This window comes from Genypterus blacodes, unplaced genomic scaffold (assembly GCF_046128005.1).
Source record: "Genypterus blacodes isolate CSIRO-AG114 ecotype Tasmania unplaced genomic scaffold, CSIRO-AGI_Gbla_v1 ptg000064l_1, whole genome shotgun sequence".
Taxonomy (NCBI): Eukaryota; Metazoa; Chordata; class Actinopteri; order Ophidiiformes; family Ophidiidae; genus Genypterus; species Genypterus blacodes.
The window spans coordinates 1,355,711-1,457,213 of NW_027466876.1; the positions used below are offsets into that span (position 1 = coordinate 1,355,711).

Sequence of the window (101,503 nt, forward strand, 5' to 3'; positions counted from 1 at the left end):
GGCAGTGTAACAAGGAAGATCACGTCAGTAGTTTTGTCCAGCTGTTTTAATTCTTTGAAGATCTGCTTGAAGCCATTTCATACATTTACTTACTTCATTTACACAAATACTGGTGTTAATCGTATGGTTATATTTTAAGGATGCATTTTGTTGAAGGTAAAGGCAAAAATGGTGCTCTCAACACAAAGGCAGTGAGGCTCTAATGATCATTACACATTACAAGCTTCGTTTTTATCATGTTTAGTTGTGTGTGCGGGATATAATGCTAACATGCAGAGCAATGAACAAACAATACAAGTAAAATCAAGTTCAATCACAACCAGTAAGAAAGATTCACATTGTTACAGCAGCGATTGGTTGACCGGAACAGAGAAGGAGACAAAAGAGTAAAAATTAAAAGCATGGACAAACGTAATCCACTGTTATATGCAAGTCAAAAATGAATACTGGAGGAATACTTAAGTAGATGAAACAACAAGTTTGTACTCTCTCTCGCTCTCTCTGTCTTTCTGTCTCTCTGTTTCTCTGTCTGTCTGTCTCTCACTCTCTCTCTCTCAGGGGATTCCGACCTCCTACAGCTGCAGACCTTCAGTATAGACTCCTGTTGTGTCTTTGTTGAGTGTGTGTCTCTGTGTGTGTCTTTAGTTGATGTGACAATATGAAAATCCCAAAGGAACACACACCAGGTTTTCATTCAACAGTGGAACTCTGCTCTTCCTCAGTATGAGCACTTTTGCTTTGGTATACTTGTTACGTACTTGTTTGTTTAGTTTTTGTAGAATTTTGAATGTCGGCCTTTTACTTGTAGATGCATTTATCTTCCTCCGCTCTACGGAGTGTGTATGTTTTCAGTTGGCCTACAAAAACCATGTTTGGGTGTCTGCTCCGCTCTCTGACGTGGTTGGGACCTGCTTGTTTTTCTTGTAAGATGAGATCCTGCAGCAGGGAGGGAAAAAAAGGCAAAACTCTGCTCACTTCTGTCCCCAAAAGCCCCATCAGACTGTGTGTTTGCTCTCAGCTGGAAGTGCTGCGGTTCAGCAGCCAGCCTGGTGTCAATGCTGTTATTGTTGTGTGGAAATGGACACACACACAGAAATGCAGCCAGATGTTTGGACAGCAATTAACTGCAGACCAAATAAATATTCAGAGGAAACCCGAAGCTAAATGCAGAGACTTTCTGTGATGTTTCCATTCCGTATTGGACCATTGAGAGTTAACCACTGAACACAGCAGTCATGACATTTAAGATGAGTGAATATTCAGGTTGGGCCAGAAACTTCCTCTGAATTCCAATCAGGATCCTCAGCAGTCATACGCATCGCACAGTTGAAGTTTTTGTTTTGAAGATGACACATTTTCAGGGTCAGGGGCCGGGTCCCTCTTCAGCCATATTCATTTAGAACAGAGAAACAAATAAGACATTTCAGACAGTCAGACTTTCAGAATAAGAGTCTTCAGCAATCATAGTGACACCATCTGATATTTGACGAAGTGTCTCAAAGTGTCCAAGTCAATAAATTGAGACTAAGTCAATAAATTTAAACATCCATCCATCCATCCTTCACCACTTCCTGTTTGACACAAAATTCAGCCAATCAATATTGCATATTAGTTGTAAATTAGTGTTATTCTTTGCTAACGAAGATTTATATTTGGTGACCTGCAACAGCAGTATCACAGTAAAGTATTACACCTCCACAACCTATTCCAGCCTTATAGACTGACAAGGAGTACAAGCTGCTGTGGATGAATGGCGAAATATGACGGATCGTGAAATGACTCAGTTAAACTATGTGGTTCATTTCCAGGCAATAATGAAACTCTATCATGGTGAAAATGTGATCCAATTATGTTTATGAGCCCGAGGCGGCTTCGGCCCGCTGTAATTGAGCTGAGCTCCATTGAGGCCGATGGTATCAGCTCGGTCTCGTGCCCTCGTAATGCCACATACACTAAACCTTGTCGTTGTTGGATTAGGCGGCGATGAATGCTCAGCACTGGGAGAGGCTTAAAGAAAGCACAACAGAGACCAGACCGATTCGGACTATCACGTTTTTCCATCGCAGAGAAACCGCTTGGCTCGCACGAGAAAGAGGGGGCTCAATTAGGTAGCAAATCCACCGCACATTCCAGCCGGCAGCCGAACACAGGCGGCCTTCTTCTGCTGAGTGGCTGCTGGAAAAACAAACTGCTGGATCTCACCTCCAGCAGTTTGTTTTTCTGTGTGTGTGTGTGTGTGTGTTTGTGTGTGCGTGTGCGTGTGCGTGTGTGTGCGTGCGTGTGCGTGCGTGCTCCTCTTTCTCTGCAGTTTGACTTTTGGGTTTTGGGGAATCAGCTGCTGTCCTGTCACGTTTTACATTCAGCTCATTGAAAACAGCTTTTTTTCAATACAAAAATCAATTCACTATCTCAGTGTTCCTGCAGAAAAAGTCCTTAAACCTGCAGAATAGTCTGAATGTTGCAGGCAGTCAATCATTTTCAAATGCCATATAAATATTGAGTATGTTAAGTGAACAGAGGAACCCTTTAAATTCCAACACTTGGATGGACATTAGACTCTGCAGGTGGAATTGTAAGCACAAAGAAAATATTGTGCTGAAAACATTTCTGCTCAATTGAAGAGAAAAAAGGTTGCAGGACTATGAACACAACAACTTTATGAAAGAAGTCAACTGAGACTCCCTGATGACTCCCAAGGGTGATGGATCATTATGAGGCCTGGATTAAAATTGAGGCTAATTGCGAATTACTGCAGAACTATTCGCAAAGTGTTGGTCATGCACATTCTCAACAAATCACTTTGCAAGATAAAATACCTACAATAATGCAGCAGCTGCAGTAATGTCAACTTTATTATTAGCAGTTCAGAAACAATCTGTAATTATATGAAGTCTCCGTGGCAACAAATATGCTGCCACTATAGCCGATTTGAAATCTTTATTTTGCATAATCGTAAATACTTTTTAAAGATGTTGCAAGGATGTTGAGGCTCTTTAATGCCCCCTAGTGGCTGCAGTGTCTAATCCTCTATCCCATATATAGTGGTTCCCAAAGTGGGCGGGGTCTGATCTAAAAAAGGGGGGCATGAAAAAAAAAGTTTGGGAACCACTGCTTTATCCTATCTAATCATGTAGTTTTCCTATTTTAATTTCAGAGTAGGAAATCCAATGACTGGAAGGTAAAATGGCCAAGCATCATCACTAATCTACTGTACTGATGCCTGTAGACTTACTTCGCATACATTTCCACATTTTATTTCTACTTTCTGACCCAAGTAGGGCTTTGTGCAAACCAATCCAAACTCATTTATTTCGGTGGTAAACCTCAAATCAATACTTTTTTGTCTTTAACTCCACTAATGCAGAACACTCAAGATAATCCATGTTTCTATTTGTGCTTTCAGTGAGAGTGTAAAATGAGCCAGGCCCCTGCTTGTCATTAGCACACAGCAGAGGCTAATGAAGGCTCGGTCATACCTCATTCGGCCCGTTCAGTATTCATTAGCTCTCTGTTTAACTTTGTATGGGACATATGGCGAGCTGAGACTGAACACACGACTGGTGAAGCATCTCCTTCTCGCTGCTCAACAATGTCAAGCTGCTGCCGTCGAGAACAAAGGAGTTCACAACTGATCAACATGGCCGTTGTGTGGTTTGTTCCTGATCACTCAAGCTCTGTTCCTGTGGGAAATCTGTTTGTGGTGATGGGTGCAGGAACCTTTCCAAGAAGGTCCTCTGTTAGTTTACCTTCGTTTCAACAACACAAAATTTAATTCCTTCTCCAAAACATCATGCTCTCTGATCAGCGAGTATTAACCATCTGTGATTGGTAAACCCCCCTAAAATGTTTACTTTCTGTTTTGGATAATAGCAGACTGACCAATCGTAGTATCTGAAGTCCTTTCTGGGCAGCAGGTTCACACTCCACTGTTTTCGTCACACATCTGATTGAAATTCGTCCGATTTCAGCACTCGGCTCACACCGTTTTGTTTGGTCTTTAATATGATTGGTCAGTTGATATCACATGACATATAAATGTCATACTTCTACAAATATGGCAGTGATGTATAGTTGTGCAATCAGGCTTACACGGCCCTCCCCCCACCCCCGAACCATAAGCTAAATCAACCAAAGTTCATATAAACATCTAAGCTATTGCAGGTTTAATATAAATTCTGCATGTTCTACGCTTCAGTCTGGGTGCAGTCTGAGTTTAACCACGTGCAGGTGGAGCAAAGCTTCTTTGAGCTCCGTGATCCTGGATGTTACAGGGGTGAAGGAAGCTACGGAGCAGAAAACCTTCAACCCAACAAGACCAGGCACTGTTCTCTCAAAAACCCACTCTGTGTTTTTTACTTTGCGGTTTGGAAAATGGAGATGTGGACTCAGCTGGGTCGAGAGTTCTGAGGCCAGAAATCACTCACTCAGCTGCAGGTTGAGGCTGTAAATCCTCAGGACAGAGGAGGGAAGTACTCTTACTCAAATACTCCAACTCCTCTGTAGCTGGATATCAGTTATCCATCAGCCGGTTAAACTCATATGAATCTATTGGGGTTAATGTTGCATCAATGGTTGAGGTTGTGTTACATTACTGCGGTTTCAATAAATAGCAGCAACATAACACAAATATTAACTCCAGGCAATAACATCTGAAAAACCCTACAAATTAAACTTCTCATTTTGTTAGATGAGTACCAGATTGCTTGTTCACAAACTGATTTTAGTTGTTTGTTTCTTTTTAATCGCTGCTTTACTAAACTCATCTCCAAAACCTACATCCTAATAATATTAATACAAACTCAATGGTACATCAGTTTCACATTAAAAGCCTAGCAGCAGTTTAGAGCATAGAGTCACTGGGAGGCTTTATTGTGAAACAGATCTGTACCCAGAAAAACAGAAGAAACTAAACAAAATCTGAAAATAAGCAGTAATAAAGTCTAAGATACAATGTTTAAAGGCCGCACTTCAGCAAATCTTCTCCAGATGAGTGAAGTCAGTGTGTAAATAACAGAGCGACTGCCTGCTGAATAAGTCAAATCATTCTAAGTGGCGTCCTCTCCCGCCGCTAAATGCACCCGTTCCCCCCCGACCTGCAGCCATTACAGAGAGGGGAAGGGGAAACTCTAACATGCAGCACATGATAACAAGGTTTATTTGCTGCCCAAATCTGTAATTTCAGGAGTCATCTGTCTGCACCGCTGGACTGAGTGGGTTTGGTGGGTGAAGTGGCGGGGGGATGGGAGAGAGAGTGTGTGTATGGGGGGAGGGGGGGGGGGGGGGGGTGGTCTCTGACGATGGTGGAAAGAAGCTCAGAGCTCCACAGGGTGACCGCACACTCTGTGCTGAAAACCTCAGCTCTTATTATCATGGCATGTGTGTGTGCCTGTGTGTTCGTGTGCCTGTGTGTGTGTGTTTCATATCTGATGAAGCCTCTAGATTGACAGTTTGTGATGATGTGTTCACATCCTGTCTTGAGGGAACAGTTGAGATAAAATTTCTGAGCCATGGAGATTTGAATGCACAAACAGTTCAATGGTGGACAAGCATCACCTCACATCACCTAAACATGTTAGGCTCTGGCATGAAATTTCAAAAACAAATTCTGTCAGGAAATCCCTTAACTGCAGCGTGAGTTTCAGAGTGGAGGGTCGTGATAAATCAGGTGATTTGATCTGTTAATGTTAGGTCGGTGTATCACCACAAAGCAGCAAACTACCATAGTATATTTTCATTACAATTTGCCTGAAACTACAACACTATGGATCCCTTAAAATCTGGGACACTATCGTTTAGCAATTTTGCAAGAAATGTAGGTTTTCTGAAAGGATTTATGAATAACTGATCCTGTAACTGGGCCTGCAGACCTGAAGGAGAACTAGAGCCAGATACCAGTTAGCTCCAAGTGTTCTGTTACCAAACCAAACTGAGTCCAAAGCTCAGCAAACAATGGAAAAGCCTGTGAGTGGAGCCAGCGTGAGGACCACATGCACACTAACGCAGTGGAAACACCAAAACAACGCACGTGTAGCAGTTTTCCCAGAGGAATGAAGCGGGAGCGAGTGAGGGAATCGCAAATGGAAGGATGGAAGGAAGGAGGAGGGGTCACTTGGACAGAGGTGGATGTGGGAGACGGGATAAGTGGATATGATTTCCACTTTATGAGGGAAGGGGCTTTTATTAAAGAATTAGAATGGAACCTTGAGGTAATAAATCAAATAAGACATCATGGTGCAAAACAAAAATGGAATCAATGTACTTAAAGGAAGGAAAGACAGCAAGGCAGAAAGAAAGACACGAAAGGAGGAGAACAGTAAAGAAACAATGAGGTCATATGTCAATTCGTTATGTGCCAATGTCTCCCTCCCTCCCGTTTGTGCTCTCTCTCTCTCTCTCTCTCTCTCTCCTCTCTCTCTCTCTCTCTCTCTCTCTCTCTCTCTCTCTCTCTCTCTCTCTCTCTCTCCGTCTCTCTCTTTCCAGTTGTCATTGTACTTCAGCCTCTCCCAGTGTTGTGTAACATTGTGTGTGTGAGTAAGAGAGTGGGCAGTTCCCTGTGTTTCTCAGTGTCCCTCGTCCTCTTGGCGATCCTTGGACATGAGCGGTCTCTTATGTAAGATGTTGGGCCTGTTTAGGATTGAACAAGTTTGGGAGGGACTGTTTATATCCGTGACTCTGTGAGTGGATTCCCAGGATTCCTGAGGGTTCTTGAAGAAGTTTGAGGTTTTGTACCTAAAAAAAAATGGCAGAAGCTGAAAGAAGATGTTTTTTTCTATGTTGGGAGACTGAGCCGAACAAAGTTCAGGACTAAATCAGGAACTTTGTGGTTTATTCCCTAAGTTCCTTACTCACATTCCCAATGCTCCTAAGCCTCCATGTGACCAGTCAGCAATGTTAAGCCCCTGCAGAAGGGGTAATATGTCTCAGGAACTATAGATCAGGTTTCACAATGGGTTGTGGTTCTTTTCTGGAAAACACAGGAAAGTTCTTGGAAAAATTCCTGCCGGGGCCCTATTGTCAACTCAACATCCTGTATATGTACATGTACAGTATGAATACATTACGATTATCCCACTCAAACAGATTACACTGTAAGGGGGATTTACAGCCCAGTGACTTTTTGTGTAGAAAAAGTCTGTTCTGTTGTCCCTTCTGTTGGCAAGTGACAGCAGGAAAGGAAGATAACGGATGTGTCCCTGCAGATGAGTTTTTACGTCACGTTCTGGATAAAAATGGCACTCAGGGCACATGAGAGGAAAAATCAGTGGGAGGCAAACGTGACAGGAAGTCATTTCCTGTGAGTGTGTGTGTGTGTGTGTGTGTGTGTGTATCTTGCCTCAGCGGGGACAGATACATTTGTAGGCAACAGTGATTTTCCTGGTCACTATGTGTAAAACTTCTTCCCAACACAGAGTCATTAAACAGTAAAATAAACTATAGCTGTGTAAAATAGTTGTATAAAGCTAAAGATTTTCAACTAAACTGAACTCAAACTTTGATTCTGTTGTAAAAGTGTGCGCGAGTGTGTGAGTGCGTGAGAGCATGACTGATCCATCATGTCTAACCTGACAGTTTGTGTTCCTGTTAGAAACACCTTCATTCATCCTGCCAGACTGCTCACGGACGGCACAAAGTGTCACCTCAGCAGAATTCCTGAGCACTATGTGTGTGTGTGTGTGTGTGTGTGTGTGTGTGTGTGTGTGTGTGTGTATGTGTGTGTGTGTGTGTTTGAGTGTATGTGTGTGTTTTGTCAGGCGTGTTTCGGCTGCTCTGTCTGATCAGGATCATTTCCAGTCCTCCGCTTGGCCCACAATAGAAATTCAGAAAATAAAATACCTGCTGGATTCTCTGTTCACCTCAGTCAGTCTGCTATCAAAGCGGTGACATTCCTGTGAGGTTCGACCGTGTGTAGGCCGCCGAGCGTCACACAATATGAGCCTTTGATGCTCAGGGTCTAAACCAACCAGCCAGTCTTTGAAGATGAGTAAAATGGTATTTGAACCAGCAGAAATGATTCATAACTTTGTTACCAAACAATAAAAGGCTGGAACCTGTTTGGTCTCAGACGATGATGTCTAATCAGCTGTTTAGGTTTTTGTTTAGTGCTATGAGAGTGGGATAAGATAAAGAGTGTGTTCCTCTACACACCGCATGTGTCCTCACATATCGAATCTTCTTCAATGATGGATGTTCTGGAGGCCACGCGGGCCCCACAGCAGCATCTGGAGGTTGAATGAAAGGACAGACGCCAGGCACTCGACTTTGTGTGAGCCGTCAAACCTCTCACTGTCTTTTCACTCCTTGAGCAGCTACAAAGGAGGAGAAACACACACACACACACACACACACACACACACACACACACACACACACACACACACACACACACACACAGACACCATCCATTCACCCCTCACACGCACTTCATCATACAGTCACTGAAAAGCTGTGTGTGAACAGTTGTCTGCTTGGATTCAACATGTTTTTGTTTCAGAGTTCAATGATGCTTGTTTGGCTGACAGGACCTTTTAAACTCGTTACGCAAACTGGGGACCTGGGGACCATCAGGAGTCCCTCAGGAGTCCCGCTGAGTCCCCACAGTATTTGGAATTTATTCAATCACAGTTGTAGTTTTACATTGTGTATATTTCTTATATGGTCCGAAATATAATATCCTCTACTTTAGGTTTGCCATTACGCTCATATGATGAATAGTTGGGTTGTTGTTGAGAATTTGCAGTAATATTTGTTCTGCTAAACACATTTCTGGTGCTGTTGTTGATGTCTGACATTGTTAGCATTCACATCAGCTCCACCCCCATCATCACATCTCCCAGCAGGCCGCTCAGTTACGGTGATGGATTGATCATCCGCTCTAATCGATGGTTAACTGAATGAAGCATTGGTTGGTGTCGGGAAGGGGAAGGGGACAGACAGAGAGGCTGATTAGATTAGGCAGCGCCTCAAATTCATTTTGGTTTATCCAGCAGAAGGTTGATCTGTTGCTGTAATAGCTCTAAATTAAACGCAGCATCAATCAATGTCAGTCTGCAGTTTGACTTCCAATCAAATCTAGGGAGATTTTTTTTTTGTACCTGAAAATAAATCAAATTTAAGGGACAAAAAGGTTATTGAAATTCCCTGCAGGCTTGGTTGTCATTTGATCCAATTTTGATCAAATCCTTCACAGTCACTCTAAACTGCAAACGAGGCATTTTGTTTGCTACAGTATTAGCAGAGAAATCCTACTTTTAAAAGTCAAACGTTTGTTGTAAACTAAAGACTACAAACATGATTTAAAAGGGTTTCGTAGGTGGCTTATGAATGAAAAAATCTACGAAAAATTAAGTTAAAATGGCTCCCGTAGATCAAAACATGTACAATAAAAAGCTGCAACAAAAACAAACAAACTAAATGAAAATAACCTGGAAGAATTTGTGTAAAGATGACTTTAGACTGTCAAACATGTTATCAGTGATAGAAGTTAACTAAGTACATTTAATGACATACTTCATTTCAGTTTAAGGAGACTTTTTTCATCTTTTCTATTCTCAATTTCAGAGTGAAATATTAAACTCTCTATATATATTTAACTCCACTACAGTTATCGGACCACTGGGTGCATCAGTTAGAGAGATTTCTCCACAGTTTTGTGCGTTTAATTGTGCAACATTAAGGACGAAGGTGACGTTGTTTTTGTTAAAAAAAGAGGCCAAGGAGCCGAGCGACCCATGGGAAAACACAAAGAAGCCTCGATAGCGACAAGGCTGGGGTGGGTTAGGGTGGGTTTGGGGCGGTTAGGGTTAGGAAGGGGGGGCGGGGGGGTGTTTCCGGCCCCGTGCTGACTGGGGTCCTTGTCTTGGCACGGTGGGCAGACGGGTGGGGCCCTCTGGACTGAGCTCGGTGAGTGTTGGGTTTGGTGTGGCTGCTGCAGCTGCTTCCTCCTCTGGAGACCGTCAAAGATCCTGAGGAACACTGGAGCATATTTACAATCATTTCAAATCATCTAACAGGATGATCCAGCCTGAGAGCGCTCACACAGTCACAAACTTAAAATATATAAGGCTCCATAATTCATCTGATCCTCAGGAAATGAAAGATTCTGATGTTTGGGTGAACTGTTTCAGCTTCATGGTCTTGAATGTATTTAGCTTAGCTTAGCACAAAGAGGGAAACAGTGGGAAACCTCTTCTAGCACAGCCCAGAGACTGTGAGTGTGGGGGGGTGGGATTGTTAGCCTAAGTTAGCTTAAAGACTGAAAGAAGAAGAAGGAAACGGCTCTTCTAGCAAAGCATAATGTGTGGAAGCATTGGGAAACTGCTTGCTTAGCTTTGCACAAAGACTAGAAGCAGGAGGAACCTGCTCCTGTAGCGTCAACTGTTAGCGGGGAATGCTGCTAGCCTAGCTTATGCTGCTTTCAGGCGTTATGGAAAATTTGTAAATAACATTTTACAACTTGGAAATTTCTTCCTCCTATTTTCCTTCTTTGCAAATTCCTTTGTTTCCCTTCCACAGCTCATCTAAAAAATATGAAAACCCCAAACCTAGAAATACAAAGTTGTAAAAAAGTAGTAATTTTACAAGTCATTTTGCCTTAATTTTATATTTCCATGTGTTATTGATCTGTGTACCTCTTCCACCTTCAACAATCTCTTATTGGACATTCTTTTGTTCATTTAAATGCAAAGTCACAGTGTGCATAGTATATAGTACACAGTATATGTTGTTGCTATGGTTACAGGTAGTGCTCTGCTTAAAAGCTCTCAGTTTTCTTTCTGTCTGACCTCTTCACAATTACATGATAATGAAAGTGAAGTGTCTTTTAAATGTATTGCAGTGTGTTTATCCTGAGTCTAAGGGTTCATGGCGCGTTTGGGTATCTGCTGTAAGCAGGAGGTCTTGTGGCTTCCTGCTATTTTATGACCGAGCTGGACTTCCTGTTTCCTGTGTCCGCTCCGCCTTAAGACAAAAACCCCAGTACACTGAAAAGAGCCTGATAGCTGAGTTTTAGAGAGGGGAATCAGTCCTAATAAGCACTTTTGATTTAATTTGTTGTACACTTGGCACCTAAAAGCTGCTTTACTAGACAGGAACATATTTTACATTGTAAATATGTTGACATTCCTACAAAGTCTGCCATTTTTAGTTTTAAAGAAATTATCATTTCAGAGCAAAAAATCCAAAATCCACAAAAAAGACATTCAAAATGAATAATAAAAAAGAAACCCAAAAAAAGACTAAAAATATCTTTGTCTTTTTGGTCATAACCAGCTGATTATTGAAGTTTGACGTCATCACAGCAGGAACAGGTGGCATTCCTCAATACAAATCTGACACTTCTTTTCACTACTGATCTGATGAATTCCTATGCAGAACGGCCGCCTCACGCCTGCTTGGTGGAGGCATTGAAGGGCGTGTGGAGGGGTCAGATTTGGGGAGGGGGTGTCTTTGTTGGTATAGAATGGGTGTCCTCCCTACGAGCCGGCAGATGGCCGATAGGATGGGCAAACAAAAGTGGATGGCGGGCCGGCAGACTTCCCTCCTGCATGGCTGAGCATCTGTCTGAAAAACACATTAAACCATTTAATAAGTTTGTATTACCCTAGTTCATAGGAAATCATCTTAGCGGGGGTAAAGCTAGGATTTGTCCCCCACTTTGGTACCTCCTGCTTCACAACCTGCGGTCCAACAAGCACAGTTATACATTTGGCGAGCGGGAAGCCACTGGAGGTTTGTTTGTTGATGTTGTCCTTGACTTTGTTGAGAAGAACATTTCATCCACTCCATTCTGTCTCTCTCTCTGATGAGGGCGATGCAGCTGTCGAGGTTTCACTTCAGCCTTTCCCTTCTTGTTTTAATGAAAAAGTTCAAAGGTCGCCTATGGTTTTGGGGGTCAGCATTGCATTGTCTTGCCGTGGGCTCTCTCTCCCCTCCCTCCCCTCCTCAGGCTTACCTCTGGGACAGGATGGGTGTAGCCTGTTAGTACACATTGAACCTCAAGCCTACTGTGACCTTTGACCTCCCCCATGATTCAGGAAATGAGTGTTAGTAGTCTGCAATGCATTCAGAAAGCCTCAGACTGTTTTTGTTCAGCACAACACTGTTTTTGTATGACATGATTAACTTTATATTACAAATGTCACAAATCAAGCTGGAGGAAATGTGTGACCTGCAAGTTTCTTACAATATTCATGTGAAGTTTAGTGTGGTATTCTTGATTCTAGTGAAGTCTGTCTTACTCTGTCTTTTTCCGAATTCTGATATTCTGAGTTTTCCACTTGCTTCAATTAATTGTAGAAAATCAGACATTCAGACTAAATAACAAAGTAAAAAATTCTACAACAAGTAAATACTGAAAACAAAACATAAAACAACATCCCAAAATCTGGATGTGATTGAACTGCAGCAAATGGCTTGTACAACTTATGACCTCATCGATTAAAGAAACAGAAACACTGAAAATAAAATTGGAGGAAAATTACCCAGCATTCCTGAGAACCAAAATAAACAGAGGACAAAATGAGGTATGGTCTAAAAAAACTTCTCAGCAGCTAAGTCATGGATTTAGAGAACGGGGTGTGTGTGGGGTGGGGGGGATATTGAGTGTTTAGACTTTGGGTGATGGGGCGGGGCTAGGGTGGGGGTCCTGACCACAGAAGCCTTATACAAAAGGACAGTCTGTGTGCTGGAGCTCAACAAAGCCCCTCCCACCCTCTGTGTTCCCTCCCAATATGTGTGTGTGTGTGTGTGTGTGTGTGAGAGAGAGAGAGAGAGAGAGAGAGAGAGGGAGCAGCTGGAAGCGACAGAGCGCTCCACAGTAAGAAGAAGAGGAGGAGGAAGATGCGGCTGGTCATGAAGGAGCTGCTGAGTTTCTCCTGACGACAAAACACAACAAACCAGTAAGATTATAATCTTCTTAATCATAAGAAACTTTATTTTTCTCATTTACAACTAAAAATTGATCTTTATGAAGGATATTTAACTTCCTTGAAGGTTTTTTGTGAGTTTGTTTCTTGCAGCCTTCACGTTTACTTACTGATGTAACTATATTGATTAAATGATTTTAAGAGATCATAAATCATAAATTAAATTTAAGGGTTAAAAAAGGGACAACGGAAATCATTAAAATTGACATTGACAAATATACATTATCCATTTTCGTCCTGCTTTGTTTACAAACATTACAGATGTACACAATAATTTCTTTATCATTTCTTTAACTATAACTAAAAATATGTAAAGAAATAAACATTACTGACATTAATTTACTCTTGGAATACAGATTATGTCTTTAATAGCAAACATCCAGTATTTTCCAGATTCAAAACTATTGTTCTAAACTCAGCAGTCCCAGACCCCAAATACAATTGATTTACAATGAAATGAAACTATGGAAAACTGCAAAACCTCGCAGCAGAGGAGCTGGAAGCCGCAAGTGTTTGTTTTAATCAGTGCACATTGAAGCTGTGACTTATTGCTGTGATGGATGTAATGCGGTTTCATTGATTATGCATGTGGAACAACTTCATCTGACTCACTCTAATAAGATGCTTGGATCAGATTACTCTGAAGTGTGCATGGATGTGTGTGTGTGTGTGTGTGTGTGTGTGTGTGTGTGTGTGTGTGTGTACGTACATAGCATCACCAGGAGATGTGGCAGAGGAAGGATCAGAACTAGTGGTCGCATCAGTAAAAGTAGTAGCAGTAATTTTATTGTTATTGATTTTGCAATAATAGCTGGTGCAGAAGTAGAGCAGCTGTTAGGTTAAATAGTGGCGCCAGTATTTTAGTGGTGGTAGCAGAAATTGCAGTAGTATGTTAGTTGTGCAATAGAAACAGTTATACATAGCAATGAATGGCATAGGCCGAATAGAAGCATCAGTAATACAGGAATTAATAATCAGAAGTACTAGTAGTTCCCCAAGCTGTGATTGTTGTTGATGGTGATAAGTAGGATAAGTAGATGACTAATAGACTAATTAGTAATAATAGTATTTTAGTTGTTCCTTCAGTAGTAACAATAGCAGCAGCATTAACAGTAATTGGATCAGATCGTATGTTGTATTTATTCTCTCTCTCTCTCCTTCTCTCTCGCTCAAACTCACTTTATGAATCATGTTGACTTTATTTGTGTAGAAGTGAGATCCTCCTAGTGGATCAGAACTGAAATGTCGTATTTATCTTATTCTTCTTCTGTCTCTTTGCGATGTGTTTCTTTTCCCACCTGTGGCTCCTATTGCACGCCTGGCTATTGGAGGAGAGGGAGTCTCTCTTTGAATTGCCTTTCATGAGTTTCCTTCCTTTTCTCTTTATTCGTGAAGGTTTTTGCGAGGGAGTTCTCTTCCTAGAGAGCTTTTGGGTGGGTCTGGAATCATAGAGGTGTGGGTCTGTAAATTTGTTTGAGACATTGTACGTGATGTGAAGCTTTACAAATAAACCCAACTGGACTTCACTAGTATCACTATCAAAGGTTGTATTGGTTTAAGCTGATGATATTATAATATCATAGGTATTAGGCAGTGTATAAATATTACACAGAAATACGAAATAAATTATAAATAAATTTATAAATAAATTGATCAAAACCAGTGTTTCAGCTTCTCTTTGATGTTTGAGTAATTCTGTGAGGTTGTTTGTGTAGTTTGTGTAGTTTTTCTGATCCGCATTAATGATGTCCTTTACCTTTGATGGTCCCACAGGTGATCATGGGAAACGCAGAGAGCCAGCACAGTGGGGCGGTCTCTGCTGGGAAGCCGTGCTCGCTAAGGTTCCACTGCAGGAAACAGGAAGTGCAGTCTGCTCGCAGCTGGTGGCGGGGCAGCCAGGGGGGCGTGGCCGGCAGGAGCAGAGGTGCAGGGAGGAGCCACCTGTCTCAGCACGCCAACAACCAGTCGTATGGCTCCTGGCACTTTGACCCCAAGGAAGCAGGAGGCTCCAAGCTGAGAGCCAGATCTCCATCTCAGAGGTACATTGGAGTGCAAAAATGCCTTTATGTTCTTTTTGTAGTAGTATTTGTTGTTGTTGAACAGTTGGGGCGCTCATAGCAACAGTAATGGTAGAACACAGAACTGCTTTCACATCATGACATTGATTGTCCTGAAATTGTCAATAGTTTTTATATCAAAAGACACCTTGTTGTGTATCATTATTTACTCATTGGTGGGTTGATATGATATGACTGTATGACCAAGTTTCTTTCTTTTTGTCAATAGACCGGCAGACTTCGTGGTGACCCCTCCAAATATCACTCCTTGCTTTGGATACTTTGGGAGCAGCACGCACAGTAACGGGATTGGTATTTGCGGACGGCACAGCCCTGATCGGACTTCCCTGGAAAGTCATGGCAGCCCCAAGGTGCTGCTCAGCAAAGACGGGAGTATGCGGGTTGAGTTCAGCAAGACGAGGGTCAGCCCAATGGAAGGGCAGGGTTTGGCCCCACCCGCTGCCGCCACGGCCTCAGAGACGGTACAATCCCTCCGAACGAGCAAGGGCAGCTCGCTGAGCTCCGAGGGGTCCTGGTATGACTCACCCTGGGGCAACGGCGCCGAGGTGACGGACAATGTCTTCACCTGTGGACAGAGTGTGGATAACAGTAGTGGCTATACCACGTACTCCTCCACCCGCACTGAGGAGACCGGCGCAGGGTACAACGCCTTCTTCTCCACCCAGATTGAGGACATCTCACCCGGATTTAATGGGAGCCTTGTGTTCTGCGCCGCAGACACAAGGGGCAGCAGTGAGTTCACCAGCAATGGATACAACAGCACGGTACGGCTGAACAAGATAGTGAAACATTTTGATAATCTAGTTTTTCACTACTATCAGAAATTCCCTTGAGAATGACTCTGATTTGTTTCATTGAATGATTATAATTGGTCCATTTCACTGAATTAGTAGTCAGTTCGAATGATTGTGGTTGGACCTTCTAAACAAATTAGCCTGATAAAGCCGGAGAATGATTGCGATTGGTCCTTGTAAATGACTCAATCATCTCAAAGGATGATTGTGATCGTACTAAATGAGTTAGTCTCCTCTTTATCATCCAGAGGTTGTTTTCAATCCCAGTCTGTCCTCGTGCTGAATTGATCCAAATCTGAAGCTCTGTGATAGGCCTTTTTGCTCTAGCACACCAAAAAACACTGAATTGGTCTGATGTACTTCTAAGTTTCGATGCTTAATTAGTGTATTTGCTCAGTCCTACAGCATGGGGTACAACACCTGCTCCTCAGGTCGCACAGAGGACAGTGGCATTGGGGATTCAGTGATCCTCCAACCTGAGACCAGGAATGAAAGCCTGTACCGCAGCCACGACGCAACCGCTGCATCGCTCATCGTGCCGCCGATACAGAATGCAACTCTGAGGGCCGCTTCTGCCTCTTCGCCGCTGCTGGATGCCATCATCCAAGAGGAGGGATCAGGAGGAGGAAGGTTCGAGCAGCGCTTCTCCTCTTGTACGCTTCCCTGCCGGAGGGCGGAGCCTGTCACCGCGGCCGGAAACAGCCGCAAGGACTTTCTGAAGAGCCGCATCAGGCAGCTGAGTGACTGGACAGGAAGTCTAAGCAGGAAAAAAAGGAGGATCCAGGTATGAAACAACAAACACTGCATCCCTGACAAGTAGCAGAGTACCTTTACTCAAGTACTCAAGGAGGTTATGTACAATTCTATTAATCTGCAGGGTTTTCTTCCATCCTGTCTGACTCTGGGCTCAGATAAACACAAGTTCCTGTTTATAGTCAGCAGGATGAGCTCATATCCTGTCTGTGGAAATATGGGAGCGAATTTTCCAACATTTGCTCAACAGCACTCCACTGCGTCTCCATGGCGCTCTGAGATCATCTCATTTTATACAGTTCAATGCAAACATCTCAGGCTATCTTCTAAACATTTCAATTGATTGGATGGCAGTTTTGAGATGTTTGCTGCTCTGTATAATAGTTTTATTTTTGTTTGTTTAGTCACTTAATACATTACCTTCTTGCCTTGTTTCTGTTCAGGAGCCATTCAGCAGCAACGCCAGTGAAGGTTTCTGCCATGGTTTGGACTCTGCAACCGTCTGCAGCAGCACATTGTGGTCCTTCAACCCTCTGCACACCCAGAACCAGAACCAGATGCTGCTTCCCCATAGTAGCTCCTCTAGGAGTCTGTCAGCCCCACCGAACCAGATCCAGAACCAGAGCAGTGACGCCCTGCGACAGAACATCTACGAGAACTTCATGCAGGAGCTGGAGACCGCCTGCAGCAGCGAACGAACCGACCCGTCAGAGGGAGATGGGGACGTGGTGGAGGATGAGGAGCGGGGTGGGGAGGTGGACGGAGAGTGGGGTGATAGCCACAGAGGCTCCCTGGAACAGCTGGACTCTCTGTTTGAAGAGGAGCAGGGTGTGGTGCGCAGGGCCGGCTGGCTCACCTTCAAACCCCTCATCACCCTGAACAAGGACAGGAAGCTGGAGTTGGTGACACGACGCAAATGGAGGCGCTACTGGGTCACACTTAAAGGTACCATGAAGAAGACAATAAAATGCTACAACATCAGTGCAATGCTGCATACAGTTTGATCTTAAAAGTCATTTACTTAGCACTGAACCCTGACCTTTGACCCCACAGGTTGCACCCTACTGTTTTTTGAGACATATGGGAAGAGTGGAGGTGCAGAGCGGGAGCTGACCCCTCGTTACGCCCTGTTGGCTGAAGACAGCATCGTCCAAGCTGTCCCCGAACATCCCAAGAGGGAAAATGTCTTCTGCCTGAGTAACGTGTACGGGGACGTCTTCCACTTCCAGGTTAGGAAACTGAGAAACTGGGTGGAGCTTGAGTAATGATTTGATAAGAAAACTACCAGAATTAAGTTTAAATGTCCTGTTTGCAGGAAGTTTGCATTGATTTAGAGCCCATCCCTTTCTTTCTAAATGTATCCCCGCTCAGTTCTCTCGTGCAGTGTCTGAGTTTTGATTGTTGGCTCCGATTGTCTGGGTCTTATTCCCACAATAATCTCTCGTTTGCATCCAGGCAGTGTGAATGGAAGTGACGTGGTGTTGTGGAAGGTTGTGGTTTCTCTCCAGCACTGAACCATCAGACTCACCACAAATATGCACAGAGCCTGGGCACAGTTTGGGATGTTTTATGGGCTTTTTAAGACTCTGTTGCTATAAGCAAATCCAGCCTGAACTGCAGCTTTACTGCACGATTTCACTGTGGTAAAGATACTGAAAACCAAGGATCTTTATGTGTATGGTTATGCTGAGGCACATCTCTGTTAGCCATGGAAGCAGGAGGGTTAATGCTGCACCAGAGGAGGAAACCCTTTGTGTGTTGTGTGGCTTTGAAGAGTATGAAAATGAGGTTGATTCCACGTTTTATAGTTTTAATATGATGATTTAGAAATGATTTTTATAATACAGTACCATCAGTCTGCAGATTTCTTTTGGTCGGATATTTCAGGGCTGTTCCAGAGTTTAGGAAACCTTACTGGAAGGTTTTAAGAAGCAAAATGAAATATTTACTGGTCACTCTGGCGTGTAAGGACTTAAAAGGTGATATACTTTGAACGTGAAGGTGTGGTGAATGTTTCAAGGTATGAAGTAGTTGGAAATGTTTTGATTTTGGATATGTTCTGCCGTTGAAAAAAGCTTGCACGTCCAACTTTGTGACACATTTTTCCCTGGGTCCCCAAACTTAATCACTCTTGGGCTTGCCGGGTCGTTTCCACTTCAATGTGTCAAACTCTCCTCTGTCTGATGTGTTTCCTCTGAAAACTTAATGAGCTCTAAAAGCACCTTTTTTTGTTGTTCCTGGAGTAACTCTCTGTGGACCCAGCTCTGGAGTGTGTTTACCAGACACACAAATCACGGCGCTGGCCCATCTATACCATGTCTCCATGGTAACCTATAGCTTGGCGGTGATGAATGGTCCCTGTGTGTGCGGGAGCTCTTTTCCAGAGCTGAGAAAAAAAGAGGGGAGGAGAAGGAAAGTCCTGTAATGGGGGTCACAACACTCTTCTAATTGCCGCAACAAATGCTCACTTTTACGACAACGACCCCAACAATAAACCCGTTTGTCTTTAGTCTGAAAACCCTTTTGCCTCCTAAATTAGGGAAACTAGCAACGTACTGTTCATCATTATATTCACATTTGGCCAGTGGATGAAACGGCAATGAAATCCTTTATGCTAATCCAGAAGAGAAAAGATTGTCACATAAAGAAAAAGCCCTGAATTAAGAGTTGTGATTGAAAGAAATGAAGTGAAATACCTTTGATCTAGTTGTCAGCTTTGGTGTTTTTAATCATAAAAACACTTTTCTCCGCTCTTCCAGGCCACCAATCAGACAGATTTGGAGAACTGGGTGACTGCCATTCACTCTGCCAGCGCCGCCCTGCTGGCCAGGCGTGAGGGCAAGGAGGACACGCTGCGACTTCTGCGCAGCCAGAACCGCTCGCTGCTGCACAACATCGACATGGACACCAAGATGAAGAAGATGGCCGAACTGCAGCTTTCTGTCATCCAGGAGCCAAAGAACCGGAAGGCCGTCCAGAGCCAGGTAACCACTTTATTTAGGCTAGAATTGTGTTTAGTAATGTATTGGTATTAGTTGTACAGACAAACATATATGCATTCATTACAATGTGGGGAAGCAGGATTACAGTAGTCTTAACTTAACTAAGGTGAAAAGTCATTGTAGTTTTTTCGCTGATTTCAATATTGCCGGGTGAGAATATGTACATTTTAGTATATGTGATCTATTTCGTTACCAATATATATTTTTGTTTTTTAAATGACGTAAACAACCATTCTGAGACAATCAAAGTGCAAAGTATTAACAAAAGTGTACCAACATGTTAAGCATGGAAGAAAAGCAAAAATAAAGACACTAGTGGATCTTATTGCTTAATTAAATCGGCAAATATCTATATTACATGTGTGCAGCAATTTCTCTCTGCAGACATAGATGGTATCACAATATACTGTAATACTGCTGATAAAACCAATAATGTGTGTTTGTTAGGTTTTGGAGCAGAAATCGTGAATTGCTATAATAATAATTACTTTTTCTAACCCTGGTTGGTTACTTCTCATTGATATGCGGTTGAGGATATAGTGTTTTATCACCACTTTAGCATTTGTTTGATGATGTCATCCTGGAGCGCCTCATCTGGTTTAGCTGTTTGTGGGAAATCGGGAGTGAACAGGCTGCCCGTAAGAGCCTGCTGAACAGCAGGAAAACATCTGGAAGAGATATTAAGTGGACTCCACGTGAGAGTACATTTGGACATTGCTCTGCAGAGAACACTGCCAAAACATGCAGACTGAAGGCCGTCTCAGTTACGTAATGACTTCTAACATTACAGAGAAGCTGACAGGCCTCACAGAGAGCTTTTCCACCAAATGTGCCCAAACCTTTCACCAAATAGAAGTTCCATCAGTACACCGCTCCAGAAACCGCATCTACTGTATCAAAAGAACTAAGACAAGTGGACAAATTTGAACAGATTTCAAAGTGAAGGCTTAATGTGAGACATACTGTTGTAAGTGATGAAGAGAACAGAAACGTCATGTGATTCTCTGTCATCTCTTGCTAGGAATTGTAGACAGTAATATCAAATCTTTAAACAGTGGCAATAGGCAATGTCAAGCAAATAAGAAAAACACAAATATAAATGTTGACTTTCTCAGATTCTAGCTTGAATTCATTATAAATACTTTCCCTGATTTTATTCCAGAGGTTTTTGGACGTTTAGTGATTTTCCGAAATGCCTCACGACCTGGAAAACACATTTTCAATGACTTTTCCAGGTTTTTCAGGTAGTAAGAGCGACTGTCTAATCATTCGACTAAATCACACACTGTACATCTAACTGAGCAGCTGCTTGATCTCTCTGTACTGTGAAACTGATCGCAGTGCTGCTGTTTGAAGCCACTGAGCCTGTATATCAGCAGATTATAGACTAATCTCACTGCCAGACATTCAATTACACATCTACCCTGAGAGGAGGGGGGCGAGGAGGGGGCATCATTAAGTCGACAGAAGGAGAGAAGAGGTTGGAAATAGACGAGAAAGAGAGAAGGAGGGGTAGGAATGGAAGTGAGCCAATGTTTGAATCAGAGTTAGGATGGCACGTTATAAAAGCTTGTTTGTTCCCTCAGCAGTCACACTTTTTCTGCTGCACCACAGGATCTCAACGTTTGATGCTTGTGAGCCTTTGAAAGGAAAGACAAGCTCAGTTTCCATCTACATATTGCCCTATTTGAACAGAATTTCCAAAACTTGAATCAGTGTTTCCTTCAAGTCATGTTTACGCGGGCCTGCCTGACATTTGATTGATCATTCTGCTCCATCGTTATTTTCTTTAATTAGAATCTAGAGGTCAGTTCATCGCACCGTTAAGCCTGTTTCCATCAGATCAGATCATATTTCCTCACACATGTTATCCTCATGTCAATATAAGCTTTGCCACCTTGTGTGTACATTTGTGAACAGTTTTGTTTTGGTGTTTATACAACATTTCATATCTCTGATAACCTTGTATGTTGCATTCAGATCCAACAATGGGAGCAGAACCTGGAAAAACTGAACCTGGATCTGTTTCGGCTGCGCTGCTACCAGTCCAGTCTGCAGGGCAGCGAACTTCCCAACCCCAAGAGCCTCCTTGCCGTGGCTAGCCGGCCCTCCAAAAGCACACTGGGACGTCTGGGAGTCTTCTCTGTGTCTTCTTTCCACGCCCTGGTAAGAGCTGCTTCACACACCAATTCTGAGAAGGTCATTATTCATATATTCAAATACTTAAATTCAGTTTTTTGAATGACCATTTGTTTGCATCCTCAGGTGTGCAGTCGGGACGAGGCGTCACAGCGGTGGCGGTGCTGGTCTGCATGTGGGGGAGAGCGGCGGCATCGAGGGCAGCCGTCCTCTCTGAGGGATCTGGAAGGCGTGAGCAGAAAAAAGAGGGACAGCAAACACTCAGCCACTCAGGTAACTAAACTTGAAACTATTCTCTGTGTCTGCAGCCTCTCCCTGCCACGTCTTGATAAACAGCAAACTATTTAAGGACACGGAGAGTCATGGATTTACCAGAGGAGAATAAATGTGTCAGAGCTGCTGCTGTTCATTTATGTTGGCTGAGACTCACACACGTGCTCTCTGTTGATACTTGGCACGTGTTCTCAGGCACCCACGCACACACACTTTTACCGTGCTACCCTGAAGGTTAAGGGAAATGTTGAACATGAGGAAGAATCTCCTTCTTCTCTATGCAACCATTAAGCCAGGCACCTTTTCTTTTACTGGAATCAGTCTGTTAAGTGTTAATGCTACATTTTAACTCAGTGGACGCACACAAAAGGCAAACCATTTGAGTAATGTGACACAGACACAAAGTACATCATTTATCAGTTATAATTCAATTATTTAGTTCAAGCTACTTAGTCACAAACTGACTCAAGCAGAACATCTTCAGCTGCTGCACGGGGCCACACCCCCAAAAGAGAGGGACTGTTTTTGCCTGGAATTGTTACAAAAGTTGATTGATAAGTTCTGGGCCCACCACAGAGATGTTACAGTTGTTTGTTTTTCTACATAATCTCCCTCCAACTCGACACACTCCTTCCAAAGACACTGGGAGTATTCGACTCCACTTTCATAGAAGTCCAAACAAGCCTCCACAGCTGATGATAAGACAACATCTGAGGCTACGTGGGCTCCAGCCAAAACCCTTCTCATGTTTGTTAAGTCTAAGGGAGCCACATTGCATCGGTGGGCTGGGTTCAAAGCCACAATCATGGAGAGCAGCCAGCAATTACATAAACGTGCACATTGGTCTAGTTTTGTCCACCTTGTGCTCATAGAGCCTTGGGCTATTCTGCAACGTGTACGTTAGAATCACTCAAATGAGGAAGAGAGAAATATGATATTGCCTCCTACATAACTCTCTTCCCTCTCTTCCTTATGTGTCAGACTCAAAACTTGTGCACGATCCCATGAACAATCGCCAACATTTTATTTTCCAACCTCGATACGTTTCCCCCAACGACAAACTTAAAGACAGATAAAGTCTTCAGTTTTTCCTCTGAGCTCCACATCCTCAGTCTGATGAGCATCTCTGCACAGCATCTTGACTTGATTACTGAGTTGCTTTGTGTCTTCGTGGGACAAACAGAACAGATATTTACCGTGCACAGGCCCGCCCCCCCCCAACCCCCAACCCCCTCGTGCTGTCGTATTCGGGTGATTACCGTAAACAGTTGCTAATTCCTTCCAGATAGGAACGTAGATGACTGAGAAAAAAGCTTCTGCACTCACTTTGAATGAGCAATGGCAGAGGGGTTAGAGTTGAATTTGAATCTCAACATAGAGCAAAGTTAAGAGGCACCACTCGACAAAGCTACCAGTGATCATGTTTGCTTTAGCATTTTGCTCATATTAGCATATATATATATCATATTGATCTCTTCTTTTTTAAGAACAAGTGACATATCTCACATTATTTAGTGTAGAGTCTGGCCACCATTCAAGTCTGAATCAGAATTAAAAACACAAATAACATAAGAATTAAATACATAAATAAGTTACCGTAATGTGTTTCTTTCAAACTTAAACTTCTTAGTCATTCGGTCTCTTTGTGTGTTTGTGCAGCTCAGACACACAGACGGCGTGTCTCCATCTCCTCCGCTCTCTCTGCCCTCATCACTTAGCCTGTAATTTCAGCCTTTCCATGGATCCCTGAGGCTAATTTTGGTTTCGACCTGAAATAGAAATAGTTTTTTTAGATAGATCGTTTGAATTAAGCTTTAAATATAGACTGTGAGGGTTTATTTTTAGTTTGCGTGTGTGTGTGTCAGCCCTGTAATGTCTCCTTACCAACCCTCCGTCTGCAGCAGTACAGTGTGTTTGTTTCTTTATGTGGCGTTTGGGTGAAGCAGTTCTATCGTTGAAGGAATAACATGTCACTGAGAAAATAAAAGAGTGGCTTTCATATAAATTTGGTTCAATGTGGTCATGAGAGAGTTTGCTTTATTTCAGTTAGGAATTGATCAATTGGAATTGGAATTGGAATCGATACTAATCAATACCATGTCTGCCAACAACTCCTTTAAAACTTGATTTTCTAAAACATGTAATTCTAGAACAATTGTAGAAAATTATAGAAAAAAACATTAAAAAAATAAAATCTATATTGCAGGACATAAGAAAATAGCCAATAAGACGGCCCAAGAAAAAAGAAAGAAAGAATTCAAATCAATGGTTGCAGCTGTATACGGTAGTGCAGAGCCCGGGGTTACCAAGGAAACCAAACCAAGCAGCAGATGAGCGATTGTAATATAGTCCAGGTGGCATTGCAGTGCCCCCTGTAGTTTGACCTTTAGTCCATGTGTGGTGGGTAGAATTGAGGAGGAGGAGGGTTTAATCTTCACAGACAGTGCTTGTTGGGCCACAGTTGATCTGTATATACTGACAGGTCAAACACAGGCAGGGGACGAGGCCTTTTATTCTCCCTTAATTCCTTTGTCCCACAGGGTTAATCCCTCTAGAGAGCCACAGAATGACCCCTCCTCCTCCTCCTCCCCCCAAACCTCCTGTCCGCCTCCTTCCTCATGCAGCTCTAATTGATTCCTTCTTTCTTTGGGTCACCTAACCCTCCCTTCCTCATCATCCTCCCCCTCCCGTCTCCCCATATGAAGCCTCTCCATCCATCTCGCCACCTGCAGTTCCAAAGATGATGGCTAATTATCTCTTCTCTTCTCCTCCCTTTTCTTCTCTTCTCTTCTTTTTGTTGGATATTTTTGGCGACATTAAATCTCTTTACATTTCCTTTTTCAAAAACAGACAAAACATTTTCTGTGTAGAGATTATGAGGGACAAAGGCCTTAATAAATGAGTCCCTGAAGCTATTGATTCATACACACTTCTTTTTCCAATCATTGCTTTTATGGCTACATATAAATTTGCTCTCTCCATTTGATATCAAAGTTGTACCAATCAATAACCTCATACTGTTTTTTCCAAAACTGAATTAGAACTGAACCTCCTAAAATTAAACCACATATATTCTCCTTTCTTTTCTTCCAGAGGCTGAACTGTGTGTCTGAACAGCATGTAGTGGCGCCCCCTGAAGGCCATCCTTCAGCCTTACAGGTGTGTATGAGTACAAAGGAGACGTACAAAATCTCCAGGGCTTCAACCACATTACTATAAGTAAATATACTTTCCACCTCCTGCTCCATCCCGTCCTGTATGACAGCAGTAGTGTGTGTCTTCCTCTCTTCTTCAGGAGGACGATGAGCTGCAGGTCTTGTCTGTCTGCGCGTTCTCTGTTCAGCTCTGCCGGCCGGACCCCGCTGTTGATTTTGGTAAGAAAATGTCTCCAGGTGGTCTTGCTTTTAGTCTAGGAACTGTCAAATATTTCCCATAGAATTCCCAGAATAAACTCTCCCTGCCACTGTAGGTTTTGCTGTGACGGGTCACGTAGACGGAGTGGGGAAATCTCACGTGTACATCAGTGAAGTGGATCCACTGGGATTAGCTGTCAGCAAAGGTAAGAACCAGAATCAGAACATTCTACTGATGCTATCACATAAGAGAGAATACAGCCCTGACCTTTGACCCTGAGTCCTTCAATGCAACCTGCTCTTGTGTCCCAACAGCTCTGAGGTCTGGAGATGAGATCTTAGCAGTGAATGGGGTCTCGGTGTCCGGCCTCGACCTGGAACGGATGCAGAGTCTTTTCTGCCATCAGACTCTTAAGCTGCTGATCAGGAGGGACCAATCCAGACCCGAGGAGCCTGTAGAGCCCACAACTGTCCCGCCTGACCCCATCCTCCCCGCTGATCCCTGCCAGTACCCCCTACTCATCCCCAGCGACCCCCCAGCCTGGAGGATAGGTAGGGAAATCGGTTTAGCCATCACCCAGCCATAGATCCATCCCTCATGCTCTTATACATCTAGTCTAGTACATCTAGTACATCTATCTAGTTTTGATGTGTTTGGTCTTGCAGATTCGGCTCCACACGGTGTCCCGCCTTCTGCTGTCCACAACGTTTCCACTTCCAAGGACGTTGAACCTCCAGGACTGGTGAGCTTCAGATTCAGGTTTAAACTTAGTGGTTGATGCTGTTCATCCTGTGTCTTACATTGGCCTACAGTTAAACGTGACTTGATTTAAAATGGAACGGGCTGTTGGAATCAAAGACTGCGAGTCCACTGCCTCACACCCTTTCCCAGAATGCACCTGTAGTACTCCAGGGTAGAGTCTCAGACACTCTAACGCTCAGCTCACATGATCGCTGAATAGGCTGCTAATCCAGGATTACTGTCTCAGGAGTGTGTGTGTGTTTGGGATTAATGGCGCGGTGTTGCTGGTAGAACTGGTGAAAACTTGTAGGATGTTGTTCCTAACCAGCCCCCATCATGGTGGTGGCCCACGGAGGCGACCCGTGACTCCTCCATCCCAGTCAGTGAGTGCTCTCTGCTGGGTGCTGCCACTGGAAGAGGACTGGGAGGAGGAGGGGGAGGAGGAGGAGGAAGAGGACGGGATGGAGTTCTGCAACGGTCTGGGACTCTTTGACAAGGCAACCTGCTGCTTCGGCTCCGAACGTCCCTCTGGGGGCGTCCTGCTGCTGGTAAACAGCTGAGCGGTTGGCTGCAGGTTCTAGGTTTCAGCTGATAGACTCATAGTGTTTGTAAGACACAGTGTTGTCCGTTGGTTAAAAGGGGCAAAGCCGGTTTGAACAGCTTATTAAGAGGATTCTCTGACATCATTTGTACAAAGGTTGTTGTTTTTCCTGCTCAGAGGTGGCACCTTGTTTTGGACTGTACGAGGTAGGTAAGAGTGAATGAGGCCATCTAGTGGTGGAAACAGCTGATGTCCATCTTGATTGATAATTAGTGAGCCTAGCAGAGAAATCTCCAACTCAGGGGTGTCGACCTCATCTCCATTCTTTCTCGATACACCTCTCATAGGTGCTGATGGGATTTTGTGATGTTTAGTAAAAAGGTAAAAATTATGGTGCGTAATCTGTTTGTTGGCCAGGATTGACCAATCTGTACAACTCACAGAGCTTTTGGTACCTTTGGAACATTTAGAAGTCATTGTCCCTGAGCTGATTTGTCAGACGGAGAATTTATCAATCGGCTCAGTTCCTCAGTATTGTATTGTATATTGAATGATATGATTTGAGTTAACATTGTATAATTTACAATGTTCAAGTTTTATTTTGACTGATCCTCATCCTATCTTTCTCTCAGAGCATGGAGCGGGTTTACTCACTATACCAGACGTTCCCAGAAGGCCGAGCAGCAGATGTGGAGCTCCCACGAAACCCATACGGCAGAGACGGCAGCCTGCAACCGTCAAGCCCCGCCCACCTCAGCGTCTGTCAGCGGCTGTGTAAAGTGGTCCAGGAGCTGGTGGACACAGAGAAGTCCTATGTCAAGGTGAGGAATGCTACTGCACCGCTGCTAGGAATACTAGAGTACCACTGTTAATGCACAACTGGGGGGACTACACTTACTATTAGTACTGATGATGTTAACACTACTACTACTACTGTTACTCCTACTTCTACTACCACTGACTGTGCTACTGGTTTTACTTCTACCTAGTACCCACAACAGCTCCCAGCGTTTACAAATCTGAATCTAGTCAATCTGAATTTCTGTTTTGAAAGTGAGATAGTGAGACTCTCCATTTTAGAGCTGATCCACATTGTCTCTGTTCTCCTGTTCAGGATCTGGTGCGTCTGTTTGACATCTACCTGACGCCGCTGCAGAAGGAGACCTTCCTCAGCAAGGACGAGGTGTGTACTGAGCATCAGGATCTAAACGTGTGTATTGAGTACGTACATGTCGCTTTTGCTGACGTCAGTGTCTCTCCTCAGATGGAGGCGTTGTTCGGCAGCTTGCCAGAGATGCTGGACTTCCAGAGAGTTTTTCTCCAAACGCTGGAGGAGCGAATCGCCTCCTGCCCAAACCTCAGCTCCCTGGAGACGCCCCAGCAGTTCAAGGTGAGATGGAATAATGAGTTTCTCCATGTGGCCTGATCTGAGCGGTTCAACATAATATCTGCAGGAAGAAGGTTTTTGTAGACTGACTGTCTGATCTCTGCCTTTACTCCCAGAAACTCCTTTTCTCATTGGGAGGCTCCTTCCTTTACTATGCCGACCACTTCAAACTTTACAGCGGCTTCTGTGCGAACCACACCAAAGTCCAGAAAGTTCTGGAAAGAGGTAAAGACCTTCAATGTACTCAAAATTGACTAAAAGGTTGGGATGTTACTGCTGTCCTTAAAGTGGCTATTAGAGAGGACAAAGCTTTTGGATTAAGGGAACATTGCCTTTATACACTGCCAGCCTGAGGACTCTAGTGATTAAGATCCAAGAATGGAAAAGTTGCTGCGGCATTTTTCATCTATCACACTTCTTTTTTTGTGTGTGTAATGAGCATTACAGTCTCACGGGGGCACTAGACTGTTTTTGACCTATTAAGCACCAAAACGTTGTGTCCTTCCCGCAGCAAAGACAGATTGGGCCTTCAAGCAGTTTTTGGAAGCCAGGAACCCGACCAAACAGCATTCGTCAACGCTGGAGTCCTACCTGATTAAACCGGTTCAGAGAGTGCTGAAGTACCCTCTGTTGCTGAAGGAGCTGGTCTCCTTGACTGACCCCGAGAGCCACGAGCACGCACACCTGACAGGTACAGCACCCAGATCATAGCATACAATGAATGAAAAAGTCAAAGCCAAGGTTTCTGTTTGATTGACAGCTATCTGTCTGGTGTGTGTGTCCACTCAGAGGCGCTGAGAGCCATGGAGAAGGTTGCCAGCCACATCAACGACATGCAGAAGATCTACGAGGACTATGGCGCCGTTTTCGACCAGCTGGCCGCAGAGCAGATTGGCCCTGACAGAGAGGTAAAAGAAACGATTGTCTCACACGATCGCTGCCGCCTGCATCCAGTAGCTACGACCTTTGACCTTAAAGACAGACGTGGTTATAAGAAAGAGCGGTTCTGTCCTCCCTCAGGTAACGGAGATCTCCATGGGCGAGTTCCTGGTCCACTCGTCAGTGCTGTGGCTGAACCCGCTGCCCTGCCTGGGCCGTCTGAGGAAGGAGCCCGAGCTCACACTGTTCGGTGCGTACAGAAAGCCAAAACCATTTACACAGAACCAACAACCCTAAGCTGTTCGTATTCAGTATGTATACAAATAAATGTCGTCTAATGTGATTCTTGCGTTCATCCTTAGTGTTTAAGAGGGCAGTCATCCTGGTTTACCGCGAGAGCAGCAAGCTGAAGAAGAGGATGGTGAGTCTTCTTTAACATGCAGAGCTTTTCTACACAGGATGCCATTGATTTAGTCCAACTATCACATTTATGTTAGTTTGCATAGGATCCAGATGTTGAGATTTGCTCTTGTGTTTGCTCTGACAGACCAGCTCCCGCTCAGCTGATATGGACCCCTTCAAGTTCCGCTGGTTAATCCCAGTATCAGCCGTTCAGGTCCGAATGGCCAACAACACAGGTTAGTCATTTAAAGAGCTTTGAATATCTATGAAGGAAGCAGTGAGGGCTGTGCAGTGCAGTGTGTGAGCCAGCAGGGGTTGCTATGCTGCAGCTAAGGGCCGCTTGTCTGATGGAGTGTGTGTGTGTGTGTGTTTGCAGGAACGGAAAACCCGTGTGTGTGGGAGCTGGTCCACAGCAGGTCAGAACTGGAGGGAAGACCAGAGACGGTGTTCCAGCTCTGCAGCAGGTATTTATGTCAAGAATTGCAGGAGAAAAAAACTCATTTAGTTCCTACACCTCAGAATTAAGGAATATTGAGACATGGTGATGCTGTTTTCAGTCCAAAAACCTATTTGAATATGAAAGAAACAGACCAAAGGTACATATAGTAGTAAAGATAGTAATCCTCCCCTCTGACTCCAATGTGTTGTTTTGCTGCAGTGATTTACAGACTAAAGCCATCGTGCTGCGAGCCCTGCGGTCTCTCCTCAGAGATGGATCCAGGCAAACTGTCAGAGATTCCAGAAGCGTCAGCAGTTCCCTGAGAAGGAGACCCAAGACTTCATGGTCCTCTGAGCACGGCGGCTCCTGGAGGAAAGGCAGGCAGCAGTCGGGTAGTCACTCTGAAACCAGGAGCATGACTGGAGAAACCTGCTCAGAGCCGCTGTTGCCAAGCCACGCCGCCTCCGCCACGCTACCCCGCCTAGGGGCCGACGACGCGGGGAAGAGGGCCCGGCTCTGCTCCCTGACCAGCGAGCTCGAGGCACAGCTCCAGAAACTGAACTTCACAGATGATCGGTCAGATGAGCAAAGGCCACGGCACGGAGGGGAAGTGCTGCTGCCAGAGGAGGAGGCCCAATGCGTGGACCTCAGCAGCCTCCTGGAGAGAGACTTCAGCATTCAGAGCATGACGTCGATGGTAAACGAGGACTGTTTCTTCGATACGGTGCTGGGAATTCACAAACCTGCCGTTCCCACGTTACAGGCCTGAAGCTATCGAGTTCAGATCCGGGAAACTCGCTCGTTTTTAGAACACTCAAGTCTGTGAACCAAACAAACATCACCATCACCAAAACCCCACAGTGAAGATGGGAAACTGAAATTGACACATGGACTGAAACTACTAACATTTTTTGGAATCATGGAATAAATGAATATTTCTGGTGACGCCTTCATGACCTGTTGGGAGATTTAATCCAGTTCAAGGAGCCTGAAGGTCATGAAACTACTTTAAATCTACTTTCATCACTGCTTTTGAAGATGCAGTTTCTCATTTAACACTTTCATGACCAAAGATCCTGAGAACATTACATCTATAAAGACTTGAGCAAAGTTTTTTCATGGATTTTCACATCCAGAATAACTCTCTGATGGACATATTTTTGACTGAAACAATCTCTCGGATCAGGAATAAGGACAAATGTTGGACTATGTTTTAGGATAATTCTGACGCACTTGTTGCCTAAACTCATCCTTCTTTCTTCATCGGTTTCATTGTGATGTAAATATTGTAACAGTTTTGTACAGCTTTTTAAAAAGACCTTTTTGTAGTTTTTTGCTTAACAGATATGTTCTTTTGTTTTGACAAGGGCAGGTTTCAGATCATATCTAGAACTGCTTGATTGGGTAAAAACCTTTGTAAATCTTCCAGGGTGACGTAAACCCATTTGACTGGCCACATCACTCTCACCAATAACAGTCAGAATATTAATGAGCAATTAACAAACAGCAATAACTATGGTATCTTCTAAATTGCGAGTAATTCCTGCCTATCTTCAGTCTAAAAATAGTAAAGTCAGAAGGAAATCCAGTGATTTTTGACCATTAGTCTTGTCACAATGATCTTGTGAATCATTTGGGTATTTGTCCCCTGAACTTGTCTTCTCAGGGTGATATCACAACCCAACAAGCTCCAGCTGTTAAATACTTCTGAGCTCAAACCTTGAAACTTTCTTGTGTACATGACATACAAACTAAATGTGAGACTAAAACTAAATGATCTGCCTGACAAACTGAATTCAGGGTTTAGATCAACCTGTTGCCTGATGAGCTCCACAGTACCACCTACTGGAAATGAATCACAAAGCACAATATAAACTCAAAGAGATCCGGATGGGCCTGACTGTTCAATGGTGAGGGTAATGTAGCATGAAACATTGGTAATGTTGCTATGGTTACCTGCTTGTTAAGAAACCGTGAGCACTGATTTCCATCTCTTGTTAAGGTGTAACCCAGGAAGAAATACACCAGCCAGAAACACATTTTTCTAGTGACCCTGGTACAACATATTTATATTCACTGTTTTGTGTATTGTTGTGTATTTTTTTATTATTGTTTAGTTCCGTGTTGTGACTGGGGCACTACAGAGACAGCGCTGTCCCTTCCATTAAATGAAGTGAAGCAGCAGCGCAAAGCTACTTTATTTTTTTTTTTTTTTGTACCGTCAAAGTGTTTTTGAATGTGTTTTGCTGAAAAAAATGACTGTTAAAATATTTACATTTGCTAATTTATTTTCTTAAATAATTGTGTACAGCCTTTTTATAACTTCATGCTGTAAAAGTCCAGTAAATGATGTCATAGAAGACGACGTCTTGTGCTTTTCTTCTGTTCATCCTCTGGGGGAAAGGAATCTACCGATACATTATAGAGCGACTAGAGCTGCAGTGAGTCACATCTGTATCCATATTTGGTTTGCTGTGTGTGTGTGTTGCAGCCTTGAAGCAGCAGCTCCATGGTGAGTAATTGTCGTCCTTTCATTGAGTTGTTATGCTCAATCAGACCTGCAGATGGTTCAACTGAAAGGCTCCTTGTTCTTCACCATATTTGTAGAAGAAGAGACAGAATATTGCAAAAAGCAGGGATGTAGAATGAAGGAGAACTAACAGGACAGAGATCATTTATGTGTGTGTTATGGAATTTAAATAGGGGGATTTATAGAAGCGTTGTATCCAAACTGCCCCTGCCTACCTTAACCCAGCCATCAGCCTAACATTAGCCTCATCATAATTCTAAATGGATAAACATTATGGAGACTGGTTCATTGTCTCCATAATGTCAGTGTGTGAACAGGTGTGTGTGTGTGTGTTTGTGTTCAACTGCAGGAATGTGCTGCTCTGCATTTCACCTCGATTCAAAACATCTGACTGGGACACGCTTCCCTTTGTGGGGTCTGAACATGAGAGTATGTGTGTGTGTTTGTGTGTGTGTGTGTGTTAACATGTACACCTCTGTACTCTTAACTGTAGCATGACCACTGTGCACATGTCTGACTGGTAAGTTGTTACAGTTTTATACATAAGAAATTCAAAATGGTAAACTTTTGATATAGATTGTTATATACAGTAAGTATATGTTTATATTATGAGAGACTAAGCCGCTTCTTTAATTATTCTTTTGAATTTTACAATTAAATTATGAAATTAAATTAACCAGTGGAAATGTATATGTCACACTTTAAACTGCTTTTATTTTGAAGGTAAGAGATCCTCATCTGAAATCTTATTTTCATATCATTGTGTTCATTTTAGATAAGAATATCTTCATTTCTGCTGTTGATGTTTTAATAAGAAAGGAGAACATTGAACATATAAACACTAGGACATTGGTGTGTGTGTGTGCGTGTGTGTGTTCCAGGTAGATAAAGCAGTAAGTCACCCTGTCCTGTCTTATTACCACTGTGAATAGGATACAATGCAACACTAGACGGTGGGATCAAAGGTCAAACTGTCTGCTTTATCCCCCTGGAGCCTGAAGTCATTTTTGTAATCAGATTTGTTAAGTTTCATTTATTCTGTCTTTCATTTACCTCCTAAAAAAACTGCACTTACAACAGGACATAGTGTAGAAGTGAGGCCTTCAAAACGGCACTGTTATGTTAATGCTGTATTTATTTGCAGAAAATTTTTTTAGCTCATATTTATATAAAAGTACATATTTGAAAAAACATAAATATTGTTGAAGTGGGTGTTTCTGGGGTAAATGCAGATGGAGAGCAAAACACACATTTTTCAAGGTTAAATCTGGTGTTTGTATGCTGTTAGATGAAAAAAAATGAATCGAGCTGAATTAAGAATAAAATTTATAATAAAAAAGGCCGAAAACTGTAGAAAAATCTGTAAGGGCAGCAGGGTGAATGACATCATACATATGTCCGTTTGTCCTCTGTGTTTGTATTGTTAAGCGTCCGTGGGGACGTTTGGAGCCCCGGAGGCGTGCGGCTTGAAACCTCCAGAGTCTGATCCTAATAGGCTGTCACCTCGCTTCACATCCCTGCCGCCGGGTTATTAATACGCCGACAAAACTATTCACAGTATGTGGGACACACGCTGACACGCAGGGAAACACACTCAGAGCAGCATGAGCCAGCCTGTATCTGCACAGCACGGCGTGTTGTATCATTTAAAGGGGCCATCTCAGCCAGAATCCCATCTTCTTATATTCATGTAAGTCAATTTTGTCATGCTTTGATATGCAAAAATACTTCTATCCTCCCTTGCTGTGGCACCACTGTGCACACTGATTGAAAACCCACCCCGGCCACTCGTCTCGCGCAAGTGCAAATTGAGAAATTAAGCTTTAGGGTCTTCGTTTGTTAGAAACGGTTCTTCCCGGTGCAGTTTGGGGACAAATAAAAGCCGAATTCAACTGCAACAAATAACTTTAGACCCCAGAGGCTTAACTCTGAGCGCATCATCACTGTTAGTGTGAAACAGAGTTGACCAATCATCTCCGTCGTGCTCTAATTTGTTACCAGTGATAACATTAATTAGGCAGCGATGTAATGATGTTAAAACAACCCGCAGAAGCTTTTCCAGCTTTTCCCACCGACACTCTGAGTGCGGAGGATGGTGGGAATATGGCGGAGGGGGGATTTCTGTTTGGTGTTTGCGGGATTTAGGAGCTCTAGTCTGTGCAGGTCTGAGGATGATAAACACATACACACACACACATGCAGTGTAGGATTATGGTAATGACAGGTTGGGACCGCTGCTGGACTGCCTGGGTCCCGTCGCAGTGTAAATGTGTGTGTGGGAGGGCTCTTATCTGCGTGTTGCAGTGGGCGATATTTCACACAGGCACATGAAGGGGCGACACCTCGTTTCACACCGCAGCTGAACAAAGAGCGGTTTAATGGGTGCGGAAAAACCAAAAAGGCAAATAAATGCAGACTTGGCGGTGCGTCGTCGATTCCTGAAATCCACAAATGAGCCTGTCAGTCATGTAAAAAAAACGTTTCGGAAAAAAGCTAAGCACTGCAAAGCGGCGACGTTATCAGTGATGATCGGTGGCGAGCTTCCACCTTCACACGTTATCATTCTGAGACAAAGGGCCACATTTCTCATCTTATTACAAAGCACTTTAATTCTATTCATCATTTGGCTTGAGTTGTGTTCTAAAAAGATTGATTTGGCAATAATAAAGCTGCATTAGGACTGCAATGTCTGGGAAAATAAAAAAAACAAAACAATAAACCCAAAAGCTTACGTCTTGTTTGGTCCTTTAAGAAAAAAGTTCTGATTTTATCTCATAAAATCGCGGACAGTCAGTCTTTAAAAGATGTTGTCATCCCAAAAAAAACCCCACACATTTAGTGAAGCTTTGGCGTAGTTAAGGTGACAAAGACGGCAATTTCTATTGTATTGTACCGCGGCGTCAACTGATCAGATAAGAAACGCTGCTCTGCGGCTCTCTCAGCCAATGCGGTGACCTTCAGGTTAGAATGGAGCGCGTCCCTCCTGAAGGATCCTTTGCTCGGTCCATTTCCTTTGGTTAGAGGTTTTGGTTGTGTTCGGTGTGAGCTGGCAGGCTGGAGGGACGCCTGGTTGCATTGAAGGGGATGAAACTGTATGTACAGTTGCCAAGGAGACAGCAGGCAGAGGGGATAGTTAGAGGCTGTTAACCCACACGCCCTGTGTTTTCATTCACACTGCTCCTCTGTCCTCAGGAACCAGCTCAGAACACGCAGCTGAGACACGACACAGGTGAGCCTCTTCCTCTCACTCAGTCTCTTCCTCTCACTCAGCGTCCAAATCCTGGGACTTTCTTTGTCTTTGAGCTTAATTTTTGGGGTTTTTGTCTTTATTAGAGACTGACAGGAGATATTTTCTGACAAAGATGAAGCAGCTGGAGATCAAGAGATGAAGACTCACCTAACTGAGAGAAACAACTTCAGTGCAGCGCAGTTTGTAGTTCATGTGTCTTCTTTGGTTTTGTTAAAGGGGAAAAGCTGCTCAGAAGAGTAATGCACGTTAATCCAGAGGGACGCTGCGGCTTTAAAAGAACATAATTGAATGTCAATGATCACCACATCAACTGGAATGCGGAGTAACTAATGCAGGCAATCAGTGAGTGAGCGCGCACACACACACACACACGCTGCAAACGATAAGAAAGCTGAGAGAAAAGCACATTCTCTCTGTTCCAGCCTCCATCAGCAGCCTCAGCTGTTTGTCCGTCACGCTTGCTCGCTCAGTTCAATTCTCATTTCTGGTTTCATTGCAGCTCACTGAAGCCTGCGCTGAGGAATAATCGGCCGTCAGGAGGACGAAGACGCCTGCTCGGGACGGGACGGCGCACCAAAGTGGGGGTGCGGGGTGGCTTTTGGCTGAGAGATGCTGTCCGCAGCCGTTCAGATCCTGGCGTTCGCCTTGGCGCTGCTCGGCGTGGTGGGAGCCACCGTGGCCACCATGCTTCCCAACTGGAAGGTGAGCATCAACGTGTGGGCCAACATCATGACCCCCATCTCGCAGATGCAGGGACTGTGGATGGACTGCGTCTGGTACAGCACCGGCGTCTTCAGCTGCACACTGAAGCACTCGGTCTTGTCCTTGCCGGCGTATTTGCAGACCACGCGGGCCGCCATGGTCCTGTCCTGCTTGGTAGCCACCCTGGGTCTTTGTCTTGCCGCCTTGGGGCTCAAGTGCACTCGCTGGGGGGGTAGTCATCGGGCGAAGGGGCACACTGCCATTGCCGCAGGGGGATGCTTCATCGCCGCCAGTCTCCTCTGCCTCATCCCGGCATCGTGGTTCACCAACGAAGTCATCACGGGCTTCCTGAACTCAGACTTGCCGGAGAACAGCAAATACCAACCTGGAGGAGCTTTGTGCGTCACGTTCATCTCCGCTGGCTTCCTCCTGGCCAGCGGGGTCATATTTTGCTTGTCCTGTCCCGGGAAAAGACGCCAGGACTCCTCTACATCCACCAATCCCGACAGATTCATCCTGTCCAGGGAAGAACAGCTGAGGCGAGAGCTGCAGCCAAAAATCAGGCAAAGCAAAACAGTCCAGCTGCAGATGGACGAGGCAAAGCAGAGGAAACCTCAGCAGGACCAACAGGAGCCACACCGCTCGTCCCCCTCCAAACCTCCCAAAGACATTAAGGACAGCTACAGCCTCCAGGAGTACGTTTAGTCCTCACAGCCCCACCGCTGAAATGTGGAGTTTTCTTTCAGCCGAGGCTTTCTGCCTCATGGGAAGAGGAGAGTGGTGAGGGTGAGGGAGGGGAGATGGAGGGGAGGGGGGGACATAATTACCAAATGTTGGAAAAAACAGCTTGTGGATCCAGCTGAGTGCCTCAGGAGCGAGAGGACGAGACATGAATGAGGGGGTTTGGTGAAGGAGAGAGGGGGCCATAAAACCAGGGAACGAAGTATGACATCATTTTAAAATGCACTCTCTGATTTTGTTACAGCATCTTTGAAATCCCCAAAATGTATTGTTGGTGACCCCAAAATATGTTATAGTCCCTCAAAACCAAATGTGAAATTTTATTGGAATTTGAAATTTTTGCTTTCGTGCTCGAATTGTGATTGGTGGGATTTAAAATAATTGGAAAATTTGTTAAAGTACTGCCCAACTCCAAACGTTATTTATCCTTGAAAAAAAAAAAAGAATAAATAAACAAATTATCTACAAAACTGGTCGAGGCCCCCAAAGCCCTACATGGGAATTTTGTATAATAATAATGTATTTAATATAATCTAAAATGTGTTAATTATATTTTAAAGTGTCTAAAACAAAGATGTAATTATAATCCCAGCATTCATTTATCATAAAGGGTAAAGATTACAGTCCAAAAAGTATTTAAATCCCAGAATTTAATGATTTGATCACAAATCCCATTTTTATCATAATACCTAAATGTATGAAGGGGATTTTCTTCAAATTGTTTTTATTTTATTTTATTGCACTAAGTAGGATTTAGGGATATTTTTGATAATTAAATTCTGATCAGGGAGTGCATTGTAAACTCTGATAATTAAAAACAACAAACAAACAAGCAAATAAAAAAAGAACTTAAAGTGCGTTGTAGGGCCCCCTGGTGGTTTCGCATAGCAATCTATTTTGTTTATCTTTGGGGCCTCTGAATTATTTCTTCTAAGCATTTCTTCTCAAAAGGCCCTAAATGTTCTGCTCTGTAGGCTGAGCATGTGACTCTCTGTGACTCTTCAGCAGGTTTAGTTGCAGCTTTGTTGTTGGCTTTTTAAAAATCACAACATGTTAAAAGAGATTTAAAAAAAAAAAATCGAGTCCAGATCCAAATGTAGCTTTTGACAGCATCCACTCCATCTTTTCCCGAGGGTCCAGGGGGGAGGGGGGGAGAGAGAGAGGTGCAACACAGCGGAGAGAGAGGTAATGATGCTCTTTGCTTTCCCATTATCTTCTCGACACGGCTGAATGGACACACACACTCACACACGGCGGCACCCCCCTCCCCACTCTATTTCAGCTGTTGGAAAAGGACAGCCAGTCATTTTTGCTGGTGTAACTCAAAGCCTAACAGACTGCAGTGTTTGTGAGTGTGACTGTGTGTGTGTTGGTAGCTGAGCTGTCAACTGTCAATCACACCTGCCGAGAGCTTCCGCAGAAAAAAAAAAAATCCACCTCAAGGAAAAAAAAAACGGTAAAACGCTGAGCTGAATGTCGCCCACGCTGCCTCTCAGGAAACGCTTTCAAAACAAGAAACGGCAATTCATCAACTGTGTGACATTTCACTGTGGTGAAGCACAAACACGCACAACACAAGCCAGGTCAGCTTTCGGATTGTAAACAAAATAAGCATGAAGCACAAGAACAAAATAGATCATAAGTGTATCTCACACGGTCCGACATGTTTCAGAAAAGCTTCATTTGGTTTTGTTTTGAAATTTGACAACTCTATGGTTTCCAGTTAAAATGACCAATTTGTTCCCTCCAAATAACTGAATGTATTCCCTGAAAATCATCTAAATTTATTGCTTAAATTTGCAGCATTTTTATTCCATATTCAAACGCCAGTGAGAATTGGAACCAGTAGAATGCTTTTATTGTGAAAAATGCCAGGAAGTTTAAAGTTTTCATTTATTTAACAGTGAAATCCAAGCGTATTGATTTTGTTATTTCTTTTTATTGCTACACATATTCCAACAAGAAGGCGTGGGGTATGATGTATTTGTAGCTTTTCGCCGATGTTCTTTGCGCCCAAACAATGTGACGTCATCACATCAAATACGGTTTAAAACACGGAGAAGCTTTGATGAAATAATGTGGCCTTGTGATCAAAACATAAACATTAAATTATTTAGTGGTTTGTGTTGAATAAACATGCATTTTCACTGCTGTTCCTTGTGCTTTAACAGGTCGGTAGGCTGTGTACGAGGGTTGATTGATAAGTTATGAACCTCATCGATAAAGACGCAAGCAGGACCGTAACAAGGTTTTTTAAAGAAACGTTTGAGCTCAGTAATTCTAACTTAGACGTTGCAGACCCCTCTTTCACCGCTTTGCAGACTTTTTCTGTGTGAGCTCACTTTGACATCGTATCAGATCCAGAGGATTTTACAGAGTTTTGAAGCTGAGATGACCTCGCTGGCAGAGGAGTGTCAAGTTGGATTTACAGCTTTCATACTTGGCTCAACACTTTTCAGTCATCCAATGTAAAGCAAAAGGACAACCACCACAGCACAATGTAACCTATAATATACTGTTGAAACTATTTGAATTCACTCAACCTGACTGAGCCGTTTCTACCACAGGGATGAGCTGCTGTATGTTGTGTACAAACCTCCACTAGGTGGCACTGTGATTTTAAAGACCTTTGTTTTACAGGCAATCAGAGCTGGAAGAAATCATTGCTGACGTGGGATCGAATGTAAGCAGATTTTAAACTACACAAAACAAGAAAGGCCCAAATAGGGTCTCAAGAAAAGACTCACTACTTATCAATCAAGGGCTGGAGAAGAAGAAATGTTTCAGCTTTCATTCCAAAAATAATGTTTGAAATAAACACGCTGCTGCTAATGAATGTTCAGATGTTGTCACGTTAATGAGGAATGTTGCTGGGACTCGGCCTTCACGTTTCATGAGCTGATTTATTTCCTTAGAATAAAACGTTTGTGTGTTTGCAGCTTTAAAAACGTTTCATGTGATGGATTCACAGCAGCTTCCTCCTTCGTGTTTCAGAGACTAAACTCTCAAATGTGTCCGTCAACAAATAAAACTGGGGTGAAAACCTGCACTCGGCCCGTGGCTCTGTTTTTACATGCAGCACCGTGTGTGTGTGTGTGTGTGTGTGTGTGTGTGTGTGTGTGTGTGTGTGTGTGTGTGTGTGTGTGTGTGTGTTTGTGTGTGTGTGTGTGTGAGGGGCCTCAATACCACGATGGGAAATTATTCATTAAAATCATTAAAGGGTTAGGTTCGGGGTATTAGCAGGAATTCGTAATTAAAACACACTTAGACACACACACACACACACAGTGGAATGAGGTCTGGCAGCGTTCTTCTCTTTCAGCCTCATGTCAGTCATTCCTGTTTCAGCTGTTTTTTCTGTCTCTGTTTAACCTGTTTCTCTCTCTCTCTCCCTCTGTTTCTATCTTTCTTTCTCCCCCTTTGTCTTCCTCACCCTGTGTGTGTCTCCTTCTCTCTCCCCCTCTGTCTGTCTCTCTCCCTCTCACACACCATCTGTCTCCCTCACCCTCCGTCTATCTCCCTCTTCCTCCGACCCTGTTTCTGTTTGTCCTTCACCTCTGTCTCCGTCCCTCTGTCTTTCACCCTCCACACACACACACGCACACGCACACACACACACAGTACTTCCAGGCAGTGTTGGGGATTAGCCAGCAACAACTAGCAAATCATTGAGGATGAAAGTGACTTTGACATGTTTACACTCACGGTGTTCTATAGCACTGTGTAACATAACTGTCGCCAAACTTTATTCAAAACACAAACACACTTACTCCAAAGTCTCATTCACAAACATATCCCATCATGCATCACTCGTCTCGATCACCTTGCTTAACCTTTATACATATGCCATCAAACACGAACAGCTCCATCACTTTCTTTGACCTTACCCGTACTCATTTGACCCATTTTGCCTCTTTTCTTCTTCTTTTATGATTTTTTTCCTCCTCACACATTAGAATGAATCCAAGAGATCCAAGAGCCGAATAACTGTGTTTTCTTGCCAAAGGTATAATAATAATAATAATGATTGCAACAGCTCCACCATAAACACAGCATAGTATCCTGTTGCCTTGTGTCCTATCAGACCATCTCATCTAAAGGACTCAATGGTGTTAAAAGTCTATCCTACTGCATCGTTGGATACTCAAAATGTATTATAAGTGCGTCAGATCAAGAGAGAGATACACACCCTTAATAAATACTCTTGGTTTATGATTAAACCAACAACTGTCCGTCACTCGCAGCATCATGAAATACAGATTTGAATAATTTCCGCATTTTTCCTTGCGTGTAAAACAGCACAGATAGCTTCAATCTAGTCAGCTGCCTTTTTTTTCAGGGGCTTGTAATGTCGCTAAATACTTTTTTCTCTGATCTGCAGCTCAGCTTATCTTTAAACTACACTTGAAAAGGAAGTGTCCAGATGAGAAGCTATTTAAAACAAAAGAAGATGTGAGTGTTGAAGTAAAGCTGTGAAATGAAGGTGAACCTGTGCCTCCTGTTTGGGCCTGAGTGTGTGTGTGTGTGTGTGTGTGTGTGTGATGCTTGGTAACGCAGATGGCAGATTACTGTAGTGTGTGGAATGCAGCACAGCCACAACCTGATTGAACTTTCTGCCCACGCGCACACACAAGTAGTTTAACCATATACACAATAAAGAAAATAAAAAGAAACAAACAAAATCATTTTCACATGAAGCTATTTTAAAAATATCAAATGTTTAATATCCTGATGTGGCAGCAAACATCAGGCAATGTAACTATTGAAAATTCTGCTGAGACTGGATCATTCTGCAACATCTGGAGCATTTTTGTTCTATTTTAATAAAAAAGAAACACATTAATTAAAGGTATATTGGATAATTTGTTAAAGAACTAAAATGAGAGAGAGAAAATCTGAAAATGTGCATGCAAATCTACAATAAAATGCTGTTTACATTTTTCTAAATAGGAACTACATCATTTTGTATCGTCATCATAAGGAGAACGGCCTCCATATTTGAGTAAAAGCAGTAAAAGAAAGAAAGAGAAAATAGATCTGCACAGATTCTGTATATGTTTAACTTTAAAGGAAACATACCAACGTGTAATTTGTAAGGGCGAGTCAAATATAAAAAAAACAGGTGTAGCAGGTGGGTGGAGTTTCAGTGTGTCATCAGCTGGTCGGACAGGTAGCGACAAACCCCAAACCACAGCCACAGGAAGCTACACACGCCGGTCTGACCTGTCAGGCCTTCATTCCTGAGGTCAGGGGTCACAGTGTATAAAACCCTGAGACAACAGTCGGCATCATTCAGGATCCAGAACAAGATCCACACAGGACTTTGTGGAGTGTTTTGTGAGGAGTTTGTGTGTGCATGTTTTGATTTGAGGTTTAGCAAATTTGCTTTTTTTAAGCTTTTGTTTCTGGGGAGCTCTTCGAGTACATCTTTTTTGTAAGTTTTTTTTTTAAAAAAGTTCACTTTTTTTTTTTTGGTTGGTTTATTGTGTTTGAGGTTTTGTCTTTGCTTTTTTGGATTTAAGTGTTTATATTTTGGAGGGACTGTGTTTGTTTGTGTGTTTGTTTGTTTGTTTGTGGGACTTGAACGGCTGCAGCTCTTCCTCTTTGGTCAAGTGGTTCTCGACAGTTCAACAGTCTTCACACGAATTTGTGAAATGTTTAGGACCACTTGATCAAGGCCACGGAAAAACCCGACCAGCACCAGAAGCGGACTCTGATCATCACTGACGGTAAAATCAGACTTATTCTGTAAACAACACTATACTGTATACTCCAGCCTGCCATTATAGTGTAACAAGTACTTTCTTCTTCTTTGCACAACATTTATTATTATTTTATACAAATTTGAGTCTGCAACATTAAGACAATTACTGATACTACAGTGATCATTTTCCTTAAAGCCATAGTGATCGATGTGAAACACATTTTATGCACTGAGGACATGTGGAAGAAGATTAGTGGTATTAATGCATTCTCCTTGAACTGTGAAATGTGTATTTTGTAATAATTTCTGAAGTGAACAAAATCAATAAAGATATTTTCCATAGCATACATATGTGTGTGTGATTTTTTTCTTCCAGAGTTTTCTGTTGAGGATTTTATAATGTATTATAGAATGTATATTACTGAATGTATTCTATACAAATCAAGATGTTATTATTATTGTTGTCATTATCACAATTATTAGTAGTAGCAGTAGTAGCAGCAGTACTGGTGTTGCTAATGTAAACTGGATGTGAACAGGGGCTGGCATTTTGTCTATTTTGTATGTTATGTTTGAAGAAATACCAAAAGTGTAAATGCATAAATTGTGTGCACAAAAATAACAAATTGCTGGTATATGAAAACAAACTTAGAACTTATAACCTAGAAATGCCCCAAATCAGGATCCACAACAGCCATAAAACCTTAAAAATCACATCCAAACAGCTGCAGCGCCACCTGGTGATGTAATGTAATGATGCTGAGCTGTAAGCTCATTGCATCGCCACTTAGCGCCATCTCGTGGACATACAGCAGAACAACATCATGTGCTCTGTGTTTGCATCTCCACACTTCTTTCTACCACTCATCAGTTTTTCAGTAAGCAGTGTGTTCAGAGAGGAAAAGGTGAACCTCTGAAATATGGAGGAATCGTGTATAATTGCCCATTTCAATCATTTCATTATGTACGGTGGCCGAAAGAGATCACCATCACAGTTTCCATAAAACTCCATATAACAACTATATATTGGATGGTTAGCAACCTCGACACTGAAATATTTCTTTTTTCTATTGCTTATAAATTCAGTCATCAAGATAATAAATCTGAAACATACTTGTGCCTTCCCGTGTTTTCTTTTCCCGCAGGTGCGCTGCATCCCGCCGATAAAGTTCCGCTGCGTTGCCGTTGTTGTTGTGGCTCGCTTCCGTTTTGTTTCTTCGTTGTAGCATTTCAGTTTAACGCGTGTGTGTGTGTGTGCGTGTGTGCGTGTGTGTGTGTGTGTGTGCGCGTGTGCGATGATGACCTCTCTCGGTCACCGTAATTATGACATATTCAATCACGTTAAGTTTCTGTCTGCAACGCTTTAAACGCTCACTGCAAAGTCCTTCAACATAGTGTTCTCCTTTCAAAGAGCTAGAGGCCAGAATGAATTTAATCGTTTTGCAAATTGTGACTAATGCGTTCAGTTCACATAACACTTTATGCTACAGTTTGTAATAAAATATGGCGTCGCCTCTGTTTGTGAGAATAATGCGCTGCCTTTGTCTCTAACATTTGAGACTGTGACATTTTATTACATCAAACCAATGTATCATAGTTTATGCAAGTCACTTTAGCGTCAAACGGCTTCTGGGGATATTATAAATATAAATTAAATGTACCTTTTTGGTTCATTTACCTTAGACCTACAGACCTACGTAGACCTACAGATTATTATATTCTCTATGCATTTGGGGTGTCAGTCAGTCAATGAAGCACCTATAACTTAATAATCTTGGCCTAAGCTTCTTCTTTTCTAGTTGGACATCATGGTGGCTTTAATTGATGTCTGATTCACACGATTTCTAAACTAAGGGAGCAAGTTTGTCTATTGTCAGTTTTAAATGATCATAATAACTTTCTTAAAACTGCATGGTGCCCTGTCAGATTAGTTTTTTGATACTTTTGCTTCTTTTGAAGTATTGGTTTTAAATGCAGATCTCTGGCCTCTTCTCTGATGCAGATCAGAGGCCAGAGATCTGCATGTAACCAGTACTTCAAAGGTGAAGAGAAGAGTATATGACATCAAATCCAGAGATATGTTTACAGGAAATAATAATCATCTCAAAGTAGTTTCTCAGTTTCTGTGCATACAACTAAATTCAGGTTTAAGAGAACAAAGATCCTGCTGCTGGATCAGTGGCTTCACTGTATTGTTGAGCTTCCTCTGTTATTACAAACTTTTGTTATCTTTTGTTGTTATTGTCTGCGGCCCCACCTACAGCTATTACATCATACCAGGCCACTAGAGGTGCGGCAATCTCTCTCTTTGAATTGACTCCTCTGATGACTGTTCCATATTCCTCTTACATGCCAAAATTTTAGATTTTAAACAAAACTTGTATTGAATTTGCTTGGTGAAATAATAACGTTGTGTTATTTAATCAATGACAATTTATATCCTTATGATGATTCCAACTGAATTTTAAATGAACTATTTTGGGAAATTATCCTGCATAAAATATAGACCAAAAAGCTTCAGCTTCATTTAGAGGTGAGAATACTGTCGAAATGGTTGACTTTTTATTTTATTTTGAAAAGCAGGAGAATTACTGACATCATTCAGTGTTTTCTAATAGTTTTGGAAATAGCAGTTTGAATAAATTGTTTAAAACACAAATATCTATCCCGTTTTCAAACTTATATAGCAGTGATGTCTGATGGAGAAGTTATTTTTATTTATTTATTTATGGCACCACGTTTGAGACAGAGTGCTAGTGAAATCAAGTAAAACAAGTCGTCAATTTTAGATGAACATGATGATGAATGCCGGCCGGTTTCAGTAAAGATAAAATTCCAGTTTGTTTTAGTGTAACTCTGCTGATATTCTGACGAAAAGCAACAAAATAGGGCAAATAAATCAAATTCCACCGGAAAGCAGACATCATCGCTCACAGCACTTACCGGCTCGTGCTCCCTGCCCCACTTTACTGCAGGTCCTGTAGCGTTATTTGTTCCCACCCGTGTTCCGACAACAACAAGATGGGATTGGTCAGTCGCTCTCAAGTGTCACGGAAATGTAGCATTTCTTTCTCGGTTTCACGCGGACATGGCTCACAAGTCATACGTTCAGTATAACACACAACCTAATCTGTAAAGTAAACCATAACAATAACTATAACTATGACTACAAACTGAAACTTTTTCGGTTCTGTTTACTTCCGGGTGTGTTCCACCTACTACGTCCGCCTTATTGTCGTAACATGGGTGAAGAAGAACATGACGCGTTTGCGGTGCGTTAACCTAGAAAGACGACGGACCAATAAGAACAGAGTTCATGTGACCTTTAACCAATCAGGTTCAGCGACCCTTTGCTCTGTGTTGGAGACTATAAAATGATCCAACTTGAATTCAACGGGTTGCTAACTTCTTACGCAGGACTCATTACAGCTGCACATGAGAAGTAACTTGGTCTCTTCTTCATCATAATCTCCAGTCCTCCCTCTCACTTCTACTGGAAACATGGTGAGTAGAAATGTTTCATATGTTATCAAACCTGTTGATTACACGAGGTGAGGTTCAAGGGTCCAGTTTGAATTAGTGTGTGTGTGTCAATGCGCATGATGCATTTCAGTGACTTTGCTGTTTACAATTATGTGTAATCATGTATTTTTTTTAAAAGATGTTTAGGATTTATCTCAATCTCTAAAGTGTATGTTAAATATTGTTGCACTGGAGTTTTATTTATGGAATTTATGCGTCTTTAAATTATAATATATATATAATATTTGTTTTAGTTTGTGCGTATGTGTGTTACCTGCAAGTTGACCCAGTTTGTTAAGTTTTTTGAGCTGTCACCGGGTTACATTCCTGGGGTTTTAACTGTCTTTTTAAAAGGATCTGGCCCTTTTCTCTCTGAGCTCAAACCTATTGATCAAAGACAGTATGAAGCTTTGCCTTTTATCTTTCACTTTCTATAATGTATAAGCCTTCTGTCTTTGTATGAGAACAATCACTACAGCTGTGTTTGACTTTGGCAGACCACAGACTAATGTGCGGATGAGATTTCTTAATCATTGTATGCCTGAATGTTTTTTTGTATTTAGTAATTGAGTTTCTATTGGGCGGCTACGTTTTAGTTGTGGTATGAATTGTGTGCTTTGGTCATGATGGTATCGGTTTCTCCACAAAAGAGCCTTTTATTCTCCTCTATCCTTCTGATCTCGCATTAGCTTTGTATGTGATGAGTCAGTGTTAATGAATTGCGTCCTCTTATCTTCAGCGCGAGTGCATCTCCGTCCACGTCGGTCAGGCTGGGGTCCAGATTGGCAACGCCTGCTGGGAACTCTACTGCCTGGAACATGGGATACAGCCGGATGGACAGATGCCCAGTGACAAGAGCATCGGAGGAGGAGGAGCAGTAGCAGGAGCAGGAGGAGGAGGAGGAGGAGATGATTCCTTCAACACCTTCTTCAGTGAGACTGGAGCTGGAAAGCATGTCCCCAGAGCGGTGTTTGTTGACCTGGAGCCTTCTGTCATTGGTAAATTGTGAAGACGAACTTGCTTTTAATGTTCTGATATGACAATCTGCAATACCTCACTGAAACAACAACAATCCGTCTCCTCAGATGAGGTGCGTTCAGGGTCCTACCGTCAGCTGTTCCACCCTGAGCAGCTGATCACCGGCAAAGAGGACGCTGCCAATAACTACGCCCGTGGACACTACACCATTGGTAAAGAGATCATCGACGTGGTACTTGACAGGCTTCGCAAACTGGTGGGTATCCGGTCGACAAAGAGGAGTTGCGCCCCGATTTTTGTTTCAAGTGGTGAATGAATTCATATTATTGCATTTCTGTATTGAACCTCTTTGTCCTCCTTCTTGTCCCCCTGTCCTCAGGCTGACCAGTGCACAGGCCTTCAGGGCTTCTTTGTCTTCCACAGCTTTGGAGGAGGCACCGGTTCTGGTTTCACCTCCCTGTTGATGGAGCGTCTGTCTGTAGATTATGGCAAGAAGTCCAAGCTAGAGTTCTCCATCTATCCAGCTCCTCAGGTGTCCACTGCTGTGGTGGAGCCCTACAACTCCATTCTGACCACACACACCACCCTAGAGCACTCTGACTGTTCCTTCATGGTAGATAACGAGGCCATCTACGACATTTGCCGTAGGAACCTCGATATCGACCGGCCCACTTACACCAACCTGAACAGGTTGATCAGTCAGATTGTGTCTTCCATCACTGCCTCCCTTCGCTTTGATGGCGCCCTCAATGTTGATCTGACTGAGTTCCAGACCAACTTGGTGCCTTATCCCCGCATCCATTTCCCTCTGGCCACCTACGCTCCCGTCATCTCTGCAGAGAAAGCTTACCACGAGCAGCTGACCGTGTCTGAAATCACCAACTCTTGCTTTGAGCCGGCCAATCAGATGGTGAAGTGTGATCCTCGCCATGGCAAGTACATGGCCTGCTGCTTGTTGTATCGCGGCGACGTGGTGCCAAAAGATGTCAATGCCGCCATCGCTGCCATCAAAACCAAGCGCTCCATCCAGTTTGTGGACTGGTGCCCCACTGGTTTCAAGGTTGGCATCAACTACCAGCCTCCCACCGTGGTTCCTGGAGGAGACCTGGCCAAGGTCCACAGGGCCGTGTGCATGCTGAGCAACACCACCGCCATCGCAGAGGCCTGGGCTCGGCTCGACCACAAGTTTGATCTGATGTATGCCAAGCGGGCTTTTGTCCACTGGTATGTGGGTGAGGGTATGGAGGAGGGCGAGTTCTCTGAGGCCAGAGAGGACCTGGCAGCGCTGGAGAAGGACTATGAAGAGGTTGGAGCTGAAACTGCGGGAGCAGATGATGAAGATGATGGAGAAGAGTATTAGTATTCCATAATCTGCTGCTCAGCCCATCCTGTGTTTTTCATGTCACTGTTCCTGTTGTCTATTCTATAACAGAAGGCGTCTTGCATATCGTCTCTAGGTGGCAGTATCGGCCTTCATATCTATCTGGTTCATTCCATTCAAACTGGTGTGCGTGTGTGTTTCCTGTCCTTATTCCAGTAGAAACGTTTAGGAAGCTCTGCAGCAGGGCTCCGATTGGCAGATGTGGTGTTTTAATACTTTTACTAACCATGACTTCTTTATGGATAATAAATAACACTGGTCAAAAATGGTTGTGGAGTGAATTTGGTTCCATTTCTGCACAGGGAGATGCAACATGATTGAACAGGAAGGTGTTGATGGTGTTTATGTACAAAAGCAACTCTGACAGTGTGACTGCTCAATTTGAATTTCACTTTAAAAGCACTAGATACATCAAAATGGCCACTATTACACTTGCAGTTTACATGTTTGTCTCAATGAATGAATTTTACCATCTTGGCAGCACAAGTTCCATATCAAGGTATTGTTTCAAAGATTCTACTTTTCTGCTCCTCATGTATTTGTTATGCTTTGGTAGAGCCGCAGCAGATCGGCCTAATTAGTAACGATGGCTGTAAATGCTGATGTCAGGATTGTCGCCTGTAAAATGGTTTCTGAATCAATGAATTTCCAAATCTTAGTTCTGCATTGTGCCTTTTGCACCTGCTACTGTGTGGAAAATGCCTAATGTACGAGATTGCATCATGTAAGCTCACCACTACAGTCACGACAATGGATAGCACAACTCCACCCACCCGGACTCCTACCCTTATAAGTATGAGTCTCCTAAATGTGTGTTACCAACCTTTAAAGGAAGTGCAATGACACTAACACTAACATTCATGTGTTGATTGCTACTTTTTCGTTGCAATCAACAAAAGATACACGTTGTCACTTTCTACGTTTTCTTTGATTTGAACAAACTAGCAGCACGTGTCGTGTGAGGACAGGACAGCTCGTTCAACTGAGTTCAATCACGTGATTTTGATAATCTTTTGCAAATTATGCGGTAAACTGGGAAATTATGCAGCATTGTGGAAAATTGCGCCGTTTTGTTAAATTTGCATAAAACCATGCAATCAGGGAGTGTGGAAAAGCTGAAAGGGACTGTTTGTGCAATACCAAATCTTTCTGGAATATAATCAATCAATCAATAAATCAATCACGCCTCAAATGTCTCTATGCTGGTGGAAAAATGTTCCAAACTTATTTCATTCCAGGTTTTTCCAACTTATTCCTTTTGGAGCGCCACGGTTTGAGTTCGATTTCCATTCGTTCCACAAAAATATTACAGCCTCTGCTCATGGCTCAAAAGTTATCAATCACATCCATGAAAAGTCAGTCCATCCAAAGTCAGTTTCTCAGCAGCATTTGAGATGATTTTAGATTTTAGACTGCAGAACATCGATGTGAGATGTTGAGAGGAGCCCAAGTTACATACATACAGCAGCTCATACACACACAGCAACACTCACAATGTCACACACACACTGTCCAATCCTGTAGTCTGTAACTTCACGCTTCATTGACATCAGTCTCCTCCCATAGAACACACACACACTTCTAGGATGCTACAGCTCCATTTCCCCATGAGAGCAGATACTGAATTAGCTTCTTTAGAATGAGCTGAAGGAAGTGTTTATTAAAGAATATGTATTAATTAAACAGACAATTTACTCAGAGTCACAAAAGAGTCATTAAAGTTTTTATTCAAGATGTACTCACAGTACTGGAACCCAGCTCGGGGACGGAAACCAGACTACAGGAGATACACAGTGAGTACAAAACATTTGACATCAAACTGAGTATAGCAGCCATGTTGTATCTTTAATGTCTTAACATGTACAACTTTAAAAACTGCTTTTGATTTGTCGTTTTTTTATAATTGTGTTTGCCATGCATTAGTGAGTGTTTTGATGTGGTACTTGTTTCACAGCTGAACTCAATCATTAGTTCCTGTTTCTGTACATGGACGTGTGACAACGTATGCTTTTACTTTGAAGTTGAAATCTTCTGCCTTCTGGTGTTTTTCTGTCTTACCTGGTTTGAGCTTCTTTTCTATGCAACTGTTTGTCTAAAGTTAATCAATGAAGAAGTTAAGGTCTTACATTGAGATAAGACGACCGGTATGGAACACAAACTGTTCCTACGTCACTTTATGCTGCTATATGACGCTGTATGTAATGTCTTTAATGGCTGTGACCTCTTGTGGAGAGATGTAAAACACGTTTGCCATATGAATGAAACAGCCAAACAGCCTTGTCATGCCGAAAAGTCCTCAAAATGTGTCATTATATGTTATTTCAGTAAGAACGCTCTGCCTCAAAAACCACTCAGTGTGAGACAATCATTCTGATTAGCTCATGGTGTCTTGAATTTTGAAAGAATGCTTAAATCCTGTTTGAGAGTAATGGGGCTTTGTACATGGAGGAGTACAGTGAGTCATGACCACTGAGTTATGGATAGGCCTAACTTCTACCATTTCAGGTGAACTTGAGATGTATCCAATTTCCATAACTAAGACAAGATAAGATAAGAGCGTCTCCTTTCAAGCTAAAACTTATTAAATATTCCTTGATGGCGAATATAACCGATGTGTTTCTTCGCCCGTCATCTGCAGGTGGTGGAGGGCGAAGAGCAGCTTCCTCTGGGATCGACACTCTACAGGAAACGTCCTCGCACTGCAGAGGATGAGGAGGCACGAACCTGCGCGTCACGGCCAAATCCTGAAGGCTCTGGAGGATCAGAGTCAGTCTCCGAGCCGGGTCAGTACAGCAAGCTGGAGGAGGAGGAGGAAGAGGAGGAGGAGGAGGAGCTGCAGAGGTTATGTCAACGCTGTCACATCATGACATCACAGCTGAAGAGGCAGGCTGCTGCCCTGATCGACCCGATGGCACTGAAGGTCAGAAACACAACACTGTACAACGAGTGACATGTAAGGAGGGAGGATTCTGAACTGTACAGCAATGGAATATCAGATATAAAGATTAGATAGAACAACAAATGGGTACAGGAGCCTGAAAGAGAGTGCTGCTGTCCCTGCAGCAATGTTTTAGATTTTGTGAAACAGATACTGATATGTTGGGTTATAAGACTAGGATGACCTGAAAGAAACATACAGATCTGGTAGGACTGTTGGACACGAAATAGAAGAATAGAAAGATTTATTTTTAGATTTTTATGCCTGTTATGGGGAAAAGATCTGCAGTCAGTCCCAGGCTGCAATTGGCTCTGGCGCTGTGGGTGAGCTGTTGAGGCTTGGGTGCAGGAACACAGAGAGGTTAGTTTGACAATGAGCTGCTCTGTCAGGTTTGAACATCGGGGAAGCCTGTGACCCTGCAGGGACGAGCGAGCTTCAGCTTCTCTGGAGTCGATTCTCTTTCTAGCTTTGCCTCCTCGCACTAAAACAACAGAGGCGGCCTGATTTGTCTAATGCGCTGACGTGACTTTCTCTCTTTCTGTGCGTCTCTCTGTCTCTTTCTGTGGAGGAGTGAAGTAAATTCCCTGAACTGTCTGCCTTTTAACCAGAGTGACTGAACACTAAAAACTGTACTGGTCAGCTCCCTGTGAATCTGCCGTGATCAAACAGGACAGAATCTAATTTACGAGCGGATAAGGCCTCACCCTCAGAGCTCCATCATCACCTGCTGTGATCATGATGATAATAATAATGATAATAAAAACTGTCATGGCTGACTTCTTCTCTGATACTCAGCACTTCCTGTCGCCCCCATGGAGATCCAGCCATCCGTCACCATGGCGAAGTTGTAGAGCGCCTGCTGACGAGGTCACCTTTCTGCTGAGGGGGCAGAATCCAGCAGGTTGCTATGGTTACATCAAAAAATTCACTTCCTGCCTTGGTAATCTCAGGAAGCATCAGACCTCAGTGGGCTCTGTAACCAGGCTGAGTCTAACCTGAGCCGATCCCAGCACCAGCTAATCAGCAGCCCCCCCCCCCCCCCCCCCCCTGAGCTGAGTGTTGAACCCTGGAGTTGCAGTTCCTGTGAGTGGCCACTAGAGGCTGCTCCAAGAATGGAACAGGGCAGATTCACTGTCAATCAAAGCTGAGGACGCCACAAAGTTTGATGATAGTGGATGAATGTAACAAAATAAATAAAACACATTCTTCAATACTAACATAGCTAACAGAATTTACTGCTGTTGTGCCCCTGGGATATAGATTTAGAGATTTGAACCTGCAACCTTCTAGACTCATTCTGTCCTAGTAGACACACAGAAAAATCTCTTTCACACAGGTACAGATTTACACACACACACTCTTTTAGAGTTGTGGTGCAACATTCTAACATGTTATTCATCCGGGTTTGAAGGTAGATACAGTTGTTTACCGAGTGTTAAACTCACACACTCTTTCCCTCACAGCACATCCCACAGCAGGAGGAAGATGGATGATTCTTGATGCTGTGCCTCCACAGAGAGAAGCCCTAATTCTGTTACACTACACAAACAGCAGAAATGGAGCCAATTTGTAACACAGGCAGGCAGGTTGAGAGTCTGAACACACTCTGTGTTACCAGGAAAACACACATGTTTAGAGAGACAGACAATGGCCAGGTCGATGAGCTTACAGAGAGCTCCACCGCACAGGAATTTTATTTATATACCACCAATGTGCTTTTGCATATTGTGTTTATTGGCAAAGGTTTCAGGAAATGGTGCAATGATGAGAAAATGGCAGAACAGTTTGTTTGATGGTGAGTGGACAAAGTGCCTCATATTCACACTGGAAACTACATGAAGTCAGACTCAAGGTTTTCATTTACCTGTGGCCATGATTTTCTCTGGACACAAAATGCAAACATGGCCTTGGTTTGTCGATGTTCGTGCATGACATGCCTATGAAACCTCCTCGCACACTAGCGTCTCCTGTTTGTTGGACATGTTCTCTGCTTGTGGGAGTGCAGGGTCTTGGAAGGAAAACATGAATGCCTGGCAGCTGGAAATTAATTGCGACAGGTAAGAAATCTGTAGCTGGAGGCACCAACTGTCACAGTGAGGTGACATCAGTGAGTTACAGCGACGAAGACTGACAGCATATGGAGCAGATTTAGAGCTATAAATGACACAACAGTGTGTTATAGCCACATTCTCCTATCTCTCTCTATCTCTCTCTCTCTCTCTCTCTCTCTCTCTCTCTCTCTCTCTCTCTTGCCTTCATTATTTCCTCCAGAGAACGTTGTTGTCCGTTTTCATTTCCCATCCCCAAGTCTCCTCTTGGTTATGAACTCAGTCAAGTGTCACATTCTGAGATTAATCTGCCAATTAGTTTCTATTAACTACAGAAGTATCGGAAGGTCATTCTGTGAAGGCACTCCCACTCTGATACAGTGACAGTGTTTGTGTGTGAGAAAGAGAGAGAGAGAAAATCTCTTTGTAATATAAAAGCCATTAATTTCACCAACAAATGTATTTCATGAATTCATTTTGATTCGAGTTGCAAGTACCTTTCAGTCCAATAGGCCAGTAACCTGTGATTTCTTGGATTTTGCACAATTTCGCTCAATCTGGGTGATTTGTGGTCTGCTCTGCTTTGATCAGACCCTTTATTTGTACCTGTACCAGTTCACCACCCACCCTACTCACTTTATTAGGCCTGCTTGTACTTGACTCTTCCCAAACGTAAAACCAGTTTTGGCTGGAATCAGTCTGGCCTCATGACGCCTGATGACGTCATCAACTGCAGAGGATTTTTTTGGGTGGTTTCTGTAAAACCAGGATGGAATTTCTCTAGGATGAAGGTTGTTTTTGTGATCGGTGAATTCTGCTACTGCTTAATCAAGCCATTTGTACAAAGCGGCAGCTGATCTATCGAGGGATCCCTACGACTTTAAACACACCAGCCCAGCTCCCATTTTAATAAAAGGGACACAATCACACACAGATATGTCTGTCAGTTGCCCACGTCTTTCATCTTCCCACCGCTGAGGCCATTTCCCTCCGAGCGCTGCTTTGCTCCACTGCAGCTGCCGCGCTGTTTAGCACCCCTCCACTTTAGATTGTCACCCAGCGCTGTCATCACTCATCACCTTCAACATGACCACCACTGAGCTCAGCAGAGGATGAAGCGGCAGGAAGTCTCTCCTCGCCAAGCTAACAAGCATCAGAGCAATCGGAGGAGACTTTATTTTAGTCTTGGCACAGAGAGTGGTACAGGGCCTAAAGCCATTGGTCATTCATACAGAGGGATTATGCTGGAGAAATGACACAACACTCCTCAGTGATATCAGTTATGGAGAGACGAGAGACCGTGATGTAATTAGATATCTAATTAAGTATCAAATCATGTGTTTAAGGCTGCTAGTGTGTGTGTGTGTGTATTACTGTATCAGTGCAGTTTGAAGGTGGCGCTAATTAAAAGTAATTAGCTTCATTGGCAGTCTCATAAACAAACACTCGTGTGTATGTTTACTGTCCTCATCATCAACCTTGATTGATTATGCAGTGGGATGAGGTGATTTATCTTAGTATGAGAGGCTTTGATCACATTAAACCTATATGAAAGAATGATGCAAAGTGTATTTTGTGTGTGTGTGTGTTTCTCACTGATTATCAGAAGTTGGAAAGTTGTTACAGTAAACATGCAAGCAATACCGACGAGTGTAAATGATTTTAATATACAATGTTGTTCTTATTTCGTGGTATTTCTCTGCCACTGTATTGACATTGTTTTAAATATGTCATACAATATGTCTTTGCCTATGTCTGAGCAGTATTTCAGGGACTGCTTTATTTGTATAGCTTCTCTCCCTGGGTTGGTACTTTGCTGGCTCAGCTTGTAGCGTCAAAGCCAGACTGTACGAGATTTGTTTGTCATTTGGCTCACAGGTGGTAACTGATCCAACTTTCACAATGTCAGGGGTTTATTCCATAATCCTCCAAATCAGAATCCATGTTTTACTGTTGTTGTTAAATGTATTCAGGGTATTTTTGTGGTTGTGCTGTTGTTTGAAATCGTCACCAGGTGTCAGGGTAATGTAAAGAGGTGTGTGTGTGTGTGTGTGTGTGTATGTGTGTGTGTGTGTGTGTGTGGCAGCATTCGTTCTGGGATGTACAGACAAGAGTATGCTGCTATATAATGCAGTGGTTTGCTTTAAGTAAAGTTTCATGCTCCAGTTATCCGCAGGTTTGCTTTATTTACATTTACATATAACACACCATATGCTGGAATGAACAGGTCACCACTGTCGATTTAGTTGACTTGATAGAGTCTTGGGATTGATCCTTACATTGTGTCCTAGAGAACATAATTAATCCTTCAGTTGGATAGAAAATATGCAAACAAGTACGTGAGCAACACGGCCCACATAGCAGCTGGCAGAAGCATATGTGTAACTAATGTGAAATGGACTCCTGGCCCGAGCTGCGGCTGCCGTGTGGCTGCATAAATGAAGCTGTGGCTCACCAGACAACACAGGCGAGACTCTGAGCTCTTCTGTCTCTGTCGTGTAGTTTTAAATTCAATAATCTCCCGCTGCTGTAAAGTGCCACAATGTACGGACTTGAGATTGAAGGATAATTAAAGTTAGACGTGTGATTCTGACAGCTACAGTCTCAGGTACAGAGAATGAAATCGGTCCTCACAAGATTAGTAACAGAAGCTTGTGTGTGTGTAGGTGGGTGACTGTGTGTGTGTGTATTCTCCTGGGAAAGCAACTCTGCGCAGATTCATTTTGTTGCTACCTTGACCAAGGACCTTCACCTCTCTATGTTCTCTCGCTCCTCTTCTTCCTCTTGTCATTTCCATTCCTGTGCTCGCCCTCCACTCTTCTCTTTCATCCCCAGCGTCACTTTTCTCCTCCATCTGCCCTCCCGAAGCCTCCCTGAGCGCCTCCTCTCCTCTCGTACACCTCCTCCTCCCTCTTCCATCAGGCTTGTTTGGAATGTGACTGTAGGCCGTGGAGAGCAGGATGCTTACTCTGCTCATTTCCCCGTCCACTCCTCCTCTCCACCCTTCTCCTCTGGGATGGAGGAGGCATTGACTCAAGGAGCTCAGAAAGTCAGTGGGCCCAGGTCTGCTCCTGTGCCAGTAATATGTTTGTATTTGAATTAGTCGTTCCTTTGAAAACTCAGTATTTTATATTTTTTATCTGCTTAATAGAAAAATGAAAATAATTCTATTACAAAATATAGTTTTCATTCATAAATTATACAGTGGTAGAGGAGTTTCTTCACGTATTGATTTGCTCTTGGCCTGTTTTTAGCAGCAGACAGGCTGCCTGCAAAACCTCAGGGGAGAGATTCTCACACACACACACACACACACACACACACACACACACACACACACACACCCACACCCACACACACATTCTTTTTGTTAATTGAATGGCAGCATAAATGAATGTAGAACCCTGCCTGGTATTTTCACTCACAGGGGGAACAACTGTGACAAGTCCATTACGAATGTCGCTAATTATTAAGATGAATACAAAGTGGTTAGAAAAATGATAACGCACACACACACACACACACACTGCTCTGAATACAGATGAGGAATTAAGTGGCTATTTGAAGCCAGCAGTTTGATGTTGTTGGTCACTGTGTTTCAACCTCGGAACCCACTGTTTGATTGATGTTTCCATTCTGAAAGACCATAATGCAATTTGTTTGTATGCAGTAGTTGAATTGCATTAATGTGCACTGAATCCTAATGCAGGGGCACAGTTGCACTTGAGCAGATCGATAAGACAGTTAACGATTCTTCAGTTCTCCATTTCTGCTCACCCGACACCCATTCAAAGTTCTGTAGAGAGCAACAAGAACATTCACCAAACACAAAGTTCCTTCACTGAGACTTCAGAGTCTAATGCGCTCAGACAGACGTACTGATTAGCTGATCGTAGTGTTGCAGCATCTCTGTGATGAATAATGAAAGCAGAGCTGCACCCTGGATGCTCTGAGATCCATTAGTCACCCTGACTACAGCTCTATAAAGGCTGGCATCAAGGTCAGGTGACAGTTATTCTTTCAGGTTCTTTGACTTCTAACCTAAATAATCATTTTTATAATGTCCTGACATCTTGATTGAGGTGTTAAAGACTTGCTGCCATGACTGGTGAAAGAAATAGTTTGTTAGTTCTGTTAAGTATGCAGAACTGTGCTGTACCGCCTGTCACTCATTTGTTTGGTGGTGCACTCATATGGACTTGGCTTCCCACCTGTAGACACAGTGGGTCAGATGTACATACACGAAACACGCAGCACAAATGGCGACCCGACGAGAGCGCCAATGTGCGTTCGCAATTAGTGTAAAATGGACGTTTCATTTAATAAGGTTGCAGCTAATTACACAATCAGTGAACGGGCCCACCTACTAAACGCATTTGCTGTGTGAACGAGGGTTTAAAAGGCGCGGTTGGAATGGTGGAATCAATCTAATATGGAGATCTCAACAAGCTCCGACATTATTAGAAAATCTAAATACTGTGAGACTGAAATAGAAATACTAATCAATGAAGGAAGAAAATATATATGCTCTAACCTTTTACGTGGATGCAATGCAACTTCAGCAGGAAGAAAAAAAAGATGGCATGACATCAAAAGGCAAACGAAAGAAAAGGTTCCATGTAATAAATCTCAAGCCACTGCAGAGGGTGGAATATCCTTTAGTGCATTGCATATTTTCATTGGATGTGTGGCGATTGATCTATCTGTGCACCGTTATCTGTAATCGTACATCTGTCCCTCCGTGTTCATAGGATGTTGTGTTAGTGGTCAAGTGCACCTCCATCCATGTATATAGAAAATATTCAGCAGTTACTGATATTAAATCCAGTCGTCTGAAATGTAAATAAAGAAAATGTCAACATCAGAAAATGTTTAGCATTTATCAAGCTTTATGTACGCAGGAAACCCCACTGTGAGACTTTCCACCATGAATATAAAGGAGATGGTGTCAGTATTAGAATATATAGCATTTATTGAGGCTGTGCCAGAGGGGAAAACCCACTGTGGTTATTTCCAACATGAATATTAATGAGATGATGTTGCCGTTGGAGAAAAATAAGATAACTGAGATTAAATGTAAGATACTAAATATTTACTATCTTAATATGTATGGTAACTTCCCGTATTAGCAACAACATACTTAGATCAGCAAGCATAGTCATACACAAATGTCTAAGCCCATGTGTTTTTGATGTCTTTGTCAGTATATTCCCCGTGCATTTGACCTTAACCTGTGACATTGACCTTTGACAGATTTGAAAATGTGTCGATTGCAAAGGTCCTGACCCTAAACACAACCGACCTGCCAAGTTTGATCCAAATCCAATTTAACGCAATACACAAGAGACAACGGAGCAAAAAACAACAGCCTTGATTTTACACCTTATTCTTGGAGCCAGAGCCTATTCCGTCTATTTTTCTATTTCCTTTAATGGCATTTGGTCTACATGTGGCGCTACGGCAACAAGATGAATGTAGACGTGGATAACAATCACAGCAATAAGAGATGAAATGTTTCTATTTAAATAAGAATCATTTGAGACTAGCAGAGCCCTGTGCAGCCTTGGTGGAGGCCTGGCTCAATCTTGGATCTTTTTTATTACTTCCTGTTTTGCTGAACTCTTTAAATTATATAAGATGTACTGCAGAGAATGGAGAGTTTTCCTATTAAAATTGAGTAATAGGGCAGTAAACTAGTTTATTTGTCTGTGGTGCTGTATTTCAGGCTCTAATAGGCTGAACATGAAGAGCTAACCCTGCAGACTGGAACAGCACCTCAGGGTTTTGTACAGACAAACTCTAACAAGCACGGAACACTCTGGCAAAAAAAAAGATGAAAGCTAATATTATCGTCATTCTGCTGAGAGAAAATAGATTTTTTTGTTCTCCATTTGATTCGTTTACCTTCACACTCAGATAAATCAACACATTCACTCCCGTCTGTAGATGTGAGAGAGTCTGAAACACTAATTACTCTGTAGAAGCGTGTTAGATATTGCTGGAGGTAAAACTGTGAACTAACTCTGTCTCCTCCCCTCCAGTTAATTATCTCATTTATCACAAAGTTCCTCTGAGCACCGGAGGGGAAAACGGCAATGAAATTGTATTTATATTTTCATATTTTAATGACTCAGGGCTGTTTGTTCTTTACACTTGTTGAGCACGTTTGTATCTTCCTCTCTAGTTGTTTCTCCATAATGTGGGTTTTGTGAGCCGAGTACAGAAAAGCTCTCTCTCTCTCTCTCTCTCTCTCTCTCTCTCTCTCTCTCCCCCCCCTCTCTCTCTATCTATCTATCTTTATATGCATTTGTAAAGTAAGATTGTCACAACGGCACATTTAAAATGAATTCAGCCTTAACTACTGATAATCCACATATTTACCTCCAATCTTTAAATCCCTTAAATCAAACAGATTTAAGGGATTTAAGGTCTAAATTTTGCCTCGTGCTCATATTCAGGGAATTCAGGGATAAATGGAGTTCTACTAAAATTGGGAGTGCAGCCTTGATGATGCTCATGAGACAGTAAACAAACAAACAACCAGCAAATACATAGTCAGTCAGTCAAGAGGTCAGTAAATACTCAACATCAGTCAGACAGACAGAGAGAGAGAGAGAGAGAGAGAGACAGGGGGGGAGGACAGACAGGGAGGAGTAAGAGGCAGCAGGAGGTCTTTCTCTCGCTGTAGTGGAGGAATCTGAGGGTCTGGTTCAGTTCATCAGGACCAAAGTGTTTGATAGAGGATCTTTATCTGGCTGCTCAGGATCAAACCGACTGATTGAGGAGTTGGTTTTCGTTCAGCAACATCAGAGACCTTTCAGGTAACTTCCTGTCAGCGCTGTCATGTTTCACTTCACTTTGTTCATCATGTTTACCTCCTGCACCCGTATCTCCATCTTGCCTTCACCTCCTTAATCTCACCTCTTTCTTCTTCTCACCAACCTTCTTTGCTTCTTCTCTTCCTCCGTCTAGCTGGAAAGAATTCCCAGTCTTTCCTCCTCCTTTAGTTCCTCTATCCTTTCTCTCATTTTCTTCCTCATTCTCTTATTTTCCTTATCATTTCCATTTCTCTCCTTTGCTCAACTTCCTCTTACCTCTTTCCTCTTCTATCTGTTCTTTAATTTTTCCCTGCACCTCCTCCTTCACTTCACCCTTTATATCCCTATCTCCTCTTCTACCTTCCACACTCTTGTATTTGAAAATTGCTTTGTTTTAATAGGATCCTCTCCAATGTATAAAACTTAATTACTGGAAGTGTCTGTGACTTTAGCTTGGTTGGTCAGTTTTACCACTAATTCAGTTATGAGACTATGAAGCATCAGCACTGCTATGGTCACCTGCAGTTTATTAAGAGATAAAAATTTTAAGACACCTGTGGCCAATCAGAGATTAGGAGTCGGGATGAAGCGTTCAGATTTAAATCCACATATAAAAGAGACAATATAAATGTTTTACGGTCATTCAGCCATCTGCAGCTCTGTGACTGCTGATGGTGATCTTTCCATCTCTTTCTTTTTGTGTCTGGAGTTTCTCAGTGTGTCGCCGTCACACTGACACCTGTGGGTGAGGCGAGATTCATTCAGGAGCGCTGACTCGTGATAACTGGGGGTCAGACCTCGCTCCGGCTCTGACCCGGGCCTGATGCAGCACACCCCGTAAATCTGCGGGAGTTTCTACAGAGGCCGACAGGTTTTATGTGCGGCTCCGGCTGTCGTGGAGGAGTTTTAGTGCTGGGAGGGATTTTTTTTACACGCTACACAGCTGCTGATAAAGTGAGGATGAAAAAAGGCAGGACAGCTTGCACGCGTCCGATGGAAAAAGGAACCAGATTCCCTGAACGCATCTGTAGGCTTAGATGATCATAAAGAACCTCAATGACTCAACTCTCTGCACTGGCACAAGTCGGTTTTAAGTATTGTTTGAGAAGCTACACTGTGAAAAAGCTTGAGTGACGCCACAAAGTTGAAGAATTTGGTAATTTAGCTTTAGTGTTTTTGTTCTCCATCTGGCTTTCACATACACAATACTTTTTTAACCATTATTTGCCCTCAAACTCACATTTGCCATGTTGTTTTTGCCATCAGACAGATGCAAGCTACACACACGCACACACACACCACATGCACACATGCACACACACGCACACACGTATACACTCACGGTCGTGTTCCTGACACAGATAACAACACTGAGGCTGAACCCTGGTTTCACTACACACACACACACACACACACACACACACACACACACACACACACACACTTAGGTAATGGGATGTGACTCATGAATATGATGCAACCTCAGTTAATTTGCATTGAACAGCCTCCAGCTGAGATGTCAAGGTATCTTTGGTTGTATAATGTAGATCGACTCTCTCCTCTTTTATTTATTTTCCAATGTTCAGTGCTTCAAAACTCCTCTTCATTCCAATTTATTGTCGCTCAAGGGAAACATGTTTTGAAGTCGTAAAATTACTGTAAGAAAAATAGATATGTTTTCAACCATAGTTTCAAGGTCAAACAAGCTGAAAGCACACAGGTATGAGATTAAAAGCTTCTGAAAATAATGAAATGTTAACATATCGGTAGTTATTGATGATTTATGAAAGATCTCTTTTAACCCCCCCCCTCCCCTTATTTCTGTCAGGACTTGGCCTATGCTACGTTCCTGTTTGATAAACTCCAGCGGCTCCAGTGGCCTCGCCGAGGCCGCCATGTTTCTGCTGACACCTGCTGTGAGGTCTGCGGTGCTGCCTTTCACCAGCTGAGACGCCTGGCTCTGCGTCGCGCACTGGGAATCAGCAGGGAGATGCCGCCACGCCCCACCGCACCCAGTGTGGCACCCACCACGACCCGGGTGGAGGGCTGGACAACAGCCAATGAGCTGCCGGTGAAACTGCAGCAGTGTCGCTGGTCGTACCAGGAGGAGAAGGAGGCGGGTGAGAGGCTGAGCGGCTGGGGAAGAGTCCAGAGCTGCTACCTGGGTGCAGGCGGAGCCACAGGGTCGGTGACGGTCACACCTCTTCCCATGAATGCACACCAATGTCTGGAGGGGGTGTGGAGAGTTTCAAACAGCAGGACGCCACAACACCATCCTGCAACGGTGAGCAATGTGAAAGCTGCTGTGAAAGGAACCAGTGAGCCAGGAGTTAACAAAAGGCCCACACATAACTATAACCATGATAACCTCCTAATACTGAGCCTTTCACTGATGTTTGGATTTGGGACATTTCGTAATGACTCAAAAAAATTAGAAAGTTCTTCAAATTGAACTGAAAACTTTTTGGGCAGCTGAGTCGTGGATTTGATTGGATGGCAAAATTCCATACAGATCATCAACATGCAAAAATTTAAAATTTGTATTGGACCATAAGAGCTCCCAAAAGCTGCAACACAAGCTCATTATATGTGATTATATATGACCCAGTTGTAATAAAAGAGAAAGAGACATAGGAAATATAACAAAATTAGGGAAATGTTTTGATAAAATGCATACTTGGCAGGTCTTTCCTGGTTTTCTGTGACATGTCGGGTTTATGGTGTGGGGCCAGAAGTCTGTTCACCTTTAAAACAAGATAAAATGAGTTAATCAATACGTTTCACTGTGACTTCAACATGATGTGTGTCACAGCTGCACCTGTGTAGATCCTCCCACACTGCCGTGCTTCTAATGCAGTTGTCGCGATCAATGTGGAGATGATTGGAAATGTAAATGTAAACTGAGGTCACCGAGGAGACGCCGGAGGGTATCGATCATTAGAATCAACCAGGCAGATGCCAGCAGCCGTCACTGCCAGTGACTGTGGAGTTTTCTCAGCATTCTGCACTCAGATGACCCAGTGGAGATGAGAAATGATTCTAATAATCAAGTCATTGCCGCTTTGAAGATTGGTTGGTTTCCACTTATATCTGTTTCATAGCTAGATAGCTGGAGGATTGTTTCCGAAACTGGAAACATATTATGGACATTTATTTTTGACCATGTGGACTAAATAATAAGGGGAAAGAATAATAATGTTTGGGTTTAATTTTGTGCAGGGTTCCGTTTTTTTTGGTGTCTTTCTGGTTCTGGTTGCTCCGCTCCTCTGCTCTCTGCAGCAGCTTTCTATGTAATCCTGTTAGCTCTCGAGCACGTCACAGCCAAAACAACCGAACAATGTTGCCACAGTAATCTGCCATAAAGAGGCTGAGGATCTGAGCCCAGAGAGATGAGGAGAAACTCAGAGGAGCCGGGCAGAAGAGGGCCAGCAGTGTATCAGTTCAGTCCTGACAGAACGAGGCCAAGCAGCTCCAGCTGAAAGTATTAAAATGTGCAAAATCATACAACACTCACAGATACAAAGTTAAATAAAACTTCAAGTCTTAGCTCTACTTTCAGATGTCCTACTTGTGTGTGACCTGCTGGTTTTTGTGGCGTCTAAACTAAACGTAGGCTTGCTGCATCATCTCCTGCAATGTGTGCGTTCACCTGGTGTTTATTGGAAATTAGTCCCAATCAAAGTAAAGCAAGAATAAACAGTCAACAGTTTTTAAACAGGATATATAGACTGCAAGACTGGAGACGTCTCCTCTGTCTCTGTCTTTAAAGTCAGTCTCGTGCCTGTCATATCTGATCTGATGATGTCTTGTGTCCTGCTCTTGTCCTAACTTGTCCTATCCTCCCCCATCCAATCGTGTCTTGTTCTTTCCGTTACTATCCTATCCTGTCCCATATCTTGTCCTTATGATAATAGTTTCTTGTAGTAGTCGGTGGATCAGTGGTTGGCTCTATGCGGTGGACTTTAGAGGATCCAGATCTTGAATTGAGACATGGTTGAAGGTCTCAGAGGAGATGCTGTAAGAGGAAATGACCTGTGGAAAACATGGCTGCTGCTTGTAGTTAGTTAGCTTGATGCACCATTAACAGCAGGAGGAGGAAGCTCAGGATAAGGAGGTCATTAACCAATTAGTTCGAATCATTAGTCTGACTGTTGGCACCCAGGAGTCCATTGTCCGTGTTCCCCACAGCATGGCTGCAGAGAACTGATGATCCTATTGGGTCGTAACAAGAAGAGAGAAAACACTCAAGGTCACAATGTGGCATTTGGCAGAGTTTCTGTACCAGGAATTACTCTGAGAAATTAGCGGTATAGGGTGAGTCATCACAGTCATCATCATCATCATCACTTCCTGTCTGTTTTCTGTCCTCAGGGTCTGAGTTTGCATACAGATAGGGATTATGTCACCTCTCCGGGTCAGATTCAGGATGTCCGAGCCAAGCCGGCAGCCCACAGCATCGCCACCCAAACCAGCCAGCGCCCATCAGCCGCTGCCGCCTTCTTCACCAGGTCAGTGAACGCACCGTGTAACCACAACACCATGTCATGTCATGTCAGGAATTGACTTCTTCTGCCCACACAGGCGCTGACACATACTCACTATTAAATTACAATGGCACACTTAAACCTCAGCACACACTAACTGCAAGGGTTGATTGATAAGTAGTGATCCTAGCACAGACAATTCTAACTCAGAGTTCTTTATGTTCCGACACAATCACTTTAATCGATTTCACACACAGATGCTGAAGCGATTCTACAAGCTCAGAACATATCAATCACTCTATGGTCAAGGTTGGTTTTAGGTAATGAATAAAAGACTTCTTTGATAAGTGCCACTTGATAAGTTCTGAGCCTTGGATAGAATTTGTGATAAGGTTTAATCACTGACTTCAAAGGAATGCAGCAGAACAATATTACAGCAGCTGCTCACTTTATGAGGCTCAGAATTTACCAATCAACCCTCATATATTGTGCAAGCATAAATGGAAGAATCCCTTAACCCTCTCCATTGAAGGGACATTTTAATTCCTGTGATTCAGCAATATTTGATGGAATGATAATAAATGACTCACTTCCTTATGGTTAATGTTTAAGTTATCAGTCAAATCTTGTTTATCAGCTGTTCAGGGTTTAAACATAAATCTCTGAGTTGTAGACTTACAGGTTCTTTGTTGTGTTTGGATTGGAGGTGTGTATGGTAATATGTCACCGGGATGCACAGCCGGGTGGCACATTAGTCATTTTGTGCGAATGGTAAGCTGAGCATCGATCAGCCTGTTAAAACAGAGCCGAGCTGCGAAGGAGATAATGTATGCAGACTCACTGACACCGCCGTTACCCACAAGCCCCTGCTGCTTCACTCCTAATGTTGATGACAGGATTCTTCCTACAGTCTCGCACAGATGAAATCATCACCTTTAACGGATAAAAAGCAGGAAGAAGTGTGCTTACGTGAGCCAACAATGAGATTCTGACTGAAAAGCTGTTGCAACACTGAATACAAACACAAACTAAACTTTCACTTGGTCTGAAGATGACAGGAATTTCGATATTGGACTTTATCCTTTATTCGATTCCCAAGAATGTGAGTGACTTTGTGCACTGAACACATCATCCTCTTGGCAGCTTTCCTACATGTTAGTGAATAAGATGGCAGGTGATTCATGGCACCTGTAGGTGCTGAGGCAGTGTGGCAGGTGTACTGGAGGTCATTGAAGTGGTAATGAATGTGGCTGGTTGAGCTTTTCTTTCTACTTTTCTTTGATGCGTCTCGGTCCCCAACGTTGACAGTGTTTCTACTCCAGGGAGACTGACACACCGCCAGCGCCCACACTGTCCCCTGGCAGCGAAGAGCTTTGATTCACAGTCTCTCTCTCTCTCTCTCTCTCTCTCTCTCTCACACACACACACACACACACACACACACACACACACACACACACACAGAGCCTTGTACACTACACGGTTGTGATGGAAAGTGATGTCGTGAGAGTTTCTTCACTGTCTTATTTCTGTATGCATATGTGTGTGTGTGTGTGTGTGTGTGTGTGTGTGTGTGTGTGTGTGTGTGTGTGTGTGTGTGTGTGTGTGTGTGTTAGTGTGTGTGCGCGTGTGTATGTATGTATGTATGTGTATATATATGTGTGTGTGTTTGTGTGTGTGTGTGTGTGTGTGTGTGTGTGTGTGTGTGTGCGCGTGTGTGCCTTCTTATTCATGCGGCAGAGATTGCGGGAAATGTATGACGTGAGTGTGTGTATGTGTGTTGTGTGTGTAACAGGAACTGAAAATGAAGAAACAATAATAATTCGTTTATTGTGGTTGTAATGTGTGTGTGTGTATCCTGATAATAGCATAATGTCATTTCTGAAAACAATTCAGTTATACTGTCATGGCACATTTTCCATATTGGATGAAATCAAGTTCTCCCGGTTTCTAAACTCACTTGGTAATAAAACTTTCCTCCAGAAACATTCCAAGTAATTCTGGGTGGTGACACCAGACCAAAGGTGGGCTGAGGTACTCACAGAGTGCTGCATACATGTATATACTCATACTAGGCCAGCAGGACACATCCGAGTGTGTTGAGTGTATTCTGGGTCAAGACCTGTGTCAAGAGGCTCACTGTATTATTTACTGTCCTTCCTAAATGATTCACTTCCTGGATATATATCATACTTTTGACTGACATATAAAATGAAATGTTCAGGCAGTTTGTAGCTGATTGGATTACGCAACACATCATGCGTACTCAGAAAAGGACTCATTTCGAGTTCTTGCAAGAATAAACCTCCATCAGATTTTTGCCTTAAATTGCATTAAGGACAATATTATAGTATCCAGTATATGAGACATAAGTTAGTCTCTGTTTTTTGTCTGTACCTAACATTGTTGGAGCCAAAAGGTATTAAAGGTTGATCCTCAGAAACTATAAACACGTCTAATTACTGCTGAGAAAACTGAAACAGCTCACCGAGCGGCTGTAATTAGTGTTTGCGTGGCAGTGAACAGATCAAATGAAAACCTACAGATGTGGGTTTCTGGAGATTGGGAAGCTTCAGTGGATCTCTGGCACATTTATTCTCCAGAGACTAAAAAAAGAAATCAAACAAAGCTTTTGTATGATGTTCATCTTTGTTTTTACACCTTTGTGATTTTATAAGTTTTGTCCCAATCGAATGGTTTGTTTGTGGCGTGAACGTGATCCAAACTAGTTTCAAGTTTGCAGCCACGAGAAGTTTCTGTTGAGTTTAGAACAGCATGGACTCTTTCAAGTGACCGACCTGCAGGCAGATAAGCATTATTTTAAGTCTCTCTTAACTGCTACAAATGATCTAAACTTCCTCCTTGCAAAATTCTTATCATCCATAAAAGATTACATAATTCTGTCCAAAATCTCCCCACAAGGATATACTGTTATACATATTTAAAGCATAATAATGACAAACCGTGTGGAATAAAAAGGGTCTTGGGGGCGTTTTTCTTCTTTTTATTTTATAGACATCTGGTGATATTATTGTAATTTCATTGTGGGTCTTTTTCCAGAGGGGAAACCTTTGCAAATTTCTGACTGTGGAAACATGAAATTGAGAAACAGATGGACTGAGGGTGGAAACATTACGTGTCTGCTGTATAGTAATAAGACACACTCCTTTGCTGCCATCTCTCATATTGCTATGCTAATGTGGTCGTCCTCTGGTGAATCTCCAACTGTCTGCATCTCCCTGGTTTTTGGCTGGAAGCCTGAACTCTGGGAAATCCTCCCAGTCCTCCCAGCTTCCTGTTTTACCATATCACAAACATTCTCATTGATTTAGTTTTGGATCTTGTCATTCTGCATGATCATCCTGCTGCTGCACACACTGTGAAAAAAAAGAGTCTTGGTTTAGTCATAACAAGCACCACATTCTTGATTCATTGGTTTTGATTTATAACTTATTCACGCTGTTTTTCAGCTCCAGCTTTCTTGAAACAGTCTGGCATATTAATATCCAAACATCTGTTATGGCAGTATGAGAAAATGACCGAAGAATCAGACAAATCAACATAATACTTAACAAGTGAGTTTGTCTGTTAAGTCCCACAAGAGTCTGTCTGACTTTACGAGACAACTGAATACAATATGATGTAAGATAAGACGCAATATGACACAGTACAGTATGATTATTATGACATCATTTAATATAAAACCAAATGATACTGTGTTATGATACTGTATACGTATATATTCTGTATTATATTTTACTATAGAACATAACAATATGAGACTTTGACACACTCTTATTATACTATATGGACTCTCTGATGCTCCTCCTTTTTCTTTCTCTAGTGATTTTTTGCTCAGACTATAAAAATCAAAATTTGACTATATGTGAAATTGGATTCTGCACTGCAGAAGGTAGAGTTGCACCAAAGTGGATTCCTGGCGTTTGGCCCGTTCTTCTGTATTGATGTCTGAGACAGAACAGGCTCCCTGTTAAAACCCCAAACCCAAACAGAGGTGCAGGGGGATTAGTTTGCATCAGTTCACAGCCCTGCAGTTTTCCAGAGCTGCATTAATGCACCAAATATGACCTTAAAAGGCTGTGGGATAACAACAGGAGGTTTATCAACACTGCAGCCTCTGGTGCCAATGAAACTGAAGATTGCATTGGAAACTCAGACCTGTTGTTACTTTGAAAACTTACAGGAGTAACAGAGCAAACAGTGTAAAGACAGAGAAACATGACGGAAAACACATTAAGATGTAAATGAGCATCAAACAAACCATGCAAACACGAATTTAAAGGTGTTTGGAGGAGTTTTCACAGGAAGCTCTTTGGTGGTTTTTCTAATTGTGATCTGCCAGGTGTGGCTGGGTGGTAAATGAACTGGTTGGCAGAGGAAGGAGGCGCTGTTCACTTAGAACAAACAGAGCCTCTGTTGACACTGGATGATGGAAAGAGTGAACTGTGACACTCCGAGGTGTACAGTGCTTAGGCCTGTACACTTAGGACTGTATTTCCTCTAAAAGTGCATGGAACAGTAACAACGATGCAGACTCCTGAACTTAAGACTTCATTTAGGGGACAACATGGCAGAGATCCTCCATACGATTGTAGGGAATGAGCTTTATTCAGATTATTCTCTAAATAATGGAGGACATCCACTCCTTCTGCCTTCATCTGCCTGCTTTTGATCCAACATGAAACCGAATGCCATATGAACTCCAATTTAGGGAGCCACAACTATGTGTAAGATTGAAAATTTATATTTCATAGGCAGAGTGAGACATTCTCTAGTATCACAGGCATGAATGAATACCAAAGTAAGTATGAGCCCTTTTTGAAATCACAGATTCTTTGCCTCTTTTTAAAGCCTCTACATCCTGCCATCCTGCTCTTTGTCCTCACTGGTCTCTCTTCTCCTCTCTGTGCCATGAAATGCAGCTATAGTGTCGTTAATGCAAACACATTAAATCACTGGGAAGAATCTGGTGTTCGGCACTGATAAATAACAAAGCAAAGTCTGTGATGCAGCAATTCATCCCAACAAGCCGTGTTTGCCCTAAAACTATCAGAACCGTGCCCCTCCACCTTAAAAAAAAGACTTCTAGGACACGGTAACAGACACAATGACTTGATTTTAGATTTCCTCCACTATGGATCATTCTGTCAGCAGTGGTGGAAGATGTATGAATTCAGTTATTGCCCCATAATCTGTAGATCTCATGGAAAACACGTTTAATAGAGTTCATCTATGAGATCTGTTTTCTGGTTATCGTAGCTTTCTTTATAGCCATGGTTGCTTAGTCGAATCTAATGGAATGAAAAAGGTAGATTGTAAAGCTGATTGTAAATAAAACTGTTGTTTCATCATTCAGGCCAGTGTCCTCTTTAGGCTTCAGGCTGAATGAAATAAACCGTTATTGCCTCAAAGAGACTTTACCGTGCACAACATGAGCACAAGACCATACAGCGGCCCATGGGACATTGTTCCCCCTTCTTGCCTCCCTGTCAGTGGCGTGATTGTTTTACATCAAACAGCACAAAAATAGCTTTTCTCCAGCACTTACCTGTAAAATGTTATGTCAGGAAGCTGAACAGTGCAGCTGCTATTGTCCCTCCTAATGACCTGCAGTGACACACACACACACACACACACACACACAGGCACACACACAATGTATAGACATGTGGGCAGCTGCTAATGAGGCGCACTAATTAGCAGGAAGCTAAAATCTGACTGCTTTTTAACGAGCATTAGAGAGTTCAAATAGAGGCTTTGTGACTGCTTACTCAGCGAAATAAATACACAAAATGAAGTTCACCATCATCCGTCTAAACATCCAATCTTAATTAAATAATGTCTCTCAACCAATCAGCTTCACGCTCCATCATGTCCGGCCTGCTGCCAGCTACGTTAGCTAAGTGAGAACAATGTGGATTATTTACCTAAAGGGAGTTTTGGCACCGTTTCCTTTTGACAAACGGGTTGCAGAACCTTCAGAACCTCAACCGTAACTGTGAGTGGTTTTTGGCTAGCTTTTTCTCAACAAGCTGATTGGATTAATTTGAGGCAATTAATCAATTTGGAGCAAATCCTTTATGACAGAGCCCCGTGCATACATTCACCAACGTGAAGGAGCGAAGGATGCGGATCTTTAACAAATAGGTGAGTAGCTGTGTTAGATGGATGAGGAATAAGGATGAGGATGAGGATGAGGATGAGTCACAGGACGCTTAAAGGATTTTTCTGCATCGTTTATGACTACAGACTGTCAACAGGAGGAGGAGATCTGTGTGTACGGGAGCCTCATTACCAGCATAAAGCTTTCATCTGTGATTGTTTCAGTGTAATGCAAGAAGGTTTGATCAATCAGCCGACAGGTGGGAGTGTGTGATGTAGTTATCTATGAACATACATGTCATAATATTGTAATGTTACTTATTTACACACTTGTCTCCCCTGCAGTTCACCCCACAGATCACTGCTGTCTGCTGCTTTCCATTGATCTATTTGTGTGTTGCTGACTTTAAAGCCGTGGTGCCGTGCAGCTGTGTTTTGATGAGCAGCTCTTTGTGTTGTTGTTGTTGTCGTTGTGCTCTACCAGAACATGCATAGATTTGATTTGAAACACAGGGGAGTGAGTCAGTGGAGCCAGGTTTACCTATACATTACCCAGAATGCAGTTGTTCCACAATAGAAGCAAACAAACTAGGAAAAGGTTTTAGCTGGAATCATAAATTGAAGCCATATCAGCTGTGAATGATCTTTTGGGTTTGAATGATATTCTTTCCATGAAAATAGAATATAATACAAATCTGCTATTGCGTTCTTCCTTTTAGGCCAGGCTCAGAACATATCAATCACCTTATCTAGTTTAGAGTGGAGATACTGTACAGTCATGCTTTCACCTTGCACCAAGCAAGTTTCTCCTCCCTGATGAAAATAGTTTCCTAATTCCGTCTGATATCCAGGACACAGTGACGTCAGACTCATCTCTGACCACAGACGTCGGTGGGAAGTGCTGAGGTTGTGTTATCTTCTCTGGTTGTGGAGCTCATTGCTCAGTGTGTCACAGTCCACAGCTCCACTCTCTGCCCTGTCACACTCACTAATAACCTCATTAGTCTCTCGCTGGGTATAAACAAAGAAGCTTTGGGTGGCATTTTCTGCTTCACGCAGCGTTTTGAGATTCTCTCAGAGCTCCACCTGTTCCACCTTTGAGCAAGGCAGACATCAACAGCACACGTTACAATTTTTGGTTTGCTTCTGACAGTGGAGGGATCAAAGGAAGAACGCAGATGAGAGTGAAAAACAAGTACAAGACTGCTTTTTGTCTTTTTGCTTTTGTTTGATCTGGCTCCAAACCTCCGCCAAGGCAGTTAAGTCTGTGTTATTTTATGAAGAAAAAGGGTTTAGAAATGTGTTCTGATTGACTGGTGCTGTCTCAGATTTTTTAAAAAATGCCTAAATTTTGTCTTGGAATATTCTGACTTTGTTCCAGGATGAATTTCCTCCTCTAAATTCTCCATTTCACCATTTGCGTTATGGCAGTTACAGTGTGTGAAACAGGCCTATCAGAATTTGGCAACCGCTCACAGGAAAACAGCATAATTACCATCAAAGTGAAACAAGTTTGCAATGCTTTTCAGCTTTTAGAAAATGTTTTAGCATAATCTGGTGTAGCCTTTAACTTATATAAGAACAACAAAATCAAATCACAAATATAAAATTGTAATAAGCATTTAAGTATAAAAAGAAGTTTGATCTTTGTCTCAGGCTCCTCCTCCAATTCAGTGGCAGTAAAGACAAAAGCGGCGTGCTTCTAACATGACCACATGGTGGCGCTGTGTACACCAGAAATCTAAACAGTTCTAATTTAAACCAAAAAACTTTCTGCCAGATCTCATTAAAAGCAGTTTTAGAGCGAATTTTGTCTCTCTAACAAATCTGAAAACAACATCTGCTTGTTGGATTAAATTATTTTTGAATTAAACAAACATTAACAGACACTAATGATTTTGGAATCAAATGTTGTAATGTATAAATATAACTTCTCAATTCAATAAATCAAACACAGTCCCTCCCCCCATTGTCTTCAAACAGACCATCAGAGTAAAGATATAGTCAGACAATCTAATCATGTGAAAGAAAAGAGGTTTGAACTCCTTTTAACAAGCCTCATTTTCTATACTTCTACCTGCTGAGAAAGGGATGAAGATGGAGTCAAGAAAAGAAAAAAGGAAGGAAAGGAATGAAGAATACCTACAAAACTCCTGCTTGATTATCATGGAAGTATATATCCTATATTACAATATATCTTCAATTTTCCTGTTTGTGCTCTCTGGAAGACAATAATATCCCATGTGGTTTCTGCATTAATTCCTATTTTCTGACCTCCACTATCAGTGTGAGAAATCTGTTGTTCCATATGAGACACTCACACACACGCACACGCACACACACACACACACACACACACAGACACACAGACACACACACACACACACACACACACACACACACACACACACACACACACACGGAGATCTCAGATCCGAATGCCTTTGAAGTCCAGCAGTGGAGGAGAACAGGGGGCGTCTGTCATCTCATGAAGTATTCATGTAGCATGTGAAGTGTGTGTATGAGCATGTGTGTGTGTGTGTAGAGAGAGAGAGAGAGAGAGAGAGATGGAGAGAGAGAGGTTGAGGGGGTGCTAACGGGGGTGATCAACAGTGGTTTTCACAGCAGCTGTGTATCGACACAACAGGGAGGAGGGGCTGTGGAGCGACAGGGCGAGAAGGAGGGGGAGAGAGAGAGAGAGAGAGAGAGGAGGGTGAGCTAGGGAGGGAGGAGAGAGAGTGTGAGGGAAGGTGAGCGAAGCAGACGGACAGACGCAGGGAGGGAAGGAGGGAGGGAAGACTGGAGCATTGCCAGTTTGTTTCCCGGCAACAACAGGAGCAAGGAGGAGGAATTCACTCGTTTATTTTGACTCCTTTATTTTCTGGTTTCCCCCCTTCATTACTGGGCTATCCTTCATCTCTCTCTTTTTTTGCTCCCCTGGAGTTGGAGGAAGAGGAGGAGTAAGAAGGCAGGAGAGAGAGAGAGAGAGAGAGAGAGAGAGAGAGAGAGAGAGAGAGAGAGAGAGAGAGAGATGGAGAGAGACTGAGGGGAAGGGAATGCATTGCGATACTGCAGGGCGCGGAATAGAGAGATAACAGGTAGGAGAGGAGAGAAAGAGTGGCAGAAAGAGAGGATAGGAGGTAGAATGAGGGCAAGAGGAAACAGGTAGAGCAAAGGGAGAAAGAGGGAAGAGAGGGGTAGATGGAGGAGTGGAAAAACAATTATTGGAAAATGGGTGAAGGAAAAGGAGAGGGAGATAGGTAACCATAGAGAAAAGGGTGAATAGAAAGGAGGAGGAGGAGGAGGAGGAGAAGAGAAGGGAGTGGAGTGGAGAGGAAGGTGTTGGCTCGCTGCACCCGAGAAGAGACAGAAGAGCAGAGGGTTGAAAACCTCTGGCAGAAAGAAAATGACGAGGGGAGGGAAAGGAAAAGCGCGAGGGAGGCAAACAAATGTTCTCATCAACTTGTGGAGCGGAAGGAAGGAGTGAACGAGGAGAGCTGCAGGAGAGAAGAAGGAAGAGCAGCAGAGGAGGAGGAGGAGGAGGAGAAGGAGGTGTGTGAGAAGAAGCAGTTGGATGGACAGATGGAAGGATAGAGGGATGGTTACACAGAGATCAAATTGACGCAGGTGTGATCAGAAGTGTTTTGGATCGAGAACCTGGACGCCAAAATCCATAAATCTGACAACTTGACACCTTTTTTCCAAACCAGTGAGACTCTGGTTGATGAAGCTGTAGGTGCTGATGGACGGACAGATGGATAAGTGTCCGATCGCTCAAAGTCCTGCAGGCGAGATGATCAACAGAGGTTAAAGTGATAAACCAGGTGAAACTGCCTCACCGATACACAAATTCCGTAAGACATGGTGGGAACATCTCCACGTTTCAGCTTTAAGAAAGGGATACTTCAGCTTTACGCTCACGGAAAACCAACCAACACGCGGTTAACCACTTGTTGGTCTCAGTTTGATTAGACGTCAGCAAACTGGGCGAAAGATTCTTTACAAATCTGCTTAGGAATTTTGTGGGAAGAATCTTTTGTTTTGATCTCAGCAAACACAGTATCCCTAAGGAATTCCCTGGAAAAGTCGTATAATCCCCTCAGGAGTTTGGACTGATGGATGATTTACTGATGCGTAAAAGCTGAAGCGACGTTGCTGAAAGCTTGGAATACTCCTCACAGATTCCCGGACATAGGAAGAAGTTCAAGTTTTGTTTGGAAAAATATTCTTCCCAAATTTCCCAGAACGCACTGGTAAGAATTATTCCTCTTTTTCCACCTTAACTTTTCCGACTCAGTGTCCACGTCGATGAGGGACACGGGGATATTCCGACAACGTGCAAAGGTCAATGTGAGACTGGTATGAGTTTCGGTTCAATTCATGCTCGAGGAAACAACAGAAATATCTTGGAATATTCTTTGGGAATCCTTTTGATTCCTTGTGCCTCAGACAAAAACAGAGCATGCAGCTGGATTTTCCGATACCTTAAGAGAGAACAAGAAATGTCTTTGGTGTCTTGTTGGAACATTCTTCATGAATTCACTTCAAACTTTGGTGAGAATGAATAGTAACGAAAACAATCATCATTTACTGACACGTTAACGGAATACCAAGTAATTTCGACTCCTTCCCTAAAGAAGAAGAAGATGAAGAATTCCACCATTTTTTGAAGCAGCTCAGCTTCTCCACGAGCAGAAACCTTGGCGGCAACCCAGTAGTGACTGTTGATCCCTGTCGATCGGAGTTCGATTCCCCTTCTGCCGGCTTTCTGCTGATGCAATGGAATAATATTGCTGGAGGAAAAAGGATGAATAAGGACGAGTTTGGAGCCGATATCGCTTCATGGCAAAGAACTCTGAGCAGATAATGGATTGGAAGGAACTGTGAGTATGTTTAAGACTTAAAAAAAAAAGAAATATCTCCCGAAGGGGTTCAACCTGAGGTCCAGGCATGTACAGAGGATCAAACGTGTTCATTGGCAGGTCTCCGTTTCAATCACACCTCCTCCAGGCTGCCAGATACCGCGACCTTTCACCTTTAAGTTCACATTCAGGGCTCATTTTCCCCCCGCAGCCTGATTTGCGTGTTTGAAGCGCAGCCTTCACACCGTTAGACAATAAATCCATCCATTCACGCTGCCTCCCTGAGGAGGTCAAACGTTTTATAGTCACATTATTAACCTTCATTCTCCTCAGAGCAACTCCTCCTTCTCCTCCTCCTCCTCCTCCGTTTACTCTCTCTCTCTCTGCCTCTCTAATTCTAATTCTCTGCCCTTCCTCCAGTCTCCCTCCTTCTCCCCTTGTCATCGCTCTCTCTCTCTCTCTCTCTCTCTCTCTCTCTCTCTCTCTCTCTCTCTCTCTCTCTCTCTCTCTCTCTCTCTCTCTATCCCTCCATGTCTTTGTCTTTATCGCTCCCTTCATCAACTCTTCCTCATCTCTCTTCCACCACGACCTCTCTCCATCTCTATTTCATTTTCTTATAAATTCTGGCTAAATCAACTCTCAACTCTCTCAAATGCCACTAATGAGCTGTCAGCATCTGACCGGGGCGCGCGCACACACACACATACACACACACACACACACACACACACACACACACACACACACACACACACACACACACATGCCCATGCACTGCCTTATGAAAGCAAATGCAAGCCCTTACCCTTGCTGTCCCTCCACACACACACACACACACGCAGACACACACACACACACACGCACGTGCGCACACACACACACACACACACACACACACACACACACAAACACACACACACACACACACACACACACATTTATTCCCTGTACTCCGTGGTGTCCTTCATGGAAGCTGTAATTACACGCCCTCCTCTCTTATTGGACTGGGAGATGGAGGGATGAGAGGAGAGGAGTGTATGAAGGAGTGTATAAGTCTTCCTCCTTAATGATGTCTGTTCAGCGTTTGACATCGGCCCCCCCGCTGGTCCCACCCTCCTCCTCCTCCTCCTCCTCCTCCTCCTCTTCCTCACGTACTCTGTTTGATATCTTCTCTCTTGTGCAGCCATCAAACCTAAAAGCTCCTCTGAACTTTCCTCTCTTGTTTTCTTCCTCTATTCCTTTCTTCCTTGTCTCCCTCCTCTGTCCTTCGCCTTCATTCGCTTTGTTTCTTCATCTCTTGCTTCTATTTTTTCCTTCCGTTTTTTTCAATCATAACGTAAAACATCACTCCACAGTGCCTCTAGTGTCTAAAATTGACAGGTGACTTTAAATGTATTTTCCTTTATAAAGGCCCATTGTGTTCCTCCTTACAAAACTTTTTTTGATTCCAAACCTTGTGCTCTTTGCGTTCCTTTGCCTCACTGCTGAAGAAGCTTTTTGAACGTACCTGTGGTTCGCGTTTCACTGTTTGAGTGAAGATGCTGCATAACTTTAGACTGAAAATAGCTTCTGCGTCTTCAGCACTGACCCAAAAACACCTTAGAGGATCGTAATGAGTGTGTCAGAGCTCCTGAAGAATTCAGGACATTTTATCCTAACGGAAACATTCAGGACTTCACTGTAACTTTTTAGGAACTCAGACGTCCGAATCCAAAAGGAGAACACACAAAGTACAATAGATGAATGAATTGGAAAGGACAAATCTCAAATGTAATAAAGATTAATGATGCAGATGCAAGTATTGTGGATGTCATTTCTTAATCTCTCACAGTCAATTCATTTATTTCTGTAGATTGACTGTTTTCTTGTTTTTCTGTCTGTGTTTATTCCCAGGGCGGCTCAGAAGCTCAGCCTGTCCAGGCGCAAGAAGTCCCACCCTGTCCCTCCAGAGTTGCCCGTGGAGGACCCGGGGCAGCTTGTCTACTCCGGGGGCTTCAGCGGGGCCTTGCAGCTCTCTCCGCCTGCTGTCCCGCCATGCCTCCTACGGGCTGGTTCCAAGGTCAAGGACACTCCAGGGATGGGGAAGGTAAGACCGCGTAGATGCAGGTTTTATAGCTCAAACCCCAGTGGGACCCTGATTATATCTGTCAAAATGTTGGAATTCTTTTTTTTTGCTCCCTATGGGGACTTGCAAGTAGATGGGTGACAAATGAAACCGTTCTTTCAAAGTCAGTAGAAGGTCCTGATGGAGTTACAGGAACGCTCAGGGACCAGCAGGACCAGCTCAGGGTCTCCTATAACCTTGTCAGTGACCCCTTGAATCTCTTTAATGACACCTAGAATGGACCCCTAGAGTTTCCTCAATGACCCCAAGAACATTCTCAGTGACACCTTGAATCTCATCACTGACACTTGCATTATGAATGGACCTCAGGAACTTTCACAATGACCCCTGCGACCCCCTTAATGACCCATAGAATCTCTTCAAGGAGCCATAGAAGACCCCCTCGTGGATCCCTTAGATTCTAATGGATTCTATTCTACAGTCGCCTCATAAGCCATAGTTGGATTCTCAGTCCAGAGGAATGCAATAAATCCAGCACCAGAGCGGAATTTGTCTCATACTAATGACATATTGTGGGAAATATTTATGCTGAAGGGGTCAGTGGGAGGGTTTGGAGGTCAGAGGTCGTCTAGATGAAGGACGATTCTGTTTCAGAATGAAGGGTCTGTTTGACTGAGTGAGCCTTTGAGAGTTTGTGGACTGCAGTCGATGATATGAGTCCTTAATCAGTGTTTGTGCATTTTGACTGCTTAGTTCTTCTTGTCAACAGTCCACTAACAACCACAGACTGAGTTGCTTTTCTACAATGAAACTTGAAACTCAAACTAAGCCAAACAAAGGCACTGGATTGCAGTGAAGTGTTCTGACATCTTCCCGGTCCAGATTAAATGTTTTTTCTCTCTCAAATCTGCTTTGGGATACTCGATTGCCAAAATTTCTTTGGCTTGTTCTACAAATCTAAATATTTCACAGTTGCAGTCTATATTCTATTTATTTACTTGTTTCAGCAGTTTTGTCCTGTCCAGTAGGCATCTTGTTTTATGGCAGTACTGCACCTACAGCTCTGTACTGTGCGTAGCTGTCCTTGTATGATATAAGCCAAATAAGCAAACTACATGGCCAAGTGTTTACTGTTGTTTACTTGCCTCTCTCATCTTTTTTGCCTCTTTTGAAACTAAGCATCAGAGTCCTTCAATGATATCAATGTAGGATTCCAGCTGAAGCGTTTGCGGCTTTTACCTCATGCTGATATCTGGAATTGTTAATAAGTACATATTTCCAAGTGCAGCTTTAAAGTCAAGATGCTGCAGCTTCTGCTTGTGGATGAAAGGAGTTGAAGTTCGCTCTGAATCTCCCTCATTAGTGATCTAACAGCCGCTTCCCCTCCTCCTCCCTCTGCATCCTGATTCACGGCCTCCAGCCCGCCACAAGTCACCATTTATATTTTCAAACCAGTTTATTCGGACAGCTGGACGGCAGCGGCAGCAGAAACGGTTAATGAGCTGTGTCATGAAGGAAACTGAAATAAAACAGCATTTTAATGAGGCCCAGTGAGCTCGACAGCAGCAGACCTGCTCCAATTCCTCAATACGCAACGTTACAATTCTGCTGCTCGGCACTTCTGGAGCTGCCGAGAACCACCAGCAGCTTCTGGTTGGATGGAATACTGACAACCTGCAGGATTCACAGTGTGGGTCGTTAGTGTAACACTGTGAAAGTCTGCATCTTATCAAGTCATATTGTGCTTTACTGAGTCTGATTGAAAACAATGTGCCACTGCTGTGAGATTCTTTTGTACGGTAGGACTCTTTGACTGAGCTTCATGTATTCAATCAAAAAGTGGACCACATGACTTGAAATAAATTGTATTATTCAGATAATTTTTGAGAGAAGAATGTAGAATTTAGATTTCTAATTTTGTTCTGTTAATGTTCTAAGCTTGTAATTGTGTTACAGAAAATTGTTTATATAACTACCACCACACAGATACACACACACACAGTTGTTTTTCCCCCCTAAATAGCCTTGTATACTGCAGGCTGAGCGGAGGAACTGTCACAGCAGGAAGGTGAAGTTCATGCAGTGATGTAGCGTTTTCTCCTCCAGCCTCAGACTCCCGCCTTCTGCCTCTCATTGCTCCTCTGGGCTCGTAAACGCTGAGCTGTTTGTACTTACAGTGTAGAAAACGTCCCCCGGTGGCTGCGCTATAAAACTGAACAGCTTCTTACTCTGACTGATGGACTGAACGGTGACAGAAACGAGCTGCATCCACACAGTCAGGATGGAAAACAGCTTCACGTTTACTTGATAGACTTGATTCATTTGTGGGTCTTCTATTCAGAGCTTTAGTTACCATGCTGAAGTCATAAACAGTATATGACTGGGAATAAGCTACTGAATACATTTGGCTTTTATTTCTCACTTAAAAAGCTGCCCTATAATAAAACCCTTATAGACAGGACTATAAATTGTACCTTTCTATCGTGAAAATACAAACATTTCTGCCAAGCCCTTAAACCAGAAGCAAACCTTGACTGCATTGTAAGTGGAGTTCTTTCAAATATAAAGGGTTTCACTGTTTTTGTTATTTGATGTAAAGGACTCAATGCTTTTATTCTTTTAGGTAAAATATATTTTTGTTATTTGGGATGTAGGCACAACAGGGAGAGAGAAATATGCAGTGATGTCATGCTGAAGGAACATATTTGAGGACGACTGGTCTAGATTGAAGCCCAAGGTTCTCCCAGAAAGAAGAATAGAAGATATATTGTAAATATTTCATGTGACGCCGATCACAGTATCGCAAAATATATGCAGGTCGAATCCAAACACATCCCGACATCTGTGATTTGTTGTATGAGAAACTACAAAATACGAAATAATCCTTTTTCATATTGGCTTTGTTTGTCTTTGATTCCCTCATAAAAAGCTCCTGTTATGCTTTCTGACAGGTGAGCGCAGTTCCTCCATCTCTGCCGCTGTAAGAAATCTCCTTTATAGATCCGCTCTCAGTGTTTTATAAGACTTTTATTAGTAGTCGATGGCTGATATGAGAAACTCCTCATATCGACCGCAGTGAAGTTTGTGCTTGTGTCAGTTTCTATGACGGACAGTTTGATCTGCCAGAGTTATAATGAGTTTCTTAACGACACTTTTACTACTCGGGTGTAAAGAGCTTTGCAGCCATATAAATGATGAAGATCTTTGATGGGATAAATGATGAAGGTCCTGAGGGTGAAAAACAGGAGATGATTCTCTCTCTCTCTCTCTCTCTCTCTCTCTCTCTCTCTCTCTCTCTCTCTAGTTTTCTCTCAAATTAATTAATTAATTAATCAAATTAAAGTAGTGCAGCACTTTAAGCACAAATGGATCCACTTCACACTTGAAAGGGAAAAAAAAACATGGTAGTGGACCGCAGCAGTCGTCCAATCAGCGAACGAGAGCTGCTCCACTCTATTTGAAGCTCTCTCGCCCACACCATCACCCAGACCTTCAAATCCGCAGTGGTGGGCTCTGATTGGAATTGATTAACCTTAACAAGTCTTTTCCACTAACTGGGGTTGGTTAAGAGTGATGATGAGTTGTAGAAGAGCTGCTCTGAATGTAAATCAGGGTGTTGTTGTGTTACAGAGGATTACGGTTCATCATGAACCACCCAACAAGCTCCTGTCTCGTTTTATCGACTTTTTCACGTTTGCGATTCAATCAGCGCTTTGGCTGCTTGATTATTTTCCAAAATCAAATTAACTGAGAACTTAAGCAGTGCGGCTGATTGGAGTGATTTACACATTGCTATATTTTTGCAATTTCTCACAAAAAAAGGTTGAATCAGGAGAGTGTGTGTAAATTTTAGGATTATCCAACATAAAGTAATTCAGTTTAAATCTTTATTCACCTGATTCGGCTCCTCAGAATCTGTTGCATTTGAGCCTGACATGCATTTGATGATGTCATAGCAAGAGTAGAGAGAATAGAGTTTTCTTAAAATTTCAATAAATTCCCTCCATCGTGTTTGGCAGAAACGTGTTGAGTTGGAAGGAGAACTTTCTGTCCTGGGCTCAGTATTTATCAATCGATCAATATACAAACAACTGGGTGGAAGCTGATCCGAGTCGTATCTGTTGTGTAAAACGCACAATTGATACATTTGCCTCAACGTCACTCAGACACCCACAGTGGTATCTGGACTCCATTACCCACAGTCCTCTGGGGCTCCTCTCTCGCTCTCACTTTGCTGTTTAACATATCTATGGAAAGCCGCCGATCAGCAGATGTTTGCTGGCTCATATCCAGAGGGTGTGTGTGAACATGCACCATTATCAGACACACACAGAATATGTAATGGCTGTTTATTCCCTCTAATTATACATGATGTTTGTCATTACCCAGACAGAGAAATCATTTGAATTGCTCAGTGTCTGCACTTAGTACTAAAACACCAAATTTGCCAGCATTCATAAAATACTAAAAGACAGAAAAGATGCAGATGAGAGAATCCTGAAAACACAAAGAGGTTCATCATCAGCAGGACTATTTAAGACTAAACCCATCGGACAGCTTTGAAATTGAATCTTTCAAAGGTCTCTGATAGTGAAATATTGTCTCGCTTGATTCTTGAATGTTCTTCCACAATTGATTGTAATAATGAACCCAAGATGGAAGGAAGAAATAGGGAAGCAATTGAAGAAAGACAAGAAGGCAAAGTAAGAAGCTGGAAAGGGAGAGGGATGGATTAAATGAAAGAAAGTTACTAGTCATTAAAGTAAATAGTAATGCCAGCTGTCAGGTAATAAGCAAATGTTGAAGGGTGGATTATTGTGGCAGAACCTGAAGAACCATACTTTACTTAGTTACTTTCCTCCTGTCTCTGTCAGCTGATGCATTTCTGAGGTTTACCAGAGGTGGTGATGATTTGCTCCACTGGCTCGGAGCGACATGTCGTTAAAAATCTGCTGCGTCTCACATTGGTTTGGGCTTTGAACTTCAACACACCCCCCCTCGCCCCCCATCCCCCATCTCCACCCCGCCTCCATCCCCAGCCGTGAGGGCTAAACGTCAACTCAGCATCTCTTTGACGGACACATTAAAAAAACCAATCAGAGGATCAGAGCTGTCAACGCTGAGTTCTGCTGACACACACACACATACACACACACACGACACAGTCCTGCAGGCAGAGGGGGGACACCGGGACTTAGTCTGGAGGTCAGGAAGGACAGAGAGGTTGCCGGTTGAGATCCTTGACTGGTCCATTCATTAGTTTGCTTGTCACGTTGGTCCAGAGCTCGATATCTCAACTGCCGTCCAGTTTCCATGAAAGTTACAATCATGATCATGGATGACACCTCCTGAATTTAACGATATGATGACCTTTCCTACAGCGCTACCAGTAGGAACGGTCAGCTAAATGGCAAAAGCCGATTCGGTTTTGAAATTAGTTGTGGCTATTCGTTCTCCCTGAGGTTGAACCCTGTTGGTTATGTTTAACTGTGGTCATCCCACTATCTCCATTCATACATTTCATGAATCATGTCTAGGTGTTGATGATGGTCTGTTTTCCAGGTCAGAGTGATGGTCCGGATCTGCTCGGTACAGAACGAGTCCTCTGAGTCCATGTCCTTCCTCAAGGTGGACGGATGCAAGAAGCAGCTCACCCTCTGCGAGACAGCAAATGGAGGACAATCTGGTGCCGTTCAGAAGCGGTCATCCTCAGCCGCTGCACCTAAGACCTTCATGTTTGACGCCATATTCTCCCAAGATGCATCACAGGTGAGAGGTCTATGATGTCTGCGTAGAAAGCAGTGAAGTCTATTTTAATTCAAGAATTGTCACTGTGAGAGTAAACGGGCTCTCCTGTTATTGGCTGATTTTAACTGAAGCTGTAACTTGATAGGCTGAGGTTTGCTCGGGGACGGTGGCAGAGGTCATCCAGTCTGTGGTGAACGGAGCAGATGGATGCATCTTCTGCTTCGGACACGCTGACCTGGGTAAGACCACGACACACACACATACGCACGTACACACTTTTTTTGACATGCTTCAGTTATTGCTAACTCCCCCTCTCCAGGTAAGACGTACACCATGATTGGGCGGGAATGCTCCACCCAGAGCCTGGGCGTGGCTCCGACCGCCATCTCCTGGGTCTTCAAAGTGATTGAGGAACGCAAGGAGAAGGCAGGGATGCGTTTCTCTGTCCTAGTATCAGCCGTGGAGATCTCCGGCCGAGAGGAGACGCTGACCGACCTCCTAGCAGACCTCGGCTCCTCTTCTGCTACCTCCTCCTCGGGGTCTCAACAGGAGGCTCCGGGCCCTGGGGTTTCCCTACAAGAGGACCCTGTCTGTGGATCCCAGGTAGACAATGTGGACATTTTCAATTAGGCTTGATTTGACCGATTGCCTAGTTTTCTACTAATTTTAGGGAATCATGGTTTGTAGGTATACACCCCATTGAGTTGTTTCTATTCTTCTATTCTTCTGTTCTTCTATTCTTCTATTCTTCCATCTCCCAACCCTAGATCAGAGGGATAGTTTTAATATTTAGTTGTGTTGCGGTTAACCAACAGTATTCACATTTCTTATTGTGAGGAAATTAGGATATTGTCATCCCATTACAATGTTAACACTGACTGTTTCCTCCATCAGATCCATATTAGTAGAGCTGCACCCTAATACATCCCAGATATGCTCACATTGACCCATCATTACCCTGTTATCACCTCACCGTAGAGCAAAGTTCCATCCAAACTGGAACATTCATAAAAATCAGATGTCCCTCTCCCTCACGTGGTCACCTCGTTTCTTCTCTTCTTCCTCCTTTTCTTCTCTTCCACCCCTTGTCTCCTCCCAATACTCGCCTCTCTGACCTCCTCCTCACCGCAGAGACGCCTTCACTTGTCCAATTAATCCTGACCCTGGCTCCTCATTCTTATTCAGTCTGCCTTATCTCCACACAGCCTCAGCCTGTCCTCGTCCTGTCTGCCACTTTTTATCTCCCTTTACTTTAAATCCCATTTCTTTCATCACATTTGTCTAGTTTCCTCATTTTCTGATGAGGCTGTTGTCACCCTTTCAGTTCATTTCTGGGTCATTTTAAGACTTAAAAAGTTGAAAGTAGCCAAGTTGGTGCTGGCCTTTGTCTGTCTTTCTGTCTGTCTGTCTGTCTGTCTGTCTGTCTGTCTGTTGTCAGAGTCGATGTGTCTAATAAATTGGCCTATTCTTACCAAATTCTGTGGAATTCCTCCACTTCTTATGACAAAAACAGAAATTAGTAAATCTGTTGGTCAACGTTCTGTTTGTTGAGTCAAAGTCATTAAGTTATCATTTTATTCATCAGGTTTATTTATTTATTTGCGTATTATGCTCCTCTACATCATCTTTCTCTGTCATTGTCACCTTCAGCTGCAGAACCAGACAGAGTTGCGTGCGTGCAGCGCTGAGCGTGCGGCCTTCCTGCTAGACTTCGCTCTGGCAGCCAGGAGGAGCAGCCAAGAGCCGGGCGACTGGGATGGTCGGAGGAACTCGCACTTCCTGTTCACGCTGCACCTCCACCAGGAGAAACTAGACAAGAGCAACAAGGCAGCAAGTCAGTGTGTGAATCAGTGTGTGAATCCGTGTGTTTGGTGGCTGAGTACAGACAGATTCAATGAAAAGTAAAATTACAACGATGAATTGTAACGAGTCGAGAGGTGACGTTATCTCCACCTCCACCCACGCCTCCCTGTCATAGCCACGATTTCACCCTAGTTATTATTGTTTGATCCCCACAGCTGCCATACATCTCCATGGTAATAACTCTCCTCCTGCCCCCCCCCTCTCTCAGTGTCTGCCGTTCGTAGTCGCCTCCACCTCCTGGATTTAGGAAGTTGTGAGACAGACATCAGTCGGACCAGAGAAGGAGGCGGGGGTCAGTGTCTGTCTCTCTCTGCATTGGGAAACGTCATCCTCGCTCTCGCTAACGGAGCAAAGCACGTCCCCTACAGGTATGAATCAAACCCTGGGAACAATGCTGGGTTTGGACAGTGGGGGTGCTATAGCCATTTAAAAGTCACTAAGTTATCTCGGCTAGTTTTGAATCACTGATTGATCAATTATAAAATCAACTTATGGGCTCTTCCTGTTATTGATATTCTACATTTTAGGCAATTTTCGACTTATTTTTCATCATTTCATTTCTTGTGCTTTAACGTTCAAACATTCTTGTTTTATCTTTTGAATGATAAAATTGTCACTCAAAAAATGAATAATTATGTGTAATCTCTGTATGAGTGTGTGTGTTTGTTGCTGGAAATGTGCTGGAAATGCAGCATTGTGGTGGTGGAAGCATAAGATTCTTTTGAAATGGCTTTTTCACATCAGGTTTTCTGCGGCATTAAGTTCAAACTGTGGTTTCATTCATATGTAATGAGACGTGCTGTTATTCCTTTGTGTCAGCGTGTGACAAACTGTTGCACATGTGTGTGATACTGTGTTATTGTGGTGCTTCTCCGGTCTCTGTGATGGCTAACAAAGGTTTCTTGATGTATTATTCAGGGACAGTAAGCTCACCATGCTGCTCAGCGAATCCCTGGGCAACATCAACTGCAGAACCACAATGATTGCACACATCTCTGACTCCCCTAATAGCTACATGGAGACCCTGACCACAGTGCAGCTGGCCTCCAGGATCCATCGCATGAGGAAGAAGAAGACCAAGGTATGGCAGGTTCATGTCTTTCTCGCTTAGTAAACTTAAATCGTGCTCAGGTTTGATGAACACTGGAAGCTGTAAAGCAAAGGAAAAGGAACACAAACTGATTTTTCTTCTTCTTCTTGCTCTGTATCTGAAGGGGTTTTAACATGTGTTTGATTCTCTGAGGGTATTACACACATGGAAAAAACAAACATAATGTACATCTGTATGTTTTTCACATCCAGGTCCCTACTCTCATTAATTTCTATACACAGGACAATCAATATCAGAGCTCCTTAAGGCGAATGAAATCCCAGAGATCATTGGGATGATTGACAGCCTTTTAGATTTGTACTGCAGCTGGAAAGAACGTATAAAAACATGAGTTATGAGCTTATACGACTCATTGACATTGATTTCAGTCAACCCATGCTATGAACCTTTAACCTTGAACTTGTCTCCACACAGAGCTCACAACTAAACAATCTTAAACAGTGATGGGCGAAGTACTTGCTCAATTGTGAGTAAATGTCCAGTGTTCATGTGTCAAGTGACAAACGTTTTCAACTAATAAATTAACAGAGCTTATAGGGAGAAACTTGTATCTCCAATATCCAGTATCGTTCTTGAGTAAATGTATTTGTTGAAGTTATTTGTTGTGTAGTTCTTCAGCGGGTCTTGTTTCTCTCTCTGACAGTATGCCTCCAGCTCATCAGGGGGTGAGAGTTCCTGTGAAGAGGGTCGGCCCCACCGACCTCACCTTCGACCCTTCCACCCTCGAACAGTTGCCCTCGACCCTGACACTCCACTGTTGCTCTCCAGCGATCCAGACTACTCATCGAGCAGTGAACATTCCTGTGACACCGTCATCTATGTTGGTCCTGGGGGTACAGCCGTTTCAGACCGAGAGCTGAGTGACAATGAGGGGCCCCCTGCGTTTGTTCCCATCATCCCCTCGCTAACTAAAAGGCGTGTCAAAGATGCACCAAGGACTGATGGCGATCACCTTAAGTGTAACACATTTGCAGAACTGCAGGAGAGACTTGACTGTATTGATGGCAGTGAGGGTCAGGCTACATTCTCTGCAGAGGGCAAGGCAGCACAAACGGCATCTCCAAGAACTCAAAATGAAACTGCTCAAGACACAACATCTCCACTTAAACCTAACAACTCAGAAAGCACAAGCACAAATGAACCTGATCAGGACCGAACCAAAGTCCCCTCAACTTGCAATGTGATGGACACTTCCAGGAGGACAAGTGCAGATGGGGAGAAGATTTCAGCCTCCTCGTTACAGCAAACTTTTCTTCAAGACTCAGAGCCTGTGGTGCGAGCGAAGGTCTACCTTAAAGGAAACAAGGCCTCTGCTTCCCCTTTTTCACCCAGGACAATGTCACAGCCTGTGCAGATGGTCGCCAGAACTCCTCCAGTTGGCATGAGTCAACAAGCACTGAGGCAAGGACAACCAGAAGTATCCCCTCTTGAGGATGGAGCCCATCATAGGAGCAGAGGCCCCATAGAGATGAACCATCTCAGGGCAGCGCTATTTGGGCAGTGCCTGGACAGGGATTTCTTGAGGACTACAGTTACCCTGCAGCAACCTGTGGAGCTTAACGGGGAGGATGAGCTTGTGTTTACATTCGTGGAGGAGCTTCCTATCGGGATCGTCCCGGACAACGGTCGGCCCTCCAGCATCTTTAACTTCAGCAGCGATCGTTCTCTGCAGCCGTTAGCAACAACCTCTCAACCTGTTAGTATTATCAGCAGTATAAATGATGAGTTTGATGCTTATACGTCTCAACAACAAGAGCCTTCAGATGGTGTTACAACCTCACAGGGAATGCCCAGCAGCAGCAAACAGTCATCTAGTGGCTTATGGTCGAAGGAAGTAAACATGAGTTTAGCTGAAAGTGGGAGCACTCCTCCAATGAGTCGACTACTCCTGAGGAATCAATCCACAGAGAAGGAGATTTCCACACTGCCCTCATCAAGTACAGAGCCATTTCTGCAACATGGTCCCAAGAGTTCACTGAATGACAGTGGAGTTTGCTTCTCAGATTTGGAAAGTGACCATGTGACTCCGAACAGATCCACCTTTATCAAGAATCCCCCTTCGAGTGACTCTACAAAAGCCTTCCTCAAAGGATCCAAAGTGAGAGCTGGTACTCTGAACACCTCGGTGTCCCATCACAGTGTTGCTGCCTATTCCAGTCTTCCCAGGAAAACCAAGCCTACCTCATCCTGCAGCAGACAGGAAGGCAGACATGATGAACGTTGGCTTCAGGGGAGCAGTCAGTCTGAACACAGAGAGGTCGAGATTTCCTGTGCAGGTAAGCCACCAAGAAGTGGCACTGGCAGCATTACGTCTAGGAGGCCAGGAGGAAATAGCAACAGTGTACCTCGTCCACCAAAAGCACAAGTGTCCTCCTCAGCTCAGAGAGTGGTGGATGGCTGTGAGAAGTCCAGCAGCAGGAGAGGAGATCCTCTGATCAAGATGCCACGACTCATACGAGGAGCCACAACTCTGGGAACTGTTTCTGTTCATCACAGCTCCCCAGAATCTAAATGGAGTTATGACATCCCTTCGGTTACTGGTAGTTTAAGGTTCTCATCCTTAGGGAAAAAGTCAAATGGACAGAAAAGTAGTGGAATACCCAAGTCTGGATCTTTAAGCATCGCATCTCTTGCTCCGATTGTCAGGCAGCCAAGCCTGGATCTAAAGTCAAGGACTGTGATTTCTCAAAGTGCCTTTAAAACAAGTGGTGATACTGGAAAGGCCTCTATGCCTAAAACATCAACCTCAGTGGAGGAATTCAGTTTCAGGATGCGAGCAGATTCATTCAGTCAAAAAACATCCAGTTTAAAAACTGAACACGTTTCCATCAAGACATCAAGCCTAAAGACACGAGGGGCCAAAGCAGATTCTTCTCGCTACTATGAGAGTCTGTTGTCTTTGGAAAGATGTGACAGTCGAACCTCAGATGGATCCAAGCATGGATTGTCAAGGGACAACAGTGGTGCTAACTTGGCAGGAAGCAGCAGATGCAATAGATCAGTACCAAGACTGGGGGTTCCAGCTTCTACCCCATCACTTGCTCCTTCTTCCCTAATTTCTCCTGGAATCTTTGCAACCACAAGCAAACAGGTCCAGGCCAAAGGTAGCAGTAGCTCCCGTGCTGCAGTTTCTGGGGGGTCGAAGATTCGAACACTGTCTGCCAGTAGTGCCAAGAGCCTGGGGTCTTCCACAAAAACTCTTGATATCACAGCTGGACGCAACACCAACCTAACTCCAACTGGTAAATCTCCAGCCCGTGTCGGCACAGGAGCTAAGCAAGTAAGGGGAACCATCATGGGCACGAAGCAGGCTATTAACAGGGCCGCTAACAGCCGGGTAAGCGAGCTAGCTGCTGGTAGTCTTAGAAAGCCATTCAGCAGGGGGTCAGGAATCGCTGAAAATGATGGCAGTGACAGCGGTATGAGTAGCATAAGTGCATCGCCAAACAACACACCACTACCATCACCTTACAGTAAGATTACAGCACCTCGGCGGCCACAGCGCTACAGCAGTGGACATGGTAGCGACAACAGCAGCATCTTGAGCGGGGAGTTGCCCCCCGCAATGGGACGCACAGCTCTTTTTTATCACAGCGGGGGAAGCAGCGGCTATGAGAGCATGATACGAGACAGCGAGACCACTGGCAGCACCTCATCAGCGCATGAATCCATGAGTGAGAGCACAGCGTCCTCGTCCAATAGGAGCAGAGTCTCCAAATCACCTAAGAAGAGAGGAAACGGTGAGTCTGAGCTCTAGGGACAAGATAATAAAACCTAAGATAATTCTGAAGCCCCTTTATTTGCCAAAGTGAATCTTAATTACACGCCATACTATTAATTTAAAGATGAATTACTAGATTATGTGAAATGAAACAGGTTCGACAGGTTCTACACAAACAAAGCCCTGAAATGTTTTTTAGTTCAACAAAGTAAAGAAATAAATAGGAAAACCTATTATTATTTTATCTGTGAAGGAAAGAATTCTTAATATTTCTACCCAGGAAAATTGAAAGTGTACACAAAAATTCGACCCAGAAAGAAGATTATCCATTTTTGATGAATCTTTCATTTGTGCTCTGTAAATTTATGATAAGCCTGCCAATTTTGACAAAAATCTAGGGATAACTCTTAAACAATCATGTATTAATCAATGTAATGTTTTTAAGTTCTTCTTACTCGAGAATAAAATAAGAAATTATGGAAATTTCAAGATAATTTAAATGGTATTTCCAGTTCTATCTAAGCATTTATTTTTACAGTCGGGTTTTAGGTGGCAAATGAAAATTATCAGAATGACTTTAGACAGCACTGGGTTAAGTGGAGACAGATAGTGTGGGAGTAAAAGCGTCTCTGGCAGTGTGTGGGTGTGAAGGCTTTGGTTTGGTGTGTGTAGTGGGTGGGGGAGGGGCGGCGGTGGTGGTGAGTGATAATTGGTCTTGGATATGTACACTGGGAATCGCCGCTGCTTCGTGAAATATTCATGAGGCAGAAACGAGGCGAGATCCACAGACTGATGGCAGCCGAATCACACGAGCGTCGACTGCATATGGATCAGGCTTGCGTGACCTGCCTGTCACTGCCACGAAACAGCTGCATGAATCACAATCACTTCAACGCTGTTGTAAGGGAGAGACGGCCTGGATAGTGTGCACGGATGTAGATTTTATGATAATGCTCCGCTGTGAGGAGCGTATCCATTCATAGTCGCTCCAGGAGAAATAACAACCATCTCTGCACTTTCAGACATGTTCAGCATTTACGATAACATGGTACTGAATGCCCACTTTCATCTCATCATCAGAAACAGCCACGAACAGAGCACATGTTAGACAAATCACAAATATGACACTTTTTTTTATTTTGAGTCTTTTGTGTCACCTTGCTTTCTTCTATTAAATGAAGTCTGTTTACACTGTTCACATTTATTTAAATATTAATTCATCATTTAAGTTATCTAACTGAGCCACTTTTTACCTGCTGTAGGCTTCTTGCGGAGGCGTCTGATCCCAGTTCCCCTGCCGGACACGTCCACCTTGGGCAAGAAGAGCGGGGGTCAGTGGGTGGACCTGCCACCCCTGGGCGGCACCCTGACGGAGCAGTTCGAGATAAAAGTCTACGAGATCGACGACGTGGAGCGTCTGCAGAGGAGGGAAGCAGGGATGGGGTCAGAGGTCAGACAGACTCCAACTGTTCAGATTTCTATTTAGGGGATCGTGAGACTAAATAAAAACTCCCAGACGGCACTGTTGGAAGAATCGGCCAATCAAACAACATTCTGTTGCTGTGATATCGCTGATGATTATTTATCGATTTTGGATTTATCATTTCAATTTAACGAGAACAAGTTGTAATGGTTACAAACATTTATAAATGACACATTCAGCCTTTTCGTAGAATTTTGAGACATGCAAGAAACATTTACTCTGTGCAGCTTTATACATACAGTCAGGTTTTATGCATATGTAAGTCCACAGGAGAGTAAGAGTACATCAGCATGGCATCAAGCATTCATTCATTCAGCTTCTTCATGTCCTCATTCCTCTCCTCGCAGCCCTCTTACAATTGTGTGCGCTGCAGGATTTTGTTGTAATTAACCAGCGAGGACGATCTCTGAAAGAATCTGTAGATCATGTGACCTCATTTGCACCGCTGTACAGTTGTGAATAATCATTTCTTTTTTCACAACACTTAAGTCATCAGCCAGTACTCGAGGTTCACACTTAACATTTAAGACGATCAACTTCATCAGATCAGCTTATCTTCACTAGTTCATCCTGCCCTGGTTCTTTCAGCGATTGATTTCCTCGCCGAGACGACTACTGTTTGGTGTTAATTGGTTCGGAAGTGAGTGATGGCTGGAAGAGACGGAAGAGGAGAGGGGTGAGAATGGGGGGAAGCAGTGATGAATGCATTAGGGTCCCTGGTGGTTGGTCTTTAGAGCCATTGCCTCTTTTAACGTCTCATTAAGCTTCTGTGTGCAGAGAAGGAAGACGTTAATTCAGCTGGACGGCGCTCTGATTTATTTTCAATTAGCCAGAGATGATTTTTCTTCGAGAGACACAGAGAGGGTTACAGTGTGCATCTGATGTGTAGATAAAATGATTATAATCACTGATTTTCTCTTCTTTTCTTTCCTCTTTCTCGACAGCAGCCATTTCATGATGTTGAAAAGGTGAGAGGTGGTCCTTTTAATGTAATAATAATAATAAAAATAATAAAAATAATAAAAATAATAAAAATAGTAATAATAATACTATATTGATCTAGAGATGGTGGATTAAAATGTAACGTTACAATAATTGTTTTTTTCAATTTGGCTTAGTTGAGTTGGACTCATTTGTCTCTGTCTTGTTCGACCCAGGGTCTGCTCTACTTCAACGCCAGGCTAAGAATGCTGGAGAAACAGCAGCAGCAGATCCAAGAGCTGAAGAGCAAACATGAGAGCCTGAAGGTAGAGCTGGAGGAAGCCAAGAGCCGACTGATGCTGCACCCCAACAAATGGAGTGGAGAGTGTGAGTGTTTTTTTTTAATTTAACCAATATAGAATTGATGAATTGACCAATAGGTGCCACTAACATGAGATAGATAAACAGTATAAATGTAATGAACTGTGTGTCCCAGAGAGGCTTTTCTCAGCTACCTGAAGACAGCAACAGCTTTTTATTGCAAAAACAAATAAAGAGATCCCTGCTGGAGGATAACACCCACCCCCCTCCTCCTCCTTTCCTCATTCAGCACAAAAAGCAGATCCTGACCTTGAATACACCAAGCAGCCACACAGGAATCACTGTTTGTAAAAGTCTCTCCTTCTTCATCATCTTCTCTTTCTGGTCCCCCCCCTGAACAAACAGCTGGAGGGAGGAAGTGATGTATTTGTGGAGGATAATGAAGCCACTCAACAGGCGGGCGTCTCAGAGGAGAGAGGGAGGACGTTTACATAGTTCTCTTTAAGCTTGTTAATTTATTAATTTCTCTCTGTGTGGAACCAAAGCAAATCCTGCGATGCTTCCCTTCATGTGCAGCTTTAGCGTTCAGCAGATCAATAAGACATTATTTCCTCTCGGCCACATTCCTGGACCCCGCGTCTCAAGCCTGATTTGGATTGGCTGCGGGAGGCGAGGCGCGTGATGCGAGCGCTGGAGCGTTATAAATTAGCATCTCCTTCCCCCGGTGTGAACGCGAGGATGGAGCGCTTTTCTTGGCCGGCCTCCATTAGTATCCTAGCATGTCCGGCCCGATCAGAGTCTGTTATTTCACCATCAATCACAGTGTGAACAGAGTGCGACGATGAAGAGACTGTAGCGACACAGTCAAATGGAAGCCAACGGAAACAGAAGGTTCACCGAAAGAACCAAACGCCACAGATTCTGAGTAGGATTGCATGATGTGGCATAATCATGTCTGGCAAAATCAACAAATTGTCCATTTCCGCACTAACACAGTCCTGACATACCTGCTGTGTTGCATGCATTTTGTCTCTACACACTCACTCATTCACATTCTCCTTCATGGATGTCAAACAAAGGCTATTTTTGTTGAGTGTTTGCCTCTGCACTGCTTCAGATTATGAGTCATTTGGACTTTCTGGTGTTCCTGCCTAGACTCTCTTCAGCTCTTGGTCAAATTTCTGAAACACAATGAATTGCTAAGTGATAAACAAACACACCTAATCCAAGCTGTTTGTGTCTTTTTTACGTGTCTTTGTACTCTAGTTGATGTGGACCAGGACCTGGACAAGGAGTCACTGGAGTACTTGGAGGCTCTGGATCAGGCCACAGCTGAACTAGAGTACTGCGTTAATCTTTGTAAGTCACACGTCATGATGGAGACCTGCTTTGACATCAGCGGGGTGACGTGTGTCACCATGCAGGCGGAACAGCCAGAGGTGGAAGTGTGAGAAGAGTGACAGAAATGGATGTCAGTACTAATGGAAAGGAAAGGAACAAGAAGAAAGAAGGGGCAGAGGAAGAGAGATGGAGATGCTGGAAGACTCGTGTTCAGCAAACGTAAAAACCTCAAAACCTCACAACAGGCTGGCCCATGTGGAGAAACCTGAATCCAACATTAAAGAGAAAAAAAAACACTGTCAAGCTGTCCCAGAAAATTGACAGTCTATGAAAAATACTGGACAGAATGAACAAAAATGAGAAACTGCCAGACGCTTCATGAATAAAACCTCACGTAGTCAGTCTGAATGTCATGAGCTTAACTGGAGGAGCCAAGTATCTCTGTCCACTGTAAATCTTTCATTTAACAATATGCTCCACCTGGATTCTACCTGCGGAATATCATTGTCACACTGAGCTCATATACACACATCAAAATCCCATTTGCTGCAGAGGAAGCAAACACACGACATGTTTCACCTCCACTGCAGAGTCTGTGGCTTTAATGTCATCGTTTGGCCCCATTCCATACACGTGCAAAGCTTTTTGACAATTGTCCCACATGGTTCAATTGTTCTGTTGATGAAGCCTCAAATGCTTCATTGAGACTAATACAGAAACTCAGGAGTCACCTGGATAACAGAATAGGTCACAGTTATCAGTTGTTACGGTCATAGAGCAGTTTATGGTGGAGAGTTATGGGAGGGGAGACACTTCAACGACAAAGAGATAAAATGAGGTGAACAACAAGAGGATAAAGGCGAAGTACCAACTAAAGCTCAGATCGTCTCGGCGATGGCAGCAATGGAACATCAGATATGTAAACACGACTGGATTTATGTTCCACATGGATGCGTATGGTTCGGGGAGTCTCTGCACTTGGGAAAGATTGGACCACAGCACAAGGAGACACTGATCTGAGATGGTGTATGTATGTGTTGTGCTGAAAATGTTAAAGGAAGAAAAGCTTTGGAAGTGCCTTTATATTTATTATCTATAGGAATATATTTATTTTTAACCTTTATTTAATTTAATGGTGTGTGTGTCGCTTTTTACTCTTATTTATATATTCTTTTTACTTTTTCAACATTCAACCACTATCACACATGATTTTTTTTAAATGTTCAACTTCTTCGGGTGATCAATGCAACTTTCCACTTCTCACATCTTTCATGCTTTTCTACAATGTATTGTATAAATTAAAATTCAATCATTTCAATTTATTTGTTATTTTTTCTTAACTAATAGAATCCAGTGCATGGGCGGACCATAAGGTTCACACTGTGACATCACTGCTGATGTTATGCATATTAACTGAAACATTTGAAATTCTAATGCATATTTCAGCCAAAGTGAGTGCACATGATTTTGTTGTGTTTTGTAGTTATTTTTTATTCCTTTTTTAAAACATTTCTGACAGGTATTGGCTGAAAATCCAATTCAACTAAGCAAACCTTTAATGTATCCTTTATGTGGTCCTTTATGTGTGTTTGATTTTGGATTAGATAGTGTGTTTGTATGGTTTCAATATTTCTAGGTTTGAAAAAAAGATTTAACAGAGAGATGAGCAATAAGTTATTATTGTGTATCATAGTTTGTTTTGTTGCTTTTGTGGCAGGTTCCAGTACTGTGCAAAAGTCTAAGGTTACTTTTGTTTCTCATTTTATGTTCACATGTGTTACATTGATACATGTAATTATTCAGAAAAGTATGCAGAGTGAAAAGTAATCACCCAGACTAATATAAAACTCTGTGATCCCTCAGACTTTTACACAGAACTGGATGCTCCTTGAATTCTGAGTAGTTGAGTTACGTTCTTATTTTCAGGGGAGTCTCTATGATTTTTTTGGATGGGGGTGTATTTTGGTACATGCATTGAAACACATGAAAAATATTACATACATTTTTTTCTTTTGAGAACTCACTTGAGTCTGACAGAGAGAGAGAGAGAGAGAGAGAGCAAGAGAGAGAGGTCTTGCATAGTCAAGAAGAGCTTTTCTTTTTCATCCATGACAATAATAGAAACTTCTTCATTATTCCGTCCTCGTCTACCTCCCTCCTCTGTCTCTGTCCGTCCGTCTGGCTCGTATTTGTTTGTAATAAAATTCAAGTGCAAAGCTACTGGTTCTCCTTTTAGACCAGACCCCCCAGAAAAGATGTGCAGATTACACAGGAAAACAGCCCAGATTAGATGCTTCATTTATCAAAAATGTAACAAAATGATTACATGATCAGAAAACAACATGAATCCTTAAATGAACATAGCCCAGAAAATTAAAAAAACAATATCTGAGTTTGCTGAATTCCTCTTCATCGCCCTGCTGCACCACATGGAGACGTTCTCAGGCTCTTTTTCAACTTGTTGCATGAAAAATGTACTTTTGCCCCCTGATTTTTAATCTCTTGTGATCTTGTTTCATTTTCAGTTTTTGAGGTTCTGTGATGACAAACTAGTTTTTTTGCCAAGCACATTTTTTAGTGTTATATTCTACTTATTTCAGACCTTTTAATATATTCAAACTTTCTTATTTGCTTTTGTACTGTACAGTTTTATAATTATTTATAAAACAAAAAAGAGAGGCCGCCTGGAAAAGAATGGATATGTACAGTATAGGTGGACTCCCCTGTGTCATATGTGTTAATAAAACGTAAGATTCTTGGTTAAAGTGAGTGTTTTGTTATTGATTATTCACCCAAAGGTCTTAACTTTCATCCTTACCATTTCACCTCTGGGCCCTAACAGCAGATGCTTTGGGAACTAAAGTTTAGAACGAAATAAGAGACAACTTTACCTCAAACTATCTGCAGTAGAGCCCAGATGATTCCTTCTGCACTTGAAGCGCTGTGAAGATGAAGTGTCTGACATCTATAGCAGCTGTGGCATTTCCACACGCGACAACACAACGACAGAAGCCATGGAAGGGAATTGAGGGAATCGCTTTCTTTGTTCTGGTTTCATGAGAACTGGCAAGAAGATCTAGAGGAGAAAGCTGCAAACTACTGAGAAAATCGCAAATGCCAGAAATAGAGAAGCTGAAGCCTCAAAATTCTGGGCCTACATTTGCATTTGTCTGACTAATCAATAGAGTTCGGTCTTGCAAGCACCACTCACGGGTTCCTGTGGTGTGAAAGCAATTATAACATCTGAAAATGTGATTGTGTACACATGTATTCAAGCACAAATCACAGGTTCCTGCAGGACGTGTTCTGCTCAGATCCAAACTAATTTGTCACTCCAGAGCATGAAGCATCCATCTCTTTTTCATTTTAACAAGCAAATCTGTCATCCTGTCTTGCAAAACTGATTTAACTGCTATTTTTAATCTATATAATCTAATTCTCATACTCAGTTTCTGTATAATATCTTACATAAATAGCCCTGATGACCATATGGTGTTATATGATGCCTCATGCATTTGGATTTGCTTCTCTAGTTGTTTTGCACAGTTTCAGTATTATTTGTTTGGTGATGGTAAATGTCACACATTTCTTTCCTTTTTAGAATGAAATTTCTGCTGCAGCTTCTCCCTTTGTTGGCTGAGTGTTGTAAATCTGAGCACAGACCACATAGTGTGCTGATATTTTGCACACTATGTGCATCCTGGTTTCCCCTCACGATGCCTGCCCGCCTTTCATATCCGAATGTGAGTGAACGTAAATGTCACGCTGCTTCAGATCTGATCTGGACTGTGTGTGTGTGTGTGTGTGTGTGTGTGTGTGTGTGTGTGTGTGTGTGTGTGTGTGCGTGCGTGTGGTGTGTGTGTGTGCACATGCAGAGCCAAACAGATAAAGCAGCAAATATCAGCTGCAATGGAAACAAATTATCCAGGCAAAAGTGGTTGTTTACTGTCAGGACCACAAATTACCATATCACAGTATAATATCCAATAAAATATAAACAGGATATATATATATATTATACTGGATATACGCCACCTCACTTCTTCCGTACTGATTGCTGAGTATGTCCTCTATTTATTTATTCATTTTAATAATTTCCCACCTTAAATCAAATGATACACTCCAAATGAGTCACCGATGATGATGAGGATGTTGGTGGTGATTGTGATGATGATGATGATGATGATGATGATGATGATGGACAGCAGCAGGTGTCAAGAGGAATGTAGATACCGACAGGCCTCAACTGAGGAAACCAGTTAAACACAGTGATGACATCATCTCTTCATCACCTCCTCCTCCTCCTCCTCCTCCTCCTCCTCCTCCTCCTACTGTCTCATTACTTGTTGCTGCCATCAACAGATTTCTCTATTTTTCTCTGTGACTCTGTTTTGTATTCAGGGAAACACCCAGAATAAATCTGCAGTAGGAATGTAGGGATTTACTTTAAGTGCAATTAAGTTACATTAGACTTTAAATAATTTCACACACAATTATTGTACTTTTTATTCTGCTGTATCTACAAGCGACATTGGTTACAATTTATTTTGCAGATTTACATGTAGCATAAGCTGTTTGCAGTATGTTGTGTAACAATCCTGGCGAGAGAGAGAGAGAGAGTTAGAGGGAGAGGGAGAGAGAGAGAGAGAGAGAGAGAGAGAGAGAGAGAGAGAGAGAGAGAGAGAGAGAGAGAGAGAGAGAGAGAGTTTAGTGACAGTGACAGTGAGATGCAGACAACACTGATTGATGCAGTGACCTTGGACCTTAAGCAGGTTTGTCACTCCTGAGCTGACAGTTACAACAGCAGTCACCTGTCACTGAGGCAACACTGTGGGACTAGTCATGGCAACTGTTGCTACGGGGGCTGACTGAGACAGAAACCCTGGATTGTGTGTGTGTGTGTGTGTGTGTGTGTGTGTGTGTGTGTTTAATGCCGTTAATGTTGTTAATGTTAAACATTATTGCCAGACATCAGATTGATGAACTCATCGTTACATTGAGAGCTTTATTTCCTCTCACATCTAATTTCCTGGTTGTATGTTTCTGCTCTGAATGTTTCTCTAACGTCCATCATCATGTCAATGGCACTCCCGTCGCCATAGCAACCAGGATGAAATGGCTTTTTATTGACTCATCTGTGAGTAAATTAGCCGCAGTTCAGGAGAAGGTGGGAAAGCAATCTGTCCGCCTCCTCTTTCACGATCAGAGCTCTTAATTAGCGTTTGTCACCTGACCTGCGCCATGGAAACGACCGATGGTTAAGTGACAGCAGGCAATAGTTCAGCCCGCCTCATAGATCAGCACCCGATCTCTTGTGGAATTACTGCTTGTGGCATTTACAAGTAAATCTCTTTATTTATTATTCAGCTGGCTGTCAGGCCACGGGACACTAGTGTACAAGGGTGCAAGGAAGTAAGGAAGTAACGCTGCAAGGATTTTATAATGCTGGAATGAAATGATGTAAGACCGCAAGGGTGCAAATGTAAAACTGATGCAATGATGAAAAGCACGCAAGAATGTAACAATGTAAGAATGTCAGCATTCAATGACGCAAGGAAATAAGAATAAAACGAGGCAAGAATAAAATGATGGAGGGATGATGGGATGTAAAAATAAATGCATGAAAAAATGCAAGGAAAGATTATAATCATTATCATGCAGTTTTCCAGATGTTGAGAATTAATAATCCTGCATTCAGAGTTTTCGTTAAGTACTATTAAACAAACATCAGTTGTAAAATGTCATCAAGTCAGATAAGAGGGAGCCGGTGAAGAAGAGCTGAGCTGAGATCCACCTTCACCTTTTTCAAATTGGTGAAGAAAGAAAGAGCGAAAATGAGAGCCTGAACTCCGTGACTGCAGGTTGATGGATTTTCTGTCCTCTGGTTGAACCGTAGAAACAGCTCTGATCAAACAGGAAGTGAGCAGAGGCAGAGGTTGAGTCTGGGGGAGAAACTGTCACACGGTAAAGAAATGCCTCTATTTTTAATGCTGCAGGCTAAACGAGACACATTTATCCAATTTGAAAAAAGGAAAAAGTACCTCTTGTTTCTGAACTCCACAACGTAACACTCGGAAGAAAGTTTGTTGCTTTGCTGCCTGAGCAGAACCCGTTGACACTTGATTAAGTATGTATTTACATTTCCTCGCTGTAATATGTTGCAGGAGGCGTTTGAATTGCATTTCTGGGTGGTTGTCTATGGTAATCAGGGTGGTTGCTATGCTGTATCCTAGGATCTCCTGAATGATTCCTGTGGTTGCTATTGTATCCGGGTGGTTAAAGTCAACAATGTAAAAATACTCCTGTTTTGCCGGTTAAGACCCGACAGAATGAAAATGACTCCATTAAATTGGATCTCATTATTAAAACATGAGCATTCATACGCTAAAAGAGCTGCTGCTGCTTCCGCTGAGCATGCTCATTAGGAATCATCGCTAACAGCATCAATTAGTATCTAAGCTGTGGGAATTCGCCCTGACAGCTGCACGTTAACCCCACAACTGTGCCGCTACACAAAGTAACACAGCAATACACAACAGTAACGGACAAAGCTCGATAATAAATCACTGGAAGGTTTTGCCACAAAGTCTAGCTCAGATCTATCTATCTATCTATCTATCTATCTATCTATCTATCTATCTATCTATCTATCTATCTATCTATCTATCTATCTATCTATCTATCTATCTATCTATCTATCTATCCATCCATCCATCCATCCATCCATCCATCTATCTATCTATCTATCTATCTGCTCTATGAAGTATGGAGAGTGATAATATTTCTTTATCGATCTCATGTTTAAGGATTTCCTGTTCTCTTCCTTATATCCTTCCAATATTTAGGGGATGTTTATAGCTCATACACAGATTTTAAAGGGATTTCTTACTTTTATTTGTTTGCACAGTACAATCTGCTGTTTCAATAACCATGGTTGTGTTTCTTATTTCAGGGAAGGTGGTCGGGGTCACAAACAAAACAAAGAGCCGATGAAAGAAGATATAATAACATATAAAGGAACAGGCGCCTGACAAAAGAACAAATACCCCCCTGATCTTTAATAGATGAGCTGTGTGGTTTCAGATTCTGGAAGTTTCTCTGGGGGGCCTGAGGGACTGGACGGGGTTCAGACTGGAGCCGTTT

General features: G+C 43.0%; 4 protein-coding genes across 4 annotated transcripts; all 4 read left to right on the forward strand.

Annotated features, from left to right (window-relative positions):
• The first annotated feature begins 12,781 nt into the window (after positions 1 to 12,781).
• On the forward strand, positions 12,782 to 32,050 carry tiam2b (TIAM Rac1 associated GEF 2b). The gene is made up of 25 exons (XM_076155118.1): positions 12,782 to 12,896; positions 14,697 to 14,962; positions 15,210 to 15,765; positions 16,193 to 16,579; positions 16,992 to 17,493; positions 17,602 to 17,777; positions 19,308 to 19,532; positions 21,531 to 21,716; positions 21,816 to 21,962; positions 25,056 to 25,121; positions 25,258 to 25,336; positions 25,432 to 25,521; positions 25,631 to 25,867; positions 25,982 to 26,058; positions 27,231 to 27,419; positions 27,713 to 27,781; positions 27,863 to 27,988; positions 28,102 to 28,210; positions 28,497 to 28,676; positions 28,775 to 28,893; positions 29,006 to 29,114; positions 29,227 to 29,285; positions 29,412 to 29,502; positions 29,643 to 29,730; positions 29,925 to 32,050. The coding sequence occupies exons 2-25, from the start codon at positions 14,703 to 14,705 to the stop codon at positions 30,472 to 30,474; spliced, it is 4,677 nt and encodes a 1,558-aa protein (XP_076011233.1). The 5' UTR covers positions 12,782 to 12,896; positions 14,697 to 14,702; the 3' UTR covers positions 30,475 to 32,050.
• Positions 32,051 to 36,027: 3,977 nt separating this feature from the next.
• LOC143004192 (claudin-20-like) lies at positions 36,028 to 36,892 on the forward strand. The gene has a single exon (XM_076155114.1). It carries the CDS (start codon positions 36,095 to 36,097, stop codon positions 36,890 to 36,892), a length of 798 nt encoding a protein of 265 aa, XP_076011229.1. The 5' UTR covers positions 36,028 to 36,094.
• Positions 36,893 to 45,939: 9,047 nt separating this feature from the next.
• Positions 45,940 to 48,972, forward strand: LOC143004195 (tubulin alpha-1C chain-like). The gene is made up of 4 exons (XM_076155117.1): positions 45,940 to 46,136; positions 46,894 to 47,152; positions 47,240 to 47,388; positions 47,512 to 48,972. Exons 1-4 carry the CDS (start codon positions 46,134 to 46,136, stop codon positions 48,490 to 48,492), a joined length of 1,392 nt encoding a protein of 463 aa, XP_076011232.1. The 5' UTR covers positions 45,940 to 46,133; the 3' UTR covers positions 48,493 to 48,972.
• Positions 48,973 to 50,246: 1,274 nt separating this feature from the next.
• LOC143004070 (kinesin-like protein KIF26A) lies at positions 50,247 to 94,470 on the forward strand. The gene is made up of 18 exons (XM_076154912.1): positions 50,247 to 50,306; positions 51,152 to 51,296; positions 53,457 to 53,508; positions 56,335 to 56,578; positions 62,146 to 62,635; positions 64,765 to 64,825; positions 77,680 to 77,872; positions 83,414 to 83,620; positions 83,745 to 83,838; positions 83,919 to 84,202; positions 85,250 to 85,451; positions 85,671 to 85,830; positions 86,381 to 86,543; positions 87,217 to 90,313; positions 91,557 to 91,744; positions 92,722 to 92,745; positions 92,935 to 93,085; positions 94,286 to 94,470. The coding sequence occupies exons 1-18, from the start codon at positions 50,247 to 50,249 to the stop codon at positions 94,468 to 94,470; spliced, it is 6,000 nt and encodes a 1,999-aa protein (XP_076011027.1).
• Positions 94,471 to 101,503: the final 7,033 nt, after the last annotated feature.

Bases quoted from the DNA above. Each gene is read 5' to 3' on its own strand.
- tiam2b (XM_076155118.1), top strand. From the start codon at position 14,703: ATGGGAAACGCAGAGAGCCAGCACAGTGGGGCGGTCTCTGCTGGGAAG. The intron at 15,766-16,192 runs GTACGGCTGAAC...GTATTTGCTCAG, and splicing joins GCAATGGATACAACAGCACG to TCCTACAGCATGGGGTACAA. The intron at 17,778-19,307 runs GTTAGGAAACTG...CCGCTCTTCCAG, and splicing joins GGGACGTCTTCCACTTCCAG to GCCACCAATCAGACAGATTT.
- LOC143004192 (XM_076155114.1), top strand. From the start codon at position 36,095: ATGCTGTCCGCAGCCGTTCAGATCCTGGCGTTCGCCTTGGCGCTGCTC.
- LOC143004195 (XM_076155117.1), top strand. The intron at 47,153-47,239 runs GTAAATTGTGAA...CCGTCTCCTCAG, and splicing joins CCTGGAGCCTTCTGTCATTG to ATGAGGTGCGTTCAGGGTCC. The intron at 47,389-47,511 runs GTGGGTATCCGG...CCCTGTCCTCAG, and splicing joins TTGACAGGCTTCGCAAACTG to GCTGACCAGTGCACAGGCCT.
- LOC143004070 (XM_076154912.1), top strand. From the start codon at position 50,247: ATGTACTCACAGTACTGGAACCCAGCTCGGGGACGGAAACCAGACTAC. The intron at 62,636-64,764 runs GTGAGCCAGGAG...CCAAGCCGGCAG, and splicing joins AGCTGCTGTGAAAGGAACCA to CCCACAGCATCGCCACCCAA. The intron at 85,831-86,380 runs GTATGAATCAAA...TGTATTATTCAG, and splicing joins GCAAAGCACGTCCCCTACAG to GGACAGTAAGCTCACCATGC.